Below are 144,179 nucleotides of genomic sequence, written 5' to 3' on the forward strand. Positions count from 1 at the left end.
AAACATGACTTTGGTAACTGCTGGTGGAATTCTCAAAATTTCATCGTGAATTTGATTTTATAACTGTTGCAATATTTGGGCATGTTTTCATAACACACAATGAGTTGTTGTTGTTGTGGTATTCAGTCCTGAGACTTGTTTGATGCAGCTCTCCATGCTACTCTATCCTTTGCAAGCTTCTTCATCACCCAGTACTTACTGCAACCTACATCCTTCTAAATCTGCTTCGTGTATTCATCTCTTGGTCTCCCTCTACAATTTTTACCCTCCACGCTGCCCTCCAATGCTAAATTTGTGATGCCTCAGAACATGTCCTACCAACAGGTCCCTTCTTGGCAAGTTGTGCCACAAACTCCTCTTCTCCCCAATCCTACTCAATACCTCCTCATTAGTTATGTGATCTACCCATCTAATCTTCAGCATTCTTCTGTGGCACCACATCTCAAAAGGTTCTATTCTCTTCTTGTCCAAACTATTTATCGTCCATGTTTCACCTCCATACACGGCTACACTCCAAACAAATACTTTCAGAAACGACTTTCTGACACTTAAATCTATACTCGAACTTAACAAATTTCTCTTCTTCAGAAACGCTTGCCTTGCCATTGACAGTCTACGTTTTGTATCCTCTCTACTTTGACGATCATCAGTTATTTTGCTCCCCAAATAGCAAAACTCCTTTACTACTTTAAGTATCTCATTTCCCAATCTAATTCCTTCAGCATCACCCCACTTAATTCGACTACATTCCATTATCCTTGTTTTGCTTTTGTTGATGTTCATCTTATATCCTCCTTTCAATACACTGTCCATTCTGTTCATCTGCTCTTGCAAGTCCTTTGCAGTCTCTGACAGAATTACAATGTCATCGGCAAACCTCAAAGTTTTTATTTCTTCTCCATGGATTGTAATACCTACTCCGAATTTTTCTTTTGTTTCCTTTCTGCTTGCTCAATACACAGATTGAATAACATCGGGGAGAGGCTACAACCCTGTCTCACTCCCTTCCCAACTGCTGCTTCCCTGTCATGCCCCTCAACTCTTATAACTAGTTTCTGTACAAATTATAAATAGCCTTTCACTCCCTGTATTTTACCCCTGCCACCTTTAGAATTTGAAAGAGAGTATTCCAGTCAACATTGTCAAAAGCTTTCTCTAAGTCTACAAATGCTAGAAATGTAGGTTTGCCTTTCCTTAATCATTCTTCTAAGATAAGTCGTAGGGTCAGTATTGCCTCACGTGTTCCAACATTTCTACGGAATCCAAACTGATCTTCCCCGAGGTTGGCTTCTATCAGTTTTTGAATTCGTCTGTGAAGAATTTGCGTTAGTATTTTGCAGCCGTGACTTATTAAACTGATAGTTCGGTAATTTTCACATCTGTCAACACCTGCTTTCTTTGGGATTGGAATTATTATATTCTTCTTGAAGTCTGAGGGTATTTCGCCTGTCTCATACATCTTGCTCTGCAGATGGTAGAGTTTTGTCAGGACTGGCTCTCCCAAGGCTGTCAGTACTTCTAATGGAATGTTGTCTACTCCTGGGCCTTGTTTCGACTCAGGTCTTTCAGTGCTCTGTTAAACTCTTCATGCAGTATCCTATCTCCCATTTCATCTTCATCTACATCCTGTTCCATTTCCATAATATTGTCCTCAAGTACATCGCCCTTGTATAGACCCTCTATATACTCCTTCCACCTTTTTGCTTTCCCTTCTTTGCTTAGAACTGGGTTTCCATCTGAGCTCTTGATATTCATACAAGTGGTTCTCTTTTCTCCGAAGGTATCTCTAACTTTCCTGTAGGCAGTATCTATCTTACCCCTAGTGATATGCGCCTCTACATCCTTACATTTGTCCTCTAGCCATTCCTGCTTAGCCATTTTGCACTTCCTGTCAATCTCATTTTTGAGACGTTTGTATTCCTTTTTGCCTGCTTCATTTACTGCATTTTTATATTTTCTCCTTTCCTCAATTAAGTTCAATATTTCTTCTGTTACCCAAGAATTTCTACTAGCCCTCGTCTTTTTACCTACTTGATCCTCTGCTGCCTTCACTACTTCATCCCTCAGAGCTACCCATTCTTCTTCTACTGTAATTCTTTCCCACTGTATTTCTTTCACACAATGAGTGCTTGCCTGAAAATTGCTATGCACAAGTCAACATTCTTAGGAGCTCATATGGTTTTCGAAGGGCCAGTTGAATTTCGATTCGATTCGATTCACTAGCAGTTGCACTACTAATATACAGGGCCACCATCATTGTATCTTGTTTTTAGCATGCATTATTCAGATTTGAAATTGCCAAAATATTGTGAAACATGCCATATTACAGCAGTGGTGTTGTCATGTGCTACAGAGTATCCAGATTGTGCCAAGCTCTCACGATCTGTCTTTCCAAACATTACAAAAAAAGTTCCAGAAACTTTAAACGTGGAGGATAAAATATGGCAAGGGAAAAGAAGGGCAACTTATGAAACTAGCATTTTAGCAAGAATAACAGACAGTGCAAAGTACATGCGAGATAAACAAAACAAGCGTTTTGTGAACATTACAATCCATTGCATCACCCTCTTCACATTTCACTGCACGTAGAGCTTCATGGCAATGATTTCCAAAATTCGTTATGGTTCTCTGAATGTTATCCTTGAAACACACAAACTGATGAGGCATATCTATGCAAAATTTTGTTTAAGGAAGAATCATTTAAAAACCATGGACAAGTCAATTTTTACAATATGTACTATGCGTCAGTTGAAAATCCACGACGATTCAAAGTAGTGGATGAAAACAATGCTCTTGGTCTGTCAAGGATTGGTGCGTATTTTTCGAGACTCGCATCATTGGTCCGCATTTCACTGATAGGAATCTAAATACAATCAAATATTTTGAGTTCCTAAGATATGTTCCTCCTGTTCCACACACGTAATAACAGGCTCTCCTAAGAGACCGTTTAGGGAGGATTGGAATGGTTGTTCAAGAAATGCAAAATGGCCTGAACACTCATCAAACTGGACAATCCTATACTTTTATCTGTGGCCGAAATTAAACAAGAGGTCTATGAGAAAACAATGGCAACTCCTTAACGCATGAAATGCCTTATAGCAAAGGCCTACGCTGCTGTTTATGCCAGATAAAATTCAACATGCAGTATTGTTATCCAGAATCACTCTATAGCCTGGGGCAATGCTCAGGATCAACATTTTGAGTACTTTGTATGGCAGTTATGATGATAAACACATGAACTGTACCTGAGTTATGTGTTTGCTTACATTTGTTATGGTAGTGCACATGTTAGTGGAACCTCTTCTCCTAACAGAGGGACAGTGGTATGTGGCACTATTACCTTGGTACTATTTGACGAGGTCCTATAGGTATGATATGAATATATGAAGAAGAAAAGATTGACTTGCCCAGGGATTGTATATGATTCTTCTTTAAACAAAATTTTGCATAGATATGCCTCATCAGTTTGCGTGTTTCAAGCATAACATTCAGAGAACCATAACGAATTTTGGAAATAATATGTATGAAAGAACAGATACGACTAGTGATCTTGCAGCTCTCAAAGAATGAAATTACAATGAAATCCAGGCTGTTAGCTGCTTATAGGCATTGCTAAACATCAACAGGGACGTTTGAAAATGTGTGCCCCAACCGGGACTCGAACCCGGGATCTCCTGCTTACATGGCAGACGTTTTTCCGACTGAGCCATCAAGGATACAGAGGATAGTGCGGCTGCAGGGGCTTATCTCTGGTGCGCTCCCCGTGAGACCCACATATTCAACTTACTGTCCACACACTACATTTGTAGTGCCCCTGCATACTATACTCATTACTCGCAGCACTCAATCTACCGATTCCCATAAGAGTTTGAGCAATGTGAGTGCATCTGCACTCAAGAAGATCATTGGCCAGACATGTCCAAAAGAACAGATACCATCTTCATATAGATAAGGCTTACTGGCCAATGATCTTCAGTGCAGATGCACTCACACTGCTCAAACTCTTACGAGAATCAGTAGATTGGCTGCCGCAAGTAATGAGTATAGTAGGCAGGGGCACTACAAATGTAGTGTGTGTACAGTAAGCTGGAAATGTGGGTCTCACTGAGAATGTGCGAGATAAGTCCCTGCAGTAGCACTATCTTCTGGGTTCTCGATGGCTCAGTGGGATAGAGCATCTGCCATGTAAGCAGGAGATCCCGGGTTCAAGTCCCAGTCAGGACACACATTTTCAACTGTCCCCGTAGATATTTATCAACACCTGTAAGCAGTTAATGGTCTGGATTTCATTGTAATTTCAAGTTCTATGTGTGTTATGTCATTGAAGTTCTCTTAAAAGCTTCTTTCAAATGCCACAGGAAAACGAGATAGTTCCATTGGAAAAAAGCGAAGTCAGTGTCATAACACAGTGACTACAAATGATAAAAATTGTATGTGAATTCTGCTATAACTTCGCAAAAACTGCACCTCAATATATTTCTTCATTCTAGATATATTGGGGGCGGAAGGGGGGGGGGGGCTGCCTTAGCTGCCTCCTCTGCACCCTGTATACGGATCACCAGGCATTATTTTTATGGAGAGTAGACTGATAAGAGGGGTTATACTTAAGGCTTTCAATAATTTAACAGCAGCAGATTTACAACAATGATTTAGACTGAAGCAATTAATCAAAATTTGTACCAGCGCTGGGATTCAAACCCGGGCCTCCTGCTTATCAGGCATATGCGCTAACTGCTGCACCACACTGGCACTGTGGCTACCAGAGCTGCACGGAATACTCAAGAATGTCTCCCTCCCCAATATAAAATCCAATTTATGCCTCAGTTCATTGGAGCATTCCTACTAAGCAGGAGATCTGGGTTTGAACCCTGGTGCTGGCACAAATTTTCATTCATTGCTTCACCCTACGTCATTATCAAAGACAAAGGCGGGCTCAGTACATCTCAGAAACATCAACTATATATGATTAATAGCAGCAATTATTCAGAACTTTGCCTAAGGATAAAGGCCAAGTTTAATATGTATTTATGGCAGTGGAATGTTGGTCAAAATATGTTAAAGTATATCCTATAAAATTGACAAACATGAATACAATAATAAATTGTTTAAGAGAGTATTTCGTGGATGGGGTAAGCCCAGCCATTTGCTCACAGATAATGGAACACAGTTTGTAACTAATAATTTTGAGGAATTTCTGATATGGAAACATGCAGACATATCACTACAGTGGAATTTCACATAGTGAGCATAATTTGTTCCAGAATCTTACTCGTAGAGTGAAACATTTGTTAAGCAAAACAATTTATCCTATATAAATTAAAGTAAAATATGATAATGTGTTCTGCACAGAAAAAGTACTAAAAGTTTCATTTTATTCATGCCATTTATTCGAAGAAAATTATACACTGAGTATTATGAACTTTGTTATTCACAATAAAGAACTTTTTTTTAATACTAGGATGCTATCTATAGTCATTTGTTTCTGCCGACACTTCAACACTTGGCGAAAACACAACTCGGCATTATCGTCAAATAAATTGGTAGCACACAGCCACTGCTTTATTGGAGTGATGATTTTGCAATGTACGATGCAACTGATTCCCAGGTTTTCAGCATTTCTCCTACTGCGCCAGAAGATTGCTACTTTGCTGTTATCGCCTCCTCCTCCTCCTCTGAAGAACTTCTCTCCACAACTTCCTGCTGTGAAATACACTGCAAATTCATAAGCTCTTCGATGGTCATTTCTTGGCTGTGATCTTACACAAGCTCATCAATATCATTGTAACCCACTTCTAGTCCCATGTTCTACGCCAAAGATTATAGGTTCCATGGGTACTGATTCAAATGCTCGAGTCACATTCAACAATGTACTCCAGCCAAAGCTGCTTCTAAGCAGAAGCGAGAGTTCTCTTGGTAACCCCTTCCCATGCCTTTTTTTATCATCTTTACACAGGCAATGATGTTGACCTGATACTTCCAAAACTATCAGAGAGAGAGAGAGAGATTGGTAGCTTCAATCAACTCAAACCAATACTTGAAGAGTGCTTTAGTGTACAGCTTCTTAAAGTTAGAAATAATCTGCTGGTTCATAGGTTGGAGTAATGGAGTGGTGTTGGGAGGCAGAAATTGGATCTTGATGAATTGAAATTCTTCAAGAAGGTGGTCTTGTAGGCCTGGAGAATGGGCAAGAGAGTTGTCCATAGAAGCAAGACATGGAGTGCCAGATTCATCTCAAGCAAATATTTTTTTACCAAAGGACCTGATACTTCATTGATCCTATCACAAAAAAAAGATCAAGTGTCATCGAAGTCATGTTGTTGGACTTCCACAACACATTTAACCTGCTTTCTGGACTTTACACATCCTGAAGGCTCGGGGAGTTTCTGAATGGTAAACAAGCAGGGTTTAATTTTCAAGTCACCGCTTGCATTGGCACAAAACAGCAGTGTGAAACAGTCTTTCACTGACTTGTGGCTGGGCAATGCATTCTCCTCTGCTGTTACAAAGGTATGCTTCAGCATCTTTTTCCACAACAGACCAATCTTGTCACAATTAAAACCTTCTTGTGGCAGATAACCTACAGAATCTAGGAGCATCTTGAAGCTGCTTATGAAGCTCTCTGCTACCTTTGTATCGGAGCTGGCTTCCTCGCTGTACCTCTCAAAGCTGTGGATGCCGGTTTTTCTCTGAAACTTCTTGAATCACCCACAGCTTCCCTTAAACACTTCTTTGGCTGCTGATGATCCTGGTGTCTTCTTAACGAGGTCAGCGAAAATCATTCTCAATTATCACAATGATGTTTTTGTTAATAGCGTCACCTTGCAATTGCTTTTCATTTATTCATATAAGAAGCAAACTTTTGACATTGTCCAGAATATGAAACCATTGTTAAGATACTCTTGTCACTCCCTTTGACACATCTATCTGTTTAATCTTGTACTTGCTCTTGCGGACAGCACAAATAGCTGATGTAGACCTATTGTATGTGCACGCTAAATCAGCAAGGCACACACCACGTTCTCGTTTTTCAATGACTTTATTTTTCATTTCTAAGGTCATTTTCTTTCTCTTGTGGTTGTCTTCTTGCGGCTTTATCTTCGGAGACAATTCTACAAAGGTTATTAAAATTTGCACACAAAATACCACTCCACGAACACAAGCTTAGAAAAAAAAGGGTTATCACAAGCTACACCAAGGTAGTTGCAAAAAGAGTGCTACACCCAGATTGTAGTATAGGGGTTGCCATGGGTTACCCCAAATGAAATTTTCTAATATTTCCCTGATTTCCAGATAAGTTTTATCATTTTTCCCTGACAAAGTTTCATATCTCAAGGGTAAGTAAAGACATACGTTGACAAAAAATGTACGGACTTCTGTATTTCTTAACAGGTGAGGAAAAATCTTAAGTAGCCTACTAACATTAAAATGTGTTGTTATGGATTGTTTTTAGATGGAGAAAGCAAGCCAAATGGTGTGTGTGTTTCATCAAGCCCATTTATGTTATTTTATTTCAATAAAACAAAACACATCTGGTGACAAAAATACACATTTCCTTCGAGTCGTAAGACAGATTTAAAATACTTTCACTGATTTCAGAAATAACCTTAGCAAAAAGTAGAATTCTTGAAAGAAGTGTATACGACAGGGAAGAGTTGTGTAAACCAATACTATAGGTGACCGCCAATAAAATGTTAGTTCTACTATGTTTGTTATTGCCATTTTATGTTTATTGTTTTACAGGTATTGTGTGATTTTTCTTTCAAGAAATACACGACTATATAGCATACAAACTCCTAGTGACTGCCACAACTTATTTCTTCTTATCATCCATACTTTCTAGTACATAAATTACTTTCAAAGTGTCAAAAATGTACTAGAATAAATAAAATGTCTATAAAGTGCCGCACTATACAACGTACTTGCAGTGAGACAGTCACAGTTCCTGAAATTCATCGGCCGTGGCCTCTGGCCTGCCGAGGAATGGCACAGTCCTGGGTCCATGGATAAACCAAGAAAATCCACATAATGCAACACACAAAAGGCCCAGCCTGTGGGCAGTTCGATGAGATCAGATCCAATGAGCTTCAGATTGGCAGACCTGATCTGATACCCACAGAAATGGCCTGCGGTTTTGGCCCCTAATGTAAGTCCACTTGTGTAGCCAGCTATTCACATATCACAGACGCCGTGTTCATGAAATGAGACTGTGGTGGTCAATCCATGCAACAGATAACTCACACGAATACTCTGAGAATCAATACTAATGAGAACAGGTAGCAACTCGCTGTAAAGATGATCGCTGAGCTGCAGACAGGCATGCTGTAAAGATGATCGCTGAGCTGCAGACAGGCATACAGAAAAAGGTAATCACACTCTCACAACTGAATTTTTGGCCAACACACACACACACACACACACACACACAGACACACACACACACACACACACACACACACACACACACACACACACACACACACACACACACCTCATGCACACATGACCGCCATCGCCAGCCACTGCGTTAACAGTCTCTGAGAATCAGATCCAAACAAACTACCCCTCACACCTCCCTGCCTCTTGTCGGCAGCTGCTAGACTAGCATCAGGAAGTAGTGGCAGCACTGACTGCAAGCTGAGGGGAGTGATAGAAAGTGGAGAAGCAGTAAGAATGAAGGAGTAGGGAAGCAACACTCGTACTCAGCTGCATCCAGCCAGCGACAATGCATGAAATCTCAGTAAACAAACCATTTCTTCTACTGGGACAAAAATGAGACTTTTCCAGGTTTTTTTCCAAATTTCCCTGACACTTTTGAAACTCTTTGATTTCTACAAGTTATGACAAACCTGAAAGGTGTTCATATTGTTGAATGGTTCCCCCGCCGTGCATAAGCGGCTGGTGATGCTCACACTAAATCGTCATCACTCATTATGCGAAATGTCGCTCGTTAAGTGAGTCACTTTTTTACAATTTGTTTTGCTCATTATGCAAATTCCGTATTATGGGAGGTGCTCATTAAGTGAGGTTCCACTGTATTCATAAGTTTCATCACCAACCTAATCAAAATGGTTCAAATGGCTCTGAGTACTATAGGATTTAAAATCTGAGGTCATCAGTCCCCTAGAACTTATAACTGCTTGAACCTAACTAACCTAAGGACATCACACACATCCATGCCCGAGGCAGGATTCGAACCTGCAACCGTAGCAGTCGCGCGGTTGTGGACTGAGGTGCCTAGAACCACTGGGCCACAATGGCCGGCAACCAATCTAATCACTCAGAGAAGACTGAAAGAAACTGAAAGACTGTATCGTACATATTGTTTTACTAGAATACTGCCTTGGCTCATATGATCCCAAAATTTCAGATTATTTTAAATAAGTTAACTCATTTATCTGCAGAAATTTCACCAGTAAAATGTATTGGCACAAAACCAAATACTCACTGAGGAACCATTATTATAACTACTAACGTAGTCAGAAGGTCTAGTAGCAGACAAGATAACACAAACAAGAATTACAGACGTCAGCTATGGGTGGACACTGATTTAAACCAGTGGGAAGGATGAAAATTTGTGGTGGACCAGGATTCAAACCTGGGTCTCCTGCTTACTAGGAAGACCACTAAGTCATCCAAGCACAGTCAGTGGTCATCACAACTGCACAGACTACCGTAACACACCTCCCATCAGACCCAAATTCTCAACCTAGCCACATACTACAAAAGTAGTGCCCCTTGCCCCATTATAATCATTATTTGCGATAACTGGAGACTGTGACAAAATCTATAAAGGCATTAAAAATCATTTTGCCTGTTTTCACTTAGCCTACTGGTTTTGACATGCTGGCCTATTGAATTTGACCATATAATCCCAACTGTTGTAACTGTGAATTTAGTAGACCATTTCTCAAATGAACTGAATCAAAGATGTCAATGGAAGAACATGCTATCCGATTTAGTAAAGACTGGTCTGACCACCTTATCTGTTGTACATTCAATAACTCAATGCACCACATGCTGATAATTAGTTCTGCAAGCTGACAAAACTGTTTTAAACACTGTTTTGTCTTATATTCTTTCCTAACAACTCAAAATCAGTTCTTGTGGGTTAGCACTTTTTTCCGCCACCCCATCAACTGTAACCCACTGTGTCAATTTAAGTGACTGCAGCTCCATTGTAACCACTTTTAGTTTCCTGAGCCACTGGATAGTCACAGAGGTTTAATGATCTTCCTCTTACCAACACTTTCACTTTAAAAAATGCAAATCTGGTACTTGAAACCGGAAGACTGACCCAAAAAGAAGTATCAAATAGAAAAAATCTCCACATAGAAAACTCATGACAAGAATCATTTTTATAAGTGTCAATAAGTTACTAAAAAACAAATATGCTACCAATTCATAAAAATTAAAACCTACACACAATACAATACTCTACACAATGAGTTGCATCAGCTCTCATAAGCACAGTAAAAGAAACAAGCACAAGGACACGACATTTACATTATATGTCTTTAACATAGTTTCGTATCCAAGGATGACTCATCACAAGCTTCAATGGCAGACGCTGCTTTGGATCATGCTGCAGGAGCTGTAAATAAAAAAAAAAAACTGATACTTTAACTTGGCTTCTCTAGAAAGTGAACGACTTATTCAAAGTCTGCTTGGCAGACAAACATACGGCAGAATATACAGTGCAACTAATTTAAAAACTTACAAAATGATAAAATTTATAGTCAATACACAATACTGATCAAGAATTTGAGCAGAGCGTCTGGTGATGTCCAATTTGGAAAGATAAAGAACATAAGAATGTGTTTGAAGAATAACAAGTGCACAAACACAAGGACATATCAACGCATTCAATGCCCTGGTGCCACTCCAATTGTGGGTAGCTGAACTGACTGTACAAATGCTGCACAATGCATCATAGGACTCAAATTGTGGGACCTAGTATCTTAGATCGAATAAATGCTTACACTTGCATGCCAGCTGAAGCTTAAAGGCTGGCACAATGTGGACATTTTAACATGGCTGTTTTACACAGAAGGTATTTCGAACTGTGATTGCATCAAATACCAGTAGAGGTCAGACGTGAACTACCTTGTTTACAACACTGCAAACATCAGCAAGCAACTGTGCAATAGCCGTTAGCAAATGCTTTGTGTTGTGTGTTGCTCATTTACTTGTATTTTGAAACAAGAAAAATAGACTAATCCTGGACTTCCGAGGTGTTCCATTACGGCCCTCATGACATCAGAGGGGATCAGCAAACCCTATAACCATGCACCACATTATGCTTTTGCAGAAACACTGAAAGTAAGTGTAGGCTGGCTGCTCTGTGAGAGGTACACTGGGCTTATTTTCCTGCATTGCATATCACCCCTCTGGAGCTGGAGGTCTTAATTCTAGTATGTTTAGGCTGACATCTGACTGCCAGTTTACAGTGTCCTCATTCTTCACTATAACAACAGGGAAACAAAAGCTGTCACTGTACTTCAACCACAGTGAAAATCTTCCCCTAATGTGCGAATGAAGTTATTTTCAGTCCTACTTCTATGCTAAGTACTATCTGTAGCATTGTCAAGTATGGGTCATATAAGAATGAATGCCCACAAAAGGTTGAAATCAATTTTCTGCATATTTTGTAGTTATTAAACTGCATGAGAAAAGAAAAATAATCTCAATAAACAGCAGAGAACAAACCAAAAGTGGGAAGATGCTGCTGCTTTTAAACTGAAGTAATCTTTTTAAATAAAAAAGAAGAAGTAATCTCTGTTAAAAATAGATGCTGCGGCTTCAGGGCTTTAATTACGGATTGAATCACAATGTCCTTGATATTTGAGGTTCCTATATTAGCATCATATGGAGGATGTCTGATGGCCTACAATCAGACCTTATAAATTGAGTGGACTGAAATCCAAGAGGGCTTAGATTTGTGTAGGTAGCTAGTTAGGCACCGGACAGTTAGGATTAGAATGAAGAAACTGTGGCAATGTGTGTTAAACATGGAGTGTGATCAACTGCTTGTTGAAGTAAAATACTGTGACATATAAGAGAACAACTGCACACAATAAGCTCCATACAGAGACAATAAATGGCAAAATTTTCAATGTTCCTTGTAGGAAGATGAACTAAATAAAATGCAATAAGGTATAATTTTAGTTTCCAATGGCTCTGAGCACTATGGGACTTAACATCTGTGGTCATCAGTCCCCTAGAACTTAGAACTACTTAAACCTAACTAACCTAAGGACATCACACACATCCATGCCCGAGGCAGGATTCGAACCTGCGACCGTAGCGGTCACGCGGTTCCAGACAGAAGCGCCTAGAACCGCAAGGCCACACCGGCCGGCTTTAGTTTCCACAGGCACAGAACAACTGAGCTTTATTTCACTGCACAATATGGTGTGTTCTGAGGAATTAGTTTATTGTTAAGAGGAAAAAATGAAACTAAAATTATCAAAGGGCAAGGAGCTTCCAACAGGACAGATGGACTTTTTTAACATCAACAAGATATTAAGTGGAGACACAAATGCTGAACAAACATTAACCAAAAGAAAAGTGCTAAGCAATGCAGAAAAAAGGAAAAACAAGTACTTTACTTGGCTGATATGCTAGGAAGAAGTCAATAAATATTATTTTGGACATTTGAAATTAGACAGCATATACTTTAGTAGAATTATGCAACAACACATTTTTGTATTAACGAGACATAAAACAAAGAAGAAACTCCAGCAAGCACTGAACAATTAAAATCGAGACTTATTAAATTTTACTACACAAAACAATTTCAGGAATTCACAAACCTGTTCAGAATTTAGTGACCACAGGTTATGCACTAAATTACAACAAGAATATCTAAATCTATCAAAAATCAATTCTAACTTATACAAATAAATTAAACATGAACAAAGGATAGAACAAAAAAATATGTTTAAGTAACTAGACACTGAAGAAACCACATACAACAGAAGTAATGTTAGTAACCGTACACTGGATATCTCTAGAGACGACGACAACAGTACCAACCACACAGACAAAGCTTCAGAAGACTTGACAGTTGGTGAAGAAAAGAAAATAATTAAAAAGACACACAACAGCAGAAGTGATAAAGAACCAAACAAAACAATCTGTTAGTATTTATGTGAAGATGTCAACAAGTGTAATGAGAAGATCCTAAAACCAACAACTCTGGCAACCGGATTCAAATAAAACAAGCAACTATAATGGGTAGGTACCACAAACGATCAGTCAGGATAAGTGACGAAGATGACACTAACCATCTATCACATTTATTTTAAAAAATTTACACCTCATCTCTAACCTATTGTGAAAATGAATATATTCCCGAAATATTTCCAGAACGAAAAAAAAGTCACCCCATGTGTCAACAAAAAAGTCTGGGCATGAAGGAATTAGATACTAAAAACAGATTTTGTCAAGGTGTCTTTTGTGGAATTATTCACAGAATGTATACATGAAATGATTCTACTTATTTGAAACCACAATATAATAGCCTTAATTTGTAAGACCTGTAGGTGCTTTTGTCAGTGACACATGACATTTTTACCAAAAAAACTCACTTAACAGTAGGTTAATTGGGGATAGAAGAAGAAAGATTCAAGGCCATTCATAGCACTACGGGCCATGTGCAGGGTTATACAAACACTCTTCAAAGACGGCTCGCATATTGCCATCACTTAGAGCAGCCCACTGCACTGCTGAAATATGAATTGTAGACTGACTGAAAGGAGCCACTAACTCGGGCTTTCCAGCTTCCAGATGTTCTTTTATCCTGTACAGAATGCGCCCAACTCTTCAAGAGCCAAGAGAATGTTTTTATCTAGTGGTACTCACAAACCACAATTTTGTTTCCTTACAACTGTTTTCAACAATTTTAGCAACAGAAGCAGAGGTCAGCCTGGTATGTGAATATCACTGCCTTAAGCTTGAAGCTTGCCAGTAGTGCAATAGTTCCAACAATGATATAAACTGCAAATTTGATCCATTTGTCAATCTAGTTCTCTCAGACTTACTTTGAGAATTTATAACAAATGATCTTAGTTAAAAGGAAACTGTGTTCTAATCTTTCATAATAAGTATGGCATAACTTTTCCGGTGTGCCAAAGGACACTTCACAGTCATTTACTTGACACCAAGACAGAAATTGTGCAGCGTAGCTTTGGAAACTAATTTTATTATGTTGATGTCTACTAGTCTGTTTTCAAATGAATATTTGTTTGTTCCATGTTCAAGATTGAACTGGTTAATACAAGTCACAAAGTACAATTATTTCACAAAATGTTACATTTTCTGCTGTAAGATATTGTTTGCATTCAGGGCTAGAACATGTGGACTATTGTCTCACCAAAATCACTTGATAGTTGACAATTCATGCACTGGAGCTGCCTTCACCCAATCAGAGTGCTCAACGTCATTTCTGAACTATTAGCCATTGCCTCAGTAAATGGCCAATTCACTTCCATTGTTTGATTAGTGCTGTGAATGAAACATACACATTTTGTTACCATCACTGTGCAAGTCTTTTTGATGTGGTTGTTATGTAAGAAGAAATGCAAAAGTTAAGAGGCAGACCTAGGATTTGGGATGCAAAAAGATCAGGAAGAAAAAAAAAGCAGAGCTAGGAATTGCATTTAAAGGATACGCACAACTCTTGTGCAAGGTGCAGGAATTCTTTGAGAAGGAGGTGGAAAGTGAGGGTCCTCTCTTACTGGTTTCGAAAGAAATCGCATGAATTGTAGCCATGATAAGGTTAGCAAATGGACCATACTTCATATCGGTACAGAGAAATTTAACGAGGAAAGAAGTGAAACAAGACCCTCCTGTCTTCATATGCCGGGCAAGAACAGAAGTATTCAGGAATGCCTAACAAACTTGGATCCTTTCACACAAGAAGCAATTCGGCACCACCTACTCTATTAGCACAACAGAGATCAGCCTACATTAGGTATGTTTTGTAAGACATTGTGCAATGCCAAAATTTTGAAGGCAGCAAATTGTTGTTGTGGCTGGTTTTGGAGAGTTTCTGCTTTAAATACAAAAGTATTTCAGGCTGTATAATGTTGATGGAATGAGAATACACATTCGCTTGACAATGCAGAGTTTTACTTGAAATAAAAGAAATTAATTTTGAGCACGTTGTTTGGGCCGACGAAACATGGGTGAATTCAGTTCATACTGTTACAAAAGGTTGGAATGACTACAGAAGAGAAGGTATGGCACTCCCCACAGAAAAGTTGGTAGAATTATTGTTTTGCATGCTGTTACCTACCATGGCATTGATCCTGGCTGTCAACTGACTTTCAGATTGAAGGTAACACCTGAGTGTCATGAGAAATGATTTGTGAAACATTTTTAAATTATTTTCAAACTACGTTGTTACCAAGTTTACAAAATCTAACAAATTATTCTCGACAGTTTTAAAGGATAAGATTCCAACCCCGTCTTCTCGAAAGGAAGATACCATTCAGTGGCTGTGACAACAAAGAATTAGTGTGGATAACACACTGAAAAATCCTGACTTGTTGGAGCCATTTACACTTCATAAGCCACAATTCCCAATGTACATTATCAACGAGATAGCTTACAAATACAGTCAGAAGACTACCACCTTATCACTGTCACTTTAATGCAATTTTATTTGGGCGTAAGTGAAATGATATGTTGCTCGCGAAAATAAAAAGTTTACTTTGAGTAACAGTAACAAACTCACTATTCAGGGCCTGGAAAATGTCAATTGATGAAGAATCGAATAATGAAAGTCTTCTCATAAGTAGTATTATGAAACTTATTATTGCTTCCAGCTGTTCATTCATTTTGGAAAGTCCCAATGACTCAAAAATGAGTGGTATCTACCCTCTTTCAGACAATGCAGCAGCCTGCAGCTAGCAGTCGATGTAAAGAAAAAAAGAAGAGTATCCTTACTTTGAAACAGTACATTTTATTTCTACATGCTGTACCTGTGTTGCCTATAACATGTAATGCATCAGCTCCTCAAGCTACTGTGAGGAGTTTCATATAATTAATGAAAGTGAGAAATTACAGTTTGCTTTTAGCAATTATTTCTGTCTGCAGTTTGTTCTTAGAGGTTAGCTTTGGTCGCTGTGAACAAAGTGGGCATGATGAAAAATTCTGCTGCAAGCTTTTGACTTGTGTTTCCTTGGCTAAATTGCACATCATGGGATTGTAGTTAGGTTACCAGTTATCAGCAGAGAGTGTCTTTTTGCCATCATACCTCACAGCGACTGCATCTAACACTGCTTCACATTACACGTAAGTACAGGAGCTCCACACACTTTCAATAATATTGTCAATCCATCGACAGACTGCCTGCCTGAGGGCACATAATGACGTACTGACAATACCAGCTGACGTACTGACAATACCAGAAATATTGATGAACACCACTGACGGTCCAAAAAATATTCTCAATACTGTGATTAGGTACTGATGGTGTGAAGCTCAGCATTGATGGTTGGACAATATGTGCAATTCAGATGATGCAGAGCTTCATGAACCAGCCACACAGTGTTAGTGTGAAACGTTTAGGTTTTCAGTTAGCCTTTGAGCATAACGTCTCTCAGATTCAATGTTTTAAGTATTCTTAACACAAAACAGTTTTAATGTGACTACGTAGTAATAGACTTATTTACCCAAACTCATTGGCTGTGATTGCGTCTCTGAATAGTGAATTTGGCTACTCTGTTTAATATCACATCAACATTAATAATTTTCCGTAAGCTGCAGGCTTCATTTAAAAATAGTTTATGACATCTTATTTCTGCAGTTATGCTTTTGGTCAGTAAATTAACACACGATAAGTCACTTCTTATTTCAGTCAGACTTGGACTTATGACCTCTATTTCGCTGTTTTCTGATTACCAGCTACGTCTAAAATAACTGCAGCACATGCTTTCTTTTGGGTTTCGACATATTATCCTTGCAAAATCAGATTGCCAACACACAATATTATTGATGTGTGAGGTTCACTTAAATACATCAAAGGCATGATAAACTAGTGTTGTCAATAAATACTGAAAGTGTACAGGCCCCTTAACAGCACTTGTAAAGTGACCTGCCATCTGTCACCTATAACTGAAAAGTAGCCAGTGTACCAACACTTTAGTGGCAAGTGACAGATACCTAACATCAATTTTAACTGGACTCTAGGCAAAACAGTGTCTTATTATTCAGTTAACCCAATTTCCTGCAACTTTGGTATCATTATTATGCTTCTGGTGATGCTTCTGTTGAGTTACAATGAGCTAGAATTGTGTTACACTGGAAACTTTAAACCATTCATTATTCTTTTGTTGGGGTTACATTCTGATAACTATTTTCAGACAAAGATACTTTAACATTGATTGCTGTTATGTGAGTGGTTAAGAGGCACTGTCCAGGCTGCACACTATAATTAATTGATAGGATACAATTAACTGCTTGTACTAGTGTCTAATCCTGAACTAAATCCTCTGAATCATGAACAGTGTACAGCTGTCTCCAGGAATAGCCTAATGCCTTAGTCTTTACACTGGTCTGTGCTTATTTGAATCACCACAGAAGTAAAACAATATCTGATAATGAATGAGATTTTCACTCTGCAGCGGAGTGTGCACTGATATGAAACTTCCTGGCAGATTAAACTGTGTGCCCGACCGAGACTCGAACTCGGGACCTTTGCCTTTCGCGGGCAAGTGCTCTACCATCTGAGCTACCGAAGCACGACACACGCCCGGTACTCACAGCTTTACTTCTGCCAGTATCTCGTCTCCTACCTTCCAAACCTTACAGAAGCTCTCCTGCGAACCTTGCAGAACTAGCACTCCTGACACAAAGGATACTGCGGAGACATGGCTTAGCCACAGCCTGGGGGATGTTTCCGCAGTAGCCTTTCTTTCAGGAATGCTAGTTCTGCAAGGTTCGCAGGAGAGCTTCTGTAAAGTTTGGAAGGTGGGAGACGAGATACTGGCAGAAGTAAAGCTGTGAGTACCAGGCGTGAGTCGTGCTTCGGTAGCTCAGATGGTAGAGCACTTGCCCGTGAAAGGCAAAGGTCTCGAGTTCGAATCTCGGTCGGGCACACAGTTTTAATCTGCCAGGAAGTTTAATATCTGATAATGTCTAATTTTTTATCTTAGTAATACTTGAAAAAAAGCATAGATTGGATGGGATAACAATGCAGGCTACAAGACTACAATCAATATGGCATCTATAGTCAAGTCGCCGAAGGAAAAGTAGGAGAAAAACAATTGTGTTGTCCCAATTTTTTTATTTTTATTTTTTTATTTTACATTGGAAGGAGGATGTGTAACCAACAACATACAAATCCCTACCGGTGGTGTGTGAGTGTGGAGATGGGGAAAGAGGTCAGCATTTAAAGGTAACTTTCTTATTTTCCTTTTTTTAATAGCTAAAACTGTGGCTTCTAGTGAAAATATTCCCAGTACATCATTGACTTACATTAAATTTTCTGTGAAAAAGGTTCTGTTCTTCTTTTCTCTAGGACTAACAGTTTCCATGTAGCAGGTTATGGTAAAATCACACATTATCGGTTTTGGTTTTGTTTTGCTTTATGGTGAAAAAACAACTGGGTTCACACACGTCCAAGTCAAAACTATAGAACACGAACACAGAGAGGAGTCAAAAAACGACTATACGTCAGTCCCAACTGACACAAGAGAAGACAGCTAAAAACACAGTCATGGAGAAAGGGCTAAAAAAGACACCGTACAGAAATGGAAATCCAAAACTAAAAATTAAATGACGTTCGCCATACTGCTGTGGCAGATACAAAGTAAAACATGGTTGACAGCCCGTGCTTCATTTGCTGAAATGGCTGACAACTCAGACAGCACACCCAAGCGGGAACATAAAAAGTTAAAAAATGGGCAGTCCGTCAGGAAGTGGCAGACAGTTAAAACTTGAGCACAATGTGTACAAAGTGGTGGGGTAGTGACAATTATCAAATGACAATGGCTAAAAAGATAGTGTCCAATACGAAGCCTAGTTAAAATGACCTCCTCCCGGCGGGAGGGCCAAGAGGGGTTCGTCCAAGCCACTGGGAGAGGCTTAATAAGACAGAGGTTATTCCGGTGAAGGGAGAACCATTGGCGATGCTAAAGGGACACAACTTCCTGACAGGCAGCAACTAGGAGATCATCGGAGGGAATACAGGAACTTAGAGGCTGAGGTACAAGGACTGCCGCATTGGCAGCAGCATCAGCAGCCTCGTTTCCTGGCAGACCGACATGACCAGGAACCCACAGGTTTCACACTGGCTCCACCAAGAGTGAGCAAGTGACAGTTTTTCTGGATCCACTGCACAGATGGATGGGCGGTGTAAAGTGCACATAGACTCTGAAGGGCACTGAGTGAGTCTGAGCAGAGGACACAATTGAAAAGGCTGTGTCGCCAGATGTACTCCATGGCCTGATACAGGGCGAAGAGCTCGGCTGTAGATAATGAGCGGTGTGCCGGTAGCCTATATCGAAAGACATGGGTGCCAATGATGAAGGCACACCTGACCCCACGGTCAGTCCAAGTGTATACAAAGATACTATTGCGAAGTTCCATGTGCGAAGTTCGTGAAACTGAAAGCAATAGACAGAGGCTCAAGTAGGGCCCTTAGGAAGTGAATAAAGGCCAAAGTTAACATGGCTTGCTTCACGAAGCCAAGGTGGTAAAGGGTTTACATGCACCGGGAAAGTTGCAGGTGTGAAGTTAAGCCGCCATAGCAAGTGCTGAAAGCGGACTCCAGGAGGTAACAGACAAGAGGGATGCACCCCATACTGGCATCAAAGGAATCATCGAGGAAGGAGGCATAGGATAGGCGGCCCACATGGCAGACAAACGGCATGCGTACCTGCTGAGGAGGAGTTGGTTGGTTGGTTGGGTGGGGGAAGGAGACCAGACAGCGTGGTCATCGGTCTCATCGGATTAGGGAAGGATGGGGAAGGAAGTCGGCCGTGCCCTTTCAGAGGAACCATCCCGGCATTTGTCTGGATTGATTTAGGGAAATCACGGAAAACCTAAATCAGGATGGCCGGACGCGGGATTGAACCGTCGTCCTTCCGAACGCGAGTCCAGTGTCTAACCACTGCGCCACCTCGCTCGGTGCTGAGGAGGAAGTCACAGTGGTAGGATAGTGGTAGTTCAGCAGCTTCAGCATACAGACTCTCAACTGGGGTAGTGTAAAAGGTGCCCATGCCCAAACGGATGCCACAATGGTGGATAGTGTTGAAATGACAGAGGGCAGAGGGATGGACCTACAGACGCATAAACAAAGCACATATAGTTGAGTTTCGAACAGACAAGAGACCGGTACAAACGTAGGAGGGTAGTTGAATTGGCACCCTAGGAAGTACCACTGAGGGGCACCCCAGGAAGTACCATTGACGAAATGTAGGACATTGAGGAACCACATACAGTGGCTGCCAGGTAATACACATGGTAGGACCAAGAGAGTTTCTTATCAAGCATGAGCCCCAGGAATTTCATAGTTTCAACGAATGGAAACGCAATACGCCCAAGATGTAAAGATGGTGGGAGAAACCAACTGTGTCGCCAGAAATTCATACAGTCAGTTTTGTCAGGAGAAAAACGAAAGCCATTGTCGATGCTCCAGGAGTAAAGATGATCAAGAAATCGCTGAAGATACCACTCACTCAGACAGGTCCATAGAGAACTGCAATATATGGCAAAATCGTCAACAAAAAGGGAGCCAAAGATGCCTGGCGGTAGACAGACCATTATAGGGTTAATGGCGATAGCAAAGAGGATGACACTCACAATGAAACCCTGAGGCACACCGTTTTCCTGGATTAAGGTGTCCAACAAAGCACAACCCACACGCACCTTGAAAACTCGGTCTTTTAAAAATGCCTGAAGGAAACCGGGTAAGTGGCCACAGAAGCCTCACGTGTAAAGAGTAGGGAGAATACCAGTTCTCCAACAGGTGACAAAGGCCTTCTCCAAATCCATAAACACGGCCACAGTCCGATTTCCACAGAAAACCTTTCATGACATGGGTGGATAAAGTAATGAGATGGTCAACTGCAGAATGCCGCGCTCAAAATCCACACTGTGATTTCGTCAGTAAATGGCGAGACTCTAGCCACCATTGCAGCTGAGCAAGAATCATATGCTCCATCACCTTACAAACGCAGCTGGTAACAGAGATGGGGTGGTAGCTAGAAGGAAAGTTTTTGTCCTTACCAGGCTTAGGTACGGGTATGACGATAGCTTCACACCAGCGTCCGGGAAATGTGCCCTCTGCCCAAATGCTGTTGTACGTGGTAAGCAGAAAGTGCTTGCCCCCAAGAGAAATGTGCTGCAACATCTGAATGTAGATGGCATCTGACCCTGGAGCAGAGGATCGGGATGAACTGAGAGCATGATCTAGTAGAGTCCTGCATGACCAAGTAAGCGAGCACAAAATACGAGATGGGGCGAGCACACCCTAACTGGATAGGCTGCCCGCACTAGTTCTAGTTACCGAGCATAGAAGTCATGACGTAGCACGTAACTTCAAACACATTACACGTGTCATTATCCATGTGAGACTGCAGCCAGTACGGGCTTCTCATTTGTGGTGTGTCTCTCTCTGTAATCATGCAGTGCGAGGAAGCCAGTGCAGTAAGACGTAAGATTGAAACCAACATTTACACATTGAAGAAACGGGAAGGCCTAAAAAGCCAAGTACGGAGTACATTTTTGTTGACTATAGTGTGTGTGTTTGAGGTTTACGGGCGCTAAACAGCGAGGTCATCAGCGCCCATTGTTGACTATAGACGAAAACAGTGCATCTACTGGGTACGTATCGTGCATAAACTACTTCACATTATTGTGTTTCCAGTCGGGAACCACTCATTTAAAGAAACACAGTTGCAAGAAACCTCACAAAGATACAGCTCCTTCAGTGATACAGGCAGTAATAAAAAATAGTATTACAGCAAAGTGTGTTTCAATGTGTGCTGAAGATATGAGACCTTTTAATGCTATTCCTGGTGGAGGTTTCAGACAACTAGGCCAAGAATTAATACATCTAGGTGCGCATTATGAAGAAGTTAACGTGGCAGATGTCATGCCACATCCCTCTACTATAAGCAGACATGTCAAAGAACAAGCTGATGCAATACGAAACAGCATAATGCCTTCTGTTATTGCGGAAGTTATTAATAAAACATGTGCTACGACAGTTGATATGTGGACTGATTCGCATAATCAGGTGCACTATTTGACGCTTACAACACATTTCATTAACACAGATTGGTCTCTTCTGAACAATGTTTTATTTATAACAAAAATTCTGGACGTTAAGAAGATGGCAGTAAATATTATAAAAGAAAGTGCTCTATGAATTTAGCTGTGTTACGTACTCGTTCTAGGAAACGCTACTTTTGTATTATGAGAGAAAGACAGAGAGAGAGAGAGAGAGAGAGAGAGAGAGAGAGAGAGAGAGAGAGAGAGAGAGAGAGAGAGAGAGGGGCATTGGATTTGTAGAGTAAAGTGCAGCGAGCTGGGGCGAGGCGAGGTGAGACGTTAGCGGTGATCGGTCATGCTCGGTTATTCGCGTGTCCAGAATCCGAACAACAGACATGGCGCTAGTACGTGACCGAGCCGAGTCGTGTGGGGCCGGACACGAGCGGCTTGGTCCCCCCCGTCAACAGGCGAGCCGTGACCGGTCAAACATTGAGCGTTGCAGCACTCTATGATCTAGCTCCCTCATAGTAACAGCGGCATTGTAGCACTCATGATTCGTGGAAGAGAAGGGTATTGCCTAAGCCTCCTCTGCTCGTTTCTGATGGAGGAAGGCAGGGTGATAGTAGGAAGGGCTCGAAACTTCTGCAAAATGGTGGCCCAAGGTGTTGGAGATAGCAATAGGGTCCACGATAACATCATCTGCTACTGTCAGGCTGGAAATTGGGGAATTGATCTTGGTCCCAGAGAGCCATCTGAGGTTGTCCCATACAACAGAAGAAGTGGTGGAACTGTTAAAAGACCTAGTGAATGAAATCCAGCTAGCTCTTTTGCTATCCCGAAGAACGCAATGACACTTTGCACGCATCTGTTTATAATTAATGCAGTTTGCCATCGTAGAATGATGGTTAAAAATGTGGAGAGCACATCTCCGTGTTCAAATTGCGTTGCGGCACGACTCAGTCCACCAAGGGACTGGGACACGGCGTGGTGAATAGGAAGTGCGAAGAATGGAACATTCCGCAGTGGTAAGGATAACGTTTGTGAGATATTACACCTGGTCATCACAACTGGTTAAATCCTGTTCATAGGTCACCAGGGACGATTAAAGCTGCCAGTCAGCCTTAGTAAGCTGCCACTTGGGTGTGCAAGCAGATGGGGTAGGAGTCAGCACACAGGAAATGCTTGCTTGAATAGGTGTCAGAAAGAACGAACCACTCAAGATGATGGGCAAGCTGGGCAGTAGAGAAGGATAGGTTCAAATGGGAATAGGTGTGCGAGGATTCGGAAAGGAAGGTGGGTGCTCCAGTGTTAAGGCAGAAGAGGTTAAGTTGGTTGAGAAGGTCAGCCAAGAAGACACCTCTCTGACAGGTCCTGGGAGAACCCCAAAGGGGATGATGCACATTAAAGTCACCGAGTTGCAAAAATGGGGGAGATAGGTGCCCAATAAGATGAAGGAAGTCTGCCCTGGCGACATCAAATGATGTCGAGAGATAAATGGTACAGAGGGAAAAAAGCCAGGTGGGGAAGGAAAAGGCGCACTGCAATAGCTTGAAGATGGGTAGTCAGGGAGATGGGTTGACTAAGAATGTCGTCCCGTATGAGCAGCATGACACCCCCATGAGATGGAATGCCAACCTCAGGTGGAAGATAAAAATGAATCAATAAGAAATGTGGAAGCTCAAAGTGGTCGTGAGGGCGCAATTTCGTTTTCTGAAGGCAGAGTACAAAGGGAGGGAGGGACCTCCATTGGAGGAGAGTCATGATGATGGTGGTGGCTGCTGAGTAACAGTCTGTGAAGAGTTGCATTACAGGGCACAGAAGCAGGAGGATCCTGCTCCATGGGGTCCACAGAAGCATTGGCCTGCTTGTGTGGTCGGTATGTGGAGTCCAACATTGAAAAACGGTTGGAGGTGCACACTGGCAACACGGAGGCCGGCTGGGGTAAGGTATCACGTGGTGACACGGTCAAAGAGGATCTTCGCGTTGGCGAAGGAAGGGATTGTTTGCCTTTGGTGGACTTGTTCGAGCCTTTCCGGTTAGAGGAAGACTCAGGTGTTGTTTGGTTGAAGGGACAGATGAAGTCTCCACAGGAGTACTCCTTCTGTCCTTTCCGGCCTACCGGTTGTGTAGCTGGTGGCTTCGTCCCTTGTGGTGAGAGTTTCATGGCTTGTTGCACAGCTGGATGGGGGAGATTGCAATGCTACCTTGACACCGGGTGATTTCACAACCTCAGAGCTGGAGGTCGCATGCCTACAAGGCCATGCCATTCACGAAGTGAAGGCTAACAAGAATAGAACTATAGGTGCTAGGTGGGAGAACGCAGGGTTTGTGACTAGCCACTAACTTGCGAGCGACTGGGTAAGGCACTTCTTCCGTTACCTGGATCACTTGGACAGCCTGCTCACCAAGACACACGGGACAATCCTGAGAGGAGGCGGCATGGCCACCATTGCAGTTGATACCACGGAGAGAAGGAGGCAAACATCACCCTCGTGCACATCCCTACCACAGGTTACATATTTGGCCGGGTGTCAACTAGATGTTCTAGTGTGGTTGAAACAATGATACTGGTAGCAGTGCATCAGGTTCAGAATGTATGGTCGGACTGTGATAATTTCATAGCCTGCTTTGCTCTTGGACAGAAGCACCACTCTATGAAAGGTGAGGAAAAGAGTAAAAGTGGGCACTAAGAAGGAATCTAGCTTTTTGATTACACAATGGACAGCAATAACACCCTGATCAGAGAGGTAAGATTGTATTTTGAGCAACCTGGTGTAAATGACGCCACGGGAAGAATTCAAAGTTCTTTGGGCCTCAACACGAACAGGGTAGTTGTGGAGAAGCGAGGCAGCAAGCAGTTGTTGTGCTTGACAAAGTGCCATTCCGTAAACTAATGCAGGATTTCACAGGGCCAGCAACTGCATGAACACCTTTCTGAATAATAAACGGATTTAACGTGGTGAAGGACTGTCTTACTGTCTTCAGTGTGTGAGACCATGAGGAACCCTTGTGCAGCAGGAACGGTCTTTGAATCATTAGCTTCATTACGTTTAGACATTGATTGTGAAGTTGATTGACTCATTGCGAGAAAATCCCCATGATTGCCAGCATGTCTGATGGCGTGCTCCTACCAACTGGGGGGGGGGGGGGGGGGGGGTGGGCCTTCATAATGGGGCGCACCCACCTTAGGTGGGTTCACACCTCCCGAACACCTGACACGGGGACCAGTCGGCAATTTGGGAAGGTTGCAGCTCAGGCAATCATCCCTCCCTGGGCCTAGCCTGTACCAGTGGGTACATGCAAACACTACCTGTCGACCCGGAGCTGGGAATTACGAGTTACCCAGTCACCTCTTACGCATCAGATGTGTGAGCCAGCCCTTAGGTGCACACAGGGAGGAAGAAGAAAAAGAGGAACCTCAGACACCAGAAGCGGAGGAACGAGAGGAGAAGGGAACAAAGAAAGGAAAAGGGAGTGAAAAATAAAGCTGAGACTGTTCTTGTGTCTGAGACAGGCAATGCAGAACATTCCCAATAACACCCCAAACATGTTCCCCAAAGGAGGGGAAAAAGAATAGCAAGAGGAGACACATGCCGCACAGAACAGAAAAAATGCTGCAAGGGCTGGGGCCCCGTGGTAGCCAAGCACAAACCCGTCAAAAGTGACGAGCTCTCTGAGGGGAAAGTTAAACATTATTGAAAATAGTGTTTTAGTGTTATAAAATTACTACTTGCTTTTAAATGAAGTTGGCAAGAAGATATGTTAGATGTGTGTGCCACATTTAAGTACAGTAGAGGAGGGGTGGGTGCAGGACAGAAGTGCGGGGGATGGTACAGTGCCGAATTGTGGTCATGCTATCTCCTCCTTCATACGTCTGCTGAAGAGCAAACAGACGATTTCTCACTATCACCCCTTTATGTCACAAATACAACTACGTGGTGCCTCACATTGTACCAAGTCTCCGCAGTGCACCTTATGAATCACTGGTGACACGGTACGGAAATACTCCCAGTGATGTTTATTTTTCAAAAAATGTTTTAACACTAAATGGAATATGGGTAAGAGTTACTAAAAATACTAATATAAGAAATGCATACGCATATGCACATGCACAGAATGTAGGTAAATCTCTGTACATTATTCTACACTGCTAGAGGGGAAATTGATTCTTAGCCATCCTGTGCAGCAGCTGTAACGATCTGCCGAGAACACCTGCTTCCTGTGAAAGGAGCTGCTCATTTTTCAGTTTAGAAATGGACTACACCACACCTTCCCAGCATTTGCTGTCCAGTTCTCTTGTGTGAATAGACAAAATAACTTCACTGAGATTATGTTTACTTAGTGGAGTTATTTTCTGTTTATTAAATGAGTAATTATTTGCATTTGTTAAGTGAGCTTGCATATAGAACACATTCCTATGAACAATGGCAGGGAAGAGTGTAGTTTGCAAGAGTGAAGTTGTCAGCAATCTTTTTAACATTCCTGGGAACAGGATTGGACCAGTAAATGTGGCACCTTACTGCCATCATTGACAGTGCATTGTAAGGTCATGTAACTATGTTGTCACTTCGTGATGAATTACTGAATGATCTGAAAGTTACTGCACTTTCCTCATCATTGTCTTACTGGTACACAGCAAAAACCTCTCAATTCAGGAACTACTAGTACAAGTAGGCTCCACTGGGTGGATCCACTTACCACACATCCAAATATACCTTCCACAGTAGGTTTGGATATGACTGATTGAGACTGATCATGTTCAGATCTAGAGCAATAATGCATTGCTTAACTTCTACCGAAATATACAAAGTTCTGTGACAGCTAGGTGGCCTAGTTTTTTTGCAGAGGGAGGCAATTTAAGCTTCTGAGCGTCTTCAGGTGTTGGGAGAGCTGACGCTTGACATCCTCCTCATGTGAAAAATATTCCAGCGAGTGACAGTGGAGACAATGAAACTGACATTGTTGAATACATACTGAAGCCAGTTACACATGTGACAGGCTCTTCAGTGCATACACATTTGATAGATGCAGCTGTTAACTTTTTTGCATATAGGCTCACTTAACAACTACAAATAAGTAACACCTTAATAAACTGAAATAACACCACTATATACACACAATCCCAATGAAGATGTTTGGGGTGCTGTCTTTCACCGAAACTAAAACTGAGCCAGTGGGACTCACTTCACATGTTTTGGGGAAACACGTTTTGTTCGGTATCAGGAGGCAACAACACAAAAGGGTAGGGGTCTATTAATTGCTGGCAGTTTAAACTTACAACAAATTATGGTACCCCTCAGGGCCACAGCAGCAAGGGACAGGAAAGGACACCAGGTGCATTCAGTATATGTCTGGAGACCTCATTCAACATGTTGAAGAGGCTATTCCGGCAGCCATTGAGGAAATAGGGTGCTTCCAACTGTAGACTGTGGAGCATGTTTCAATAAATGATGCCTGTTGTCTGGACTCCGAGGTCACTCTTGGGTCATTACAGCAACTGGCAGAGAAGGTTGAGTATACCAGCCTTGCATGTAGAATTTCAACAAAACTCAGAACCAAAGGGCTATGATCAGTTCTGGGGACAATGCTGCAAATTCTGAGTCGGATGGAAGGACTGAACCAGATACTTTGAAAGTTCTGTAACAAGTTAGGCTGCAATTTCTGGACTTTCACCATAGGGTTGAGAACTGTAGGAACTCTCTAAATAGGTCAGGTGTGCAATACACATTGGAGGCCGCCACTCAGGTAGCTGACTGAGTGAGGTGCACATAAGGATTTTTTTTTATTTTTTTTCTTTTTAGTTCAGGCGACTCTACGTCCAGTCCAGATAACAATAGGTGTAGGAAACACAGAAGTATCAGAGCATGATCTCACCCACAGGTGAGAGTATTAAAATCCTAATGGTAACCTGCTGAAGCATTTGCAAGAAAGTGCCAGAGTTTGAAGTGCTCATGAAAAGCAGTGAAGCTAACATAATACTAGAAACTGTACATCAAAAGGACAGGCAAATGGGAAGTGGAGGTGGTGTATTTGTTGCAGTAGATAAAGAACTCAAATCCTCCAAGCTAGAAATTGAAGCTGCATATGAGATTGGGCAAGTCTCAGTATCAGGGGTGGGCACAAAATGATCACTGGATCCTTCTATCCCACAAACACATCTCCTGATGTAACCGAAAACTTTAGAGAAAACCTCATTTCACTTGTACGTAAGTTCACCAGTCATACTGCAATCATCAGTGGTGACTTTAATCGTCCAAATATTAACTGGGAAAATAACGTGTTGTTAGTAGTGGGTATGATAAGACATCATGTGCAACATTACCAAATTCCTTCTCTGAACACTACCTAGAACAGATAGCTCGAACCCCATTCGTGATGGCAGTATATTGGATCTAATGGCAACAAACAGACCTGATCTCTCTGAGGAAGTCCACACCGAAACTGGCATCAGTAATTACGACACAGCTGTGGCAACAATGATTACCAAAGTACAAAGGACAACTAAAACAAACAGAAACGTGTGTTCAGTAAACTAGATAAAAAAATTAGCAGTGTCATGTCTCAATGAGGAACCTGTAATTTTCTGCACAGGGCAGGAGCATGTAGAGGAACTCCAGCTCAAGTTTAAAAGAATAGTTGACCATGGACTGGATAGACCCAGTAGTACCCAGTAGAACAGATCATAATGGGAGGGAACCTCTGTGGTCACTGTAAAGAAACTTCTAAAGAAACAGTGATTACTGCACAATACGTGTAAAAGGAAGTGTAGGGTTATAGACAGAGAGATGCTGAATAAAACACATCTGGCTGTCAATAGAGCCTTCAATAACTACTGTAGCAGAATACTGTCGAGTGATCTTTTACGGAACCCAAAGAAATTTTGGTCATAAGTATAGGCTGTTAGTGACACTAAAACTAGTATCCAGTCCTTAGCAAATGAGACAGGAAATGAAATTGTGGGTAGCAAAGCAAAAGTTGAAATGCACAACTCCATTTTCAAATTTTCCTTTACAAAGGAAAACCCAGGAGAATTGCCCCAATTTCATCCTCACACTGAATCTGTGGCTGAGTTAGCCCCTCTTCTAACTATAATCTATTGTAGATCCCTCGAACAAAAAACTGTGCCCAGTAGTTGGAAGAAAGGATAGCTCACCAGTCTAAAAGAATGGTAGTAGAAGCGATTCACAAAACTACCGTCCAATGTCCCTGATGTCGATTTGTTGTAGAATCTTGGAACACATTCTGAGCTCAAACATAATGAGCTATCTCGAACAGAATGACCTCCTCCATGCCACCCGGCATAGATTCCAAAAATACTGAGCATGTAAAACCTAACTCTCAGTTTTCTAACATGACATATGGAAAGCTTTTGATCAAGGCTGTCAGGTAGATGCAGTATTTCTTGATTTTCAAAAAGCATTTGACTCAGTACTACACCTATGTTTATTGTCAAAAGTACAATCATATGGGGCATCAAGTGAAATTTGTGACTGGATTGAGGACTTTTTGATATGGAGGACACAGCGTGATATCTTGGTTGTAGAGTCATCATCAGATGTAACTTCATGTATGCCCCAGGGAAGTGTGTTGGGACCCTTTCTTTTCATGTTATTTCTTAATGACCTCTTGGACAATAGTAACAACAGTAACTTCAGACTTTCTGGAAGTGATATAGTTATCTACAATGAAGTACCCTCTAAAAGTAGCAGCATAAATATTCAATCAGATCTTGATAAGATTTCAAAGTGGTGCAGAGATGGCAACTTGCTCTAAATGTTCAGAGACACAAAACTTTGCAAATTACTAAACGAAAAAACGTAGTATCCTATGACTACAATATCAATGAGTAACTGTTGGAATCTGCCAATTTATACAAATACCTGGTGTAATACTTTGTAGGAATACGAAATGGAATGATCACATAGGTTCAGTCACGGATAAAGCAGGTGGTAGACTTTGGTTTATTGGTAGAACACTGGGGAAGTACAATCAGTCTGCACACGAGACTGCTTACAAATCACTCATATGACATTTTCTAGAATATTGCTCAAGTGTGTGGGACACCTACCAAAGAGGACTAACACAGGATCTTTGACGTATAGAGAGAAGGGCAGCACAAATCGTAACAGGGGATCATGGAGACTAGAAAGTGCTTTACGGCCAGAGCGTTACCAGAATTTTGCAGACCTGAGGGTTGTTCACATTTGTATGACAATAAGAAAGTACTGTAATACTTTGCCAGTAGGTGCCATGGACAAGAGGAGACATTTAAGCTGCAACCGGTGCACGAGACACTCCAAGATCTCAAAGAAAGACTGCTTCTGAAGCGTCTGGCTTGCTTGGAAAGGGTTGCCCTGCATAAAGTCTGACAGACAACAAGAGAAATACCAATAGGACCATTCCATACCAAGTGGTCCATGAAAAAAATAATTGGTTGCTTGGCTGGAATACATTTTGATAATTTTTCCATTGTTTACCATTTAGAAACAGTGGCCAATTTTGTTTCAGGTCACAGGGGTTTCTTAGATTTACAAGAATCTGCAGTTTTTTTTTAAATTATTCAGTAATGGGTTGCCCTTAAACCATTCAAATAAGCACTTAGTTCAGTACACGCTGCACTACAAATTATAGCAATTGTCACTAGCTGAATGCATTCATTCAGATATTTTTAACAGCTCATAGCTATCAGTTGCAAATTAATTTTTTTAAACAGTATTTTTCCAAGAAAGGAGTAATTTCTCAGCCTTAATATTTTTGTGCTACTACACGACACAGTATAGTTACTTTTTATGGAGTATCAATGATGAGGAGCTTCCACTAAAAAATGCACTATTTTAAAAACCAGAGTTTTTAAATGTTTTTCCATTCTTTGGTGTGCAGTATCTTTGTTAAGGAACCAGACAAAAACATAATTTTACACCCTGAATAGCCCTTTACGATATCGAACTTCAGTATAAATTTGAACTTCGAGATTCAATGGGAAGTTACGGAAAAAAAAGAGAATTACAAATATGAGTCAAAAATATGTTTCTTAATATCTAGAATAATGAAATAAAATGTATCAATTATTTAATTTGAACATAAAAAAAAACCACATGAAATTAAAGTAATGAATGATTATTGTTGAAACAATATCCTACAGAAAGTTTCAGCAAGCCAGCAAACAGCATTTATAAAATGAATGAAATTTTCACTCTACAGCGGAGTGTGCACTAATATGGAACTTCCTGGCAGATTAAAACTGTGTGCCAGACCAAGACTCGAATTTGGGACCTATGCCTTTCGCGGGAGAGCATCTGAAGTTTGGAAGGTAGGAGGCGAGGTACTGGTGGAATTAAAGCTGTGAGGATGGGGTGTGAGTCGTGTTTGGATAGCTCAGTTGGTAGAGCACTTGCCTGCCAAAGGCATAGGTCCTGAATTCAAGTCTCGGTCCGGCACACAGTTTTAATCTGCCAGGAAGTTTCAGCATCTATAAGTCTGTACAGGCTAATGGGCAAGCCTTTCCTCTTCCACCAATATCTGTTCACTCACACTCAGTTGACAATGAGCACTTGACATGTGCAGTTTAACAATGGAGTCTCAGTCTTCTGTTGGTGTACTTATTAATGAAGCTTGCCATAAAAGTGTGTATGGAGCATTTCCTGAACACATTACTTTAAATGAAGATCACAGTGAAGAAAAGGAAGTGTTATTGTACTTATGAGTTGGCTCAAGAGGATAACTCAACTTGAAATTATCATGAATTTAAATACTTAAAGAAATTTCATCACATTTTTGGCCAGTCTTGCTTGAACCTTTTTAATAAACATAAGAAGCCTACAACAAACAATCTGAGAAAAATAATATTTGATCTAAAATAAAAGTCATTTCATCACTACCATACCATGAAACTCACTGTGTTCAACATGTTATTTTAATCTATTTGTCACTAACAAAGAAAGGGATGGTGATAGTTTCAATAAAGAATTTTGTGACTCATCAGAAACTATAAAAAAAGTGGATTCAGTTTGTGAAATCCTATGTGTATTGTCTGCTAGTAAAATTAGAAAACTAAGTGAAGGAAAAAAAAAAAAAAAAAACTTTTGTAATGAATGCAAAACTGAGAAAGCGGCAACCACTATGAAAAAGAATTTGGAAGTTTCATTTCAAAAGAAAAGTCTCACTAAACCAGTGATTTGATAGAAAAACTAAAACCTAATTTCAAACAAGGAGGACAAGTTTAAGATTATCAGTTTACTACCAAACTGTTGGACTCGAGCAAAAGCTATTGATGAATTTAATGTGTCAGAATATTTGGTTAAATTAACAAGGCACTTAGTAAAAGATCAGGGAATTTTACCAGCATTACAAATGAAAAATGCATCTAAATGTCATAGCTGAAAACACAATCAAAAAGGTTATTAGGTTTTATGCAGATGACAGTAACAGCCTTTTGATGCCTGGCAAAAAAGACTGGGTTTCTATGAAAGAAAAAGGTACATAGGTTCAGAGACAAAAGAGGTTACTCTTGTTTAAATTAAATGAACTATTCACTCAATTCAAAAAATAAAATCCTAACATTAAAATTGTAAGGTCAAAATTTTCAAGTTTGAGACCGAAACAGTATATGATTGCAGTGGCATCTGGCACCTATAATGTTTGCTTTTGTTTTTATCGCCAGAATGTATAGTTGATGATAGATAGGGTCAGTCTTAGATTTAACCATAACGACCTTTTGGAAGTTCTGGTTTACAATATTGACAGTTAAAATTGTATGATCACGGGAAAATGATAAGACTGGCCAGGCTAGTGTCAGGGGTACAACAAAGCGAGCTACCACAAAAGCTAGTCTGCAGTGGACCTATGAGAACCAGATCTTGACACCGCAAGAACAGGTAAAAGGGATTACCTTTGTTTTTGTAAAATGTGAGGAAATACAAGAACTCTACACCAATGTTTTGGGGCAAATATTCAACAACTGTCAGAAGATAAAAGGCACCTGGTCTTTTCATTGTTTTATACCTCAGTCACACAACTTGCTCAAGTATAAGTTCACATCAACATCCTCTGATAATGAAAGTCATCAATGTGGAAAACTTGTACCACTAACACTTCAAAATAAGGAGATAGTGGCTTGTATTTATGGTGAACAGTGATTGATTGCCAAAGTCGATAATATTGATTGTCAAAACCAATATGTGCATGTTATGTTTTATCACTCACCAGGACCAAGGACATCTTTTGTAAAAGAGGAAAAGGATCAAGCCAGGATACCTGTTAAAAATGTATTGAAGAAGCTGTCTCCCCTGGAATTCACAACTGCAACTGGGCAAACATTTAACCCAATGCCCAAACTGGGTGAAGAACCTTCTCTGTCGTTCACTGAACAATTTTGTTGTAGTCCAGAGACTGGTTTGATGCAGCTCTCCATGCTACTCCTATCCTGTGCAAGCCTCATCATCTCCGCATAACTACTGCAACCTACATCCCTCTGAATCTGCTTACTGTATTCATCCCTCCAATACTAAATCGATGCCTCAGAATGTGTCCTACCAACCGATCCCTTCTTCTAGTCAAGTTGTGCCACAAACTCCTCTTCTCCCAAATTCTATTGAATACTTCCTCATTAGTTACAAGATCTATCCATCTAATCTCCAACATTATTCTGTAGCACCATGTTTCGAAAGCTTCTATTCTCTTCTTGTTTAAACTATTTATCGTTCATGTTTCACTTCCATACATGACTACACTCCATACAAATACTTTCAGGAAAGACTTCCTGACAAATCTATACTTGATGTTAACAAATTTCTCTTCTTCAGAAACATTTTCCTTGCCACTGCCAGTATACATTTTGTATCATCTACTTTGACCATCATCAGTTATTTTGCTCCCCAAATAGCAAAACTCATCTACTACTTTAAGTGTCTCATTTCCTAATCTAATTCCCTCAGCATCACCTGATTTAATTCAACTACATTCCATTACCCTCATTTGGTTTTGTTGATGTGCATCTTATATCATCCTTTCAAGACACTGTCCATTCTGTTCAACTGCCCTTCCAGGTCCTTTGCTGTCTCTGACAGAATTACAATGTAATCGGCGATCCTTCTCCATGGATTTTAGTTCCTACTTGAAATTTTTCTTTTGTTTCCTTTACTGCTTGCTCAATATACAGAGTGAGTAACGTCGGAGATAGACTACGATCTGTCTCACTCCCTTCCCAACCACTGCTTCCCTTTCATGCCACCCCCCCCCCCCCTCAACTTTCATAACTGCCATCTGGATTCTGTACAAATTGTAAATAGCCTTTCGCTCCCTGTATTTTACCCCTGCCACCTTCAGAATTTGAAAGAGAGTATTCCAGTCAACAGTGCCAAAAGCTTCCTCTAAGTCTACAAATGCTAGAAACGTAGGTTTGCCTTTCCTTAATCTATCTTCTAAGACAAGTCGTAGGATCAGTACAGAAACATTGTAGTAAAAACAAATAAGGTGAGGACAAGATAACACAATTACCTGGCTCATTTAGAAAAAAGTGATTATAGATATGTTTAAATTACATAACTGATGCATTATATCCACAAACCCCTACAGCCTGGTCATCATGGAATGACGCATCTGCAGTGACAAGAACTCCCTTGCTCAAATCTCGCCGTGGCCTTCAGACGAGCACAATCCCCCAGACATAGTCCACAAATTTATCTCCCATGCCATTTCCCCTCACACCTCCAACCTTCCCACACCCTCCAGGGGCCCTACTGTATGTCATTCATAGCGATCGGTGCAGTTGGTTGGTCTCAGTAGTGATGTTATTTTTGGCTCTTTATCCTAATTTCCTATTCAGTAAGCTTCTGAGGTCTATTACTGAATGGTAATCCCAACGATTTTTCGACAACTGTACCGAGAGGTTTTGAATTTCAGTATGGCCCTGTCGCTCTGTTAGCTGCGGTTTATTTACACCTATAATTTATTATTTTGAACATACTGAGCGGTTTTAGATTTGGATTTAGTGATTGTGTTACTAAACAATCACCACAGGATGCATCCGGTTGGAAAGTAAGTTCATAGTAGACTATTTTCCTTGGTTAGAAATATGGTTAGGTTAGGTTGTTACTGTGAATGATAACAACAACAACAACAACAACAACAACAACAACCAAAATGTCATCATTCTTTCAAAATACCTGTTATTTTTATGCAATTAAGAGTTTAAAATCTCTAAGTATCAAGACATCAGTTCTGATTACGTGTATGACACGAGTTTAGTTCAAATTACTAGTGACATCGCATACTATTTTCCGCAAATGGTTTACTTATTAACTACTGAAACGCGTTTAAAACTTTTAAGGAACAATGCGAAGGAATTTTGTGAAGTCTGATAAAGGAAACCTTACAAACTTTCATGTATTTACGGCTTACGCTCGCATTGCTCGGCAATGAATCCAGCCTGCATCTCCCTTTAATGGAATTACATAAAATAAAGCATCTACAGCATGCGAGTTGTTGTAGTGATGTTGGTTAGGTGACGAACTGCCGTGGCAGAGGATGTGGTTCGTATACCGCTGGAAGCCATAATTTTTTTTTTTTTTCTTCCTCTTCATGTTTGCAACAAATTCTGCGACTTCGATAATCATCAAAGTTAAGCATTTTTCTGAAATATTCGTTGTAATTTACACGTAAGCTTTCTCAATAACTAGAATCTGATTTCATGACTTTCCGTATGTTTAAAAAATGAAAGATGAAATTACTATGCGAGAAACAACTGACAGTGACATTTATACTACTACTTGTCACAAATAATCCACCACTTTTTTCGGAATACATAGCAATTTCCGAGAGTGTGGTCCAACAGGAATCTAAGACCACAGCGTAAATTACTGTGAATGAAACTAGCAGCAATCGTCTTTATACTCAAGCTTGGCTTAAGTATTTATCTGCGATCGAATCCTTAACAAAAGAAGACAGACATGAAAGGTTCCCATCACAATATTTTGAGACTATACCACCATATATGAAACATTTTGATTCATCAGATGCATGTTATAAGCTACAGCGAACTCCTATTGCTGTACTTGCCACACACTTTCGAAAAGGTGATTTTTTTTTAAATTTTGCAGCAGTAATGGCTCACTTACAAAAGGACAACATCAAATTGATGATTGTTGTCCTTCTGTTAGTGAGCCATTGGATTTAATCTTGCTACCATTTTCCATTTATATTGGCCATTATGGTTTTCAGATGCAGAATAAATATCATTGTCGCTGACAGCATAGTGTAATGCATGTTGTAAAACTCGTACATGCTGTTGACCAGCGCATAAACAAGATGTTCATATGAGTCTGTTACTTCAGAAACCAATAGCCTCCTCCTGTTCCTTCATCAACCTATCTATCGGTACCATGGTATCAACACTTATGTGTGTCATCAAAGATCCCTTCTTTAGCCTTTTAAGTCATCCTTCATTTTCTGTCTCTATATTAGAATCATGTGTATCTACAGAAAATTCAATCTTTTCTCATAATTTATTATTGACCAAGTCTACTACTAGCAAGAGTAGATTAATTTAATTAGATCCACTTCAGTTGTAATAATGATTTATGCAAACCACAACCACTTTTGGGAAGTTAAAATCCCTTCTTCAGCTGTATAGAACTGTGAAACATGAAGGAGAGGAGGGAAGAAATACTCGTATAATATAACATACCTGGGAAAATCAGAAGAGCAGACTAATGTAACAAGGAGACTCATACTTTACTTGGTAACGCATACCATGTGGTTGGGTCAGTTAGTGCAAGGGGTCCAAATTACTTTTCTTAGGCGAAACTAGAACAAAGGAGAGGGCCTAATACTCAAACAGGCCTAAAAGTGTAATGTCTGAGCAGGCAGGATAAAGTAGAAAGAAACCAAAAACAAACACTGTACTCACACTGTCAGCTGTTGGGTATATTTCACTGTACATCATACTGTATCCTACAAATATGATTATTTACTTGGTATAGTTCATGTTTCCAACACTTTTTATCACAGTTTTTATTGTCTTATCCTCTATTCATTCATTTGGCCTATGTAATATTGCCTTGTTACCTAATGCACCAAAAAATTTTTCATGTTGGTGAGGTTCAAGCATTTTGTTCTTCCATTCACTTAGTTGTTATGCCTCTTAATCGTCTTTCCATATCATTGACGTAAATAATCAATTTTTGAAGACATAATGTAACTGAATAGATACAAAGTCTATTCATCAAGCGGCAACAGGAAAACACAAATGTAAAAGGTATTGCGTATGCAAGTTTTCGGACCCAGTGGCACCTTCTTCTGGCAGGAGGGTTGAATGGGAAGGAAGAGGGGTAAAGGTAAAGGACTGGTGAGATTTATGAAAAGGGCTAGAGTTCAGAAAAGTCGCCCAGAACAGCAGATCAGGACAGACTTTCCTTCTCATTCTGTCCGATAAGTCTCCCCTGACCCAGGGTTCTGGGTACCTTTTCTAAATTCTACCCCTTTTCCTAAACCTCACCAACCTTTTTCCCTTCAACCCTTCTGACAGGAGGAGGAGTCACTGGCTCTCAACAATTCCGTATGGTTGCAGTTTGTACCGTGTAGCTGCCCAATGGCCAACAGTACGCGTACAGTCTTTGTTTTTGGCTTCTTTCTCCTTCGCCCTACCTGCCCAGAAACCCTTTTTTTCAGGTTGATTATTATGCCCCTTTTTTTGTCTAGTTCTGCCTAACATCCAGTGATTTGGAACCCTTGGATGGACTGGCGTGACGGTATGTTACACATTATCAAATATAATAAATGAGTCGCCCTGTTTTATTAGTACTACAGCAGCAGATCTCAAAGTAATTAACCACACCCTTTAATTGTGGATGTTCTACAAACAAATCATTTGTAGCAAGAGTAGAGCTAGAATTAGCAGCTACATTTCAATCTTTGCTTTGTTCCAACACTTTCAGTCTTAATTGTGTGCCTGAGACTTTATCGCTATTGTGTCAAATTCCTTGTTCACAATCTTAAAGTAATCAATTACTTCCTTTCAACCTAAATTGCGCTGTTTCAATATTCCCGAATTTAGCAAGTCTGGTAAGGTAGAAACTTTCATCTGTAATTGCAATATACTATTCTGTCATTCTTATTTTACCCTATTTGACTCACTGCTATGCTGTTCTAGTGTTTTGTTTATCATTTTCTGATTCTGTTTTAGTATTTTGGATACCACTTTTTGTATCATTAGCCAGGTCTTCACGATACGCTTTGAACCATGCTGGGTTACTTGCAGTCATTTTTCTCATCACCACAAGCATATTATGTCCATAATAACACAGTTTAATTAGTCTCAGTTTAATACTGTAACAAAGCTATCTACACTGCTATAGTCACATCATGAACTCTGGTTGCGAAACCACGTGCAGTTTCCAACAAAACACAAACAAAAAGCTTTTGGAAACCAACCAGTTCAGGTTATATACAGCTCTCCAGAATATCAGCACAACTACATGTCAACGTGAGGCTGGGTAGTCATGTAGATTGTGCTGCATCACCAAAAGTGACTGCACGGAAGATACTGCAACTGCTGTAGAATGACGTGCCGCAACTGCAATCAGTGGCTGCTGATGTAAACTGATTGTTAGTTAAACTTTTCCAACTCATGGACTAGTTTGTATCTTCTCCATAGTAACTGTAGTCAAAGTATTTAATAATTGTTTATTGATTATCCAAACTTCTTCAAAATTCTTGATCCATCTATTTTGCACTGCAACGTAATTTCCGCTGTTTATTCTCACTAACACTGACAACCAGTATCTACTTGCACAAACCTGCATATTCAAAATTCACCAATTCTCTTTAAGACTTCAAATTTCTGTTACTACTCTTGATCTTCATAAATTTTAATTGCTTCCTCTTTGTTCTGTGTTGCTGCATGTGATGTTCTACTGGTTCTTTACTGTGCTACAGTGTATATGCGACCCGGGACAACCGGGAGATCTGGGAAAAACACAGGAATTTTTTCATCCGGAGAAAACTGGGAAAAACCTGGAAGTTTTTTAGAATTCCAGGAATTTTTCACTGTTTTAGTTTTCTGTTAAATTTTTGTAATTTTGATTGGTAAGAACCGATACTTTAACAAAGGATATTACTGTATCCCCCTACTGCAGAATAATTCTTCAACAATAAAACCTAAACAAGAGAAAACCATTAACCTACTATGCTGTCATAGTAGGAGGAGAGGTGATACTCCTACGTGGGTGTCCCAAGTGGTGGATAGGGAAGTCCTCATCGGTTTACTGGTGGACTTGAGCGAAATAAAATAGCTCTCATGGACCAAACACACCCTCTGCAGTTAACAACTTTAGCTGTAAATCGGAGCTTGCTCGAACTAAGGTTGACAACCTTCGAAAGACAAAAATGGAAAGGTCTTTTAGGAAAAAAATTCCACCATCCTGCTCAAAAAGGCAGGAAAAGGCTACATCGGATTTGGTGGGTAGTCAATTAGAAGGCAGCAATGAATCTGAGCATTTGCGACCATCAAAATGCACACTAAAATGCAAAAAGAAGATTAAACATGAGCACATAAATTATATAGCAATACACAACATAAACTCACTACTTAAGACGGGAAAACTCACAGATGAACCAAATAAACAAAAAATTTTAATAACACGGATCCAAGAAATGAGAAACACCACAGAGGACCCATTCGAATCACAAGGATACAGAATTTATAATGGGAAACCAGGACCGAGGGCAATGAAACAATGACCCCAGTTTGGAACAGGGTTTTTAGTAAACATAAAAATAATAGATTCAGTAACGGATTTCCAAGCAGTTTCACCAATAATTGTGACTCTAAGCTTTAAAACAATGAATGAAACCTATACAATAGTACATGCTCATGCACCAACAAATGAAAAAAATTGTTTAACAAAAACAAAGGAAGAGGTAGATAAATTTTGGGACCTTCTAGAATAAACTGTGAACAGAGTAAATAAAAAGATAAAGATATAATTGGAAAATGGAGTCCCCATAAATTTATGAACAAAAGCGGTCAAAGACTTGTAGAACTCTGCAGAGAACACAACCTTATATCTAAATCAACATACTTTAAGAGGAAGCCAAGCAAAGTTAAAAAATGGAAACATCCAGACTGGAGGAAGGGGGAGTGGCAGCTAGACCATGTCTGTATGGACAAAACTTTTTGTAAGGAGATCCACAATGTTAAAGCACTGAGAGGAGTAGACACAGGCTCAGACCATTATATAGTTAAAATTAAAATCAAATTCACTCCGTTAAAGAAGAGGACCAGAAAAACTAATAAAATAAAAAGGAGGTTTGACCCACATCAGCTAATTATAAATAATAAATACCAACAAATAACACAAACCATCAAATTAACAGATGATCTAGAACAACTAGTGCCTAATCTTAAAAAAGAAGCAGAGAATCTAGCTCCCTTGAACCCATGAAGGAAACGTGCATGGTGGACATCAGAATGGGACAAATTCCATGAAGATAGACACAAAGCATGGTTAAAGTTTCAAACACATAAAACTGAAGAAAATGCCATCAACCTAAAAAATGAAAGAAAAAATTCACAAAAAATATTAGAAGAATCAAGAGAGGATTCCATAAAGATATTATAAACTCTATAGAAGGTAATTATCGTAAAACCAAGAAGTAGAAAAAATTCTAAAAGATCAAAAAAATTATAAGGCATGTGGAGAAAATCAGGTTTTTGTTGAAATGTGGAAATATGCAAGTGACACAGTCAAGACCTCCTTACACATGGCTCTAACAAAAATTTGGGTAACAGAATGATTCCCCGAACATTGGACCACAGCTATCATCCACCCAAGGGAGATAAGAGCAACGCAGACAACTACAGAGGATTCTCTCTCCTAGATTGCACATACAAAATTCTATCCAAGATCCTATATGAAAGAATCAAGGAGCAATTAGAACAGGAGTTAGGAGAATATCAGGGAGGTTTCAGACCATGGGGAAGCTGTGCAGAGCAGATAAATAGTTTAAAATTGATTATGGCATAATACAAGAAACAGAAGAAACCTCTGGCAATAACATTTGTAGATTTTAAGAAGGCATATAACTGTCTCCACAGACCTTCAGTATTAAAAATTTTAAGAATCTAGGACTCCATCCAAAACTAATTAAAATAATACAACTCACTCTAACCAAAACCAAATCAAAAACGAAGTTTAGAGGAGAAATTTCAGAACCATTCCTCACAAAAACAGGCTTAAGACAAGGTGACTGCCTATCACCATTACTGTTCAACCGTGCACTGGAATACATAATGAGAGAATGGTACAAGGACAATCCAAAGATGATAAGAATTGGAAGTGCATAAGATGATATTAGCTTAAACTGCTTGGGATTCACTGATGATCTTGCTCTCCTAGCCAGCACTGTTCAAGAAGCCAGGCAACAAGTGAAATCACTACAAGAAATAGCACAGAAAGTGTTGTTGTTGTGGTCTTCAGTCCTGAGACTGGTTTGATGCAGCTCTCCATGCTACTCTATCCTATGCAAGCTGCTTCATCTCCCAGTACCTACTGCAGCCTACATCCTTCTGAATATGCTTAGTGTACTCATCTCTTTGTCTCCCTCTGCAATTTTTACCCTCCACGCTGCCCTCCAGTACCAAATTGGTAATCCCTTGATGTCTCAGAACATGTCCTACCAACCGATCCCTTCTTCTACTCGAGTTGTGCCACAAACTCCTCTTCTCCCCAATTCTATTCAATACCTCCTCATTAGTTATGTGATCTACCCATATAATCTTCAGCATTCTTCTGTAGCACCACATTCCGAAAGCTTCTATTCTCTTCTTGTCTAAACTATTTATTGTCCATGTTTCACTTCCATATATGGCTACACTCCATACAAATACTTTCAGAAACAACTTCCTCACACTTAAATCAATACTCGATGTTAACAAATTTCTCTTCTTCAGAAACACTTTCCTTGCCATTGCCAGTCTACATTTTATATCCTCTCTACTTCGACCATCATCAGTTATTTTGCTCCCCAAATAGCAAAACTCCTTTACTACTTTAAGTGTCTCATGTCCTAATCTAATTCCCTCAGCACCACCTGATTTAATTCGACTGCATTCCATTATCCTCATTTTGCTTTTGTTGATGTTCATCTTAATCCCTCCTTTCAAGACACTGTCCATTCCGTTCAACTGCTCTTCCAAGTCCTTTGCTGTCTGACAGAATTATAATGTCATCGGCGAACCTCAAAATTTTTATTTGTCCTAATGGATTTTAATACCTACTCCGAACTTTTCTTTTGTTTCCTTTACTGCTTGCTCAATATACAGATTGAATAGCATCGGGGAGAGGCTACAACCCTGTCTCACTCCCTTCCCAACCACTGCATCCCTTTCATGTCCCTCAACTCTTACAACTGCCATCTGGTTTCTGTACAAATTGTAAATAGCCTTTCACTCCCTGTATTTTACCCCTGCCACCTTCAGAATTTGAAAGAGAGTATTCCAGTCAGCATTGTCAAAGCCTTGTCTAAGTCTACAAATGCTAGAAACGTAGGTTTGCCTTTCCTTAATCTTTCTTCTAAGATAAGTCATAGGGTCAGTATTGCCTCACATGTTCCAACATTTCTGCGGAATCCAAACTGATCTTCCCCGAGGTCAGCTTCTACCTGCTTTCTCATTCGTCTGTAAAGAATTCGCGTTAGTCTTTTGCAGCTGTGACTTATTAAACTGATAGTTTGGTAATTTTCACATCTGTCATCACCTGCTTTCCTTGGGATTGGAATTACTATATTCTTCTTGAAGTCTGAGGGAATTTCGCCTGTCTCATACATCTTGCTCACCAGATGGCAGAGTTTTGTTAGGCCTGGCTCTCCCAAGGCTGTCAGTAGTTCTAATGGAATGTTGTCTACTCCCGGGGCCTTGTTTCGACTTAGGTCTTTCAGTGCTCTGTCAAACTCTTCACGCAGTATCATATCTCCCATTTCATCTTCATCTACCTCCTCTTCCATTTCCATAATATTGTCCTCAAGAACATCGGCCCTTTATAGACCCTCTATATACTCCTTCCACCTTTCTGCTTTCCCTTCTTTGCTTAGAACTGGGTTTCCATCTGAGCTCTTGATATTCATACAAGTGGTTCTATTTTCTCCAGAGGTCTCTTTAATTTTCCTGTGGGCAGTATCTATCTTACCCCTCATGAGATAAGCCACTACATCCTTACATTTGTCCTGTAGCCGTCCCTGCTTAGCCATTTTGCACTTCCTGTCCATCTCATTTTTGAGACGTTTGTGTTCCTTTTTGTCTGCTTCACTTACTGCATTTTTGGATTTTCTCCTTTCATCAATTAAATTCAGTATCTCTTCTGTTACCCAAGGATTTCTACTAGCCCTCGTCTTTGTACCTACTTTATCCTCTGCTGCCTTCACTATTTCATTCCTCAAAGCTACCAATTTTTCTTCTACTGTATTTCTTTCCCCCATTCCTGTCAATTGTTCCCTTATGCTCTCCCTGAAACTCTGTACAACCTCTGGTTATTTCAGTTTATCCAGGTCCCATCTCCTTAAATTCCCACCTTTTTGCAGTTTCTTCAGTTTTAATCTACTGTTCATAACCAATAGATTGTGGTCAGAGTCCACATCTGTCCCTGGAAATGTATTACAATTTAAAACCTGGCTCCTAAATTTCTATCTTACCATTATATAATCTATCTGAAACCTTTTAGTATCTCCAGGGTTCTTCCATGTGTACAACCTTCTTTCATGATTCTTGAACCAAGTGTTAGCTATGATTAAGTTATGCTCTGTGCAAAATTCTACCAGGCGGCTTCCTCTTTCATTACTTAGCCCCAATCCATATTCACCTACTACGTTTCCTTCTCTTCCTTTTCCTACTGTCGAATTCCAGTCACCCATGACTATTTCACTACCTGAATAATTTCTTTTATCTCATCATACATTTCATCAATTTCTTCATCATCTGCAGAGCTAGTTGGCACATAAACTTGTACTACTGTAGTAGGCGTGTGCTTCGTGTCTATCTTGGCCACAATAATGTGTTCACTATGCTGTTTGTAGTAGCTTACCCGCACTCCTATTTTTTTTTTTTTTTTTATTCATTATTAGACCGACTCCTGCATTACCCCTATTTGATTTTGCACAGAAAGTAGGCCTTAGAATATCATTTGAAAAAATGGAGATTATGCTAACTGATCCACCACTTGCAAATAAAAATTACAATAGGAGAACAGGAAATCAAAATTGTTGATAATTTTAAATATTTAGGCGAAATAATAACATACAGAATGAGATTTTCACTCTGGAAGGTAGGAGGCGAGGTACTGGCAGAACTGAAGCTGCGAGGACGGGGCGTGAGTCGTGCTTGGGTAGCTCAGACGGTAGAGCACTTGCCTGCGAAAGGCAAAGGTCCCGAGTTAGAGTCTCGGTCCGGCACACAGTTTTAATCTGCCAGGAAGTTTCAATAACATACAATCTAAATGAGAAGCCATCATGGTGGAATAGAATAAAAAAACTGAACTATGCAAATTACATTACCAAAACTACAAACAACAAAAAAAGCCTATCTATAGATGCAAAATTAAAACACTATAAAACAGTTACACAACCAGAAATAACGTATGCAGCTGAAACTATCTTCAGAACAACTAATACAGCAGAAATTGACAGAATGCTAAAAATAGGAAGAACAATAATTAGGACACATATAAATAAACAGTATAAAATAAATGGACATTGGAGAATAGCATCAGATGAAACAGTATATAAGAAAATAGAACCAGTCATGAGCACTATCAGGAAGAAACGCATCTCCTTCACTGGACATCTGATGAGAATTAGTAAAAAAAAAATAATACAAAAATTGTGGAATAGCAAGAGCGGCATTAAATGGATCACAGAAATTAAGAAAGAGATAAAAACTTCAAATTACAGTAGATGACCTAAAAAACGAGACAGAGAAAATCAGAGTACTGCAAGACCCGCAAACCACACTACAAATGAAAATCAATAAAAGGAGTACAGGAAGAGTGATCTCAGATGAAGAAAGAAAATATCTGAACGAATGAAGAAATATTGGGCAGACAGAAGAGCAAAACACCTTTCATATAAAAATAGACTAATAATTACATTACCTAAATATCATATTAAGTTATTGTTGAGTCAAACTGTATCCCTGTGTAACAACTTGTTTACAACTTTGTATTTTTGACTAGAGTGGTCCAATGAAGGCCATAAAATAAATAAATAAATAAATAATAATACCAATTGCTAAAGATAACAGACGTATTCAGCAATGATATAAATATGGCTTTTGGAACAGACAAATGTAAGAAAAACAGCATAGTCAAGGGAAAACACACTAAACAAGAAGATTGCATATTGGATAACCACAGCGACTGCATAGAAGCGATGGAAAAAACAGATGCCTATAAATATCTAGGATACAGACAAAAAATGGGAATAGATAACACAAATATTTAACAAGAACTAAAAGAAAAATATAGACAAAGACTAACAAAAATACTGAAAACAGAATTGACAGCTAGAAACAAGACAAAAGCTATAAATACTTACGCTATACCAATATTGACCTACTCATTTGGAGTAGTGAAATGGAGTAACACAGACCTAGAAGCACTCAATACACTTACACGATCACAATGCCACAAATATAGAATACATCACACACATTCAGCAACAGAAAGATTCACGTTAAGCAGAAAGAAAGGAGGAAGGGGATTTATCGACATAAAAAACCTACATTATGGACAGGTAGACAATTTAAGAAAATTCTTTCTAGAACGAGCAGAAACTAGCAAAATACACAAGGCAATCACTCATATAAATACATTGGCTACACCACTGCAATTTCGTAACCACTTCTACAACCCTCTAGATCACATAACATCAACAGATACGAAGAAAGTAAATTGGAAAAAGAAAACACTACATGGCAAGCACCTGTATCATCTAACACAGCCACACATCGATCAAGACGCATCCAACACATGGCTAAGAAAAGGCAATATATACAGTGAGACGGAAGGATTCATGATTGCAAATCAGGATCGAACAATAAACACCAGATATTACAGCAAGCATATTATTAAAGATCCCAATACCACAAAAGATAAATGCAGACTTTGCAAACAACAAATAGAAACAGTAGATCACATCACAAGCGGATGTACAATACTAGCAAATACAGAATACCCCAGAAGACATGACAATGTAGCAAAAATAATACACCAACAGCTTGCCTTACAACATAAACTTATAAAACAACACTTTACCACATACAAGTATGCACCACAAAATGTACTGGAGAATGATGAATACAAATTATACTGGAACAGAACCATTATAACAGATAAAACAACACCACGTTACAAACCTGACATCATACTCACCAATAAAAAGAAGAAATTAACACAACTAATCGAAATATCCATACCCAATACAACAAATATACAAAAGAAAACAGGAGAAAAAATTGAAAAATACATCCAACTGGCTGAGGAAGTCAAGGACATGTGGCACCAGGATGAAGTTGACATTATACTAATTATACTATCAACAACAGGAGTCATACCAAACAATATCCACCAGTACATCAATGCAATACAGCTACATCCAAACTTGTATATACAACTACAGAAATCCGTAATTATTGATACATGTTCAATCACCCGAAAGTTCCTAAATGCAATATAACATATACCGTACAGTTAAAAGAAAGTCACGCTTGATCAAGGTCCGCGTCACTTTCCATTTTTAACCAGACCTAAGGTCTGAGAAAGGAAAGAAGATAATAATAATAATAATAATAATAAATGAGAGAAAGAAAAATGAAAGTAACAATCTGTAATGGAAATGCGCCATATACAACAGCGACATACAGTGCTTGTCCAAGCGTCTGCCAACAGCAAAATGTGTCAAAGGCTTTAGGAAGACTATGCAGTGCTTCATAACAACAAATTGCCTCCAATGAGCGTGAAGTCACAACTGTTTACATTAGATTCGTTTTAGCAGTTACGAGCGGGCTCAAGCGCATACACAGTTGAGTCACGATTGAGTAGTAGGTTCTCCCACTTCTGGCTACAGGAATGTGGCTGTTGGCTGTGCAAGCAGTCACAGCAAGCAGCTAGATGCCACCGGGAAAAGGGGGTGCCAAATTCATATTTTTGAGGGGAAAAAAACTTGTTTCACAAAACACCTAGCATCCAGCGCACATTGGTCTATCAATTATTCATATGATTTTGAAACGCATGCCTGTTGCTTTTTGAACACATTTTAAGTTGATTTCTGAATGAGTCATAAATTGAGTTTTGAATGTGTGCATAGTGTACGTGATGTCTCTGTCAGGAGAATCCTTGTCGCATCTAGAATTGAACTTTCCACAGACAAAAGGGGATGGGGCTATATGAGCTGAGCGGAGTAAAGCTGAACGAATGGAATGCCAATCGCTGTCTGATTATGTGGTTCATTGGGTTTTCGAATAATCAGCATTGTTATAATTACTAGCAAACTCCATAGATTCAGTCTACCAGAATGGGAATAAACGACTAACAGGAATAACAGGTGAGAAAGATAATACATAATCTTCTCGGTGTATCCAAGAAAATGAAATTTTGACAGAAAATTTTTGGCCAGATCACTACACTAATAAGGACCAGTTGTACAGTCCCCGGCTAGCAGCCACTTATGTTCTATTCTGGAAGTAATGTGAAAAACATGTTGTACGAACATGAAACAACGCCTAACTGGAGAATAAACGCAGAATAACTAAACCTGTGATTCTGGCAGGGTTAGTGAAGTTAATTGGCAAACAAATTTTGACAATGGCAGGAGTAGCTACAGAATTGGTGATGACAAGATAAATTGTTAGAACGAGGAAGGAGAAGAAACAGGGACATCATGCAAATTATGGAAGAATTAGACAATTCCAAATTTATATAAAAATTTCGTAATACTACTTTTCGATGTCATGCTTGAGAAACTGCTGCGTACGAATGAAATGTGAAATTATTTCCTAGCATAAAGCTTTCTGCTTGAATTAGACCTAATAGGCATTTGATATTGGTACTTCAATTATATGATGTCGTGTTCTTGAAACTGACCATTTGTGCCAATACTTGTCTCATTTATTTGGTGTGTGTTACAAAATTGCTGCAATATTAGAAAGGCCCACTTTGTTTTATCTAGCAGACGGTGACAAAAGAGACTTAATCAGATCGAGAAACCACACCAGTCTTGGGTATTATTTGTAATAACAGCTTTTTCAGTATTAGGTAACGACATTTCGATTTTTCATGTAGCAAAACGTTTCACAAACTTCAATGAGGTAATAGATTCTTTCGCAGAAAGGAAAGCATGCCATGTAAAGCTGTAGCAAGATTACAGAGGAAAAAATGCTAGGAGCTAAGGATTGCCCAAACTCTTTGCCTTTACAAATGTCAGCTTGTTTCTGTATATATGTGTGTGTGTGTGTGTGTGTGTGTGTGTGTGTGTGTGGGGGGGGGGGGGGGGGGGGGCACGCGCGCAAGTGCATACCTGTCCTGTTTTCCCCCTAAGGTAAGTCTTTCCGCTCCCAGGGTTGGAATGACTGCTTACCATCTCCCTTAAAACCCACATCCTTAGGTCTTTCCCTCTTTCCTGATGAAGCAACCGATGGTTGCGAAAGCTTGAATGTTGTGTTATATATATGTATATATATAAATATATTAGAGGGAAACATTCCACGTGGGAAAAATATATCTAAAAACAAAGATGATGTGACTTACCAAACGAAAGCGCTGGCAGGTCGATAGACACACAAACAAACACAAACATACACACAAAATTCGAGCTTTCGCAACAAACTGTTGCCTCATCAGGAAAGAGGGAAGGAGAGGGAAAGACGAAAGGATGTGGGTTTTAAGGGAGAGGGTAAGGAGTCATTCCAATCCCGGGAGCGGAAAGACTTACCTTAGGGGGAAAAAAGGACGGGTATACACTTGCACATACACACATATCCATCCACACATATACATGTCTTGTGTGTATGTTTGTGTGTCTATCGACCTGCCAGCACTTTCGTTTGGTAAGTCACATCATCTTTGTATATATATATATATATATATATATATATAAAAAAAAAAAAAAAAAAAAAAAAAGAGGGGCAGGCTGCCAAACCAGCCGACTGGGAGCAGGAGAGGCACCACAGGACTTGTCAATTTCCACTGTCCTGAATATAGTTTGATGGCATCCATTAAAAAATATATACATTCCAGTTCCACAGAGCGACACAGAGTGATGTGCGATAGAAGAATGCTGTATGAAGAGGCGTTTCATTGCACTTTGGCTTACTTAAGACCAGATAACATGTCTTACATTTCCTCAAACACGTTTCATGTTTCAGACTTTTCAGAAAGATGTGTGCTACAAGACGAACATATTTTTGAAAATTCAATTTTTTTTAGTATTGACCCTGTTAGCAAATGTCATAGATCCAAGGCTGATGTGCAGAGCAGTCTGAGTTAAAGTGTGGGTAGTCTCCTCTCCACGTGACCCGTGTTTACATTTAGTGATTTTGCTGTTTCCCCTTCGATTACTCTCACATCAAATGAAAACAAAACAGATATCTGTGGCCGGGAGCTATCAAGTGAATTCAAATACATTCAAATAATTATGGAAGGCTAAAATATGTTATTAGTTTCCGATTTTATTTTATTTCCACCTTTCTGAGACTCAAGCATTAATCGCCTTGCAGAACAATGAAGTTATTTTTTTGTCTGTTTGCTAAAGAAATTTTACTTTCATTAACATTTTCCCCAGAGGCAGTCACTGTATTTGAAATGAGATGTTTAATTCCACAGTACTGGCTAGTTTCAACTGTTCACTGCATTTCAAGTGCACGTTTTCACCTTCTAGCACGTGTGGCATTATTCCATAATAAAGAACCAAACATGATATAATACAGTACTGGTGCTCCAAGAAAATTTAAACCCCACAAACGACACAGTAAAGCTTAATATCAGTATGTATGTTTTGGATAGGGTCTGCCTTTAGCAAAACACATTCTTTGTTTTTTAACCCAAAGATGTTTCACTGCAGTTGCAGCATCTTCAGTGGGTTTTTATTTTCCATCTGTTAAAGATAAGGAGTGTTCTTTGCTGTTTGTATACATGTAGCTATCAGTTTTTAAATCGTAATTACAGATGTTTGAAAAAACACATAAATTACGAATTCATACCTTTTTACCACATGGTGTGGTTTTCTGATGTGTTGTGTTTCTACAGTGACCGTTTTTTTGCACAGTTTGTCATCTGCAACCACTTATACCTTGAAGTAGACAAATTGTTTAAGCCAAAATTACGATTTTAAAACTTGTTATTTCTGTCTGAAATTATTTAATTCTACGTGTGTGTCTATTTACGTAATGTTTCACTTACGTTTTCCTTTTAATCATCTTCATCACTGTCTAATACTACATATTGAGTTGTCACTGTCACTGTAACTGTTTCACTGTTACCAGCTGTGAAAACAAACATGGCGGGCAGTAGAACAAATGAAGGTGTAAAAACAAGATGGCTGACAGTGGAACAGTTGAAGGTCTTCCTGGCGGTTGTTCTGAATCTTTCAGAGGTGTTAGTGATTCATTTTTCCTGAGAGAGAGAGAGAGAGAGAGAGAGAGAGAGAGAGAGCTGTGTATTCATTTATCACTTGTTTGCCTTCCACTATGGCTATTTGCATCTGATAATTTTCTTCAATTATTAGTTTTTGTGGGGGGCTGTTGCTGCATTTGAGAATTTTCAAATCCGTACTGATGTTTGTTGAGTTATGTTTCATGTCTATGAGGTGTTCAGCAAATGTGGAATGACAGTTGTTACTTTTTAATGCTTCTGTGTTCTGTGTATCTGGTATTAAAGTTTCTGCTTGTCTACCCTATATAAACTGCTTTGCAGTCCTGGCATGTTAGTTGGTAAATAGCAGATGTGTTGTGTTTGTCTGTGCTTGAATTGGTTGTCCTTAGTTTTCCCTGTGTTGAGGTGTCTGTCCTGTAGGCTATTTTTACCCCTTGTTTTTTTGAGTATGTTGCCTATTCTGTGGACTGCTTTGTTGTTGTAGGTGAGAGTGAACCATCTATTTGTCATTGTGGGTGTTTTCTGTTCATGTGTGCTCATGAGTGGGTTGTGTGTGTTTGTAAGTTGAAAGGCGGCTTTTATTTTTGTGTTGTGTGTCCTTTTCAATTTTGTGGTTCACTTTATCTATAGTGTGTGTGTCATATCCATTCTCTGCTGCTATTTGTCTGCAATTCATTCTTGCAATTGTTTTCAGCGAGTGGGGTTTTTGTTCAGTCTGTGTAGCATATACTGGAAGCCTGCTAGTCTGTGTGTAATCTGATGATTAGAGTGTGTGTGAATGGCTGTGCTGGTGGTGGTCACTTTCCTGAATAAAGAGAATTGGTGTTGGTTGTTGTGTCTGTATATTGTGAGGTCAAGGAAGTGTAATCTTTTGTTGTTTTCTATTTCTATTGTGAATTTTATTTTTGGGTGTACTTTGTTCAAATCACTGTGGAGTTGTCGGAAGCGACGTGGTGTTTCATCTATAAGGAATATGATGTCATCTAATAACGGTACCAATATATTATCTGGTATTGTTTGGGCGTTATTATTGTTTCAAATATTTTATTTTCAATGTGATTGAGAAAAATGTTCGCTAGGAGTCCACTGACTGGTGACCCCATTGGTAGCCCATCTTCTCGTGAGTAGAACTGATTGTCAAATGAGAAACAGTTTTGCTCTGTGATTAGTTTTAGAGTGCTAGCTACTTCTTTTATGTGGGGTTTTGGAATTTTGGCTTGTTCTTCTAATTGTTTGATGATGTTGATGGTTTCTGTGGTGAGGAAATTGGTGTACATGGATGTGATGTCAAATGATGTGAGAGTGGCTGTTGTGGGTATGTTGATGTCTTTGATTTGTTGTATCAGCTCTTCGGTGTTGTGTATGCTTCTGTTATTTGTGTATATGTAATGTTTCTGTAAGTAAGTATGTGTGTACTTCTCTGGGTAAGTGGTATGTGGGTGCACTTCTGAAATTGACTACAGGGCATATCGGGATGCCATAGTTGTGGAGCTGCTTAGGCTGTTCAGTGTGGGTGCTTGGGGGTTCTTTTGATTCAACAATTTTGCTTTCTGTGTGTTTTTCTGGTATCTTTGTGTTGGGTCACTGGTTAGCTTTGTTATGTTGTTGTCTTCCAGAAATTTTAAGGTTTTTTTCTTTGTATTCATCCTGTTTTATTATTATCATGGTGCTGCCCTTGTCTGATCTCGTAATGAGTGCCTCATTGTTTTTATGTTTGTCCTTTATTTTTCTGGAGGTTTTTTCTTCTTCAGTTTTTGTTCCTGTCAATATGTTGTTTTTGTTTTCCTTTATAATGCATTTTATTTCTTCTGCGACTAATTCTCTTGTCAGACCTGCATTGAAGTTTGGGCTATTGTTTCTTTCTTGTTGTTTTATGATGTACTCACTTTCCACAATAAGATTCTCCATTGTCTTGTGCGTGATGTGTGCGCTCACATTGTATTTTGGGCCTTTTTCTAGAAGACTTATTTCTTGGTTTGTTAGTTGTATATCAGAAAGGTTTACCAGACATTTGTGGAATGTGTGGTTTGCTTGCTTTCTATTTTTATGTGCAAAAGCTTTGTTCTGTTTTAAAAGAGTGTTAGTTTTTGTTGTTGTTTATCCCATTTTGATTTTATTTGTTTTTCTGTGTTTTGTTTGACTGTATTCATAATATCATTAAATATTTCAGACTTTAATGTGATTTCCTAGTTCCAGGTGAATTTTGAATAGTTCAACATTAAGTGTTGTTGTTGATTTTTTATGTAGTTTTCTAATTTCTTGCTTCAGCCACTCAATTTCAGCTTTGTGTTTGGCATGACTAGCTACAGGTGACATACTAGAATGAGATTTTCACACTGCAGCGGAGTGTGCGCTGATATGAAACTTCCTGGCAGATTAAAACTGTGTGCCGAACCAAGACTCGAACTAGGGACCTTTGCCTTTCGCAGGCAAGCGCTCTACCAACTGAGCTACCCAAGCACGACTCACGCCCCATCCTCACAGCTTTACTTCTGCCAGTACCTCGTCTCCTACCTTCCAAACTATACAGAAGCTCTCCTGCGAACCTTGCAGAACTAGCACTCCTGAAAGAAAGGCAAAGGTCCCGAGTTCAAGTCTCGGTCCGGCACACAGTTTTAATCTGCCAGGAAGTTTCAGGTGACATACTGTTTACATTTACATGTATAAAGTTAGGTATTACATTATATATCAGGTCGAGGCCTACTTCATTGGGATCTGAAAGTATGAATGTGCTATTTCAGTATGCACTTTAAATGTGCATATTTCAGTATGGTTCACGAAATTCCGATGCTCTTGGAATATCCTCTGATGTCTTGTATCTTTTATGACATAATGTACAATCTTTCAATGTTTCACATGTACGAACATACGGGCTTCCTATGTCATGGTAGCTGCGCAAGCACGGTGTCGCCTGTTACCTGCGCTCTCTGGGAACTGCTAAAACTAACCTATTTCTAACAAGTCGCAGGAAAATATTGCGAATGGTGGTTTAAAAAGCGTTACTGTCAAAGTAAATATCCTTTTACGTAAGTTGAACTATGTCCAAGAATGTACCACGATTTTCTTAAATCACAAAGCGTTTGACTCTCATTTAAAAATCAACTCTTTGATGATAAGCCATTTAGAAGAATTTCAAACCCTGAAAGTCAGACATTTACGTCATTTTTAAAAATTTTACTGGCACATTTGTGTGTTATATATTAAAGTGTAACACGCGCAAAAAAGATCAACATTATATGCAAAAGCTTAGCTTCTCTTGCAGCATATTAACATTAGAGACCAATATTATATGTGAAAGCTTTTCTTTTCTTGTAGGAACACTATGTATATTAATTTAAACTATTATCTTTCCCTGTTTGTGTGTTCGTGCTTCTTAACAGTGATGTTGCTGTTGGCCAACTACATCACATGTCCTATGCTCTGAATATCCGCTGTTATCGGCTGGCGAGATCACGTGACATGAGTTATGACTGGCTTACAAAAGCGCTTCGCAATCTCGATTTCAATGATTCGGAAAGCAACATGAGGTGTTTGGTGCAATTCCAATGTATACTTTCGTAATACAAAAACACGCAGTGTACATGTTGCTGCACATCAAACGTATGTCGAAAACGTGTCTTTTTCCCTGAGCTCCGTTTTCTAAAGTGCTGGGAAATTCTACGCCCATGTATAAAACCATAATCATTCAAAGGATTGATAAGTTTTGCAGTTCTGAGGGAAACTATACTGTCATTTAACACGGAAAAAGTGTGTTTTCACCCCTGAGAAAGTGCATTTTTAACCGAGAAATCCAGGAATTTTTTTTCCTTGTCCGCTTATACACCCCATGTTATCAAGTGCCAAAGAAAAATCTGATCAGGGGCCAAGACATCCTATTATTCAAGCTTTCTCACCTTACTATTTCAGCACTATTTCAGCTAGTCCCTTCTGACTGAACTTATTTTCTCAAAGTGCTGCATTCACTGCTGGAAATTAAGAGTGCAAGTCCAACATCCAATTCTCGAAATGAATGCAAGGCTTCTAATTAACATCATATACATTGTATACTTATTTACAATAACAACACATTACGAAGTTTTTACATTATTCAAAACATCACAAAAAGAACCCTGACCAAGGCAGTGTCCAAAAACTGTCCATCTTAACCGACTACAGTCAAGAGTTCATTATATGTTTTACCTTGTTCCTACGACATCTTTGGTATTGTCATAGCCACTCTTCCTCTATGACTCACACTGCATTTCCAAGGCAGGACCCAGGCAACATGGGAAAAACCTATTGTGCAGCAGGTACCACTTACACAGTACGTTTATCGTCATCCTGACTTGTAGGTAAACTGTGTCCATCCATTTCTCAATACATGTGCATAAATAGAATATACATCCAAACAGTAGATTGGCTCTGAGCACTATGGGACTCAACTTCTGAGGTCATCAGTCCCCTAGAACTTAGAACTACTCAAACCTAACTAACCTAAGGACATCACACACAGCCATGCCTGAGGCAGGATTCGAACCTGCGTCTGTATCAACAGTAGATTATCTAATATACATCAAAAATAAACTTTTTACTGTGGTGAACATCATTTATCGGTCTGAAAAATACTTGTGCAATGCATCCTTTGATCAAAGTGATGTATTACACTACAGTAGTGTTGATGTTTCAATGATGCTTACATTATTGCTGACACTTTCTGCTGCTGCTGTGTTACATGGATGAAGACACCTGTCAGATGAAGAGCCTATCAGGTTGTCTTTAAGAAGAATGTATTTATGGGCTATTCTGTTTCCTGTAAAGTATCTTCTGATTGTGCTTAAGTCTTCAATACTAACAATTTACAAATTCTTCTTATCAACAACTGAACAAGTGTACTTATTTCACTGTGAAGCAAATATATCAAAGGTTCCTTTTTCTGGAATGTTCCGGTTAACTGCATAAAAATCTGTCTGTTGGAGCAAATGTCAGTTCAACTTTCATTGTGCGTTTCTTCAGAAACTGAACAATCTGTACCCACTGTTTGAAGTTATTGTCAGACTAAAATGTAAGAAGTATTCCACTGCTAATGCATTATCACTTCATTCCAAGGTTAACCATCTGGATGGCTATGCCTTATGAAATGATGCATAGGCATTCCTAATGAACACTGTATGTCTGAGAAATCTTCCATTTTTGACACCCAACCACTGAAAAAATTATGTACACACTGATCATAAGCATCATATCCTTTTAAGAAACGATTATGTAGGAGATGAATATCAAGAAGCCTACATCAGTAAATTTCTTTTTTCTTCAATAATAATATCCTTAGACTCTACTATACCAATAAAAATGATGGCTCACAATTCTATTTTGAGTAGCTGATCAATAGAAAACCACAGTTTCTAACTCCTTTGCAGCAGCACTGTTCGTTGTTTCATCAAAACAGAGTGAATAATACACATTATCCATGCCATTCAGCAGTTGCTTTTTAAAATAAGCTTCTTTGGCTTCAGTTAGAATGTACTGGAATCTAGTTCTACTCAAATAAACTTCGTGGAACAGCTCCAAGAAACAAACTCAGCAATCTCACTAATGCCTTGACAAGAAGCAGCCGAGCAATTGGAACAAACACTGTTTAATATCTGTATTGCTTCAGCAATACTGTCACTGGCATCGACACATAACTCTAGAGGTGGAAGAGATGGTGATAAAGTGCAACTACTGACAGAAGATGCTGAGCTGCACAGATGTAAGATGTGGTGCCATTTTATACAAAATAACCATTTATGTCTTGATGTCACTGCATGTAGGTTCAGAGCCTGAAAGCCTTTTTGTTCCACATTTGTGACAGCATCACGTATGGTACAAATCACTCCATGATCACTGTTTTTTTGCCCACTCAGACAGCTTTGTCCCTGTTTCTTCCTCCTTGAAGAACCAGTCACTTCTCACAGAACATCTGCCCACTGCTGCCCATTGTCCTTGGCAATGATGCACCACTGCAGTCAGGAAGGGCGCGAGGAGGTCGTCCAAGCCATCAGGATCAGTTTGATGGCCCTAAGCTTATTTTCATGGAGAGAGGACCAAGACTCATGCCACAATGATGAAACGTGCCGACAAAGAACCCCACCAACATCAGTTGATGGGACACAAAAGGAAGCCGTCTGAGGCAGAACAGCAGCCTTGACTGCAGCATCAGCAGCTTTGTTCTCAGGCACGCCAACGTGGCCAGGAATCCACAAAAAAAGGACACGAGCGCTGGTATCAGCTAGCGAGTGAAGGGACCGTTGAATTTGTTGCACAAGAGGGTGGTCCGAATATAGGTCACAAAGACTCTGAATGGCGCTCAAAGAATCAGAGCAAATGGCATAGGGAGAATGACGATGATGGCGGAAATACTGAACAGCCTGATAGACAGCAAAAAGCTCAGCCGTAAAGCTTGAACACTGGTCAAGGAGCCGGTATTGAAAGGCATCATCCCCAACAACAAAGGCACATCTGACGCCAGCAGTAGTCTTGGAGCCATCTGTGTAAATAAGGACGTTATTAGCGAGCCTCAAATGAAGTTCGACAAACCTCGAGCGGTATATTGAATCCACGGTACTATCCTTTGGGAGCGAGCTGAGTTCAAGGTGAACACGAACCTGAGCCTGAAGCCAAGGTGGCGTCGGGCTATCACCCACTCGAGAAGTCGTAGGGAGGGTAAAATCAAGTTGCTGAAGCAGGCAACGAAAGCGAACTCCAGGAGGTAACAGGGCAGAGACATACAGCCCACATTGGCGGTCGAGGGGGGAGTCAAAGAAGGAGAAATATGACGGGTGGTCAGGCATTGACATCAATCGGCAGGCGTACCGACAAAGCAACATATCGTGTCAGTAGTTTAACGAGAATTAGGCAGCTTCGGCATACAGACTCTCAACAGGGCTGGTGTAGAATGCTTCAGTCGTCAGACGTAACACCCAATGGTGGATAGAGTTTAGACTGCGTACGAAGGACGGCCAGGCAGAAGAGTAGACAAAGCTCCCATAATCCAGCTTGGATCGGACAATGGACCAAGATAAGCAAAGCAGGACCATTCAATCCGCTCCCCATGACGTACCACTGAGAACACAGGAGGACATTTAGGGAACAGGTACAACGAGCAGTCAAGTAAGACTTGTGGAGACCAGCAAAGTTTCCTGTCAAATGTAAGACCTAAAAATTTTGCTGTCTCCACGAATGGGAGAGCAATGGAACCGAGATGTAAGGATGGTGGAAAAAACTGTTTGCAATGCCAGAAGTTCATACAGACCGTTTTCTTACCAGAAAAACGGAAACCATTAGCGACACTCCAGGAATATAGACGGTCTAGACAACACTGAAGACAGCGCTCCAGGAGGCATGTTCTCTGAGCACTGCAGTAGATCGTAAAGTCGTCCACGAAAAGGGAGTCTGAAACGTCAGCTGGAAGGCAATTCATTATTGGATTGATAGCTATGGCAAAAAGGGCCACACTCAAAACGGAGTCCTGGGGCACCTCATTCTCCTGGCGAAAGGCATCTGATAAAACAGAACTCACACGTACCCTGAACATTCGATCGAGTAAAAATGCATTAATAAAAAGAGGGAGGCCACCACGAAGGTCCCAAGTGTGCATGGTGCGGAGAATGCCCGCCCTCCAACAGGTGTCTTAAGCCTTCTCCAAGTTGAAGAACACAGCCACTGTCTGGCGCTTATGCAAAAAGTTGTTCATAATGAAGGTCGACAAGGTAACTAGGTAGTCAACAGCAGATTGGCGCCTACAAAAGCCACATTGGACATTGGTAAGGAGGCGTCGAGATTCAAGGAGCCAAACCAATCGAGAATTTACCAAGCGCTCCATTACCTTGCAGACACAGCTGGTAAGGGATATGGGGCGATAACTGGAAGGAAGGTGTTTGTCCTTTCCTGGTTTGGGTATGGAAACAACAACTGCTTCAAGTCAGTGTGTGGGAACATGACCTTCAGTCCAGATGCGATTATAGGCGCGAAGAAGAAAGCCTTTACCTGCAGGAGAAAGGTTCTTCAGCAACTGAACATGGATACCATCGGGACCGGGCGAGTGCACTTTCGAGTTCCCGCACGGTGAAGGTGGCATTGTAACTTTCATGATTCAAAGACTGGAAAGAAGGTGGTCATGCCTCCTCTGCTTGTTTTTTTGGGGGAGGAAGGCAGTGTGGTAATGGACAGAGCTCGAGACCTATGTGAAAAAGCAGCCAAAGGCATCTGAGACATCCTCAGGATCCACAAGGACGTCATTCGCTACAAGCAGGCCAGAAATCGGTGAGTCGACCTTGGTGCCACATAGCCAGTGTAGGCCACCCCAGACAACTGAAGAAGGAGTAAAACTGTTGAATGAGCTGGTGAAAGCCACCCAGCAAGCCTTTTTGCTTTCTTTGATAACACGACAACATTGTGCACGGAATCGTTTGTAACTGATACTGTTCGCCATCGTAGGGTGCCGTTGGAAGGTGCGTAAAGCACGTCGCCTAGCACAAATAGCGTCGCTGCATGCTGTAGTTCACCAGGAGACTGGGCTCGACGTGGAGGAGAGGAAGTACGAGGGATGGAATATTCAGCAGCAGTGAGAGTAACGTCCGTGAGGTATGCGACCTGACTATCTCAGCTGGAGAAGTTTTAATCATGGAAGGTCACCAGGGAGGTGAAAAGCCCCCAGTCGTCTTTGGAGATGTTCCAACTAGTGGAACGTGGAGAAGGGGTGTGATGCAGGAGATGGATTACGCAGGGGAAATGGTCGCTCGAGTTTGTGTCAGACAGAGCACACCACTCGAACCGGCATCCAAGTTGGATAGTGGATATTGAGAGGTCCAAGTGGGAATAGGTATGTGTTGTGTCTGGAAGGAAGTTAGGTGGACCGGTATTTAAGCAGACTAGATTGAGGTGGTTGAAAACGTCTGCCAAGAGGGAGCCTCTCGAGCAGGAGGCTGGAGAGCCCCAAGGGGGATGGTGGGCATTAAAGTCTCCAATCAACAAAAATGGCATAGGAAGCTGAGTAATCAGTTGTATCATGTCTGCCCTAGTAAAGGCAGACGATGATGGAGTGTAAACAGTACAAATGGAAAATGTGAAAGTGGGGAGAGTAATTCGGACAGCAAGTGCCTACAGATCTGTGTGCAATGTGATTGGATCGTAGTAGACATCATCCCGAACCAGCAACATGACCCCTCCATGAGCCAGAATACCTGCCACAGGGGATAGGTCAAAACGCACAGAGGTATAGTGTGCCAGGTCAATACGATCGCATGGGCGTAACTATGTTTCTTGGAGACCTACGACAAGCGGGCAGTGCATTCGAAGGAGCAATTTTAGTTCCTCTCGGTTGGACCGAATGCTGCGAATATTCCATTGAAGAAGTGCCATTATGAAAACGAAGGGAAAAGGAAGGAACAAGAAAGGGTCACCTCGATGGCTGCTGAGGGCCTAGCTTCGAGGGAGCACTGCTGCTGCGATCGATAGGTGGTGAGTCATGGTCCATCAACTCAACAGCTGCATCTGCCACCTTCCTGAGCTGGTCAGGAGGGGCAGCTTCCTCTGCCGGATTGGGGATGAGGAGGGATGGGGAAGGGGGATAGGACAACCTGGAAAGGAAGGAGAACTGCACTAGCTCAGGGCCCCGTGCTCACCACACACTATCCACAAAAGAGTTGTGGACCCCCTGGGGGTGAACGCATCTTATATGTCACAAATCAACTGGCCACAACACTGTTACACAGCTGAAACTGTTACCCATCTGAAGACTGACTGTATGCTGTTGCTGTTGTGGTCTACAGTCCGAAGACTGGTTTCATGCCACTCTCCATGCTACTTTATCCTGCGCAAGCCTCTTCATCTCCAAATGACTACTGCAACCTATATCTTTCTGAATCTGCTTACTGTGTTCATTTCTTGGTCTCCCTCTACAATTTTTACCCCCCACACTTCCCTCCAATACTAAACTGGTGATCCCTTAATGTCTCAGAATGTGTGCTATAAACCAATCCCTTCTTTTAGTCAAGTTGTGCCAAAAAATTTCTTGTCTCCACAATTCTGTTCAGTACTTCCTCATTAGTTCTGTGATCTACCCATTTAATCTTCGGCATTCTTCTGTAGCACCACATTTCGAAAGTTTCTATTCTCTTTTTATCTAAACTGTTTATCGTCCACATTTCACTTCCATTTATCACTACAGAAATATCTCCAGAAAAGGACTTCCAAACACTTAAATCTATGTCAATGTTAACAAATTTCTCTTCTTCAGAAACGCTTTCCTTGCCATTGCCAGTCTACATTTTACATCCCCTCTACTTTGGCCATTATCAGTTATTTTGCTTTCCAAACAGCGAAACTCATCTACTACTGTAAGTGTCTCATTTCCCAATACAATTTCTTTAGCATCACCCGATTTAATTCTACTACCTTCTATTATCCGTGTTTTGCTTTTGTTTGTGTTCAACTTACGTCCTCCTTTCAAAACACTGTCCATTCTGTTCAACTGCTCTTCCAAGTCCTTTGTTGTCTCTGACAAAATTATAATGTCAATGGCAAACCTCAAAGCTTTTATTTCTTCTCCCTGTACTTCAACTCCTATTCCAAATTTTTCCTCGGTTTCCTTCACTGCTTGTTCAACGTACATTTTGAATAACATTGAGGGTAGGCTACAACCCTGTCTCACCCTTTTCAACCACTGCTTCCCTTCATGACCCTGTATGTTATAACTGGCACCTGCATCTGGTTTCTCTACAAGTTGTAAATAGCGTTTCACTCTCTGTATTTTGCCCCTGCTACCTTCAGAATTTCAAAGAGAATATTCTTGTCAACATTGTCAAAAGCTCTCTCTAAATCTACAAATGCTATAAATGTAGGTTTCCCTTTCCTTAACCTAACTTCAAAGATAAGTCATAGGGTCAGTATTGCCTCTCGTGTCCCTACATTTCTCCGGGTTCCAAATTGGTCTTCCCCGAGGTCTGCTTCTACCAGTTTTTCATTCTTCCATAAATAATTCATGTTAGTGTTTTGCAAGACACCTTCTTTCTTTGGAATTGTTATTACTACTTTTAAGTCTGATGGTATTTTGCCTCTCTCACACATCTTGCATGCCAGATGGAAGAGCATTGTCATGGCTGGCTCTCCCAAGGCCATCAGTAGTTCTGACAGAATACCATTAACCCCCGGGGCCTTGGTTGGACAGAGATCTTTCAGAGCTTTGTCAAATTCTTCTTGCAGTATCATATCCCCCCATCTCACCTTCGTCTAAATCTACATCCACTTCCCTTTCTATAATACTGCTTTTAATTTCATCTCCCTTGTACACTTTATATACCCTCCCATCTTTCGGCTTTCCCTTCACTGCTTAACCATCTGAACTCTTGATATTGATACAGCTGCTGCTCTTTTCCCTAAAGGCCTTTAATTTTCCTGTGGGGAATATCTGTCTTTCCCCTAGTGAAATACGCTTCTAAATCTTTACATTTGTCCTCAGCCATTACTGCTTAGCAATTTTGCACTTCCTGTTGATCTCATTTTTTAAACGCTTGTATTCCCTTCCACCTGTTTCACTTGCTGCCTTTTTCAATGTCCTCGTTTCATCAATCAAATTCAATATCTATTCTTTTATTCCAGAATTTCTACTGGTCTTGTCTTTTTACCTATTTGATCATCTGCTTCCTTCACTATTTCATCTCTCATAGCTACCCATTCATCTTCTAGTGTATTCCTTTCCCTTGTTGTTGTCAACCATTGTCTAATGCTCCTCTGAAACTCTCAACAATCTCTGGTTCTTTCAATTTATCCAGGTCCCCTCTCCTTAATTTCCTACCTTTTTCCAATTTCTTCAGTTTTAATCTACAGTTCATAACCAGTAAATTATAGTCAGGGTTCACATCTGCCGCTGGAAATTTTGACAATTTAAAATCTGGTTCCTAAATCTCTGTCTAACCATTATACAGGGTGTTACAAAAAGGCACGGCCAAGCACACAAAGAAAGAAAATATGTTATGTGGACATGTGTCCAGAAACGCTTACTTTCCATGTTGAGCTCATTTTATTACTTCTCTTCAAATCACGTTAATCATGGAATGGAAACACACCGCAACAGAACGTACCAGTGTGACTTCAAACACTTTGTTACAGGAAATGTTCAAAATGTCCTCCATTAGCAAGGATACATGCATCCCCCCTCCGTCGCATGGAATCCCTGATGCGCTGATGCAGCCCTGGGGAATGGCGTATTATATCACAGCCGTCCACAATACGAGCACGAAGAGTCTACATTCGGTACCGGGGTTGTGTAGACAAAAGCTTTCAAATGCCCCCACAATTGAAAGTCAAGAGGGCTGAGGTCAGGAGAGTGTGGAGGCCATGGAATTGGTCCGCCTTCCATCGGTCACCGAATCTGTTGTTGAGAAGCGTACGAACACTTCGACTGAAATGTGCAGGAGCTCCTTCGTGCATGAACCACATGTGTCGTACTTGTAAAGGCACATGTTCTAGCAGCACAGGTAGAGTATCCCGTATGAAATCATGATAACGTGCTCCATTGAGCGTAGGTGGAACAACATGGGGCCCAATCAAGACATCACCAACAACGCCTGCCCAAACGTTCACAGAAAATCTGTGTTGATGACATGATTGCACAATTGCGTGTGGATTCTCGTCAGCCCACACATGTTGATTGCGAAAATTTACAATTTGATCACGTTGGAATGAAGCCTCATCCGTAAAGAGAACATTTGCACTGAAATGAAGATTGACACATTGTTGGATGAACCATTCACAGAAGTGTTCCTGTGGAGGCCAATCAGCTGCTGATAGTGCCTGCACACACTGTACATGGTACGGAAACAACTGGTTCTCCCGTAGCACTCTCCATACAGTGATGTGGTCAACGTTACCTTGTACAGCAGCAACTGCTCTGATGCTGACATTGGGGTTATTGTCAACTGTACGAAGAATTGCCTCGTCCACTGCAGGTGTCCTCGTCGTTCTAGGTCTTCCCCAGTTGTGAATCATAGGCTGGAATGTTCCGTGGTCCCTAAGACGCTGATCAATTGCTTCGAACGTCTTCCTGTCGGGACACCTTCATTCTGGAAATCTGTCTCGATCCAAACGTACCGCGCCACGGCTATCGCCCCGTGCTAATCCATACATCAAATGGGCATCTGCCAACTCCGCATTTGTAAACATTGCACTGACTGCAAAACCACGTTTGTGATGAACACTAACCTGTTGATGCTACTTACTGACGTGCTTGATCCAGAATGAGATTTTCACTCTGCAGCGGAGTGTGCGCTGATATGAAACTTCCTGGCAGATTGAAACTGTGTGCTCGAGTTCGAGTCTCGGTCGGGCACACAGTTTTGATGTACTTGATGCTAGTACTGTAGAGCAATGAGTCGCATGTCAACACAAGCACCGAAGTCAACATTACCTTCCTTCAATTGGGCCAAGTGGCGGTGAATGGATGAAGTACAGTACATACTGGCGAAACTAAAATGAGCTCTAACATGGAAATTAAGCGTTTCCGGACACATGTCCGCATAACATCTTTTCTTTATTTGTGTGTGAGGAATGTTTCCTGAAAGTTTGGCTGTACCTTTTTGTAACACCCTGTATAATCAATCTGAAACCTTTCAGTATCTCCATGTCTCTTCCAGTTACATAACCTTCTTTTATGATTCTTAAACCAAGTGTTAGCTATGATTAAATACTGTACACTATCCACTGCAAAAAATCTTTGTTCATTCAAAGTAAGGAAATGCTATTTTTGAGATTATGCAGTTTCACAAGAAGTTTTTCTCTCTGTGTTGATACCATTGTCCACCGCACCATATCTGACTGGTTATCACGAAATGCTGGACACTGCTATTCCATAAGTGTCCAACATTTTATTTCTTTATTACTAGTTTGAAAAGGCAAGAATTGGGTGCTTGCCATCTGTGGCTGGCAGCCAAACTGTAAAGTACAAGTGAGACTATATACCTTGCACTTTAGTCTGACCAATTGCCTTTCTGTCCCCATGAGTGCAAATGCCATATTTACTACATCATAAGACACCCCTCCCTCTTTTTTAATATTAAACGAAGTTGTAAACTCTGTTATTGGTGTGAAGTATCGTAAGACAAGCCTAAAAATGTTACCTTATACCTCTGCTAAACTCATAGCACTTATTGAAACTTCCTGATAGATTAAAACTGTGTGCCGGACCGAGACTTGAACTCGGGACCTTTGCCTTTGGCGGGCAAGTGCTCTATCAACTCAGTTGGTAGGTTGTCCTCTGGAGTGATTCAGCAGACATCTGACCACTTCATGCTAATAATAAGCGTCATTAAATTGCCAAGCTTTAGGATTATCAGTGCAGCAGAGTAGTAGTAGTTTTAGTGCCATTGTTAAAGCTTGTGCTTAACTTGCTGTGCCACGTTTCAAGTAATCTCTGAAACATTTATTTACTGCAGAAATGTATACTATTGTTAATTTGTCCATTTGCAAAGTCATTTCAGTTCTGACTACTAAAATTCAGACAAACTGCAGTTTAAGCACGGTAGTTGCTCATAAAAGCAAACTGAGGAGCTACTTCACTGAACAGTAGTGGCTCCGGTCTTGTCATCTGACATACAGCTTTGAGAGCTGTGTGCTGACCACATGCAACTCCATATCCACATCCAGTGATGGCTTTGGGCTGAGAATGACACAGCGGCAAATCTGTAGTATCGGGCCTTCATGGCCTGTTCAGATGGAGTTAACTTAAATACCTCATAAAAAAATCAAAGCAAGCAGGACACATTGCCATGGTTGCCAGTCTAACTAAATCTGCTGCCAACTCCCACTCCACATTCATCTTAGTGCTTGGCCAGATTGGTGCCACTGATTTCCATACCACTATTATAAAAATAATCAAATAAAATCTCTGCAAGATTTCAACTAACAAATCTCAGCTGACAGCCCTTATATTAAGCTGTTACATATGGTAAAAGTTGATCCTGCATTTTTCAAAGGACAAATCTGGGGAAAAAGTTCTTTACAGCCTGGTAAAAACTGTATTACCTATGATTTTGTAGAATGCTACATTGTACTCATCTGTATAATCAACAGATGAGTACAATAATATAAAATTGGCCTCAATGTATATTACATACCTTACTTATCAGATCCTTTGCCAAATCAGATACATAGTCTGGTATTTTATATTTGACTTCTCGTATCAGACTATAAGTTTTTTTCGAAGAATCTGTTTCAAAAGGCGGTTTCCCAACAAGAAATTCATAACAGAGGACACCTATGCACCAGTTATCTACATTATGATCATAAGGCTTCCCTTCTACCATCTCTGGAGGAAGATAGTCCAAGGTGCCGCACATTGTCTTCCGCCTGGAACAAAAAAGTATTGACATCAGAAAGTTATTCTCAATCCTTGTCCTACAGCACCTAAAGGAAATACAAAGATTACACAAATTAGTAACAAGTATGACAAAGCACACTTTTAACAGCAACTGAGGCTAGTAACCTACCCTCCCAATCAAAATTTGTGATATTCTGATTTCAATGAAACAAGTACACTGATACGCACGACCAATAATACACCAAAGTTGTTTATGTACATTTATTAAAAGATAACTTCTCAGTATAACATGTGTGCAAGTTATATATGAAGGCTGAGGATCATTGAGTCTTCAAACTGTAACCTATGCTACATGAATCTCATTACATTCAAAGCAATCCTTTGTATTGTCCATAAGTGCTCTAAAATTACAAATTTAAATGTTTATCAAAAATTTTTGAACTCTGGGCAATCAGAAACCATGAGCTACAAATGTACCCAGTTCATGTATTCTAGACAGATAAAGTTTGCAGAGCAATAATGAAAAAGGACAGTTTATGGAAACCAGGAAGTGAAAATCCATCAAAGTAACTTTTTTGTTTAATTGTGTGAACTTATACCCCAATCCTTCCTGGACGAGAATATGTACAGCTTTGGTACATTGGGTGTACCTAACTGACAGGAAAGAGACAGCATTTTGAAAACAACAGACCCCCCTTTCTGTCTGTCGGTTAATGCAGCCAAGTTTATCCTGCCTGCAGCAGCCTCTCTCCATCTTAACCACTTCTTTTCAAGTTGATCACCCATGTGCTAAATGTGTGTAGTAACAATCAAATGCTTATTCAGACTTCCATTTTACTTGTATTAGTGATCTGAAGGAGAATTCATTTCAAGAAGTAATCTCATTGTGCTTATTGTTATATTTTATGTGTATAGATCATAAGTACAGCCAGAATAATACAGAAAAATACTAATAATTTAGAAAAAACGAGAAAAGCTGTGTGGGCACTGTTCTTTTATAAGATTGCTGCAGATGAGGACCCCTGTCATTCTCTCTGCCGAAAGTACTCCAAGTCATGGTGTAAGTATCTGAGAGCTTAACTCTGCATCATGTAGGAAGGCAGCCGAATTGTCAGGTGTTCTGCCTATCCCTCCCCATTAGCTGCTAGCAGCCAATAAGGTTCATTCTCTTTCCAAGTTGCTAGCTGTGAGTTACAGCTAGATGGTGACAATCTCTCCTGCAAGCTGCACTGTTGCCATGCTTCACTACAATCGAATTATTCATGCAACTGTGGGCTCTTTTTTTCTTGTAGCAATATGGCTGTGAATGTATGTCTGCAAATGTTTTGGTGTGACTAAAAAATATGTCTGATGACAGCAATAAACAAAGTGCATCACAAGCAGGTGAAGGGGATTATTTATTGCATTTATAACTTTTTCAAATGTGAATTTTAAAGCAAGACTCCTACTGCTGACATTTGAAGACACAAGAACTGACTGAAGAAGCATGTGGTGTCGGCAAAATAATTGTAAGGACAATTGTAAACAAAAGTGTCAGAGTTGTAGAAATGTTAGGAAAAGTTGGTTTTGCATCGTCTAGGAAGCATCGGAATCTCTAGAAATCTGCAACACAAATGGATGGTTTTGACAACCATGTTTTAAAGCACTAGGCCTGAATGGTAAATAACCAATATCACAAAAACTTGTACAGTTATGCTGAGAAGACTGGCTTCAAAGGTAGCACTTCATCAATGTAAAGAATTTTAAAAGACATTGGTTTCAAATATGTTAAGAAGAGAGTTTTCGGTTGAAAGAAGTGACCTAGGTGCAGCACGAATCACATCTTTCATAAAGATGCACAATGTAAGGAAAGGAGGTAGTTCAACAGTACATTACCTTGATGAAACATGGGTGATTCAGAATCATTCGAGGAAGACCTGCTGAAAAATGAGTGATGGTACTGGCGCTTTTTAAGTTTCCATAGGAATAGGTTCCCAGATAATTATTCTGCATTCTGGCTCTTCTTCTGGTTTTATTTCTGAGTGCAAACTTGTGTTTAGCTGTAAGAAAAACAGCACTGACTACCATTTGAAAATGAACACTGCCAGTTTCATGAATTGTTTCACTGAACAATTCTTGCCATCCTTGCTTCAAAGTTGGTCATTATAATTGCCATGCCAGTTATCATTGAGCTGTTACAGAGAAAACACCAAACTCAAAAACCAGCAAAGAAGATATTTTGCCCTGGCTTAACAATAAAAATATTTCGCACAGTATAAACAAGACATGCTGAGCTTCTGCAGCTGATAAATTTGACTATCACATGACAGAATGCAAAAACTTCACTTTCTTCCACATGAATGTGGTCACATAGTTTCGTGTTTACCAACATATCACTGTCAGTACAATCCCATGGAATTAATTTGGGCAAAGTTCTAAGATTATATGAGAGAAAAAACAAAATGTTCAAGATGATAGACACTGAATCACTTGTGCATGAAGTAACAGACATCACCACCACTTCAACATGGGAACAGGCTTTTAGCATGCTGAAAGACTTCAGGAAGAAGACTTTGGTAGGGAGGTGGAGATGGATATAAGACTGGAACCTATCATCACAAATTTACAAGCAGACGGTTCAGACACAGACTCGGATAGCAGTGATGGTATTATGATGTAGACTTTGGAACAAAGTAAAGTAATAATATTTCTTATTTTTAAAGACATAAGGCTTAAAAAGTGTGTTTATCAAAATTTAAATTGCATACATAGTGTATGAGAACTTCCAAGCCTTTATACATTGGAATTAAATAAATGTTGTATGGTACAGTTGCCTGGTACAAGCCTTTCAATTGGATGTCACTTCAGCGACTTCCATATCTTGAAAACCAACAGCACCCGGTGTTTCCCAAACGGTCGCCCATCCCAAGTACTAACCAGGGCAACATTGCTTAACTTCAGTGATCAGGTGGGAAACCAACATTACCAACATGTCAAGACCATTGGCATTGATTGCAATTTGTATCCAATGAACTGTGCACACTACAGTGTTCAACGCACTGTCCAAGGAGAAGACAACATTTTCTCAATGTGTTGTACGCTCTAACAATTCGCAAGAATGCAACTGCATAAATTCGTCAAAAATTTCTATGTTTTCAAGCCACAAATTGGAAAATGCCTTACAATGACAGGGACAGTTACCTTTCGAGATGTCTGTGGCTTTCAATATAATTAGTCAGCATTCCCTTGAGTAATCCAGAAGATTGTTAATTTTTTGCTTGTTCAGTACATTATAAATGCGCTCTCTTACTGTAATGTCAAATGAGTTAGTTTAAAGCCATGTCCGTTGACAGCATACTGATCACTTTTACAGTCATCTTTTACATTAGTCTTTTCAACCTGTAATCTCTTTTTTGTGCACAGTGATTACACTTAACTACAGTCAAATACACCCATATACATGTCTTAAATAATACACATTTTTAAAAATTCTATGGGGCAGAAGCAGTTGTCAAGCAAATATAATGATTCCATTTGTGCTTGAGACTAATTTTCACTGATCAGTGTGATGCTGACTACTGTTAGTCGAGCTGCAGTCATGTGTCAAATAGTTTTATCTTCTGACTTCGGTCTTATATATCTGATTGAATAGAATGAACATGAGAGCAGTTAAGTTTTAATTTTAGTTCTGTGACAAGGATTTTATATCAGCTGGCCTGCGTCATGTGTCAATATATCCAAATGATTTATAAGTGATAAGCTACACTCAGGTATGTGGCACTGCAGTAACAGTAAAGTATATAGTGTAACTCATGTAAGCCCACCCTCAAACCTGTCATGTTATATCTGCACAGATCCGATGGCGGCACCTTTAGTGTGTTGAAACCGGTCATCTAGTAAACAGTGTTTAAGCAATCTTGGATTTTGAATTATTTCTACAACAGAGTTATAGCCCCACAACACACAATGTGTTCACTGCATAATTTTATTGTGTCTCACAGTTTTACTTATAATCCAGTCCAAACCGTAATAAATTAAATGACAATTATTGCAAGCAGTTTCAATGATCTTGTCATTCGACAATGTCATTTTGGAACAAATATTTCTTGGCATATTCACACAAGTGTGTCAGGTGCTCTCATCTTCAGACATCATGCACATTTAAGCTGTGGATGCAACACATGCGAAGCAACATTTCTCTCATGACAGCTGACCAAAATCTGTTTTAAAATTTATTATCCCCTCACAGATTTGAATGTGTAATAAGGTGTACCGTAAGCAAATGAACTTTATTACTATCTGCAGCAATAACGTTCGGCAACATGGACTTTGTTTGCCCGCTCTCTGTTGTCATGCGTATGCAGATTATATTCCCTCCACACTTCTCTGCTGCTCCGTCTCTATGCATGATAGTGCCATCCTACATGACGTAGGCTATAGTATAACTAGTGATGTCTGTAGACATAACCAAACACCCACCAACGTCAGTAGCAGGTGTTATAAAACTTGTCTACAAAAACTTAGCTAGTGGAACTTGCTCAATAAGCGCATGCAAGGGTGAATTTCAAATTCTAATGAAGGTTTCAATAACAGTGTGGGAACACTTGCATAAAACAGTATTTGTGAGCCTCAAACCCCTAACAACTGGTGTCATAGGTTCAAGTGTTGTGTTTCAATGATGGTTCTGTCAGCACGCTGAAAGTTTCCATTAGAATGGGCTTACAACCTGGGCTGCACTTCAAGAATGCGCTTCTGTCAGCTGACCAGCTGAGAGTGCAGTAGGTTGAGAAAAACCCTACAAACAACACGAAGACAGAATTCAAAACAGGGCCTCTAAAAATAAGCCGGGGGACACAAAAACCCACAAAGAAGGCAACTAGGGGTCTGGCAAGTTTTAACTCTGAATGTTGTTTGAACAGATCATTTCAAATACTTTAAATCCATTTTCCTGAAACTCTGAAGCTAATACATCTATGTCAAAGACAGTTGGTAGAGAAATTCATGGTATCACTTTCATTAAAGTATACAAGAATTACAGCAATCAAATAAATGGCGTGACAAATATTTAATTTTTTTTTTTTTTATAAATGTCAATTTTTTAGGTCAACTACTTTTCTGTGAATTTCTACTGTGATAACAATGCTACTGTCCTACTTCAAAGAAGTGCCAAAAAAAGTGGTATAGGCAAGAGTATTCTAATACATAGACATTAACAGGCAGAATACAGCGCTGCGGTCGGCAACTCCTATAAAAGACAACAAGTGTCTGGCGCAGTTGTTAGATTGATTACTGCTGCTACAATGGCAGGTTATCAAGATTGAAGTGAGTTTGAATGTGGTGTTATAGTTGGCGCACAAGTGATGGGACACATCATCTCTGAGGTAGTGATGAAGTGGGGATTTTCCCATCAGACCAGTTCACAAGTGTACTGTAAATATCAGGAATCTGGTACATTTACATCTACATCTACATTTATACTCCGCAAGCCACCCAATGGTGTGTGGCAGAGGGCACTTTACGTGCCACTGTCATTACCTTCCTTTTCTGTTCCAGTCACGTATGGTTCGCGGGAAGAACGACTGTCTGAAAGCCTCCATGCGCGCTCGAATCTCTCTAATTTTACAGTCGTGATCTCCTCGGAAGGTATAAGTAGGGAGAAGGAATATATTCGATACCTCATCCAGAAACGCACCCTCTCGAAACCTGGACAGCAAGCTACACCGCGATGCAGAGCGCCTCTCTTGCAGAGTCTGCCACTTGAGTTTGCTAAACATCTCCGTAACGCTATCACGCTTACCAAATAACCCTGTGACGAAACGTGCCGCTCTTCTTTGGATCTTCTCTCTCTCTTCCGTCAACCCGATATGGTACGGATCCCACACTGATGAGCAATACTCAAGTATAGGTCGAACGAGTGTTTTGTAAGCCACCTCCTTTGTTGATGGGCTACATTTCTAAGGACTCTCCCAATGAATCTCAACCTGGTACCCGCCTTACCAACAATTAATTTTATATGATCATTCCACTTCAAATCGTTCCGCACGCATACTCCCAGATATTTTACAGAAGTAACTGCTACCAGTGTTTGTTCTGCTATCATGTAATCATACAATAAAGGATCCTTCTTTCTATGTATTTGCAATACATTACATTTGTCTATGTTAAGGGTCAGTTGCCACTCCCTGCACCAAGTGCCTATCCGCTACAGATCTTCCTGCATTTTGCTACAATTTTCTAATGCTGCAACTTCTCTGTATACTACAGCATCATCCGCGAAAAGCCGCAGACCTCCAACATCACTGCAGCCAGAAAAAGATCCTGCAAGAACGGGACCAACAACAACTGAAGAGAATCGTTCAACGTGACAGAAGTGCAACCCTTCCACAAATTGCTGCAAATTTCAATGTTGGGCCATCAAGAAGTGTCAGCATGTGAATCATTCAATGAAACAGCATTGATTTAGGCTTTCAGGGCAGAAGGCCCACTCGTGTACCCTTGATGACTGCTAGACACAAAGCTTTGCACCTCGTCTGTGCCAGTCAACACCAACATTGAACTGTTGATGACTGGAAACATGTTGCTTGGTCGGACAAGTTTCGTTTCATATTGTATCGAGCAGATGGACATGTACAGGTATGGAGACAACTTCATGAATGCATGGACCCTGCACGTCAGCAGGGGACTGTTCAAGATGGTGGAGGCTCTGCAATGGTGAGGGGCGTGTGCAGTTAAAGTGATATGGGACTCCTGATATGTCTAGACACAACTGACAGGTGACACGTACGTAAGCATCCTGTCTGAACACCTGCAGCCATTCATGTCCACTGTGTATTCCAATCAACTTGGGCAATTCCAGCAGGACAATGTGACACCCCATATGTCTAGAATTGCTACAGAGTGGCTCCATCAAAACATTTCTGAGTCTGAACACTTCCATTGGCCACCAAACTCCCCAGACATGAACACTGTCTTGCAATATGCTGTTAAGAAGAGATCCCCCCCCCCCCCCTCACACTCTTACTGATTTATGAACAGCCCTGCAGGATTCACAGTGTCAATTACCTCCACAGTACTATTTCAGACATTAGTCGAATCCATGCCACGTCGTGCTGCAGCACTTCTGCATGCTCACAGGGGTGTACACGACGTTAGGCAGGTGTACCAGTTTCTTTGGCTCTTCAGTGTATGACAACTTATGTACATTTCAAATCTCATTTCATTTAAACAAATAGTTTCTGAGCAATGGGTACAAACATTAGCATGACCAACCATAGGAAATACACTTATTCCTGGGCCCCTAAAAGACTTCATAAAGGGAGATACTACTCACCGATTGCTTGGTGCGTGTACAGACCAACCAAAATCAGCCATTTTTATTTTATCATCAGAAGTAAGAAGCAAATTTTCAGGCTTTATGTCACGATGAATCACTTTATTTTCATGGCAATACTGCAAAGCATTTGCAACCTGATACATGTATCTTGCTGCTCTGAAAATTGAGGAAAAACTTAAGGCATATCACAGGGCCAATAAATGACACCACAAATCAAAATGAAATGTAATCATAATGTAAGAGAGACAGACACTCAAAATCAACTCAATAAAAAAAAGAACTGAACAAGGTGGAAATCAGCACTTAAGGGAGGTAGGACGTCAAATGGGCCGACTTTGAGCAGGAGAGGCACCACACGACACTTTAATTTCCACTGTCTATAATTTTACAAATAAACTCATAAAACTTTGTCAACATGACCAGGAAGGATTGAGGATTCATACTCGTAGCAATGGAACTTCAAAAACATAACAAAATAAATTTTTTTACGTGTGAAATTTCATCATTTTTTCACTTACTATTGGCTGCATTTGTTGCTATAGGTACACTTTTCTTCACAAGTAAGAGAGATTCTTCGATGAATTTTGCACAGCATACAAACCATACTTACACGTGTATGAAACTTTAGAATTTATTTAATTAATGAAAAAAATGAATGAGCTGTTACATTTTAAAATTCATGTTTAGAAAAAACTCAAATTTTATGGTTAATTATCTCAATTTTTAGCACAGTTTTTAATAGATTTGGAAAATTCTAGAGTTTCATACACCTGTAAATATGGTTTGTATGCTGTGCAAAATTCATTGAAGAATCTCCCTTACTTATGAAGAAAAGTGTACCTATAGCAAAGAATGCAGCCAATAGTAAGCGAAAAAATGATGACATTTCACATGTAAAAAAAAAATATATTTTGTTGTATTTTTGAACTTCCATTGCTACGAGCGTGAATCCTGAACCCTTCCTGGTCATGCAGACAAAGTTTTATGAATTTATTTGTAAAAGTATATACAGTGGAAATTAAAATGTCCTGTGGTGCCTCTCCTGCTCCAAGTCGGCCAGTTTAACGTCCTACCCCCCTTAAGAAAATTTCTGTAATCTGAAATGCTAGAGCAGATGTCTATTACGTCCCCGAGCTAGCATGTTTAGTTTTGTGTTTTGTAACTATCCAGCCTCCTCCCTCTGGTAAACAATTTTGATGATATAATAAGAAAAACAAATAATGACAAGAATAAAAGAGATGGGGAGGGAGAGAGAGAGAGAGAGAGAGAGAGAGAGAGAGAGAGAGAGAGAGAGAGGTGTTACATTACTCAAAGACTGAAATAAAACTTGTTCTGCAGAAACAAACTTACACAGGCTCAGCAAAGCGACCATTTGGGCTTGCATTAAGCACTTTGTACAATTCTCCTTTAGCAGCAAACTCTAAAATTAAATATATCTTCTTCTCATCATAAAAGTACGTGTAGAGTTGTAGGACATGCGGATGCCTGCAGAGGGAAAAATAGAACATTAAAATGAGCGTTATGTGAAGCCAGTGCTTTTTCGGTTGCCTGCAGTACAAGATAACAATCACAGTAACTAATCTACTAGATAAATAATTTCATTATGACAAAACAATTTGTGGAGTATTAATCATCAAGTTTATTCTTAAATTTGGAAACATTAAAAACTAATGACTAGCAAATAAACAATGCCATATAGTTGAGGCACTGAATGTTTGAACGTCACGAAACCCAACGTCTTCAAAGTCTCAAGGATTCCCATATGAAGAATGTTCAGTGCTGTGAAACATTATCAAAGTGAAGCAACAAAACGAACAGCTGGAGTCCTAATTTGGAAAAAATCCGTATGATTCCTGATGTTATATTACACAGATACTTGTGAACTGTTACAGCCAACATTAGTTACATAACATTCCTATCAAAGAATGACAGTTAACTACATCTGTAACGGACTGAACTTTGTTTCTAGCTGTGCAGCGAACTTTATTTTTCAAACTAAATAATCGTTACTAATAAAAAGACTTACTTTAAATTTTTTTATTCTTCTGATCTTTTAGGGATACTCAATTCTGTGGGAGGGGGGGGGGGGGGGGGGACCAACAACAGTTGGAAGAACCTTGCCAACTGACAGACGAGTCTTTGCTTTCACTGGTGCTGCCTCCCTTTCCTCCACCACTCCTTACCGGCTTTTTTTTGGATTCTGTAGTGTAGCGATTAACCCATGATTCGTCGCAAGTGACGATCCGACTCCAAAATACATCAGCTTCTTCTACAAACCTTGCTGTAAGCCTCTGACAGACATCCGAATGTCTCAACTTCAGATTTTCAGTCAAAAGTTTAGGGACCCATCTGGAACACACTTTATGGAGCTATAGGTCATTTGTGATGATTGCTTGACAGCTCCCATAACTGATTCAGACTTTTTGTGCAATTTCTGATACTATCGCCCGTCAATCGTCGTCAATGTCTTTAACCACACAAATGTTTTTGTCTGTAATGCTGGTCCACGGATGGTGATCACGTTGCAGATTTTCCACACATTCTTGTTCTTCTTTGAACTTTTTATGCCAGGCAAACGCATGCGTCCTTGATAATGTTTTAATAATTATGGCTCTGAGCACTATGGGACTCAACTGCTGAGGTCATTAGTCTGATAATGTTTTATTACCAAACTGTGCAGTCAATCTTTGGAAAAATTTCTGCCACTGTAACTCCTCTTTGAGCAAGAAATTTGAAATTATGCATTGTGCAAATGGAGGGGTACACCTATTGCTCAGACATTGTGAGCGTTACTGACGAAACGGCAGGAAATATCTAACAGCATGCTCTCCTCACTTCTAATGGTCCCGCCTAAGCATAGCAGAAGTGCGGGGCCAGTCCTACCAAATGTTTATGTTCAAGTTTAAAGCTAGAATGTCAGCTGCTCACAATGCACAAACACTAAATTGATGTGTACTGAATGTACATATCTTCATTGTAAATAACAGCACACAAGATTTTTCACTGCAAGTAATACATTCACAAATGTGTATGCACACAATATACTTGCAGTAGTGCCCAAGATGTAAAAGGTAAAAAGGGAGAAATATAAAAAAACATTGAAGTTAATACAACTTTCATGGTCACTTCTCTGGCAACCATGTTCCCTTCTTAAAATTACACAATCGAAATCTGTCACGCAGTGCATTAACATTGGGAGCAATCCAGTGTCAAATTGATGTACGCAGCCACTTCACCAGGAAAACAGATTCAGACACCAAAATGAGTGTTTTACCTTTAATAGATTAGTTACAGCTGTGAGAACTTTATGAAGGTGAACATTTCTAAATGCATACCATGAAATTAAGATTCTTCTGTGCAGAGATTTCTGATGAAGGCATGTGACTTTCAAACTTGTTAAATTAGTTCTTTGGCAATTTAAAAATCAAATATGAGGTTTCTTCACGTATTTGTACCTATGTGAGTCTTTACATTAAGCACTGATCATGGGCAAGCGCATTTTCATTTTATAGCAATGTCACTTTTCTGCAAACAACTTTATGAAAGGAAGCTACAACCATTATCCGCCACATTATTGATGTACATCATGAACAGAGGAAACCTTCTCCCACTATATTAAGTTATGTCAGATGCCGCCTTTGCTTCTCGAGATACATGTTTATTAAGACATGTCTAAGAGTAAATGTACTCTGAAGTGAGATTTCCAAGGTCTCTGAACAGACCTGCGCACAACGTGCAGTTGCCTACTTACGTACTACTCATGCTCAGGTATGCCAGAAAAATACTTTGGTTATTTAAGCTGCACTGCCCAGAAGACAATTCTGGAAGCTAACAGGTGCTGAAAGCTTTTGTATTCAAGGCAACACAATGACTTCCAAATCTGATTTTTGCTGCACTCCATTTCATTCTGTTCACCCCATATTAGCATGTTATCCAGCTAGTTCACATATAATTTTTCCATGTGCTTTGTGGGTTAAAATATATTTTTAGAATTAGTAGGTAATTTTTGATGGGCAGAATTTAAGCTGTGTGGATGGGTCATGGGTCATGCCTGGATTGCTCTGTCAGTAAGAGCATGCAGCACTGTAGTATAGGTTAGTAGCAATGTATGGTTGGGCCTAGTGATTAACAAGTCATGGATCAGATTCCAGGAGGACCTTAGACATCTGTGGTCTGCCTTTATTATAGCCTTCACCTCTCAACAATGTGAAGAGTCATGAAGAACAACTGGGTTTGGATTCCACTTTAAACTGATGGTCCCCTTTCCCACGTTGGGTAACTGATAAATTTGGGACACACAAGTCGCCAAATTGTTATCCAACTGAAAGACTTGCACCCAGACACTGAGCCACACAAAATGACTATTGTAATAATTAATTATACTGTTCTTTAAAATTTGGCTGAACTGTTATACAAATACTCTACTGTCGATGGCTTCAAGTTGCATCTGCAATTAACAAAACAGATACACCCCATTTCGTTTATGTACAAAAATAAAATAATAATGAAATATATTATGTTTTCGACCCTGTATTGGGTAGTTCAAGACATCAGGTCGTTTATTGTAGTAAGATACCTGTTGCTGTGAATCTGGTTCGACACTAATAGCGTGTATGCTAAACTGGCATTCTGAGCTATCAGTCTTCTAACTGGTTTGATGTCGCCTGCCACAAATTCCTCTTCTGTGCCAATCTCTTCATTTCAGAGCACTTGCAACCCACTAGTGTGATCAAAAAGAAATTAAACTTTTGAAATAGCACGCCAACCAGCAGAGAGAGCACACTGTGGCTACTGTGCGCACCTAGCAGCAGGTTTAGACAATAAAGTGCCATTTGCCTCGTGTCACTTGGACAATTAGCAAACACACCACAGCCGCTGAAGTAACCACATGTTTAGCCTGCCCGTCAGGGTAGTACAATAAGGAGCTTGAAGAACAATGTGTGTGTGTGTGTGTGTGTGTGTGTGTGTGTGTGTGTGTGTGCCACAAACTTAGCAAAACTTTCACAGAGGCATTTCAAATGCTTAGCCAAGCATACGGGGAGGACGGTATGAGTCGCACGCAGTGTTGCGAGTGGTTCAAACATTTTCAACAGGGCAGAATGTCGGCCTGCGACGATTGCAAGTCTGAACATCCTTCCACGTCAATAAACAATGGCCATTTGTGGAAATTGTCATTTAACTGTTTGGGAAGTTGCTGAGGAGTGGGCATCACCATAGGATCATGCCATCAAATTTTGAGTGATGAGATGCATCGTGTGAGTGCAAAATTTGTACCGCGTTTGTTGACTGCAGATCAGAAACAGACCCATGATGAAACGTGAGAGAACTGCTTGCCACTGTTAATGACAATGAAAACTTTCTTAAGAACACAACAGATAATGAGGCATGGGTGTATGGCTGTGATGCTAAAATGAAGATGCAGTCGTTGCAGTGGGTGGGCAAAGGGTCACCTCCCATATTCTCCCCTAACACTTATTTCTACTCCTTCCCCTGCAACAGTATCCCCATTTACTCTTGGAATTACCTGTTCAGTATTCTCTTACACTATCTCTTCATCTTCAGCTTCCAACATCAATACATGTACCTGAACCACTGTTGCTAGTGACGGTTTGCTGTCGGTTCTGATAAGAAAACCCTATCACTAAACCGTTCACAGTAACTCACTCTCTGCCCTATTTTCCTATTCATAATGATTCCTACTCCCATTATCCATTTTCTGCTGCTATTGATAGTACACTATACTCATCTGACCAGAAATCTTGTCTTCTTTCCACTTTACTTCATGAACCCCACTATACCTAAATTGAGCATTAACATATCCCTTTCCAGATTTTCTAGGTTCCGTACTACATTGAAACTTCTGACATCCCACACCTCAACTCTTAGAACATTATCCTTTCGTTGGTTATTCAATTTTTTTCTTATGGTCACATCCTCCTTTGCAGTCCCATCCGAGAGACTCAAATAGGGGACCAGCCCAGAATCTTTTATCAATGGAGAGATATCACCATTTTTCAATTAAAGGCCACATGTCTGTCTTTAATACAATGATTTCCACTGCCTTCTGCATCCTCACGCCATTGATCATTGCTGCTTCTTTTGCCTTTAGGGGCAGTTTCTCACCCCAATGGCAAGAAAGTGCCCTGACACACTGTCTGCTCCTCCACTCCCTTTGACAAAGCCAGTGGCTGAATTAGGGTGACTTCTACGCCAGAAGTCTTCAGCTGCCATTGCTGTTTATTTTTATTCAAAACTGAAGAAGTTGCAGGGTTCGAACCTGGAATCAAGGATGTCTTGATTACAAATTAAAGAGGTTACGCCTACACCACGAGTCTCTTCCACTGTCAGCGTGTAAACCTCTCAAATTAAGTACGAAACATTGAGACAATATCTTTGATGCTTGCACTAGCAGAAGGCAGTTTCAGAAATTGAGTATGTTAGATTTTATTTAGAAAAAGAGGAGTTGAAAATAATTATAGGGATAACCTGTAGGCGCCAAAATGGGAAAATACAGGAGTGGTTCAAAACAATCTCTACCAAATGAGTCCAAAAGCACCTTGATGGCTAAGGTTGTGTGAACACTGGTGTTGTGCAACAAGCACACTCCTCTCATTAGCATTTCCCTTTTTTGTTTAAAAAGCCTCCTTTGAGGTTTTTTTTTTATGGTCACACAATATCTTTGTTCATTGACAGTCTCCCCAAGGCAGAAATTCACCCAAAATGATGCCTTTTTGGTCCCCAAACAGTGGTGCCTTTATTTGTGATGATTTGTCTTTTTGTTTCAGTTGTGTAATGAGCTGCCCGCATTTCATTTCCACAACAGAACTCAGAAAATCCTCACCTTCCAATTGAAACTGCTGAAGCGGGTGTATCCCATAAGAGAATTCTGGAGAGTTGGGGCAACATTGTAGAAGTGTCATCCACTGTCAATCAGCAGTCTTCACAGTTTCTTCAATATGATTTTGGATAGGGTCCACCTTTAGCAAAACACAATTTTGTTTTTTAAACCAAACCTGTTTCACTGCAGTTGCAGCATCTTCAGTGGGCTTTTATTTTATGGTTGTTAAAGGTAAAGATTGTTCTTTACTGCTTGTATACATGTAACTATTAGTTTTTAAATCATAATTACAGATATTTGAAAAAACACATAAAATTATGAATTCATACCTTTTTACCACATGGTGTGGTTTTTCTGATGTACTGTGTTTCTACAGTGACTGTTTTGTTTCACAGTTTGTCATCTGCAACCACTTACACCTTAAAGTAGATAAATTGTTTAAGCCAAAATTACGATTTGAAAATTGTTATTTCTATGCCTGAAATTTATTAATTCTGTGTCCAGCTGTAAAAACAAACATGGCAGACAGTGGAACAGTGAAGGTTGAAAACAAGATGGCTAACAGTGGAACAGTTGAAGGTGTTCGTGGCAACTGTTCTGAATCTGTCAGAGGTGTGTGTGCGTGTGTGCGCGTGCGGGAGGTGAGAGCTCTATAGGTTGGTCTTGCCGAATAATTCTTTCAGGGCAGAGAGCAGAGTTTCATTGCAGACAGCTGTGTATTCATTTATCACTTGTTTTCCTTCCACTATGACTTTTTTATCTGATAATTTTCTTCAATTACTGGTTTTTGTGGCAGGCTATTGCTGCATTTGAGAATTTTCAAATCAGTATTGACATTTGTTGGGTTATGTTTCTTGCCCATAAGGTGTTCAGCAAATGTGGAATGACAGCTATTGCTTTTTAATGCTCTTCTGTGTTCTGCGTATTTGGTATTAAAGTTTCTGCTTGTCTGCCCAATATAAACTCATTTGCAGTCCTGACATGTTAGTAGGTAAATATCAGAAGTGTTGTGTTTGTCTGTACTTGTGTTAGTTGTCCTTAGTTTTCCCTGTGTTGAGGTGTCTGTCCTGTAGGCTATTTTTACCCCTTTTTTTTTTTTTAGTATGTTGCCTATTCTGTGGACTGCTTTATTGTTTTAGGTGAGAGTGAACAACTTGTTTGTCATTGTGGTTGTTTCTTGTTCATGTGTGCTCATGTGTGTGTGTTTTGTGTGTTTTTAAGTTGATGAGGAGGCTTTTGTTTTTGTGTGATGGGAGTCCTTTTTAATTTTGTGGTTCAGTTTATCTATAGTCTTTGTGTCATATCCATTCTCTACTGCTATTTGTCTGATTGTCTTACCAGTTTCTTCAATTTTTCTGCACCAATTCTGCTACTTTGTCATGAACATTTGTTCTGCCTCCACTCATCTCCCTTCACCACTTTAAAGCACTCTGTTCATAACACATTCACCGTAAACAGTTTTGATTCATGAAAAGAAGTTTGGTGGGTGTTATTCCTTCCACGAGTAGGAAGTGGATCAAAGCATGTGGCCAACTTGGTGGGACTTCTTACCAATATCATTCATGCAACTGGACACTACAACATGAGTTTATCTATTACATATTCCTGCAATGCTCGCTCTTCTCAGGGGATCCCCTCTACCACTAGTGTTGTCAAAAAGCACAGCCCATGGTCACCATACACACTTTCTGAACACAGGTAATACAACATAGTTATGTTCAGTTTATATTATTAAGAACGGCAAAAAAAAAGAAAGGATTTTAACAAACCACAATTACAAACACATCTGCAGCAAGCAAATGTTCAAAACTAACAGACTGTGAAACAATTTAAATATGAGTGGTACTGTATGTACTTTGGCAATGACAATAACTTGTGTAGGAGATCGAAGAGCCATCTGAGCCGCTACAGACTACAAAATGGCACGTTACAACGTGAGTGTAGTAAACAATGTGTCGCTCAAACACTCCAGTTGCTGGACTGTATTATTGTGGGGGATACTGTAGTCATTTGGTTTGTGTTGGTAATGAACAATGTCTGAAAAGTGGAAACATGGCGTGCTGACAATATAGCAGAAACCAAAAAAATACACAATCCAAAAAAATGCAGTATTAATACATAGAATCTGGCACTGATTTACAATGTGGTTGGAACTACTATCACATCCGAATGAACTAGTTCTGCAATAGGATAACGGGATGATATCTAAATATATTTACCTCCCAATGTCACAGCCTTAATTCTGCCAATGTGTACAGACAATCTGCAGCAAAAACTTATTGAGGAGGGCAGCAATCTCCATACATTTTGGAAACAACTGACTGTGCTAGACACAATTTATCACATGACAAATGTAAAACCATAGCCAATTATGGAAGAGCATTAATACTAAAACTGATAAGTCAGTGAGTCTGATGACAAAGAAGACTGCCCACATTAGCAACACTGCTGCAGTTTTGATAAGTACTCCAGGGTATGAAACTATTGACAAAATGTTTCTGAATGGTTTGACATGGACTGCACAGAGCCAGGTCATGAGAAGTTGAGTGACAGTGCTATTGTTCAGAAAGTACCCAGAAAATCCGAGGAGGTGAATGACAATGATAATGACGACAACATTCCTCTAAGTCCAGAAACATATCAGTCATTCATCGGCATTTCAACGGGCTGAAGGGTCACTGGAGTACCTGGGACAGCAAGAAGATGGTGGACTGTGGTTCTTTCTGTGGATGTAAGTTTAGTTTGCATTTGAGGGATTTGGGGAATGATGTTGAGGCAAGGTTCGAGGTCAAGAAATTCTGAAAAAATTAATAGGGGGTGAATTGAGGGCAGGATCACTGTTGGCTTCAGTTGCCACAGGCTGCAATCATGTGTGCGAGTTATGTGTGTGTGTGTGTGTGTGTGTGTGTGTGTGTGTGTGTGTGTGTGTGAGTGAGTGAGAGAGAGAGAGAATGTGTGTGTGTGTGTGTGTGTGTGTGTGTGTGTGTGTGTGTGTGTGTGTGTGTGTGTGTGTGTCTGTCTGTCTGTCTATTTTTGACGAAGGCCTTGTTGGCCAAAAACTAACTTGTGACTGTCTTTTTGTTGTGCCTATCTGCGATGCAACATCCCCGCTATATGCTGAGTAGCAACTTTCCTTTTCATAATATTATCGTAATTTTTTTTTTTTTTTTTTTTTTTTTTTTTTTGTTTTTGTTTTTGACCATCTTCCACATATTAAAAAGCACTTTAATTGTGGGTTACCCACAGAATTCATTTATCTGTGGTTTTCGAGTCCCCAATTAGATAATCGTGAGTACACTGCACTTAAAAAAAAAAAAGCGAAACACCTTTTTGGAATTTATAGCTCATCAGAAAGGTTAGAAGACTTATTATTCATAATGCAATTTGAAATGGTTTTATCACATCAGCCATAAAGGCATTTGCTGATTTTCAATTTATATTCTAAGTAAGCTTCAGACATTCTGTGCAGTTTATCATCATTTTTGCCAAACCAAAGTCTCAGGATACTGAAGGTGTGTCGAGTTGTTCTTACACAGTGTCTTCAATTTGTATTTCGAGCTCCTAATGAAGGAGTGTAGTGGGAACTGGAAGCTCTCTGAATGTGGATTAGGTCACATAGCAGATGGAAAATTAGGGATGTATTGAACTGTCCCTCTTTTCTTGACTGACAATCCTCCTTTATAGGTGGTGTTAAGCAGAGGTAGCAGTTATCTGTGTGGTTTGCAGGCTCCTGCCAAACCATATGCACAACAACTCTTAACTGAACAAGAGTTACAACACATATGCAGAACTTCTTATGATCTCCTACCATCATACCAAAACAAAACAAATTGGCAGTCCTCTTAAGAGGCATCAGATTATTGTTCTGTGGCAAAATGTTATTTCACCACAAATTAAACAAAACCTAATCACTGATTTTACATATTTTTGTAGCATTTTGATATAACAAATTTTACACTCAAAAGAATTCTAAAACTAGAAATCACAACACAAAAAATAAAACTCACAGTTACAGCCAACAGTACTAATATTTATCCCCTACAAATAGTTGCAGTACTTTTCTTCACATAACAGTTGTGACAACTTCATAATCAAACTTACCCTCCAAATTAAATTTGTAGATAACAAAAAATGACTGATCACTTTATCTCCAAAGCATTTTATGGCGATTTTTTAATTCGGCAAGGGTAAATACATAAGAACAAGCCATTTTTGATCCCCAAACATTTTCATTGTTGTGCTGTTTGAGGCTTTCCCGGCACTGCATCTGCTAGATAGGTTCCTAGGAATTACGCCAGATAATACTGTAAAAAAACCGCACAATATTTCAGTGAGACAAGATGGCGGGCAGCTGTCTCGCTGAAATATTGTGTGTTTTTACAGTATTATCCAGCGTAATTCCCGGGAACATATCAAGCATTTTCATTGTTGAGTGGTGTTATTTAAATAGGATTTTCATTAAATCTGTATAAAATTTATCTGTGAAATATGATGGCACCAGAAGTAGGTACATGCAAAGATGTGTCCCACAAACCTTTTTAATGTGACACCTGATCATTACTGTATCACCCGTCATTAAATAGTTAATTGTCTAATATTTGTTTATTACAGTTTTCCTTGCCCTAACAAAACTACTTTATTTGCCATAGCGCCAACATAAATATGCTACTAAAATGTTCAGGACGTCATACACTTTGAAAAAACATATTGGGCTTGCAGTTGCCTTGATACGAATGAGTAAGTAAAATATATGCTCTCATTACCTTTATGGCAGAAGTCCTGGTCACATCAAAGTTTGATATTTCTGTGTGATAGCTCTCATCTACCTGACTAGCATGGGACACATTGGCTTTGCATTGGCAGTTTCAAGCGGTCATACAACACACTAACTACTGCCAAGTACACCAAGACTTCTACATCTACGTAATTACTCTGTTATTCACAATTAAGTGCCTGGCAGAGGGTTCAATCAACCACCTTCAAACTGGCTCTCTACCATTCCACTCTCGAATGGCACATGGGAAAAACGAGCACTTAATTTTTTCTGTGCAAGCCCTGATTTATTTCAGCGTAATGATCATTTCTCCCTATGTAGGTGGGTGCCAACAGAATGTTTTCGCAATCAGAGGAGAAAACTGGTGATTGAAATTTCCATGATAAAATCCCTTCGCAAAGATAAACGCCTTTGTTTCCATGATCGCCACTCCAATTCACATATCACGTCTGCGGCACCATCTCCCCTATTTCGCGATAATATAAAGCGAGTCGCCCTTCTTTGAGCTTTTTCAATATCATCCGTCAGTCCCACCTGATACGGATCCCACACCGCACAGCAATACTCCAGAATAGGGTGGACAAGTGTAGTGTAAGCAGTCTCTTTAGTAGATCTGTTGACCCTTCTAAGTGTTCTGCCAATGAAATGCATTCTTTCGTTTGCTCTACCCACCACATTATATATGGGATCATTCCAATTTAGGTTATTTGTAATTGTAATCCCTAATTATTTAGTTGAATTTACAGACTTCAGATTTGTGCGACTTAAAGCATAATCGAAATTTAGAGGATTTCTTTTAATACTCATATGAATAACTTCACACTTTTCTTTATTTAGGGTCAATTGCCACTTTTCGCACCACACAGATATCTTATTTAATTTATTTCGCAATTTGTTTTGGTTATCTGATGACTTTACAAGATGGTAAATGACAGCATCATCAAAAATAATCTAAGAGGGCTACTCAGATTGTCTCCTATGTCGTTAATATACATCAGGGACAATAGAGGGTCTGTAACACTTCCTTGGGGAATGCCAGACATTGATTCTGTTTTACTCAACGACTTTCTGTCTATTACTACTTGACTTCTTGTTGGATTACAGGCATTTCCCACAAAAGTCACAGTTTTCAGTTTGGGTCTTTGTTCAGAATGAAGACTCATTCAGACACCAAGAAACTTATGTTATTTCAAAATGCAAAAAAAAATGAATCAAACTAAGGCAACACTGTTTTCAATTACTGCTGTTTTCCTGAATGCTAAGAAACACATGAATCTCATAACAATTTTTTTGGTTCAAAGCTATTAAAGTTGGCAGAATTTACCACATCAACTGCACAAATCAACATACACCAGCTTTGTCTTACGATTTCGTTTACATTTTGCTGAATTTTCTTTCCAATCAATCTGTTACACTATACATTCCTGTCTTCATTAAATGTGGTCTACTTCATACAAGTCTGATGTTCACTGATTCAACTTCATCACCTTCATAATTTTCATGTGATACGAATAATCTCACAGTGCAATTTTATTCTAATCTGTACTATGTTATGTCTTGATCTTAATGTGTCTAATTTATCTTAACAGTAATACCGATTACAGTATGAAGAGACACACCAATGGTTTAACCAATCATCCCTCAGCTGTTACACAAGTGAGGTATCACATATCACTATCGAAAATACATGCAAAATCAAGGACTATACCTAACTGAACACTAAAAAGGAATTTAATTATATACTCGCTGTAAAAATCTCAACATATCAAGTACATCCACGGGGAGGAAATACAGCAGGAACTAAAGAAGTTATCTAAACTTTAAAACAGAAAAAAAAACAATTAGGTCGTCACTCACATTTCTACTCAAATGCCACAACTATTCTGTCATACCGTCATCATTAAAATTCTTCACCACCTGAAGACACTGACAACAAATCGCATCACAGGTGGGCTAGCCAGCAGTCTGATTACAGTTACTTGCTGGTAGACACCTCACTTGTTTGAACTGATTTCCTGAAGAGCACTCTGTGTCACAACCAAACTTTTCTCCAATTCCCAACTGTCACAATTCGTCAGTTCACTTCTTATTCCCTGCCCAGCTTTGTTTCTTGACATATTTGAAATTTTGGATCCCAATTCCTGGGTTTCACTTCTTCCACATTTCATCAGAAATAACACACACACAAAAATGCTAAAATCACAACAATGCTAACAAAATACACACCTCTCATACAGAGTACTACCAAACACTATTATTTTTTCGCACGATACTATCTGATGTCACATATACCACCCACCCACCCACCACAGAGAACAGCCTACATCAGATAAGTTTTGTACGTGAGGCCGAACTTTTTCATTGTCATGACTGGTTCCAGGAAGTCGTAAGTGTAACAGCTGTGTAGAAGGTCATTGGTTTGAATCTCAGTCACAGGCTTTGAAATTTTTTATTTCTCAAACTTTCAAAATGATTAAACAATGGCAATGCCAGGCAGGAATATCAACAATGTAGGAAATGACAGATTGCTACTTACAATAAACAAGATGCATTAAGTTGCAGACAGGCACAATTAAGACATTTACATGAAGCTTGACCACAGCCTTCTTCAGCAAAAGAGAAACAAGCACCTCATGCACACTTGACTGCGAACTCCATCATCTCAGCCTAAGATACTAGAGTCAGCGATCATGCGTGCGTGAGTTGTACTTGCTTGTGTGTGTTTCTCTTCTGCTGAAGAAGGCTGCAGCCAAAAGCTTTATGTAAATGTCTTAATTGTGACTGTCTGCAACTTAATGCATCTTCTTTATGGTAAGTAGCAATCTGTCTTTTCCTACATTATCAAAATGATTAATATTTTTATTCAATAAACTGGTTTAAATGTAACCTCTTATTTCTAATACTTTGCCACATCATTTTTATCATTGTACTGACTTATTTGTGCTTATATTTTCTTCCTGTCATTCTTTTTTCTATTTGAAATCTGCATGTCATTTATAACCTGTAATGAGGATTCCTCATCAGTTGGTAATGTGGCAGCTCGTGAAGCCAGTGTGAGGATAGTTTTAGGTAACCAACGAAAGTGAGGAGTTTACTCGTAAAGGTTAGCTTTAACTGTCAAGGTGAAACAAGCATGGTTAACAGTTCTGCCGCAGGCTGCTAACTGCTGCTTTCTCAGATACACTGCATATACAAAGTTGTGGTTAGGTTAGGACACGAGCTAAAATCCTGGGCTACAAAATGCATCATCTGTTGCAGTTCAGTCATTCGCCACTGAAAGTTAGCTGCAGACAGAGTAGCTCACATTCAAGTCATATTGGCACCCCCATACAGCCACTTCAAACATTGCCTCGGGTTATGACCTAAGCAACAACACTTATTAAGTGACCGTGCAGTATGTGTGTCACCTACATCCAAGTTGCAGCCTGCAGCCAAAGTGGCAACACTGCAGAAAGTGACAGACATCAACCAACAGGTAGTTTTAGTCTGACAATAGGAATTATGAAGGATGAATGTGGTATACAAGTTGTCAACTCAATGTAACATTGAAAGAACAGTTACTCCTCCACTTTGAGATGGCTGCAGCAATCTCTCCTGACTGAAGTGGTTGGTTGGTTTAAAAGGGGGTGAAAGGGACCAAATTGTGAGTGCATCGGTCCCTTGTTCCCAGCAGAACAATTACTGAAGGGAAAGGAGAAAACAAAGAAGACGTACGGCACTATAACAGGAGAAAGGAAGAACCAGAAGAACAACAGGACAAGAAAACCACAGAGAGACACAAGAAACAGGGAGAAGAGATTAAAAACAAGAAAGCAGATTACCATGACTGACTGACCATGAGAATAAAAAAGAAGAAGCCAGCTGCTCTGCAACACATTAAAACCTCCACCCTAAAAGCTCTAGGGTGAAGGACACAGAGGGACAAAGGATATGCGCTAAAACTCAGATCAAATGATAAAACCCACCTTCATGAATAAAACGTAAAACTAAAGCTGCTGTTGACGCATTGTCGCCCAACACCCAAGGTAAGGAGTTGGGAAAGCTAGAAGTCCGCCACAGAGCGGTGGAAAGTGGGCAGTCCAGCAAGAGGTGGACTACTGTCATTTGGGAGCCACAGTGACACTGACGAGGGTCCTCACGACGGAGGAGGTAACCATGTGCGAGACACGTATGACCAATGCGGAGCTGACAAAGGACAACTGATTCCCTGCAAGAAGCCTACAGGGAAGACTTCCACACATTCACAGTCCCTTTAATGACACGCAGTTTGTTGTGCGTACTGTTATGCCACTCCGTCTCCCAAAGCCGAAAAACCTTGCGGCGTAAGACAGAGCGCAGGTCACTTTCTGAGATGCCCGTCTCCAAGAGAAGTTTCCACGTAGCCTGTTTGGCCAGCCTGTCAGCTGGTTCGTTGCCTGGGATTCCGACGTGTCCTAGGGTCCACACAAACACCACTGAACGACTGGACCATTTGAGGGCAGAGATTGACTCCTGGATGTTCTCTACTAAATGATGGTGAGGATAGCAGTGGTTGATAGCTTGTAGGCTGCTCAGGGAGTCAGAACAGAGAAGAAACGACTCACCAGAATAGTAACAGATGTACTGAAGTGCACAAGATATGGCTACAAGCTCTGCAGTGAATACACCGCAGCCAGCAGGCAAGGAATGCTGTTCAAGATGGCCTCTGTGGACATAGGCAAAGCCAACATTACCATCAACCATCGAGCCATCAGTGTAAACAACTTCAGAGCTCCGGAATATGTCAAGAATTGAGAGGAAGTGACAGCGGAGAGCGGCGGGGTTAACTGACTCCTTACGACCATGCAGAAGGTCCAGACAAAGTTTTGGCCAAGGTGTACATCATGGAGGTGTACATGAATGGACCTCAAGTAGAGGTGCTAAAGGGAAGGACTCCAGTTCAGAGAGAAGGGATTGCACGCAAACCACAATTGTGAGCCCTGATTTGGGCTGTCAATGTGGGAGATGAACAGCTGCGGGTGGGAAAAGGAGACAGTAATTCCGATGCTCAGGAGAACTACGAATGTGTGCAACATAACTGGCGAGCAGTTGTGCATGTCGGAACCACAAAGGAGGAGCTCTGGCCTCCACCTGCAGGGTGTCTACGTGGACAAGGAAAAAAAATTCCCGGATTTTTCCCAGATTTCCCGGTTAAAAACACACTTTCTCCCGGATGACAGTATATTTTCCCCTATCACTCCTTTGAATGGTTATGGTTTTGTACACGGGCATACAATTTCCCGGCACTTTATAAAACGAAACTCAGAGAAAAAGACACGTTTTGGAAATATCTTTGATGTGCAGCAACATGTACGCTGCGTATTTTCGTATTACGAAAACATACATTAGAAAATCCACCAAACACCGCATGTTACTTTCCGAACCATTGAAACCAAGATTTCGATGCGCTTTTGTAAGCCGTTCGTAGCTCATGTCACGTGATCTCGCCAGCCGATGACAGAGGATATTCAGAGCATAGGACACGTGATGTAGTCAGCCAATAGCAGCATCAGTGTTAAGTAGCGCGCCAAACAGGGAAAGTTAATAGTTTAAATTAATATACATAGTGTTGTTACAAGAAATGCAAAGCTTTCACATAAAATATTGGTCTCAAGCTGCAAGAGAAGCTAAGCTTTCGCATATACTGTTGATTTTTTTGTGCATGTTACACTTTAAGAGATATCATACAAATGTGCCAGTAAAATTTTTAATAATGACATAAATGTCTGATCTTCAGGGTTCGAGGGTTCGAAATGCTTCTAAATGGGTTGTCATCAGACACCTGATTTTTAAATAAGAGTCAAACGCTTTGTGATTTAACAAATTCACGGTCCATTCTTGTACGTAGTTCAACTTACGTAAAAGAACATTTACTTTGAAAGTAACGCTTTTCAAACCACCAATCGTAATATTTTCCCGCGTCCTGTTACAAATAGGTTCATTTCAGCAGTTGCCAGAGAGCTCAGGTAACAGGCGACACCGCGCTTGGGTAGATATCATGACGTAGGAAACCCGTATGTACGTACGTGTAAAAGATCATCAATGAAAGATGATACTGGAAGAGCATCGGAATTTCGTGAACCATATCAAAATGTGCACATTTAAAGTGCATACTTAAAGGCACACTCGTATGTCCAGATTCCCAATGAAGTACCGCAGACCCCGACCTGATATTAAGCTTTTAAGTGTGGTTTTCGGGATGTAAATTTTCTTGGAGCACCAGTACTGTATTATATCATGTTTGGTTCTTTATTACGGCATAATGCCATACGTGCTAGAAAATGAAAACGTGCACTTGAAATGCACCGAACAGTTGAAACTACCCAGTACTGTGGAAATAAACATTTCGTTTCAGATACATTGACTGCCTCAGCGGAAAAGATTAGCAATAGTCAAATTTCTTTAGCAAACAGACAAAAATAACTTCATTGTTCCGCAAGGCGATTAATGCTTGACTGTCAGAAAGGTGGAAATAAAATAAAATCTGAAACTAATGACATATTTCAGCCTTTAGTAATTATGTGAATGTGTTTTAATTCACTTGATAGCTCCCGGCCACGGATATCCATTTTGTTTTCATTTGACGTGAGAGTAAACGAAGGGGAAACAGCAAAATCACTGAACGTAAACACGGGTCACGTGGAGACTACCCACTATAGCTCAAATTGCTCTGCACATCAATTGGTTCAAATGGCTGAGCACTATGGGACTTAACATCTATGGTCATCAGTCCCCTAGAACTTAGAACTACTTAAACCTAACAAACCTAGGGACATTACACACCACCCAGCCATCACGACTCTGCGCATCAGCCCCGTATCTACGACATTTGCGAACCGGGTCAATACTAAAAAAAAAAAAAATCGAATTTTCAAAATACGTTCATCTTGTAGCGCACATCTTTCTGAAAAGTCTGAAACATAAAACGTATGTATTCGAGGAAATGTAAGACATATTATTTGGTCTTAAGTATGCCCAAGTGCAGTTCCATGCCTCTTCATAAAGCATTTTTCTACTGCACGTTCAAACTACATTCAGGAGAGTGGAAATCGAAATGTACTGTGGTGCCTCTACTGCTCCCAGTCGGCCGGTTTGGCAGCCTGCCTCTCTTAAAAAAAGAATCTCGCAATTAATAGCGGATGGGATTATTTGTAATCGAGAGAACAAGAACTCTTCGGAAAATCTGAACTCTTCATTGCCCATTAGTTAATAACTTTCTGTTTTGTGTGTCATAAAATTAAATATAGGATATATAAAACCAGTACTGACAAGAGATAAGCAAGAAATTACACATTTCTTCAAACCTTAGCTCCTAGCATTTTTCTCTCTCTAATCTTGCTACAGCTTTACATGGCGTGTTTTCCTTTCTATGAAAGAATCTTTTACCTCATCAAAGTTTGTCAAACGTTTTGCTACATGGAAAATCGAAATGTATTTATCTAATACTGAAAAAGCTGTTAATACAAGTAATACCCAAGACTGGTGTGGTTTCTCGATCTGATTACATCTATTTTGTCACTGTGTGCGAGATAAAACAAAATAGGCCTTTCTAATACGGCAGCAATTTTATAACACACCAAATAAACGAGACTGTTTTGGCAAAAATGGTCATTTTTATAACATGACAGAATATAATCCAATAAGTATCAATATCAAATGCCTATTAGGCCTACTACAAGCAAAAAGCTTTATGTTACGAAATAATTTCACGTTTCATTCATATGCACCAGCTTCTCTAGCATGACATCGAAAACTAGTATTACAAAATTTTTATATAAATTTGGAATCGTCTTATTCTTCCATAACTTGTGCGATGTCCTCTTTTCTTCTCCGTCCTCGTTCTAACAAACAATCCAGTCATCACCAATTCTGTAGCTATTGCTGCCACTGTCAAAATTTGTTCGCCGATTAACTTCACTAACCCTGCCAGAATCACTGGTTCAGTTCTCCCGCAATTATTCTCCGGTTAGGCGTTGTTACATGTTCGTACAACACGTTTTCCGCGTTACTTCCATAATAGAACTTAAGCGGCTGGTAGTCGGGGACTGTACTACTGGTCCTTACTAGTGTAGCGATCTGGCCAAACATCTTCTGTCAAAACTTCATTTTCTTGGACACACCGAGAAGATAATACATAATCTTTCTCACCTTGTTATTCCTGTCAGTCGTTTATTTCCATTCTGATAGTATGAATCTATGGATTTCGCTAGTAATTACAACAACGCTGATCATTCCCACACCCAATCAGCCACATAATCAGACAGCGATTGCCATTCATCCATTCGGCTTTACTCCACTCAGCTCGTATAGCCCCGTCCCCTTTTGTCTGTGGAAAGTTTATTTCTAGATGCGACGAGGATTCTCCTGACAGAGACATCACGTACACTATGCATGCATTCAAAAGTCAGCTTATGATTCATTCAGAAATCAACTTACAATGTGTTCAAATACCAACAGAGAAGCGTTTCAAAATCATATGACTAATTGATAGGCAAATGTGCGCTGGATGCTAGGTGCTTTGTGAAACAAGTTTTTTTCCTCTCAAGAATATGAATTAGGTGCCCCCTTTTCCCGGAAGTATCTAGCTGCTTGCTGCGACTGCTTGCATAGCCAACAGACACATTCCAGTTGACAGAAGCTGGAGAATCTACTACTCAAACGTGACTCTACTGCGCATGCGCATGCGCATGAGCCCGCGCGTTAACTGCTAAAACAAATCGAATGTAAACAGTTGCGACTTCATGCTCATTGGAGGCAATTTGTTGTTATGAAGCACTGCATATTCTTCCTAAGGCCTTTGACAAATTTTCAATCGGCAGACGCTTGCATGAGCACTTCTGTCGTCGTCGTATATGGCTCATTTCCTTTGCAATTTAAGTTATTTTCGTTTTTTTCTCTCGTTTATGTTTTATTGTTGAAGTATTATTCTGCAGTAGCGGGATACAGTAATATCCTTTGTTAGTGTGTCGGTTCTTACTAGTCAAAATTACAAAAATTTAACTGAAAACTAAAACAATGAAAAATTCCCGGAATTCAAAAAATATCCCGGGTTTTTCCCGGTTTTCTCCCGGATGAAAAAAATCCCGGGTTTTTCCCGGATCTCCCGGTTGTCCCGGGTCGTAGATACCCTGACCAGGACACTGGTCACCGGACTCATTTTAAAAGCTCCCATCACTAGACAAATGCCACAGTGGTGCAGTGGGTCAAGTAAACACAATGCTGAGGGCGCTGCCGAACTATAAACCAGACTCCCATTGTCAAGGCGGTATTGAACAAGGGTTCTGTAGAGCTGCAACAGTGTAGAGCAATCTGCACCCCAGTAGGTGTTGCTCAGGCAGCAGAGAGGATTGAGGTCCTGCCAGCAATACCACTTAAGCTGACGAAGGTGAGATATCCAAGTCAATCAGGCATCGAAAACCAGTCCTAAGAATCAATATGTCTCCACTACAGTGAATGGATCACTATTCAGATAGAGGTCAGGTTCTGGATGAACGGTACGATGCTGACAGACGTTCATGACACACGACTTCATTGCTGAAAACTGGAAGCCGTGGGCTAGAACCCATGACTGCGTCTCGTGAATGGCTCCCTGTAGGCATCACTCAGCAACTCTAGTACTGGAGGAGCAATACAAAATGCAGAAGTCTCCCGCATACAGAGAAGGGGAGACCGACGGCCCTACAGCTGCTCCTAGACTGTTAATGGCCACTAAATACAGAGCCCTAGGGAATGCCATTCTCCTGAATACAGGGGAGGGGGGAACTATAGGAGGCACCAACTTGGACACGGAAAGTATGGAGTGACAGGAAGTTTTGGATAAAATCTGGAGTGGGCCCCAGAGACCCAACTCATACAATGTGCCAAGGATATGATGTCGCCAGGTTGCTTCGTATGCTTTACACAAGTCAAAAAAGACGGCAACCAGGTGTTGGCATCTGGAAAAGGCTGTTCGGATGGCAGACTCGAGGGACACAAGATTATCAGTGGTAGAGCGACCCTGGCAGACGCCACCCTGACATGGAGCCAGGAGGCCACGTGACTCCAGGATCCAACACTACCACCGACACACCATATGTTCCAGCAGCTTACAGAGAACGTTGGAGAGGCTGATGGGCTGATAGCTATCCACATCAAACGGATTTTTACCGGGTTTTAGCACCGGAATGATGGTGTTCTCCCGCCACTCTGATGGAAAGATGCCACTGCACCAGATCCAGTTGAAGATGATGAGGAGATATCACTTGTAGTCAGACGACAGATGTTTGATCATCTGACTGTGGATCCGATCTGGCCCAGGAGCTGCGTCGGGGCAATGTGCAAGGGTGCTGAGGAGCTTCCACTTTGAAAATGGGGCATTATAGGGTTCACTGTGGCGTGTAGTGTACAAGAGGACTTTGCTTTCCATCCGCCGTTAGAGAGTTCAAAAGGCTGGGGGTAGTTCTCCAACGCAGAGGCTCGAGCGTAGTGCTCAGCAAAGTGCACGGCAATTGCTTTTGCATCGGTAGAGAACACGCCATTGATGTTAACACCAGGGACACCTGTTGGGGTCTGGAACCCAAAAAGACATCCGATCCTCTTTCAGATTTGGGAAGGTGACGTATGGCACCCAATGGTCGACATGTACCTCTCCCAACACTCCTGTCTCCATCATTTTGTAAGCAGGCGAATGTGGCCACAGAGCCGCTTAAAGCTATTACGTGCTCTAGGGAATGTGCCACTTATGTCACTGTAGACCTCACCAACACTCTTCAATTGCCTCAGCGACTTCTGGCAACCACCAATTCCGCGGGTCCGGGGGGAGGGGGGGGGGGGGCGGCACCATAGAAATCGCATTTTCTGCTGCAGAAATTATCATTGTAGTGACCTGCTCAATCTCAATCACAACATCGATGGCACCACGTGGGGGAGATTCAACAGTGACAGCAGAGGTGAAGGCTACCCAGTCACCCTCGTTTAAAGCCCATCCAGGGGAGTGACAGGAATATGGGGAAGTGGTCAGTACCACACAGGTAGTCATGTGCTCTCCAGTGGATAGATGGGAGAAGTCCCGGGCTGCAAATTGATAAATCAATGGCCGAGTAACTACCATGAGCCACACTGAAATGTGTCTCGGCCCCAGTATTTCAGAGGCAGAAGTCGAGTTGGGACAGTACATTTTCGACGTCTCTGCCATGGCCAATAAGCATAGTGCTGCCCCACAAGGGGTTATGGAAAGGTTTAGGGAATTGATCAATCAGTGCAGCCAATACATTCAGGGGTACCGCAACATCTGGAGGGAGATATACGTTGCAAACAGTTATTTCTTGCGTCATCCGTATCCTGACAGCCACAGCTTCAAAATGAGTTTGAAGGGGCACAGGTTCACTACAAACTGAGTTCCGGACATAAATGCAAACTCCACCTGACACTATTATATTCGCTACAGTTCTTGTAATATCCCCTGTAGCCATGAAGGGCAGGGGTACGCATTGCTGGGAACCAGGTTTCCTGGAGGGCAATACAGGAAGCAGGTATAAAGCTTAACAGTTGCTGTAGCTCAGCCAGGTGGTGGAAAAAACCACCGAAATTCCACTGGAGGATGATGTGATCACGAGACTGGGAAGGCATGAAACACTCATTAGGCAGTCTGTGCCTCAGGGTGATCTGCTGCCACCAACTTATTTCCTGAACATGCTATATTCATTGTGTCTGAAGGTCTGGCGAGATCTAGGTCCTCAACAGACGCCAGAATATTCACCTCATCCTCAGACGCAGAGCTTGTATGCAGCAGTGGTGTGGGTGCCACTGCAGTTCCCTTGGTCTTGGGGTCTTCTTTCTGGATTTCTCTCACTGATCCTTGGGTTTCTCTGGCTGCGAGGGCTTCACTGATTCAGTCTCCAGGACTGAGGATGATCGTGAAGCTCTACAACCAGCTGCTTTTGGACTCTTCAGCCTTTGGCGGGTGTCATGTTTCTACAAGCAGAAACCTGGGAAGGGAATGACTCGAGGGACCCCTTCCTAGCGAGAGGAGCTTCTCCGGCTCAGAAGTGGGGACTGGTGTCCCCAATGGTTGGGGGGAAGACAGTGCTCCTAAGGTAGGTGGTGCTGGAGCAACAGGGAGGGAAGTGCCCTCCACCATCAGGGGGGCAGGTGTAGTCTTCCAGCTCTGAGAGCCAACTGGAATTCGCGGAACTTCTGGGGCTACAACTGTTCTTGAAGCAGCGGCATAAGAGGAGGTCATAGCAACAGGATGTAGGCTCTCAAATTTCCTCTCGGCCTCAGTGAAGGTCAGTCAATCCAGGGTCTTGTATTCCACGATTTTCCTTTCTTGCTGTAAAATCCTGCAGTCTGGTGAGCAAGGGGACTGGTGCTATCTACAGTTGACGCAAGTGGGAGGCGGGGCACATGGAGTATTGGGATGGGATGGACGTCCACAATCTCGACATGTGATGCTGGAAGTACAGTGCGAAGACACATGCCCAAACTTCCAGCACTTAAAGCACTGCATTGGGGAAGGGATTTATGGCTTAACATCACAGCAGCAGACTATCAACTTGGCCTTCTCAGGTTATGCGTCACCCTCGAAGGCCAAGATGAAGGCACCAGTGGCAACCTGATTATCCCTCAGACCCCAATGGACGTGCCAGACGAAATGAACTCCTTGTCACTCTAAGTTGGCGTGCAGCTTGACGTCAGACTGCAAAAGAAGGTCCCCGTGGAATATAATATCCTGGACCATATTTAAGCTCTTATGAGGCATTATGGTAACGGAAACATCCCCCAGCCTGTCACAAGCAAGTAATGCCAGTGACTGGGCAGAGGATGCCGTTTTTATCAAGACTGACCCTGATCGCATTTTGGATAAGTCGTCCACCTCTCCAAACTTGTCCTCTACATGCTCTACAAAAAACTGATGCTCCATCAAGACAAAGGAATCCCCATCAGCTCTCATACATACGAGGTACTGGGGCGAGCAAGGTTTGCTGCCATCCTTTGCCTGGCATTCCTCTTATGGTGTGGCCATGGAGGAGAACAATTTTAGGATCATACTTCCTTGCCTTCCTTGCATTCTACTGAGACTTGGAATGCTTAGAGACTGCTGGCGTTTGATCACCAGCAAGTAATGACGTGGTACACTCCATCGTGCATTATCCGCCATGATGCCACCCACTCCAACCGGGGGCCCTCCCCACGGGTGCCACCCAGCCACAGTATAGGCCACCTGGCAGGATGGCCACTGCTGGGAGTCCCAATGCCCCAGGGTGATGGACATCTACTCCTTGGCATTCACGGGGAGTTAATGGCGCAGGCATCAGCAGAGTGATCCCTGTGTAGTCACAGGGCTACAACCAACAGGGTACATGAGGGCCCCACCACAATGGACTGGCTACCGTGCTGGATACGTGGTGCAAAGAATTCCATAGTCATTGTTGGAGCAGAAAACGACACTGCATAGTGGGTGGAGGAAAATGCACCCAGGAAGGTGTCCTCACTCAAGAAATGGATGATGAGTGGGACTACAATGCCACGACAAGAAAGTGGGCTACAGATCTCAATGCACGATGGACACAATGCACCATTTAAGGTGCCCTTCCCCAACAGGCCCGCTCTTCGGGAAAATTTTGAAAAATGGAGGTCAGACCCTACAGGGGATCATCACATAAAGGCCGAAAGGTGTGACTCCTTTTAGTTGCCTCTTATGGCAGGCAGGAATACCTCGGGCCTATTCTAACTCCCGGGCCCGCAGGGATGGGGTGGGGACTGAAGTGGTTCGACAATGCCTCCTGGGCAATGAAACACAACAGACCATCAGCAAAGAGATAATATCAGTGACAGAAAGACACCAGTAACCAGATGAGAATCCATGACAGATTCATGATCAAAGCAAATGATCATGACCTTATGTCGGCACTTGAGAAAGCATTACACCTTCCTCTTAACTCCAACTTCATTACCAATTTTTAATAGCAGCATTGTCATGCACCTCATCTCCTACTCATGTGCAAACACAGCAGAGGAAACTTACCAAGGAACATGGAACATTACCAGGGGCCTGCCACATTTGACAAATATCTTTAACGAAAAAATAGCAGCCAGCCAACAGCTGCAAGGACAGAGACTGATAGTTCACAGGATGACTGACAGCGCAGCAACACTGCTCTCATTATGGATTCAAGCTATGAATTACTCAACAGTTTATAGAAAAATTGAGGGTGATCCAACAAGTCACATGAAGAGGAAAACAATGTCCTTTGAAGCTCTGCGGTTGATCAGGAACTGACCAGAGACAGTGCGAATGACACAGATGTGCTTTGCCAAAAAATAAATACAGAAGGCATACAAGTGCAACCTACTGCAAGTAGCATCAGATCATCATGGCACCGTCACCTGTATTCATACATCTTGTTTTGTCTGAAATCAATTTCATTATTAAACAATATATCCAGGCCCCTCTATGATACCAGGTGACCATGTGGAAACCTAATTATCATAATCATATGCTGAGAGGGTGCAAATAGCAACATCCGCTGTGCTGAATTTTCTTTCCTGTTTGTGGTGTGATCACTGACAGCACATTGTCTTCAAATATTCCTCGCAAAAAATTTTCTGTTTAGCGGCAACTACCATAAAAATTCAGATGGTGTGACCACAAGTTGTCCCATACAACAGCAGTAGCATATTTATACGTGAAGGGCACTGAGAAGATTCTGTAAAAGGCTGTTCTTAAACTGGCATACTTGTATCATTAAGTTAATGGCAGATGTGTTGTGTGGCCAGTTGGCTGGGAAACAGTACACAGATTCCTGCAGTGTAGGAACTCGCTCCACTATGGCAGTGGAACAAGACAGAACTCAATCATTCTTAGATGTTCTACCGAAATGTAAATGTAATGTACAATGCATCACTGTGTTCCACCCACCTCCCAAGACCTCAGCTATACCATGGAACTTCGATTTTATGTTTTTCACAATTCTATGCCATAAATTCTTAGCCCCTGTGAAAATCCCGTAAGATCAATGCTAAAAATTCCCTGATTTTATGTTTCTTCCTTGACCTCACTTGACTTCATCCCATTTTCTTATTATTGGCATTTGATATGACTGAACAAGTGATAAGAGGCACAAAAGAGAGTGAGAGAAGAAATGCTGATGTAATACATAATAGGTGTTGCCAACCCAACTTCACCACATGGTTATGATACAACTACTGCTATGTTGCTGCAGCAGGACAGTCAACGCAAAGTGTTCCAGAATGAACCAATATGTGATGAAGAGGCCCAACCACCACCTTTTCTTGTGCCACTTATAACTCAGTCTCATCTTTTTGCATGTATTTCCAAAGTACTGTATTCAGCAACATGATCTATTGTCAACCTTTTAAATCCAAACACTGAGTCTCGAAGAATATGCTCGGTTAGAATCAAGGAAACAACCATTATCAGCTAGTGAGCTCTTATTGGCTGGCAATTTGTTACACCACTCAACAACCAGCTCAGCCACCATGCCACACTAACACATGTAATACGTTTACAGACTTTTGCCTATGAAACATTCGAAAGTTCTAAGGTACTAGATTATGAAGTATCAACAGGCACAGAAGCTATAAATCGAAGTCTGTGTGAGAATTTCATTCTCCTACTCCTACACAGCAATTTTACCAACATTCGTAACGTCAACCGACACAACCATATTGCAAATCTATAAACAAACAAGCAAGAAATTTGGAAACTTTACATTATATAATAAAACTATTAAGGAAAAAAAGGGGTTTTGCCACTAGTAATACTGTAGAGCACACAACTGGAAAGATCATCACTTTTGTTAGTTATGTACAAGGTAACAGCCATTTCGCGACACACTACTGCTACAAATTGTATCTTAAAATATGCAGTTTCGAGGGTTCTTTCATTTTACGTTCAACTCAAAAACGGCAAAACTTTATGGTCTATATGGCGAAATAAACTGAAAACTGTGAAATATGGTGAAAACTGCCAGATAACAATACCTCAGATGTTTGTAACATCTCTGATATTTGTTTTCCACCTTCAGCCAACAGCAATAGGTGACGTCACGCTAATGCAGTGACTTCTAGCATACAGTGTGATAAATGGCAAGCTTACTTGGCAGCTTTCTCCATAACATGGACAATGTGATTGGTGTATAGTAAATGGAGTGACCACAGCTTCCACTTAGGTTCAATTTATGTTGTTATACCTCGTAGGCCCTCCACTACTGTGCATTACTTTTGCTTACGGTAGTTCTGATCAGAGCACGTTGACAGAATCCAGAATGTATCATGCCTTTATCAACTGCAGCTAGCCAATGTAGGCTACGCCATTTGCTATATGTGGCACCACAGCTAACAGAACCTGTTCAGTGAACAGTTGTGTGGTGGCCCATTCGTCTTCGTTGGAGGCCTAAATGGTGTTTAATGCATTGCGATGGCAGACAGATTGTCATAAATGTAACAGATTGCTTGGACAGAGAAACAGTGAAATCACAGCAGCCTCAACTTTATTTTGTATTCATTGGTATCAGTAAGTACCACATGCAAAGAAAAACTCGTGTGTATATATATGTTTTCACTAAACCTGCTGTGTTTGCACTACAGCAAGCGACGAGTTCGAAGGCAAACAGTGCATGTTGGCAATATTGCAGAATGCTCCACTTTAACTACTCAGCACAATGAACAAGGAAAAGTTTGCAAGCAGTACACTGCAGGTCACTGCTCTTGTGACACCAAAGTATGCTGCGCTGCCACTGACTACAGAAAGAACACAACAACCCCACACTAGATTCACACACCCTTCACTGTACTTCAAAGTTTTCAGTTTGATTCAACATGTTCATGAATTTTTGTTTTCTGGATGAGCAAAAACGAAAGATCTCCCAAAAACACGTGTTTTGGTGTATAATTTGTGCTTGTAGTATGTCAGAAAATAGCTCTATTACCTTGTAGCCGAAAACCAATTTCAATTTTTTTATGTGTTTTTACTTCTGCTACACATCTGTGATTTTTAAGAACCAATGAAATTCATTACTACAAATTATTGTGTAAACTCTGTATTGTACATTTCATTTCCTTCACTTACATAGATTTTATATAACATATTGGTGAGGATTATGATTTTAATCATATAAGCCAATTATATACATTTTGCTCATATTTTGGGGTTTTTAACATTTTCCTCAAGTCTGCATTTTCCTCAAATATACGTTTTTTATGGCTGGACCACAGGAAAATTTAAGATATGCAGCTTAACCGTCAGCCATTTTCCCTGCCTTTGGAGCCCAAGCATATATTACTGAGGCAGTATGTATAGTAGAAGAAAGTTGTCATGGGCACAAATGATGGCTCGAGATGCAATATTCACACAAACTTTCAGTTTATGGGAACAGTTTTATCTACCAGAGTAGTACTTCCTGCCACTTTTGCACAACAAATCGTACTAAAAATGGTGCATTTTGGAGAGATCTTTTATGCGATGCATTAATGAAATTGCTTATTTTCAAAATATACAAATACAAAACCAATCAAATATGGCATGCTAGCTTAGGAAGCTATTATTAAATTACTCAGATAGGTAAAGGAGATGAAAATCATCATCATGGGGGACTGGAATTCAATGGTAGGAAAGGATGAGGAAGAGGAGTAGGTGAATATGGACTCTGAGTAAGGAATGAAAGAGGAAGTTGCCTTGTAGAATTTTGCGTGGAGTGTAACTTAATCATAGCTAACAGTTGGTTTATGAACCATGAAAGAAGGCTGTAGACGTGGAAGAGGCCTGAAGACACTGGAAGGTTTCAGATGGATTATATAATGGTAGGCCAGAGGTTTAGGAACCAGATTTTAAATTGTAAGACATTTCCAGGGGCAGGTGCAGACTGACCACAATTTATTGGTTATGAACTGTAGATCAAAACTGAAGAAATTGCGCAAAGCTAGGAAGTTAAGGACGTGGGACATGGATAAACTGAAAGAACCAGAGGTTGTAGAGAGCTTCAGAGAAAGCATTAGGGAACAGTTGTCAATGATGGGGGAAACAAAACAGTAGAAGAATAATGGGTAACTTTGAGAGATGAAATAGTGAAGGCAGCAGGAGATCAAGTAGGTAAAAAAGACGAGGGGCAGTAGAAATACTTGGGTAACAGTAGAGATATTGAATTTAACTGATGAAAGAAGAAAATATAAAAATGCAGTAAATGACACAGGTGAAAAAGAATACAAACGTCTCAAAAATGAGATTGCCAGGAATCGCAAAATGGCTAAGCAGGGATGTCCAGAGGACAAATGTAAGGATGTACAAGTATGTATCACTACGGGGTAAGCTAGATACTGCCTACAGGAAAATTAAGGAGACCTTCGAGAAAAGAAAGCCACCTAAGCAAAGAAGGAAAAGCAGAAAGATGGAAGGAGGGTCTATACGAGCGTGATGTATTGAGGGCAATAATATGGAAATGGAAGAGGATGTACATGAAGATGAAATGGGAGATACGATACTGTGTGAAGAATCTGACAGAGCACTAAAAGACCTAAGTTGAAACAAGGCCTTTGGGGTAGACAATATTTCATTAGAACTACTGATAGGCTTGGGAGAGCCAGCCATGACAAAAATCTCCCACCTGATGAGCGAGGTGTATGAGGAAAGCAATATACCTTCAGGTTTCAAGAAGAATATAATACAGTATAACCATACTTTTGCTTTCATGGAATTAAAGTTTTCCCACGATTTACAACATTTTTTATCACTCCCATTAAATTCCCTATATCCACAATGTTAATTCATACACGATTTTGCATCAACGTATTTATAATTAGCCTGCAATTTATGCTTTATGAAAAATATTCGTGGGAAAAAAAACTGACATAAAATGATACTGGCATTATGTCGGGTGACAAGTAGTAGTCACATCTGCAAGGTGGCTGATAGGAGTAACTAGGTTTGTATGAATAAACGTATCATGACCAATCACAACAATTTCAAAATTGTCTCTACAGCGCATGCGCAGTTATGCGATTATTGTAATCATCGTCACACTTCTGTTGAACCATATTTAGTGCGTTTCGTCTTTTGGTGACTTGTAGCACTACTTGACACCTTCATTCAATTTGCGTTGCTGAAGTAAAAATTAGTGGCAAGATCTTATGGGGCCAAACTTCTGTCATCAGCCCCTCAGCTTACACACTACTTAATCTAACTTAAACTAACTTACACTAAGGGCAACACACACACCCATGCCCGAGGGAGGACTCGAACCTCCGACGCAGGGAGCCGCATGGACTACGACAAGATGCCTCAGGCCGCGCGGCTAACCCGCGTGGCTGTTGCTGAAGTGTTTTCGGCTTAAACACAGTGCAAATTAAGTACATTCTCATGCTGAGCAAAACGTGTTTCAGGGATTTATTCTCACTGTTAAGTGCAATATTTACAAATTTATTTTTTCTGATGTTACACAAAAAAACAATGTGAGTGATAGTTTGTGAGTTTGTGGTTTTCTACATAACTGAGGAAGCACAGTACTGGATAATCTCAAAAAGATCACTACAGTTTAAGAGACGCAGAACACCACATACGAAACCACCACAAAGAGCACTTATGTAAATATTTTCACTTGATATCAAGAAAAAATTCTCGAAATGCACTGTGCTAAGCATGAAAAAATATATAACTGATGCAATGTTTCATTATTTAAATTATGAATGACAGCTGCGGGAATTTCAAAAACATCGATAATGGCGTTTGAAATTTAATCCAACATTTCTGCTTCCCAATTGTCAGTTCACATTACATCAGCAGTTTTTGTTAGATAATAAACCATTGTTTGATAATGAATAAGTCCCTGACATGAGTATTTTGACGCCTATTTTGTGCATGTACATAAAGTGCGAAAATGCCAGGGGATATCCTACACATAACTTTTACAGCTTAAAATTTTATTTCCCACATTTTAAACCAGTCCCATGAAAAGTGTAAAAGCGGGTTTTCACTGTATTTCCAATCCCAAAGAAAGCAGGTGTTGACAGGTGTGAAAATTACCGAAGTATCAGTTTAATAAGTCATGGTTGCAAAATACTAAAACAAATTGTTTACTAACGAATTGAAAAACTGGAAAAACTGGTAGAAACCTACCTCAGGGAGTATCATTTTGGATTCCGTAGAAATGTTGGAACATGGAAGGCAATACTGATCCTACGACTTATCCGAAAAAGTTTTTGACAATGTCGACTGGAATACTCTTTTTCAAATTCTAAAGGTGACAGGTGTAAAATACAGGGAGCAAAAGACTATTTACAATTTGTACAGAAACAGATGGCAGTTTTAAGAGTCTAGGGGCATGAAAGGGAAGCACTGATTGAGAAGGGAGTGAGACAGGGTTCTAGCCTATCCCCGATGTTATTCAATCTGTATATTGAGCAAGCAGTAAAGGAAAAAAAAAAGAAAAATTTGGAGTAGGAATTAAAATCCATGGAGAAGAAATAAAAACTTTGAGGTTTGCCGATGACATTGTAATTATGTCAGAGACAGCAAAGGTCCTGGAAGAGCAGTTGAGCGGAATGGACACCAAAGGAGGATATATGAAGGACACCAATAAAAGCAAAACGAGGATAATGGAATGTAACCAAATTAAATCAGGTGATGCTGAGGGAATTAGCTTAGGGAAAAACACACTTATAGTAGTAAATGAATTTTGCTATTTGAGTAGCAAAATAACTGAAGATGGTCAAAGTAGAGAGGGTATAAAATGTAGACTGGCTATGGCTACGAAAGCATTTCTGAAGAACAGAACTTTGTTTACATCAAGTATAGATTTAAGTGTCAGAAAGTCTTTTCTTGAAGTATCTGTATGGATTGTAGCCACGTATGGAAGTGAAACATGGACTATAAACAGTGCAGACAAGAAGAGAATAGAAGCTTTCGAAATGTGGTGCTACGGAAGAATGTTTAAGATTAGATGGGTAGACCACATAACTAGTGAGGAGGAGGTACTGAATAGAAATGGGGAGAAGAGGAATTTGTGGCACAACTTGACTAGAAGAAGGTATAGGTTGGTAGGACACGTTCTGAGGCATCAAGGGATCACCAAATTGGTATTTGAAAGAAGAATGGAGGGTAAAAATCGTAGAGGGAGACCAAGAGATGAATACAGTAAGCATATTCAGAAGGATGTAGGTTTCAGTAGTTATTTGGAGGTGATGAGGCTTGCACAGGATAGGGTAGCATAGAGAGATGGATAAAACCAGTCTGTGGACTGACGACCACAACAAACAGCTTCAGAAGCAATGAAATGAAGATTGCAGCTTTCTGATGTGCTCCCATCAGTCCATCAGAGCACAGTACAAGTAACCTAGTTAGCCAACCTTAACGTATTTTGAGATAAAAAGACCCAAATATTTACCACCATTTTGATTTCAATGTTTCCAAAGCTAACATGCTGTATCTGAAGTTTGAAAGAAAAATTTTCAAATATTTTGTAGTATGTTATCCTATGTGACAAGCTTCAGTTTCACTTATCAATATATCTCTGTTCATATTTATAGAACTGAACAAGTCTGAAGACTACTGTTATAGTCACTTTTAAGCAATCCCATTTTTGACATCTTGACAGTAAGGTAGTAATGTATAATTATTAAATATACGAACTCACTGGAGTGAGTCACTCTATGACATCAGATGTTATTGAAGTCTACATTCACTGCATTGTACATTTGGACAAAAAAATGAATACAATACCTCAGATGTGTCTGTATCTCTATCTCGCGGAGAACTTGTCTTTCTACTCTGGCACCAGTAATTTCTGATTTCATCATTACTTTCAGCGCAATTATAGTCCCTGTTGTCTTCTCTCTTGCCATATACACATGTCCAAACTTCCCTTCACCTAGAGGACGGCCTATTTCGAAGTCATCAAGACACCATTCCTTCCTGCAGAAATACATGCCACAAATAAAATCCTTGGGAATAAGTTTACCTGGTTTGCTGTCATAATCATTGTCGCAATGTTAAATTGCAATGAAACAATAATAATAAAAGTTAAATTAAAATTACAATTTTCATCTGGTGACCTCTAAATACGTTAAAATGCAATTAATTAAGGCTATCTTTTAGAAATGGTACTCCTTGTCATCTCAAAGCTACCTTAAGAACACCAGTTCACAAGTGTCAGAACATACATTAAATGACTATTAGCATGCTAGACTCACTGTGCTTGAGGAATTTAAGGAAAGCTGAGGTTGATGATTTACTCATTTGAGGTAGAACAACTATGGTATATGCCACTCTGAACAATACTAGCATTCACCATAAGCATTTTAGGGAAATGCTAAATCTGAATGAACACACAAGAATTTCAGTCCTGCTCCTTTGAATCCAAGTTCAATGTCGTAACAACCAGACCATGTAAACTTAAGTCAACAAAACTGCAAAGCAAATCATCCCACTATGCATACACATATTGAATGCAAAGAATTGCTCCGTAAGAACAATCACATCAATTAAAGCTGCAGTGAGACCATTTTACAGCAGGGTGATGGGAGTTGCTGCCACAGGTAAGGGAACTGTGTAAAGGGTATAACCACCATCTTTCTCAGACAAGGCAGCAAAAGGTATCTACTGTCTCATTGTGGATCACCTGCTCTCTTCAAGGAACAGTCCTTGGCAGTACTGACATGGACCAGGAATTTGTGAAACAGTCAATCTAGCACAAGAAATTAAGACATGTCACAACGAAAAGAAATAAAACAATGTCAATGGCTATTATTAACTGTTCATAAAGATTGTTATCAATAATAATAATAATTATTATTATTATTATTATTTCTATTTTTCTCATACCTTAGGTCTGGTTAAAAATGGAAAGTGACGCGGACCTTGATCAAGGGTCACTTCCTTTTAACTGTATGGTATATGTTACATTGTATTTAGGAACTTTCAGGTTATTGAACACGTATCAATAATTACGGATTTCTGTAGTTGTATATATACGTTTGGATGTAGCTGTATTGCATTGATGTACTGGTGGATATCGTGTGGTATGACTCCTGTAGTTGATAGTATAATCGGAATAACGTCAACTGTATCCTGATGCCATATGTCCTTGACTTCCTCAGTCAGTTGGATGTATTTTTCAATTTTTTCTCCTGTTTGCTTTTGTATATTTGTTGTATTGGGTATGGATATTTCAATTAGTTGTGTTAATTTCTTCTTTTTATTGGTGAGTATGATGTCAGGTTTGTTATGTGGTGTTGTTTTATCTGTTATAATGGTTCTGTTCCAGTATAATTTGTATTCATCATTCTCCAGTACATTTTGTGGTGCACACTTGTATGTGGGAACGTGTTGTTTTATAAGTTTATGTTGTAAGGCAAGCTGTTGATGTATTATTTTTGCTACATTGTCATGTCTTCTGGGGTATTCTGTATTTGCTAGTATTGTACATCCACTTGCGATGTGATCTACTGTTTCTATTTGTTGTTTGCAAAGTCTGCATTTATCTGTTGTGGTATTGGGATCTTTAATAATATGCTTGCTGTAATATCTGGTGTTTATTGTTCGATCCTGTATTGCAATCATGAATCCTTCTGTCTCACTGTATATATTGCCTTTTCTTAGCCATGTGTTGGATGCGTCTTGATCGATGTGTGGCTGTGTTAGATGATACGGGTGCTTGCCATGAAGTGTTTTCTTTTTCCAATTTACTTTCTTCGTATCTGTTGATGTTATGTGATCTAAAGGGTTGTAGAAGTGGTTATGAAATTGCAGTGGTGTAGCCGATGTATTTATATGAGTGATTGCCTTGTGTATTTTGCTAGTTTCTGCTCGTTCTTGAAAGAATTTTCTTAAATTGTCTACCTGTCCATAATGTAGGTTTTTTATGTCGATAAATCCCCTTCCTTTCTGCTTAATGTGAATCTTTCTATTGCTGAATGTATGTGATGTATTCTATATTTGTGGCATTGTGATCGTGTAAGTGTATTGAGTGCTTCTAGGTCTGTGTTACTCCATTTCACTACTCCAAATGAGTAGGTCAATATTGGTATGGCATAAGTATTTATAGCTTTTGTCTTGTTTCTTGCTGTCAATTCTGTTTTCAGTATTTTTGTTAGCATTTGTCTATATTTTTCTTTTAGTTCTTCTTTAATATTTGTATTATCTATTCCTATTTTTTGTCTGTATCCTAGATATTTATAGGCATCTGTTTTTTCCATCGCTTCTATGCAGTCGCTGTGGTTATCCAATATGTAATCTTCTTGTTTAGTGTGTTTTCCCTTGACTATGCTATTTTTCTTACATTTGTCTGTTCCAAAAGCCATACTTATATCATTGCTGAATCCTTCTGTTATCTTTACTAATTGGTTGAGTTGTTGATTTGTTGCTGCCAGTAGTTTTAGATCATCCATGTATAGCAAATGTGTGATTTTGTGTGGGTATGTTCCAGTAATATTGTATCCATAATTTGTATTATTTAGCATGTTGGATAGTGGGTTCAGAGCAAGGCAGAACCAGAAAGGACTTAATGAGTCTCCTTGGTATATTCCACGCTTAATCTGTATTGGCTGTGATGTGATATTATTTGAATTTGTTTGGATATTAAGTGTGGTTTTCCAATTTTTCATTACTATGTTTAGGAACTGTATCAATTTAGGATCTACTTTGTATATTTCAAATATTTGTAGTAACCATGAGTGGGGTACACTATCAAAAGCTTTTTGGTAATCGATGTATGCGTAGTGTAGCGACCTTTGTTTAGTTTTAGCTTGATATGTCACCTCTGCATCTATTATCAGTAGCTCTTTACATCCTCGTGCTCCTTTGCAACAGCCTTTTTGTTCTTCATTTATAATTTTGTTCTGTGTTGTATGTGTCATTAATTTCTGTTTAATGACTGAAGTTAATATTTTGTATATTGTTGGTAGGCATGTTATGGGGCGATATTTAGCTGGGTTTGCTGTGTCTGCTTGATCTTTAGGTTTCAGATATGTTATTCCGTGTGTAAGTGTAACAGGGAATGTGTATGGGTCTGCAATGTAACTGTTAAATAATTTAGTTAGATGTGAATGTGTTGAGGTGAACTGCTTTAACCAGAAATTTGCTATTTTATCATTTCCAGCGGCTTTCCAATTGTGAGTAGAATTAATTGCTTGGGTGACTTCATGTTGCAAAATTATCACTTCAGGCATTTGTGGTATCATCTTGTATGAGTCTTTTTCTGCTTGTATCCACTGTGCAAGTCTGTTATGTTGTACTGGGTTTGACCATATGTTGCTCCAGAAGTGTTCCATGTCTGTTATGTTTGGTGGATTGTTTATTTTAATGTGTGTGTTATCTATTGTCTGGTAAAATTTCTTTTGGTTTGTGTTGAATGTTTGGTTTTGTTTCCTTCTATTTTCACTTTTTTTGTATCTTCTGAGTCGTTTGGCTAATGCTTGTAATTTCTGCTTCTTTTCGTCTAATTGCTCTGTCGCTTCTTGTTGTGAGATTTTACCTAACCTTTTTCCGAGATTTCATTTCTTATAAATTGTGTTAGCTGTCCGATGTCTTTTCTCAGTTTTTCTATTTTGATCTGTAGCCTGTGTTGCCATGCTGGTTTTGTGGGTTTCTTCTGTGTGTTGGTTGGTTCTGATCTCTGCCTAGTGTGTATATTTAGTGTAGTGAGTGCTCCTATATAAACCAGTAGTTGTAACTCTTCCATAGTTGTGTTTTCATTTATTTTGTTGTGTATGATTGTGTTGATAGTTTTTATTGTTGTTTCGACTTGTGGGTTATTTGGTGGTCTATGCAAGAATGGTCTAATGTCTGTATTTGTGTCTTTGTATTCTATATATGTTAGCTGAAATTTTTCTTCTATATCTAACATCTGTGGCACTTCGTGTTCTATTTGTGCTTGTTCTGGTGGCTGTCTTAAGATTTCGTTTTCCTCTGATTGTTTAATTGGTGCGTGGTGTTCTTTGTTTGTTTGCTCTGGGATGTTTGAGTCCATTACTGTATTCTCTTCTTCTTCTGATTGCACATTATTTTGTTCCAGTATTTGTTGTACTTGTTGTTTGATGTTTTCTAATTCTGACTGGGGTATCCTGTTATTTTTTATTATTACACGGATCTGATCAGCTAGTCGTCGTTCTGTTAAAAATTTTAATTCTGGGTATCTGGTAATAAATATTGTGTATACTTGTGATCTGTATCCAGTTGTGTTGGTTCCTAGGTTTGTTGCTTGGTAATAACAGAACATGAGGTGTCGATTAACTTCATCTGACCATCTCATCCTCTGTCTTTGTTTTCCTTCTAGGGTGGTTGCAGGAAGCATGTCCTGCAAAACACCTCTATTTGGATTTAAATCATTTTCCAGTTGGCTAGCAGTGTCGTTACCATTGTGGGCGGGCATAGGGTTCAAGCGTCGTCCCCGACCATGACGGTGCTTGTCCGAGGCTTCTTTAGTTCTGTCCTGAACCAACTAATCACACTAAAAGGGGGGGTTAGCCATTATTATTATTATTATTATTATTATTATTATTATTATTATTATTATTATTATTATTAGTAGTAGTAGTAGTAGTAGTAGTAGTAGTAGTTGGTTCAGGACAGAACTAAAGAAGCCTCGGACACACGGAATAACATATCTGAAACCTACAGATCAAGCAGACACAGCAAACCCAGCTAAATATCGCCCCATAACATGCCTACCAACAATACACAAAATATTAACTTCAGTCATTAAACAGAAATTAATGACACATACAACACAGAACAAAATTATAAATGAAGAACAAAAAGGCTGTTGCAAAGGAGCACGAGGATGTAAAGAGCTACTGATAATAGATGCAGAGGCGACATATCAAGCTAAAACTAAACAAAGGTCGCTACACTATGCATACATCGATTACCAAAAAGCTTTTGATAGTGTACCCCACTCATGGTTACTACAAATATTGGAAATATACAAAGTAGGTCCTAAATTGATACAGTTCCTAAACATAGTAATGAAAAATTGGAAAACCACACTTAATATCCAAACAAATTCAAATAATATCACATCACAGCCAATACAGATTAAGCGTGGAATATACCAAGGAGACTCATTAAGTCCTTTCTGGTTCTGCCTTGCTCTGAACCCACTATCCAACATGCTAAATAATACAAATTATGGATACAATATTGCTGGGACATACCCACACAAAATCACACATCTGCTATACATGGATGATCTAAAACTACTGGCAGCAACAAATCAACAACTCAACCAATTACTAAAGATAACAGAAGTATTCAGCAATGATATAAGTATGGCTTTTGGAACAGACAAATGTAAGAAAAATAGCATAGTCAAGGGAAAACACACTAAACAAGAAGATTACATATTGGATAACCACAGCGACTGCATAGAAGCGATGGAAAAAACAGATGCCTATAAATATCTAGGATACAGACAAAAAATTGGAATAGATAATACAAATATTAAACAAGAACTAAAAGAAAAATATAGACAAAGACTAACAAAAATACTGAAAACAGAATTGACAGCTAGAAACAAGACAAAAGCTATAAATACTTATGCTATACCAATATTGACCTACTCATTTGGAGTAGTGAAATGGAGTAACAGACCTAGAAGCACTCAATACACTTACCGATCACAATGCCACAAATATAGAATACATCACATACATTCAGCAATAGAAAGATTCACATTAAGCAGAAAGGAAGGAGGAAGGGGATTTATCGACATAAAAAACCTACATTATGGACAGGTAGACAATTTAAGAAAATCTTTCTAGAACGAGCAGAAACTAGCAAAATACACAAAGCAATCACTCATATAAATACATCGGCTACACCACTGCAATTTCATAACTACTTCTACAACCCTTTAGATCACATAACATCAACAGATACGAAGAAAGTAAATTGGAAAAAGAAAACACTACATGGCAAGCACCCATATCATCCAACACAGCCACACATCGATCAAGACGCATCCAACACATGGCTAAGAAAAGGCAATATATACAGTGAGACGGAAGGATTCATGATTGCAATACAGGATCAAACAATAAACACCAGATATTACAGCAAGCATATTATTAAAGATCCCAATACCACAACAGATAAATGCAGACTTTGCAAACAACAAATAGAAACAGTAGATCACATCGCAAGTGGATGTACAATACTAGCAAATACAGAATACCCCAGAAGACATGACAATGTAGCAAAAATAATACATCAACAGCTTGCCTTACAACATAAACTTATAAAACAACATGTTCCCACATACAAGTATGCACCACAAAACGTACTGGAGAACGATGAATACAAATTATACTGGAACAGAACCATTATAACAGATAAAACACCACCACATAACAAACCTGACATCATACTCACCAATAAAAAGAAGAAATTAACACAACTAATTGAAATATCCATACCCAATACAACAAATATACAAAAGCAAACAGGAGAAAAAATTGAAAAATTACGTCCAACTGGCTGAGGAAGTCAAGGACATGTGGCATCAGGATAAAGTTGACATTATACCAATTATACTATCAACTACAGGAGTCATACCACACAATATCCACCAGTACATCAATGCAATACAGCTACATCCAAACTTGTATATACAACTACAGAAATCTGTAATTATTGATACATGTTCAATTACCCGAATGTTCCTAAATGCAATATAACACATACCATACAGTTAAAAGGAAGTGACCCTTGATCAAGGTCCGCGTCACTTTCCATTTTTAACCAGACTTAACGTCTGAGACAGTAAAGAAATAATAAATAATAATAATAATAATAATAATGTACCACAAAGATTAGTCACAAAGTGCCAACACTTGTTATCTCTCCAGTCTTCAGGGTAAGAAGCCATGAAGACCAGACAAATGTTCAGTTTTTAAGAAAGCTGATCTGAAATTTTCCTTTTAGTTTGCAGCCAGTCTCAAATTAAGGACAGAATCAATATTTTAAAGTATCAATACATGTACACGACATGCATTAAAATGCTAAGACTTGTCTGTTAATGTAGATTTTCTGAATTTACCTCGAAGTTTTAGTTTTTAATAATAACCATAGTACAACTATCTGATCGTATCTCAGTTGAATTGTCTGAGCTCTCCCAGTGGTGACTCAAACTGCCACTGAAGTTCATTCTTTACAATTTCTATACACATAAATCCATTTCCACACTTGCTAAAGAAGTAACGAAGTGGGAAAAGAAAGTCACAGAAGTAGCTGTCACTGACCGGTACACCTTAGTGTGTCTGCAGGCACATGGTGATCAGCATACTCACAACTCAACTGAAAAATCTTCACCCATATATACAGTATTCAATGTTTGAGCCCCAGAAAAATACAGAATATCGCATTCAGAAATGAGTTGCCAGACCTAAAACGGAAGCAGAGTATCCTGCATCCGATCCAGCTGCTGAAATAATGTGGCTTTGCACATTCTTGGTGGAGCTAGGTGTCAAATTGGAACATACAAGTCAATTATTTGTTGTCGACCAGATCCCATTGCAGTTGTCAAAAAAACAATAACCACCACCAAAGGACTAAACATGCAGACAAAATTTCACTATATGAACGTATAAATGATGATTCTTTTATTGTATCCTATGCCTAGTCCAAAGATCATCTGACAGACCGGTTTACAATACCAAGGAAAAGTTTGAAACTAAATGTAGATCTTGTCTTTGAAATTATCAAACAAGAGTGGGAGTGTTACATTTTGTGCTGCTTGTCATGAGAGTTTGTGTGCAGGTGAATAATATTTTATTCATACAGCTGATGTTTTTATATCTCTGCCACTTATGATGACACACAATCTTTTGTTTCCTTACATTCTTTTTGCCTTGTTATCATTGTTAATAGAGTCTGTTCTGTGTCTGTGTCTGGAGTTTGAAGTGCCTTCTTTACTGGAGTAATAAAACTTATTCACACCAGTATAATAGGCTGATTATAGCCCTGTCCAAGAGGACAAAATATTACTAACATTTTGTAGTTACTTCAAAATACAAAACAAAATTTGGGTGGAATCAAAATTGAACATAACATTTGTTGCACACAGAAACTTGCCATGTACCTTAGAAAATTATTTATAAATCTACAACTAGTTCCAGCAATCTCCTTTTAATAATTAAAATCAATACACATTGGAAATACTTTTTCCCAAGTGCAGTAATTTAGCAAAACAGCTATAATCTTTGTAGACAATAGAACTGTGGAAAGATTACAGAACTGCAGATGGTAATTTCAGGTGCTATGTCCTTAACTTTTATCCCTGCATTAATAGTCAACAAATTAAGCATTATTATCTGGTGGAGTTTATGTAACCTTAAATTTAATTTTGTGGAAATACAAAAAAAATGTTCTGTTCTAAATATTGGTGGAAACTATATTTATGAACCTCCACGGAAATACAGAAGCGTCCGATTCCACCCATCTTCTTTGACCCATGACGTCACAAATATGGCGGAAATGACCATAAACCACGAATTCAATATGGCGCCTATGACGTCAATACGTAAACATGATACACATGAAAATACATTGAAAAACTCACACACACACGTTCCACAAAAAACCTAATGACACTAGCGAGACAAGTGCGGGAAATACGGAGTTTTTGGGTGGGGACAAAATAAATATACACAAATTCAGACAGACACTCCCATGCAAAACCACACAAAACGACGAAAAACACCGGCAACACAAAACTCCCAAAATTCCACTAAACACGATATCACCTGGAATCGGACACTTCCCTTGATCTATATAGCTCAACAGCAGCTCCTGATCCCACAAGTTAGAATCTACCACTTCCCTTGATCTGTATAGCTAAATAGCACCTCCCGATGCCATAAAATGGAATCTAACACTTCCCTTGCTCAACAACTCCCAATACCTGAACACCAACAGCCACAACCACACATTGTAATGCAACACTTCCCTCGACCCCAACCACACACACACACACACACACACACACACACACACACACAAAAGAAAGACCCAACCCAGCCACACCCCAACCCCCCCCCCCCAAACCAACCACCCCCCTCACCACAAAATAAAATACCCATAAACAAAAACCAAATGCAAAATAAAAAATCTCAATTGCAACAATGTGTCCTAAGCAAAAAATGTTACTACATGTAGAGAAACAATGTTTAGTTTTCCTATCCTTGGTTATAGGACATACCATGCACCTACTTTGTGACATTTTTAAAGAGCAGTTTTATTGGAATTTGTGTTACCATTTTTTTCAGATTTAGATTCCATTCCTCACATCAGGGAAAATTCCTATCTTGCTACTTTTCTGAGACGTTAACAGTTGAACTTGGTGAGCAACAAGTTGTTAAGAATTGATTCATAGACTACACAATTCTTTTTTTTAAGTTACAATTTCAGATTAACATATTTGGGAAACCAGAGATACGGCAGAACTGTTGTAGGGTTTGATAAACCTTGGTGGGTCAAGCCTGCTTTGACCTATGGTGTTGTGATATCACTAAGGCATGGAGTTTTTGAGTTGGCTGTGTTTGTGGATGTGGACATGCAGGGTTTAATGTGTAGTGTGGGTTCATCTGAGTTATGGTTGTCGTCGTGCTAACACGGATCTGAGTTTAGGTAGGGCTTTGGTTGGTAACAAGGGTTGTGGAAGTGATTTCAGTGAGTTATGGTGTTTTTTTTTCCTTTTTCCTTTTTTTTCATTTATATGTCTTGCCTTTTTATTATGTCTGATTAGCTTGGTGACAGTTGTGCCAAAAGCAGTTTACGTTTTTTATTGTTTTGTTACACACGAACATCACAGTGAAGTTCACAAGTGTATCATTATGTTCTGAGATGGGTGATGACGTCTGACATACAGTTTCTTCAGATGTTCAGTCTTATTGCTGAATATGTTTGGAGTTACATTTGTGGCAACTACATGAAGTTGACAAGAGTTCTGGTGGCATGTACCAGCATGCATTGTCGGTACACGAGGTGGTATTGCTGGAGGCTTTTGTTGGTAGTAATTTTTGTTTTGGTTTTATTCTGGAGTAACTGTGGTGTTTTGTGTGTTGTATTTCACAGTAGGTCGGTCGTGTTTTAACTGATGTAGTGAATATGGTGTATTTGGGTTTTTGTGTTTTGGTTGCACTTTTCAGAGTTGTAGGTGCTAGTTTTCTTGTATCAATATCTATGGTTGAGCTATACAGGTCATGGATGATGTCCAGTTCCTGTAGTTTTGTTGGTGTAGAGGAATGTAATTTAAAGGTTTATAGATTTTTTCTCGTATGGTGCCGTGTTTTTTAGTTGTAGGATATTTAGATCATCCCGCCCTAAACCACAATTTTCCGCCGGGCTCCTGTTACTTTAATTTTAGTTTTGACATGAGATGTTATTGTCTCATTTTTATTTTCTTCTTCGCGTTTGTAGTGACGTCGTTGTCATTTTGTATAGGCTGCAAGTAGCGGTTTCCACCATATCGATGACGTCGTGGGGTCAGAGAGACTGGTGGAATCGGACGCTTCTGCAATGTATCTCTCTACCTCCAGAAGCAAAGCTAAACTACAATAACGCTAAATACAGCATGCAAAAATAAGCTGCTAAGAGTTTCGATACACATTATGTGCCCTCCATGACAATACATCATTTAGCGTGTATACAACTCCAGCACAATAACCAGTATTGACAGCCTTTTCACCAAAGCAATTAGTGAGAAAAATTACTTACGGTTTTCCATTACGTAGTGCTATTTGCTCTTTCAGCTTCTGTACGTATGCATCCAAAGCTGCTTGCTGCGTCGACTGCAAAATGCATTTCAGATACCATTCACTCAAAAGGCAAGCGAAAAGATTACTACTCATTATAGGGGGGCAGGAGTTTCTAAGAGTGCAGAGCCTTTGTTACGCATCTTCCTGTACTTACATTACTTGCAATGTACGTCTCGTTCATTTTCTAAAAAAATCGAAACGACTGTCTCTATACTACGACACCGATATCAACAAAACATTACAAACATACAGAAACAAACTACGGTCATTTAAATTTGAACGTCCCACCAAAGATGCTGCAATGCAAGTACAGTATCACCAACCACGGCCGTGCACCAACATAAAACTCTTCACGGCACGTACATGCAAGAAATTATTGTGCTCTACGCCCTTTCACACACAACTGTCTGTATGCGCAAATATCTGCACAAAAGTCTTTGCATGCAATAAATCGCTGCAATTTTTGTGTTCACACGACACAAGTTTCAGTCTACCGCTCGCTCGCCATCTGTCGCCATAGAAATGAAATTTCAGTACCAAGTGTCTAGGCTCTCGCATCCTCAAATTTCTTTTATTTATTCAGAAATTCGTATTGCAGAGAATTCTGTTATATTCTGTGATCGTAACTTGTCTTTGCAAACAGAATCCGAGAAACAGAAATACCGATTGAAATTGTGTAGACAATGGCAACGTAAGCGAATGAAGTTTCCGCACATAAATTTATTTCACAAGTTGCAGGGCGAACACAACCTTAATTGTGCGAAGTTATTTGCGGATGGATTTGGAAACATATAATTACCTTTTGACTCCCATAGAACCTCGTACAATGTGAAAAAAATATTTGTATGCGATGAACAGTTTCTCCACTAGTGCGGTCGGCGATTACTTTAATACTCCTGGCAGCAGGAAGTAGCTGTACAATGAGCTAAAATTCTCAACTGCAATTTCGAAACAAGCATTGAGTTAAATAATGCCCAAGTCATGTGAAGTTATTTACTCTGTCCGGAAGGAGGATTTCACAGAGGCAAATAAAGTAAATCAAATCTGCAACACATCAGTTCTGTCAAGTTACAGGTAATAGTTCCATAGTGCAATGTGTTTCAACCTCAGTACGCATTAGGAATTACAGGTGAGGCCGATGAGCTATAGTTTGTTTCTGAATTGGGATTTCCATTTCACTGCCTGAAGTCTACCAAAAACCTTTTACAGACTTTTGCGCCAGAATGTAAAACTCCATTTTGAACTCTAGGGATTCACAGTCTACCGAGATAGTTTTACTTCTGAGAAAGTGGTAGTGGATTCTACAGTTCACCTCTAATTCACTCTTCTTATGAAATATATATAATATTATGCGCTACCTCTTTTTGCCAGAATGTCACGTAAGATTATGGCACAGGACAGTATCGAGTGAATGTATACTAACAATTTCTTTTACAGTTCAACAAGATGAGAGAGAATTTTGATTCAGTTGTCTACATGCCATTCTCACCTCAGTTAAAAAAATGATTTCTATCAGTTGCATCGAAAAGAGGAATAGAGTAAAGCTCTGCACTAATATCAGCAGTTACCACCAGCAGTTCTTACCGGTGCCTGTATTCTTTTAGTTAGTGATGGCTGCTGTGTAAGAGCACAAGAGGACGTGAACACCCTAACTTTTGACACCTTGCAGAATTATTGGTTACTTTTCTGTGAATGTTGTTAAATGGAATGTAGATGTGGTAATCTGAAATATATGCCACTTATCTGCCATGCTATGTTACATAACTACTCCTCTACACTCAGTGAAACTTGGCATCATGGTCACGAGCACACTTTTTCATTTCTTATAGGGAATCAGTAACTTCTTAGTTCAAGAGATTAAAAAATAATAAGCAGACTTAAAGTTCACCGTCCTATAATACATTGCACCAGCAAAAATGCAGCGCCACTCTGAATGCTGATCTAGAACATGGAACGAGTTGACTGACATTTGTACGCAGCTGGAAATCGTCCTGGGTGCTGTTAAATGATTGACAGCTGCTGCAAACAGCTGTGTTGGAAGACCTCCTGAGAGTCATGTACCTTTGGTACTGGAACCTAAGGTACTTCAAGTACTACCCACTACTATGGATACTGTCTCCTCTGCAGAAAGAACAGGATCTGTCATTACTCATCCAATGCAATGCAAGTAGCGTTTCAGAGGTACAGCTAGGTGTTCTGTACAGGGTGGACGGGGTCCACAGAGGACTTAGCGTTGTACTAATACACCTAACCAACATGTTTGAGGTGCTGTCATTTTCTGAACCAGAAACTGGGCCAGTAGAACTCACTTACCCTTTTCTGGGAAAACCAGTTTTGTCCAGTGACAATAACAGGCAAATGCAAAGGGGTAGGGGTCCACATAATCGTTGGCAGTTCTAACACACAGCGAATTATGATATCCCCTTAGGGAAATGGCAGCAACAGACAGGAAAGCACACCAGGTGCACACGGCGTGTATCTCTGGGAGTCTATTCAGGCTGATATCGAGGGAACAGAGTGCAACCTACACACGTTGTGGCGCACGTCGGTCCAAATTATGCCTATCATCTCGCCTCTGATGTAATTCTTGGCCCATTCAAGCGACTGGTAGAGACGGTTGAGAAGACCAGCGTTGTGCATGTATTTTCAATGAAGCTCATAATTTGCAGCATTGTCTCCAGAATTGGTCGTGGCCCCTTTGCTTCTGAATTCAGTGGAAGTACTGAACCAGAGACTTCGAACTTTTGTGATAAGCTGGGCTGCAACCTCCTGGATGTGCGGCATATGGATGTGGACTGTAGGGTCTCTTAATAGGTCAGGTGTCCACTACACATCGGAGGCTGCTACAAGGTAGCTGACTATGAGTAGGGTGCACACAAGGATTTTTTAGATTAGCCTACTCTCCACCCAATCCAGATAACAGCAGCTGTAGGAAACCCAGAAGTATTAGTGTGAGATCAAAAGAAATTCCTCCCACAGGTGAGAGAATTAAAATCGTAATGGTTAACTGCTGAAGCATTCGCAACAAAATACCAGAGTTTGAACTGCTATTGATATAAACTGAAACTCTCATAATACTAAGCACAATAAGCTGGTTCAAACCTGAAATTGATGGCAGTGAGATTTTTGGGGAAACCTTGAGTGTATATTGAAACGATAGGCAAATGGGAAGTGGAGATGGTGTATTTGTCACAGTAAACAAGAAACTCACATCCACCGAGATAGAAATTAAAGCTGCATGTGAGATTGTGTGGGCAAGACTCAGTATCAGTGGTGGGCTTAAAATGGTAACTGGATCCTTCTACCAACCACCAGACCCATCTCCTCATGTAACTGAAAATTTTAGAGACTTCACCTGTTTCCCATTCATACGTAATCATTGGTGGAGACTTCAATCATCCAACAGTCAAATGGGAAAATTGCAGTTTTGTTTAGAGGTGGGCTTGATAAGACATCCTGTGAAACATAACTGAATCCTTTCTTTAAAAACTATGTAGAGCAGATAGTCTGGAAATCTGCCCATGATGGAAATATATTGGATCTAATGGCAACAAATAGACCAGACTTCTTTGAGGACATCCACATCGAAAATGGTATCAGTGACCAAGACACGCTTGCAGCAAAAATGATTACCAAAATACAAAGGACTACTAAAACAAGCAGAAAGATAAATAAGTTCAGTAAACTAGATAAAAAATCGATAGTGTCATTTCTCAATGAGCAACTTCAAACTTTCAGCACAGGACAGAAGCATGTAGAGGAACTCTGGTTCAAGTTTAAAAGAATAGTTGACCATGGACTGTATACATATGAAGGGTTTATTTCAATTGTGGTATAAGTCCACTTTTCAAAAAAATTGACTTATCCTCACGTATGTACTCACACAAGTCATTTTTAATTTATTTGCATAGTGGGACATCTCCAGATCTATCCTGCTGCCCAACGGAGTGCACCTCAATGCCGATGCATTAGAGAAAGCAAGCAGGAATTTTTTTCAGTTGTGGTACAAGTCCATGTGCTTTTGTGCATTGCAGCGTGTTGCTATTTCTTGCAAAGATGATGGATTCAGGAGTATTATCAAGTGATGTGACACAATTGATGATCCAGATTTTCAAACGATTGCAGGTAAAAAGAATTTACTTACTGTTCTCTCAGCGTTATAGACATTTTGTTCTAAAAAAGGAATATGCGAGAATGAAGGTCGTGTTGACAATAGCAACGGAAAATTAGGGTGTACATCTTAATGTTTTCAATCATCTGGTGCGGTATAAATCATCTTGTGCTACTTTCTATATCTAGATACCAGTACTGACGAAGATAAAACTTACAATGAAAGTGCAAAAAATAACAAAACAGGATGGATGGATGGATGGGGATGGCTCTGAGCACTATGGGACTTAACATCTGTGGTCATCAGTCCCCTAGAACTTAGAACTAATTAAACCTAACTAACCTAAGGACATCACACACATCCATGCCCGAGGCAGGATTCGAACCTGCGACCGTAGTAGTCGCGCGGTTCCGGACTGAGCGCCTGAACCGCTAGACCACCGCGGCCGGCAACAAACAAAACAGGAGACATTGTTACTGATGCCTGTGCGAACGGTGCAGCCGCAAATATGGAGGCAAAAAGGAAGCGTACTCGAAGCAACAAGGGAACAAGGAAAATGGACATATATGAAAATCATATTCGAAAGAAAAAAAGGAGCACTGGGGGGGGGGGAGGGGTTATACGTCACAGCAACTGGTAAAATAATTCCTCCAAAAACATTTTACAATGTGGACAGCAGGTGTGCACGTAAACGTTTCAATTGAATTTCTCAGAATGAGAGGAAGGTGTTATTCGACAATTTCTGGGCTGTGGGTGATATTAATCGCCAAAATAGTTATCTGAATGGTTTATTCAGTTAACTGCCGACGACCAAGAGATGGCTCTGGTTCTCAGAAAAGCAACTGGTAAAATAATTCCTCCAAAAACATTTTACAATGTGGACAGCAGGTGTGCACGTAAATGTTTCAATTGAATTTCTCAGAAAGAGAGGAAGGTGTTATTCGACAATTTCTGGGCTGTGGGTGATATTAATCGCCAAAATAGTTATCTGAATGGTTTATTCAGTTAACTGCCGACGACCAAGAGATGGCTCTGGTTCTCAGAAAAGCTGAATTTATGAATATCGATTACATGTGAGAGAAAACTGTGCAATAGAATGCAAGAACTTTTTCTTGAATACTTTTGACATTTTAAAGAACGACTCTCTAGGCTCTTAACAAAAAGCAAGGAAGAAGTTACACCTCACCTTGATGGAAGGGGCAAACATCAAAACAAATTCTCTGTACCAGAAGGTCTGATCAATGATGTAAAGGAACACATCAAAAGTTTCCCAGTATTGAGCTGCGTGTGGCCAAAATGTACAATTTGTACAAAGATAAATGCATATAATCTATCGAAAAATCTTTAACAAAGACTTCAACCTGTCATTTTGACCACCACGTAAAGACACTTACTCTTTTTGTAACAAATTCAGCTTTGAAATGGACGCTGCTACCAATGCGGAAGAAAAAAGAAAGCTTCAAACTGAAAAGGAGCTTCACCTTAGGAGGGCTGAAGCTGCAAGAACAGCAATGGCTAGACACAGCATGTAGTAAAGAAGCAGATTCCCAGATGTTTGTGTTTACCTTTCACATTAAAAAAGCACTTGCGTTTACTAAACTGACATCGATATCATGCTACAAAAGAAATATGTACGTGTATATTTCTGGATGCCACAATTTAAGTGACTGAAAAATCCATATGTATTTTTGGGATGAAAAATCTGGATCAAGGGGTTCACAGGAAATTGGTAACTATTTATTGAAGGATATTGAAAAGTGTGTCACTTCTCAAAAACAGGTAGTTGTGTACAGTGACACGTGTGGTGGGCAAAACAGGAACATAAACATTGCCCTAACACTAATGAAAGTGACACAGTCTCCTCAATTTCATGTCAGCATTATTGATTTAAATTCCTGTCCCAGGTTACTCATAACTACCAACTGATAGGGATTTTGCCCAGATAGAAAAACAAATAAGAAAGAGTTTCTGTTTTCCCTCGACAATATTTTTGAAACAATTAGGAAAACTGGGAGAAAAAATAAATTTGTATGCACAAAAATGAATAATTATGACTTTTTAGCACTGAAACAGTTACAAAATGTAGTGGTAAGAAGGAAGCAAAATGAGAAGTATGTTCAATGTAATTGGCTGAAAATAAAATGGATGCTTTTTGAGAGCCAGAAGCCATACAAAATGCTCTACAAGGAAACACTGAATGATGACATTGACTTCCACGTCCTAAACTTTGCTCCCAAACGTGGTAGAGGGAGATCACATGTATATGGTATTATTGCAGTTTCACACACATGAGAAAAGTGCTGAAAAAGAAAAAGGAGGATATGCTTGATTTGCCCCCTTACATTCCAGCTATCAAACATAGTTATTTCCTTGCTCTACAAACAGAAGACAGAGATCTGGAACATTAAGAAGAAGAAGAATGTAATCCTTAGTTTTACAGAAACCAATTGACCTGAAACATATCTGACAGTAGTTCCATTATACATGTGAATTTAGTAAGAACGTGTACATTTAAACTTTAATAAAAATTATTTGAATTAAAAGAATTAACTGGTTTATGTACAATGTTCAATTTATTTTCTTTCAATAGTAAAAATGGAAATGCCATGTGGCTAGGACCTTCTGTCGGGTAGACCGTTTGCCTGGTGCAAGTCTTTCGAGTTGACGCCACATTGGCAACTTACGTGTCGATGCGGATGAAATGATGATGATAAGGATAACACAACACCCAGTCCCTGAGTGGAGAAAATCTCCGACGCAGCTGGGAATCGAACCCAGGCCATTAGATATAACATTCTGTTGCGCTGACCACTCAGCTACCAGGGGCGGACATTTCAATAGTGGTACTGCTCCATTACCTCCACTTTGCTGTCTATAATGCTGCTGAAATTAATGATCCAAACAAATAGAAAGGAAGGTTCATCTCTAGCAAAAAGCCATATACTTGAATATTTCTGGTATCTCAACTGCAGATTTTTCAGTGCTCATTTAACTTTAGGACTCTGTATCTCAAAATGAACAAAATGGATTTGTACCACTATTGAAATAAGCCCTTCATATATACCAGTGGAACAGTTCATAATGTGAGGGGCCCTCCAAGGTATACAGTTACTGTAAAGAAACTTTTAAAGAAACAGAGATTACTGAATAATAGGTTCTAATAGTTTTGATGACACTAGAAGTGGTGCGAAACTGGATTGCATTCACACCTCACTCTCATCAGATACGTGATGTGACTAGCCGATCCTCTTCTCTGGATATATGGCTATGTCGATCTCCCAAAAGCTTCTTCTCTGAAGATTTTTGCTGGTTATAGGAATTAATTAGATTATTTCTCTATTCTTGAAATAATTTGGTTTCTTATAGAACACTTTCAGTTCAATCATAATCTATTTTCAACTTTCACAGACAACAACTTCTGCAAGTCAACTTAGTCATCAAACATTAGACTCTATTAAACATATTTATAATAGCATTGGACTAACAACAAAATGACTTATGGACATTGCATACGTCTTGCCTCATACAGGGCTAAGACAGGAAGTAAGTTAAAAGTCTATAATCAATTGTTTGTTTGTCTTTTTACAATAATCACATTCACTAACACAGCAAAGAATAGCCTACAATTACTCCGTGTTCTTTCACACAGTATCTGTGGTGCTAGCGGCAAACACTTGTCATAGTCAGTGGACCACCACTCTTACAGTCTTCTCATAACAAACTTCCAACCTGCACACAGAAACAGGTGGCGCAGTAGATACACTTCCCCTCTCCCACTTATATTTAAAATATCATGTGTTCGAGATAGTAGAAGGACAAGTGGTCTAGAATTTACGCGGAAAATCTCGAAGCACTATAAGGTGTAAAACAAAGCATAGGGCTATAGATAGACAGATACTGAATAAAACACAATTAGCTGTCTAGAGAGTAATGTGTGAAGCCTTCAGTGACTACCGTAGCAGAATATTGTCAATCTTTCGCAAAACCCAAAGAAATGCAGGTCATACATAAAGGCTGTTAGCAACACCAAAGTTAGTGTCCAATTCTTAGAAAATGAGACAGAAAATGAAGTTGAGTGTAGAAAAGTTACTCTGTTTTCAAAATGTTCCTTTACGAAGAAAACCCCGAACTCCCCCAATGTAATCTTCATACCACTGAAAAGATGAGAGAAATAAGTATTAATGACAGTGATGTTGAGAAACAGCTAAAATGGTTAAAAATTAACAAAGCTCCAGAACCTGATGGAATCCCAATCACATTCTATACCGAATTTGTGGCTCTTCTCAGTACAATGTATTGTAGATCCTTTGAACAAAAAAACGTGTCCTATTCCTGGAAAAAAGCACAGGCCACACTCTTCGACACAAAGGGTAGGAGAAATGGTCCACAAAACTACCATCCAGTATCCTTGAGATCGATTGTTGCAAAACCTTAGAAAATATTCTGAGCTCAAACATAAAGAGATATCCGAACAGAATGTCCTCCTCAGTGCCAACCAGAATGGATGCTAAAAACGTCGATCTTGTGAAACCCAGCTCACTCTTTTCTCCCATGACATACTGAAAGTTTTGGATCAAGACAGTCAGGCAGATGAAGTATTTCTTAATTTCCTAAAAGAATTTGAGTCAGTATCACACACACACACTTTTTGTCAAAAGTACGATAATATGGGGTCTCAAGTGAAATTTGTGACTGTGTTGAGAACTTTTTTGTAGGGAGGACGTAGCATGTTATCTTAGATGGAGAGTCATCATCAGATGTAGAAGTAACTTTGGGTGTACCCCAGGGAAGTGTGTTGGGACTCCCCCCCCATACTGATGACCTTCGGAACAATATTAATAGTAACCTCAAACTTGTTGCAGACAAGGCCATTATCTATGACAAAGTTCTCTCTGAAAGCATAACTGTTCTGTCAGATCTCGATAAAATTTGAAAGTGTGCAAAGATTGGCAACTTCCTTTAAATTTTCAAAAATGTAAAATTGTGCACCTGACAAAATGAAACAAAAAACTTTGTGTCCTATGACTATAGTGCCAATGAGTCACTGGGAATCAGCATCCTGGACTGTGAGACTGTAACGTTTATTCCTGCTTCTGGCATCTGTTGTACCTTCGTTGATTCTGGAAGCTCAGTATCGCTGCTATACTACCATTGGTATCTGGAAAATTGATCTTTATGCAAGGTTGCTCCCTTACAAACTTCTTCATAGAAATGTCAATATGTTAGCGACCATCAGCTGCTTTTAGCTGGCGAGTTTGTTGGTAGTTTGAGTATTGGGTAGTTTTCCTGGCCTTTTAAGTTGTTAGTGGTTAAGAATTTGTCCCTTAATTTGATCCTAGGCTGTGATTTTATATCTCATGTGGAATTAATGTTGGACGGTCAGCAATGCACTATTTCTTTTAAATTTTGTCCTGAGGAACAAATTGGTTTATGCTTGTGTAATATTTCTTTGCCAGTGTGTTCTGTTTTGCCTGCTACTGGGTGTTATGAACTGAGTCATTTGGAGCCATGATATAGGGATCAATTCTCACAGTTGCTCAATAAGTTCCTGGAAGTCCTCACCAATGTGCTCAGCATGACTAACAAGATCCAGTACAAAATTCAGTTGACTGACAATGTCCCAGTTCATCAGTTGCCCTACAGATTATCATCTCCCATTCCCCCCCCTCCTCAAAATGAAGAGCCTCTATGTCCTGATAGACAGTATGTTGCGTGAGGAGGTCATAAGACTTTCTACCTCCCCCTATGCATCACCAATGTTCTTGCTTCCCAAAGGTAGCAAGGGGGAGTTCAGACTGGTAGTTGATTACAGATTGGTGAACGAGAAGGTTATCTTGGAATCTGTGCCTTTACCTGATATTCATCATTTCACACAGTTTTCTGGAGAAAAGTACTTCACCATTTTGGTTTTGAGCCAAACCTATTACCAAATTCTGCTGTTAGGATTCCAAGCGTCTTATCATGTTCTGTATTGATTGGAACCTTTTTGAATTTAACAGAGTTTTCATTTTTGTCTGTCAACAGGAGCAACTGGATTATCTAGGTTGGTTACTGAATTGAGAGCTCGGCGACTCAAAATTTAAGTGTGTATACAACTATTTGGATGGTATTATTATCTATAGCCCCCCCTTTGAGGAACACTTGCAGCATTTGGAAGCAGTGTTAGAGAAGTTTAGGGAGGTAGGTTTGACTGTGAAACCATCTAAGGTTACCTTGGCCCACCATCAGATTTCCTTTCCTGGCCAATTAGTCTTGGCCAAAGGGGTTAGGACTGATCTGGAGCATATGAAGGATCTGTGAAATTTCACGCTCCTGTTAATAAAAAGTGGTTGCCATTGGGATGGACAACTATTTCCACAAATATATGCCTAACTTCACACAATGGCTGCCCCTCTTAATGAATTATGCAGGAAATGAGTTAATTTCTGTTGGTGTCAAAATCACCAAGCATTCTTTGGAGCTATTAAGCAAGCTCTTAGTAACCTGCCCATCCTGCCTATTCAAAACTTTGTTGTCCAAACTGATGCCTCTACTCGCGGGGTAGCGGCAGTCCTCCTCAAAGAGCAGGAAGGAGAATGTAGATCAATGGCCTATGCATCTAGAAGGCTGTCGCTGGCAGAGCTTAAGTATTCTGTCTACGAATGGGAGGTGTTAGCAGTGCTTTGTTAGCAGTGCTTCTTTGCTTTAGAAAAGTTTAGGTTTTACCTGGAGCACTGTGAATTTGTAAAAGCTGACAATCAAGCCCTCAGTTGATTGTTGGGACGCCCACATAAAGTGAGTTGTTTAGTTTGCTGGGGAGTTCAAATTTCAGCTTTCCAATTCAAAGTGAAGCATACACGTGGCACCGACAATCAGGTGACCGACACCTTGTGTTGTATGTTTTAGGTTGGGACTCAGCAGCCGGAGAAGTAATCCGGTGCAGAAGATTGTGTAGGCAAGATACTATCCAAAGTGCCACAACATTTTGGGGGACCTCAGGGGAAGACACGACAGTGAGCCCAGGATTAAGGCCACAGGTGGCCAGCCATCTCATGCATAAAGGCCTGGTTTGTTGTCGCGGGGGCAGGGTCAGGTTGTTTCTGGATCTGTTTACCCTGTCAGCTCTCCCAGCTGGTGTTCCGGTACTTTCATCATACAGTGGTTGGAGGGCATCTAGGTGTCCACAAAATTATCACTAATATTAAGCACCAAATGTCTTGGCCTTACTTATACAAGTATGTCCGGCAAATGGTGAGTTAATGTGAAGTCAGAAAAAGAGCCATACCAAATTCTAGCCCCAGTAAAGGTCTTCTGCAATCCACTAGGGACACGTAACCCATTGATAAGTGGTTCATCAATTATATTAGTCCTTTGCCACGCACTTGTGATGGTAACCAGTACGTATTCATGGTGACGGGCACATTCTCATGCTTCTGTTGGTTAATCCCTAGATGCAGGGTTATAGCTCATACTACTATTCGACATCTGTCAGGGATAATTTCCATCTTTGGCCTGCCAAGTTGGTCAACGACAATGCCCAAGCTTCTAAATCCAACGACTTTAGGAGATTTTGTTTTGAGTAGGCTATCCATCACATCACAACCATCCCCTATTATTCTCAGCTGTCTTTCACGGAGTGCGTTAACCAAAATTTGAAAGGGGCTCTTGTTGCCTTCCACAGTAAGTGGGACTGCTCTGTGGGGAGGCTTAATTTTGCTTTTAATACAGCCCAACATGAGTCGCTGAAAGCTGCCCCTGCTTCCCTTGTGTTGAGCTATCAAGTTAATTCACTTCTGGCCAACTAGTGGTCAGTTAACTATTTGCCACCCAAGCATATTGACACTAAGAGTCTGCAAGAGAATTGGGGGAAGGCCTGTTGAAACATTCATTGGGCCCATCAGAGGCTAGCCGATCGTTGTTATCAGAAGCATGGAGAATTTAGGGGCAAGATAGATAAACAGGTTTTTGTCCGAAACCCCAGTGTTAATCAGGGGGAAGGGCTATTCTAACAAGTTGGTATCCTGGTTTTTGGGTCACACTGAGATTTTCCAAGTATTGGGTCTGGTCAACTTACTTATGAGCAGTCTTGAGTGGGGTAAGCTGTTCAGGTTAAGGAGAACTAGCCTTCTCCCTGAACACTCAACGCCTCAAAAAGGGAGGGGTTTTTTGTGGGTTTGGCGGAGGAAACTGAGCTGTGCAGCTCAGCATCCTTCGAATCCTGGATACAAATTGTGAGCCTGGTTACAAAACACTGACTGATGGCTTAGATGTTTGCTTGCGTAATTCACGAAAGAATGAACCTGGATAGTGTTGTCTTGACGGCAGTTGTTTCATATTTATTCAGGTAATCTGAGGGCCCACCCAGTATCCTATTCCAGATATTTCCTGACATCTTTGAGGTGATGGGATGTGTATCCTTAAACCTCATCCTTGAACTGTACAATTTGCTGTCTTCTACCAAGTTGACCTAAATTGGGCAGCTGTTTGTTCAAGGTGCTCGTAACATCTCTTTTGTGTTTTGGTTCAATAGGGCCTTGTGGGGGTTGCGGGCCTTGTTTTCTGCCCATTGCCTTTTGAGCCACTGGTAGCTCGGTGCTTCCATTTTGGCTGTGGTTTCACAAAGGCACTGTCCTATTTTGGGCTGTACTTGTATTCCCCTCCTGTGTGTATTTATAAAAACTACTTCTGGAAGAGTATGGAGCCAACCGTTAACAGGGCCTTAGTGTGTTCTAGTGCCTTGCAGAAGATGACGCTGGTGTGACGGTGTGGAAGGATGCCTGGACCTGTGACAACTGAGGAACAATGGTTCTGCAAACAGCTCACTGAATCAAGAGTTACATAAAGCAATTTATAAGCATTCACAAACTTGAGTTGAAAGCAAATTTTTGGGGTGTATCTCAGATTTATTTATTTATTTTTTTCCTTACACGGTTATACTTAAATAATTTTCCTGTTGCTTGTTTAAGTGAGAGAAAAATGTAAGATTTTGCTAAAATTGTGCACTCATAGAGAGTTGGTTAGCTCTTCTTTTAAGAACTGGATAACTGTAAATCTATCTCAAGTGCTTGAGTATATCTATGGTTTTTGCTATGTTTTTATTTATTCAAATCCTTTAAGCTTTGTTATTACATTTCTGTAAACACTGGAGATGTTTCCCCATTAAAAAATTTTGGGTCTTGTTAAAATAAAGTGTTTAAACTAAAGGGTGAAAGATGCTTCCCTGAACCTTCCTAGGCATTCCACGTTCCCTTGGCCTTGTTTCTAAAACTGTTTCAGATTTTGATTGGCCATGTCAGAGGGTAGCAAAGAAAAAGCTGAAATGCGTACTGTTTTCAAAATGTTCCTTTACAAAGGAAAATCCAGGAGAATTGCCCTAATTTAATCCTCTTACCACTGAAAATATTAAGGAAATGAGTATTAGTGTCACTGAAATCATTAAAATTGAACAAAGCTCCAGGGCCTGAAGGAATCCCTGTCAGATTCTATATTGAATTTGCAGATGAGTTAGCCCCTCTTCTAACTATAATCTATCATAGATCCCTCAACCAAAAAACTGTGCCCTGTAAAATTGTTTCTTTATTTTTCAAAAGAATTTGATTCAGTACCACACCTATGTTTATTGTCGTAAGTATGATCTTAAGGGGCATAAAGTGAAATTTGTGACTGGATTGAGGACTTTTTGATAGGGAGGACACAGCATGTTGTCTTGTATGGAGAGTCATCATCAGATGTATAAGTAACTTCAGGTGTACCCCAGGGAAGTGTGTTGGGACCTTTTCCGTTCATGTTGTATCTTAAAGACCTTTCGGACAATAGTAATAGTAACTTCAGACTTTCTGCACATTATGCAATTATCTATAATGAAGTATTCTATTAAAGAAGCTGCATATACACTCCTGGAAATTGAAATAAGAACACCGTGAATTCATTGTCCCAGGAAGGGGAAACTTTATTGACACATTCCTGGGGTCAGATACATCACATGATCACACTGACAGAACCACAGGCACATAGACACAGGCAACAGAGCATGCACAATGTCGGCACTAGTACAGTGTATATCCACCTTTCGCAGCAATGCAGGCTGCTATTCTCCCATGGAGACGATCGTAGAGATGCTGGATGTAGTCCTGTGGAACGGCTTGCCATGCCATTTCCACCTGGCACCTCAGCTGGACCAGCGTTCGTGCTGGACGTGCAGACCGCGTGAGACGACGCTTCATCCAGTCCCAAACATGCTCAATGGGGACAGATCCGGAGATCTTGCTGGCCAGGGTAGTTGACTGACACCTTCTAGAGCACGTTGGGTGGCACGGGATACATGCGGACGTGCATTGTCCTGTTGGAACAGCAAGTTCCCTTGCCGGTCTAGGAATGGTAGAACGATGGGTTCGATGACGGTTTGGATGTACCGTGCACTATTCAGTGTCCCCTCGACGATCACCAGTGGTGTACGGCCAGTGTAGGAGATCGCTCCCCACACCATGATGCCGGGTGTTGGCCCTGTGTGCCTTGGTCGTATGCAGTCCTGATTGTGGCGCTCACCTGCACGGCGCCAAACACGCATACGAACATCATTGGCACCAAGGCAGAAGCGACTCTCATCGCTGAAGACGACACATCTCCATTCGTCCCTCCATTCACGCCTGTCGCGACACCACTGGAGGCGGGCTGCACGATGTTGGGGCGTGAGCGGAAGACGGCCTAACGGTGTGCGGCACCGTAGCCCAGCTTCATGGAGACGGTTGCGAATGGTCCTCGCCGATACCCCAGGAGCAACAGTGTCACTAATTTGCTGGGAAGTGGCGGTGCGGTCCCCTACGGCACTGCGTAGGATCCTACGGTCTTGGCGTGCATCCGTGCGTCGCTGCGGTCCGGTCCCAGGTCGACGGGCACGTGCACCTTCCGCCGACCACTGGCGACAACATCGATGTACTGTGGAGACCTCACGCCGCACGTGTTGAGCAATTCGGCGGTACGTCCACCCGGCCTCCCGCATGCCCACTATACGCCCTCGCTCAAAGTCCGTCAACTGCACATACGGTTCACGTCCACACTGTCGTGGCATGCTACCAGTGTTAAAGACTGCGATGGAGCTCCGTATGCCACGGCAAACTGGCTGACACTGACGGCGGCGGTGCACAAATGCTGCGCAGCTAGCGCCATTCGACGGCCAACACCGCGGTTCCTGGTGTGTCCGCTGTGCCGTGAGTGTGATCATTGCTTGTACAGCCCTCTCGCAGTGTCCGGAGCAAGTATGGTGGGTCTGACACACCGGTGTCAATGTGTTCTTTTTTCCATTTCCAGGAGTGTATTTTCAGTCAGATCTTGATAAGATTTCAGTCGTGCGAAGATTGCGAACTTGCATTAAACATACAGAAATGTAAAATTGTGCACTTCACACAGTGAAAAAATATAGTATCCTTTGACTATAATATCAATGAGTTGCAGCTGGAATCTGCCAAAACGTACAAATACTTGGTGTAACACTTTGTAGGGATACGAAATGGTATGATCACGTAGGTTCAGTCATGGGTAAAGCAGCTAGTAGAATTTGGTTTCTTGGTGGATTACTGGGGAAGTGCAATCAGTTTACAAAGAATATTGTTTACAAATCACCCCTGTGACCCATTATAAAATATTGCTAATCCAAATAGGATTAATAACAAGGGATATTGAATGTATACAGAGAAGGGCCACATGAATTGTCACAGATTTGTCAGACCTGTGGGAGAGTGTCACAGAGCTGCTGAAGAAACTAAACTGGCACACTCTTGAAGATAGACGTAAAGTATCCTGAGAAAGTCTACTAACAAGGTTTCAAGAACCGATTTTAAATGTTGACTCTAGGAATAAACAACCACCGCGTACATATCGCTCGCTCAGGGGTCAAGAGGACAAGATTAGATTAATTACAGCGTGTACAGAGGCAGTCTATCAATTACTCTTCCTGCACTCCATACATGAATAGAATCGGAAAAAACCCTAATAACCGATACAACGGGAGGTACCCTCTGCCGTACACTTCATAGTGGTTTGTAGAATATAGATGTAGATGTTGTGATGTAATACTCATCGAAAGCAGTTTTTTGTTACGAAGTATTGCATAATCTTTGACCTAAAAGCTATGACACCTTTTGCTGTCGGCAGATGCTTGTGGATGCACTGCGTTTTATTTTTTTGTTGTACATTTGTGACTGAACTGACTTTTTTGTGAGGAGGACACAATAAGTTATCTTGTACGCCTCGGGGAAGTGTGTTGGGACCCTTCTGTTAAGATTGTTTTTAATGTCCATGCAGACAATATTAATAGAAAAATCAGGCTCTAAATGTTCAGAAATGTAAAATTTTGCACTTCACAAAATGAAATGACTTATCAGTGTATGACTATTATATCAATGAGCCACTGTTGGCACTGGCCAAGTCATAAAAATACCTGGATGTACACTCTGTAATGATGTGAAACAGAATGATCACATGGGTACAGTCATGGGTAAAGTAGATATTAGACTTTGGTTTATTGGTAGAATACTAGGAAAGTGCAATGAGTCTAAAAAAGGTGATTGCATACAAACCACTTGTGCGACCAGTTCTAGAATTTGCTCAAGTGTATGGGACACATACCAGATAGAACTAACAGGGGATATTGAACATGTACAGAGAAGGGTAGCATGAATGGTCACAAGTTTGTTTAATCTGTGGGAGAGTGTTCGAATGGTAATGAAGGAACTGAACTGAAAGACTCTCAAAGGTAGGTGTAAACAGTCCTAAGAAAGCCTGTTAACAAAGTTTAAAGTACAGTCTTTAAATGATTACTCTAGGAATATACCATAAACTACTATACAAGGTGTTTCAAAAAGGACTTTACAACTTTAAAAATTCATATAAATTTATTGAAAGGAGATATAGAGCTGGGTTTAGTGTCATTTTGTAGGAGAGCACATCAAGTTTTTTTACCTTAAACTAAAGGTGACTTCCTATCGGAAGTCAGTTCCTTCTCAGACTTGCTGTAGTATTGCAGGTGTAACTTGCTCAGTGGCAGCATAAATTCCTGCTCTAAGTTCAGGTAGAGAAGCCAGCACAGGAGGTACAAACACGATATCCTTGATGAAAAAAAAAAAAAAAAAAAAAAAAAAATTGGCACATCATGCCCAATCCATTCACCTGGAAAGCAGTCACCGAGAAAATCCCTGACATCATCCAGATAGTGGGGTGATGCACCACCTTTCATGAAGTAAAAATTTCATTCTCGATCATCTTTAGTGTACTTGTTATGGAAATTATGCTGAACTGTTGTCACCGACTTCGATTCTTCAAACCAAAACACACAGCTGACAGGCTCAGCTCAGTGAAGACAATCGTCTTTAAGGCTACGCCGCTAGCACTCCTTAAGGTGCAATTCAGCACCAGCGAACAACGCGAGACAAAACTTGATTTCCCTACAAATTGACACTACAATCACCTCTGTAGGTACTATGAATTAATTTACACAAATTTTCAAAGTTGTTAAGTCCTTTTTGAAACACTATATCACTCACTTAGGGATTGTGTGGATAAGATTAGAATAATTACTGCATGCGCAGAGGCATTCAATCATTCTCTCCAGATGTGAATGGAACAGGAAGAAACCCTAACAACTGGTACAACGGGACGTACCCTCTGCCCTGCATCTCACAATGGTTTGCACAATATAGATGTTGATGCAGAAGTAAATGGTGCATTTTCTTTGCAACTGAAGTTTTATTTTGATGTTAATCTCTCATTTGTCTTATTGCTGCAGTATTATTCTGCAATACGGTGAGTTTCCAGTAATCCCCCTCCCAACAGGCTCTTCACTCTTTTGGGAGCTTGTGCTTGGCTACCACAGGCCCCCAGCCTTTGCAGCACCTCTTCCATTTCTGTGCTGCATGTCTATCCTCCTGCTATTCTTTTTCCCCTCCCTTGGAGAACATGTCTTGGATTTTTTTGGGAGTGCATTTTGCAGTTTTGATAGCCCAGTATTGAAACAGTCACTCACATGTTTTTCTTTCTTTCTCTATTCTCTGTATCCTCTCTTTGGCATTTGTTTCTTCTTCCTCCCTTTACGCTCCTGAAGGTGGCCCAAGCATTTGCCACGTAACAAGTGACTGGGTAACGTGTAATTCCCAGCCCCGTGCCAATAGGTAGGGTTTGCACATTCCTCCAGGTACAGCCCAGGCTCAGGGAAGGGTGATAGGCTGACTGTTGCCTTCCCAACTACCAACTGGTCTCTCTGTCAGGAGATTGGGAGGTGTGGCCTGAGGTGTAAAACATCACTTAAGGTGAGTCCCTCTCTGAGGAAGGCCCCCAGTTGGAAGGAGCACACCATCAGAGATACTGGCATCATGGGTGGTTCGCCCCCCCCCCTTTCCCGCAATGAGCCAGTCACAATCTCAGTCTACATCAACTAAACATAAACGTAATGAGGCTAAATATTCAAAGACTCTCTCAGCTGCACCGTGGTTCCTTGTGGTATCACATACTGAAGGAGGTCAGTGCCCTACCCTGTCGCTTGCAAGTTGTTGGCTAGTCGAAGGCCCTGCATTTTACCATCTGGCACTTTTAGTACTGTTCTTGCTATGCCTCACTCCACAAAGGACATTGCCACACAGACTTGCAACCTGCAATTCAGTACTGCAGTTCTGAAAATGCTCAATATCACAGTAGCATACCATCTCCTTCTCCTACAGCTGCGCAACAAGCCACCAAATCTTTGCCCCTGGTGGCGAAATCACCTGCTACACAACTGGCAGTCTGGAAAGGACGAAAGGAATACTCCCGTGAAGACTTTTTCCATACCTCCAGCCAATAACCATCTGAGTGTCTTCGTTTGCCAACTGTAAAGGCTCTAAGAAATGAATCAAAGGTAAATGGCTTTCTCCTTCTCTGACTCAAGAGACCTCTTCAACAGTGTCACTATGTGATAACCTAACCCAGCCGACCTCCATTTCACTGGTATGCACTGCCTACTGTTTTTCTGCCCAGAAATTGGCAAACTGATTCTTGGAGAATGCTAACACCTCTTCAGATCTCATGAAACAGGATCCTCCAGCCTTGTACCCTGTAGCAGTGAGTCTTCAAAGGCTCGCACGCGGCAGCTGCTGAGGTGACTACCCTTCCTTTGTTCCCTCCTCCCCATTACCCATTATAACTCTTATCCATGGAATGTTCGTAGCATTAGATCCAGTAAGGAGGAATTATGGCTGCTCTTGGAATCACAGCATTGGTATTTGCTGTCTTCAAGAAACAAAATTGCATCCTCGTGACTGCTTTGACCTCTCGTGTTTCCTTCCGGTCCCCTTTGATCTTTCCTCCCCAAGATGGTATCCCAAGTCATGGGAGACTCATGCTGCTCTTTCAGGATGACATCCATAACCAAACCATCTCACTGAACACCTGACTCCAAGCTGTTGCAGTCTCCATTTTCTTTCCTCGCTTCACTGTTTCTCTTTGTAATGTCTACATCTCTCCATGATTTGCTGTCACTAGGGCAGACTTCCTCCAGATTACTGGTCAACTTCCTCACTCCTTTTTGCTGCCCAGCGACTTTAATGTGCACCATCCCCTTTGAGGGTTTTCAAGAATCTGTCTGAGAGGCACCCTCTTGGCTGACCTCAATCAATTCAACCTCATCTGTATTAACACTGCAACACCCTTTCAGACTTCACGCATACCTATTCCCATTTGGGCCTCTTGTTCTGCACTGTCCAGCTTGCCCATCATCTTGAGTGGTCCGCTTTCTCTGACACGTTCTCAAGCGACCATTACCCCTGCGCTATCTTGTAGTGGTTAATAAAAAAAATGGGAGAAGAGAGACCGAGAAAAAGGGAAAGAATGAAAGAAATGCAGATCGGACTTTGTATTACGGAAAAGCTCTCGGACTTCGTTATTCGGAAAAGCTGTTGTTGGGGTGGTCCTTGTGGCGTTTTTGAGCAAAAGTTAAACCAATTTTCACTACAAAAGTTGTTGAAAAGAAACAGAGAATAACAGAATGTAACTGACAGGGGGAAGTGGCGTAGACGAGAGATCATCCTTTACCAGATTAACTTATCTTCTTTCGGGCGGCGTTCACGTCTTCAAAAATCTCCTTCATTTCAGCGTGAAAAAATCTGCTCCTAAATCTTGTAATAGTCCAGGGATCACTAATTTATACCAATTAAAATCATCTTGATACTGTATGCAATTTAATTCACTTTGCTACTTCCATCCACCGAATTTCTTAATAACTTCCACAATGTCTACACATTACAATCAGATCAAGATTAGCCATTAAGTTTTTACGTCAGCATCCGATCACGCCTGCCTTAAGCTTCGGCTAACAAGAGACAAACAAAAAACGGATAGAAAACAAAAAAAGTGTTACCATTTTAGTATTTTCTCTGCCGTCGAGCGCTCATACCGCTGCGACGGGATATTTTTTATCTGAGGGAACGAGTGTAGCGCGGCGAAATTTAAAGCCCCGCTACATCGCCCCCTCGACTGTCACGCTAAAACATTTAGCGTGGCAGGCTAGCAAACAATAGGATAGATATACCTAAATGTCTATTATACATATTTTCCCAGGAAACGCCACGTGCATACTTAGAGGATTATCTTTGCCAATACTTGGTTTCTAAATCTATATACTACATACACTTGTTACAGTTTTGATCCTTTTTAGACAATTAATATATATATGTTTACATAGTGTGTGTTTGAGCAAGCTGCTCACCAGCGCAGTTAATGTTGTGCGCTTCCAGCAATCGTTGGCTTCCCAATGCATCTCTGGCAGCACGCAGTCTTTGCGCATGCGCAATAGCATCACTGAATTTCGCGTGCGGCAGTTTCAAAATCGCTGTGTTACGACAGTCTTCAACAGTATTCGCTCTCACATAGTGTTCATTACAAGTTGTTATTCCAGCATAAATGGCGTGTTAAGTTCGGTGACACCATAAGATTGAGCGTGTGCGTGATCTGAAGCAACGTCCATGTCTTCTGTTACGACACAACACTCCAGGTCCTTGCGCGTTTTCATGACTATTGTTCCCGAGGCATATATGGTCGATGTAGTTTTTAGCCTCCACATCGCCTACGACAGGTGCTGAGTTTATTGTCTCCAAGCATCTGAAGGCCGGCCAGGAACAACGGCGTCGATGTTCGCAAAGGTAGGTGTTTCACCACATTGTTTACACTTGCCAACAAACGTTCATTTGCACTGTGGAAATCCTCATTATCGTCGAAGTAAATTGCAGTTTATATCGATTTACAAACAGTTATTTGGTTTATGCACCATACGTTTCACAAACAACACAAAATTCGTCGTTTATAACGTTCACTGTTTAACACAGTTTGCAACACTTTTTGCCACATTTACATTTTAACAAAGTTCACGGTGTCCCAGCATGTTTACATAGTTAATTATGAAAGCTTACATTTCGTGGTCACATTTCAAAATATGCTGGCAATATGCAAAGTTTTAACACATATACAAATACATATAAATTTACAAGAATATACACGTGAAATATTTACACTAAAAAAAAAAAATACTAAGTCCCATTGGCTTTCTTTTATTGGGGTATTAATTTTTTTTATTTTTATTTATTATTATATTTTTTTTATTCAGGTTTGGGCGTGCCATGGAATATCAGACTGAATACTTAAAGCATGGGCTTTCCTTCATTGATTATTTCTTTCTTTCTTTCTTTTGATTCCATATCTTGGCTGGCTAGTGGTTGACCAGACTTGTAATGCCATACTCAGTTTTCTTCATGTCTTTTTATTCATACCTGAAAGTTTACTGTCACACAATATATTCTTACATTCCATAAACAAACAATACCCAGCTGCAGGAGGTGGTAGGATAATGGAGAAAGAAAGAAAGATAGAATGGAAGAAACTATTCACTACCTAAAAACTGCCAAATCCTACTGCTAATACATTAAAAAGAGTACACAATACGTTATAATGTTTGCATCACCTTCAAGGGGTGTGTGAAAGGGGGTGCTTACAATTTACCAAATCATGGGTAAATGTAAGTGTCCTTACGTCAAGTCTGTGTAGTGTAACCTCATGACAGATTCTCTGTTTGTGTTCTGACTGTTCATATGACTAAGTGTATGATACCTTAACAAATCCTTGCATGAGTAAATCACATATCTGCTCAGTACATCCACAATATCTCCACTTCTTGTGGATACCGTCTATACAAATGGAAAATGTATCTCAGAAATTGTCTCTCTCATAATGTGTATTATATGATAACATATCAAATTTCCTCTCAAGAGTTCAACCATGAACTTTCTTCTACTTTAATGAAGGTTAAGCATTATGTATGTTGTGTGTATATACATAATTTCTATCTATAAATCATAAATAAAGAACATATTATTATAATTGACAGTAAAATGTCTCTTTCTCACTGTCCGTTGCTCGACGTCGGTTGCACGGGTGGTCACTGCTCCTTTGCACTTACCTTGCATAGCCTGAAAAGTCAAATGTTGTCTTCAACATAGATGTAATTTTGTCATCTGTTCGCTTACGTGGAGGTGTTGTACGAGTCGCAAAACAGCCTTAATAACTCTCCTATCTTTTGCTTCCTCAGGGTTTTCTGTCATGTGTAAGTAGAATAAAGGCTAACATGACACTAAATTTCACTTTCGTAAAAAAAAAATTTTATACAAATGCATTCACATGAGGGCTGTGTAAAAACTATATTTCAACTTAAGTTCCTTAAAATATCATTCTCCTGTCTGAACACGAACTATAAATGTTTTCTTCCACACAATGGCTTAACAAAACTTAACGAAAGGTTACTAAGTTACACTTCTGAAATAAATTAAAGCTAATGTGTTTCCAAGTTACATTCTTATTACACTTCTTTCCACAGCTGTAATCACCATTATGTTCACTCTGCTTTTCTTGCATTCATTCCTTTTCAAGGGCACTGAAAATAGATTCACATTTAACGTCTTGTACTCACGTGTTCTAACTCATCACAAATGTTTTCTTTCAAACTGAAATTCTTATGTAATCTTAAAGATGTAGACTGTTTACTCACTTCTCCATGTAGCACAATATTACCAAAACATTCTCACTCATTCCTTACTCACATATTCATCATAATATATATATATCCTTATACATTAAACATATTCCTCATCAAACATTAATATATCACATACGTGGGGCCATTTGGCACTTCCATTCTCATAAAACTCCAATAATATTTTCCTCAAATAATCTCTTGTCTCCAACTACTTCAAAGTAACTTACCTTCTTATATTAACTTAAATATTAACTCATTCATACTGATCATTCATTCTTACATCCTCATTCATTCTGCTACATACCTATGTCATTACTGATGTCAATAGCTATTATTTCTCTCATTATAGTGCCTTGAAATAACTAACTAGTTGTTGATTCACCTTATAATTTACAATTAACAACCAATGTAACCTGCGTAGACCTCATTCCTATATGAATATCTTTTCTCATTCAGTAAGTGTACTCACCTGGGTTTACCTTCTCTTCATAATTATGTGTGCAAGTGTAACTGCAGTATATAATTTCCATAAATGAATGTTTGTGTTCTTAGGCTGTATAACTTAATGTTCGTGTATTCAATACAAATATTTATGATCTCGTTTTCACAGCAACTTGCTCATGTTCAACTTAGTTATCATTATATTATGTTGTTTTAGTGCACAAAGGGTTTCAAATGTCTGTGGGGATGCAGCCCCCTCGGCGTGTGAGATAACGGGTATTCTAGGGAGTAACAACCTGGGCGAGGTATGCTTGCTATTCTGAAAGAACTGAATATAATATCTGCCATTTTCTGTTCAGTTGTTTTAATTCTGTAGACTTGGGATGTGAACGCAAAAGAATAAGGTCGTCAACCCGATAGGTTTGTTAATTCCTGTTCTGCTGTCATTTTGTCGTCGTACCTGAGGAAACAAACCGTCTCAGCCGTTGCGCTCTTACAACACCTCACGACCGAAGCACGAGCGCTTAGCTCGGTCGTCGACTGTTTTCCGTCGTCTGCTGTGTTTGGCCGGGTTCATTGACCAGCTCCACTATGTTTACATTCCGGCCGGTTGGCGCCCACGCGTCAGCTGATGGCGCGCCGCAATTGTTATTGCTACTTCGTGGCGGGGAGTGCACAACTGTACTGGGGAACGGCGGCGGATTCCGTGGAGGGTTATGATTTGTCAAGCGTGAATTTTGTGTGTTCCACATATTCTGTCGGTGATTGTTGGGATTGTTATTGTTTTGATGGTAATTATGTCTGTTATATGTCATGTTCCTGTCAAAGTAGCCCAGGTTGTACCGGTTATTCTCACGTCTCCTATTGTTGTTGTTGTTGTACTGTCTGTAATTTTCATTTTGCTTGTAGTTACCATTTTGATATGGGTGATAATTATTGTTATTATTCCACGAATTTCTGCGGTTGTTCCTACCGTCATACACGTTTCCATTTGAGTATGTTTCGCGCGCAGGCACCGTATTGTGTCGCGGCGCGGACGGATGGTTCCACCAACCACCGTCACTACGGTTCCTTTGGGGTGGGTACTGATTTTGTTTACTAACATGCGTAAAATTTGAATGGCGTGAATCGCCTCTGTAAACTACGTCCATTTGATCTAAGAAGTTTAAGAAAGTCTTAACGTCATTCTCCGGTACTCCTATTAATCTGTCTCGGTATGGAAAGGGTAAGTGGCTCTTTAAAGTGTCAATTTCGCTGACAAGTCGGCTGGTTTGAACCAGTACAGTGTCTTGTCTAAGTACCTCTCAAAGTATTGTCTTAGTGTCTCTTTTTTAGGGTCATAGGTCTCGGGGTTGCACACTTCTCTCCTTAGACTCTGTTGCTCATTCTCGGACCAGAATTCGTCCATAAGGCTTGTTCGAACTGTTCAAACGTAAGGCACCGCCGTTTCATAGCGGCACCCCACTTAGCTGCTCGTCCTCTCATGAGATTGGTGACGTATCTGATTTTATCGACTTCTGACCAACTACGTGGAAAAACACCGTCAAATGATCTAATAAACACAATAGGGTGGACTTTGTGCTTGTCCTCACTGGAAAATGTCTGGAAATACCCATGTCTTACAAACGTGTCATCGGTCATGCCGGTTGGCATAACTGTATTGATGTGATTTAGGTCACTTGCTACTCTAGGTGTGGTAACGTAATATTGCTCGTTCGGTGGAAAAGAAAGCGGCACATTGTAATTTTGATTTGAAATAGGTGATTCCACAGTAGGTGTTCTGTCTGTGTCATTAGCCATGGTTTTAGCTGTTTTGTCGTTCCCTGACGATGCGTTTGCACCTATCGCCAAACACAGCACAACGTTGTCTCGTAATTTTGTCACTTCGTTTTGTATGTGTTTTGTCTCGTCTTTAACATGTGTCTTTGTTTTTGAAAGTATGTCTTCTGTAATTGTTTCAAGTTTTTTGTCCAGATAGTCGTCACACAATTTACATTCATGTACAATTCTTCCGGCCATGTTGGTGTCGTTGTTTAGTGATGCGAGGTCCGCTTGGTCTTCTAATTTTTCTATCTTTTCTTTGAGGTGGATTTGTTCAAGAACTACCATTATGAGCTGTTGGGTAATATTTCCCACTTCTTCAGTCAGCTTTTCTTGGGTGGAGCTAGCTGAAGTTTGAGCCTGAGCTAACTCTTCCACACGAGTGTTCACTTCCTGCTGCACATTAACTATTTGAGTTAACTGATTCTCACATCGGGTGATATTGTTTTTTGTTTCATGTGTGAATGTAACCAAAGTTTCTTCCTGTTTATTTACTCGATCGGACAATGTCTCAAATCGCTGTCTGAGCTGTTGAGTGGTGTTATTTAATTCTGTCATCTGTTTTGTCGTTCGTTCAAAATTTTCGGTCATAGTACGGCTTAATACGTCAAATTTTTCGTCGCTTTTATCTAGCCTTTGTTTAAAGTCCTGACCAAGTGCGTCCAGTTCTGCTTCAATTTTCTGACTAACGTCTCGTTTCATGTCTGCAAATAACTCTAATAGTCGGTCCAGTTTGTCAGTTTCCTGTGTCCGATTTGTGTCACATTGCTGAATTTGTCTCATATTCGGTTCTGACATTGATGTTAACAATGGCGCTGACGGTCTAGTCTCGCGTCCATTCCACATTTCGTCATTTAAAATCGCCATCTGTGTATTATCACAAATGTTGCGAGTTTGAGGCAAAATCAT

At 40.1% G+C, this 144,179-nt stretch overlaps 1 protein-coding gene across 1 annotated transcript; it reads right to left on the reverse strand.

The window, feature by feature from the left end:
* Window positions 1–10,341: 10,341 nt before the first annotated feature.
* LOC124595132 (aurora kinase A-A-like) lies at window positions 10,342–118,168 on the reverse strand. The gene is made up of 7 exons (XM_047133729.1): window positions 118,028–118,168; window positions 117,833–117,906; window positions 106,841–107,032; window positions 74,849–74,983; window positions 73,496–73,654; window positions 65,984–66,215; window positions 10,342–10,591 (listed from the first exon to the last, which is right to left on the reverse strand). The coding sequence occupies exons 1-7, from the start codon at window positions 118,052–118,054 to the stop codon at window positions 10,505–10,507; spliced, it is 906 nt and encodes a 301-aa protein (XP_046989685.1). The 5' UTR covers window positions 118,055–118,168; the 3' UTR covers window positions 10,342–10,504.
* Window positions 118,169–144,179: the final 26,011 nt, after the last annotated feature.

The sequence above is a fragment of the Schistocerca americana genome, chromosome 2, assembly GCF_021461395.2.
Source record: "Schistocerca americana isolate TAMUIC-IGC-003095 chromosome 2, iqSchAmer2.1, whole genome shotgun sequence".
NCBI lineage: Eukaryota > Metazoa > Arthropoda > Insecta > Orthoptera > Acrididae > Schistocerca > Schistocerca americana.

Excerpts from the sequence above, each read along its gene's own strand:
- LOC124595132 (XM_047133729.1), bottom strand. The coding sequence starts at position 118,054 with ATGAACGAGACGTACATTGCAAGTAAT. Across the intron at positions 117,907-118,027 it reads AGACGTACATTGCAAGTAAT|TCGACGCAGCAAGCAGCTTT; the intron begins GTAAGTACAGGA and ends TGCATTTTGCAG. Across the intron at positions 73,655-74,848 it reads GGTCGCTTTGCTGAGCCTGT|AGCAGCAAGATACATGTATC; the intron begins GTAAGTTTGTTT and ends CTCAATTTTCAG.